Source organism: Mangifera indica, chromosome 11, assembly GCF_011075055.1.
Source record: "Mangifera indica cultivar Alphonso chromosome 11, CATAS_Mindica_2.1, whole genome shotgun sequence".
NCBI lineage: Eukaryota > Viridiplantae > Streptophyta > Magnoliopsida > Sapindales > Anacardiaceae > Mangifera > Mangifera indica.
The window spans coordinates 2,656,047-2,760,460 of NC_058147.1; the positions used below are offsets into that span (position 1 = coordinate 2,656,047).

At 34.2% G+C, this 104,414-nt stretch overlaps 12 protein-coding genes, 1 non-coding gene and 2 pseudogenes across 19 annotated transcripts; 6 read left to right on the forward strand and 9 right to left on the reverse strand.

The window, feature by feature from the left end:
- The first annotated feature begins 425 nt into the window (after window positions 1–425).
- On the forward strand, window positions 426–8,298 carry LOC123229476. The gene is made up of 18 exons (XM_044655305.1): window positions 426–772; window positions 939–1,126; window positions 1,416–1,520; window positions 1,621–1,692; window positions 2,063–2,210; window positions 2,629–2,711; window positions 3,275–3,330; window positions 3,839–3,975; window positions 4,123–4,213; window positions 4,316–4,381; window positions 4,495–4,717; window positions 5,232–5,333; window positions 5,790–5,875; window positions 5,962–6,084; window positions 6,670–6,739; window positions 6,829–6,920; window positions 7,745–7,849; window positions 7,931–8,298. The coding sequence occupies exons 1-18, from the start codon at window positions 429–431 to the stop codon at window positions 8,045–8,047; spliced, it is 2,208 nt and encodes a 735-aa protein (XP_044511240.1). The 5' UTR covers window positions 426–428; the 3' UTR covers window positions 8,048–8,298.
- Window positions 8,299–10,577: 2,279 nt separating this feature from the next.
- Window positions 10,578–11,965, reverse strand: LOC123228834. The gene has a single exon (XM_044654298.1). The coding sequence runs from the start codon at window positions 11,863–11,865 to the stop codon at window positions 10,837–10,839; it is 1,029 nt and encodes a 342-aa protein (XP_044510233.1). The 5' UTR covers window positions 11,866–11,965; the 3' UTR covers window positions 10,578–10,836.
- A 5,697-nt stretch (window positions 11,966–17,662) lies between these two features.
- LOC123228928 lies at window positions 17,663–21,892 on the reverse strand. 4 transcript variants are annotated; one of them, XM_044654435.1, is made up of 13 exons: window positions 21,421–21,891; window positions 21,124–21,263; window positions 20,958–21,039; window positions 20,563–20,664; window positions 20,336–20,452; window positions 19,962–20,217; window positions 19,720–19,877; window positions 19,279–19,640; window positions 19,078–19,177; window positions 18,919–18,978; window positions 18,672–18,755; window positions 18,412–18,528; window positions 17,663–18,200 (listed from the first exon to the last, which is right to left on the reverse strand). In XM_044654435.1, exons 3-13 carry the CDS (start codon window positions 21,015–21,017, stop codon window positions 17,901–17,903), a joined length of 1,716 nt encoding a protein of 571 aa, XP_044510370.1. In that variant the 5' UTR covers window positions 21,018–21,039; window positions 21,124–21,263; window positions 21,421–21,891; the 3' UTR covers window positions 17,663–17,900. The 4 variants fall into 4 exon arrangements, with proteins under 4 accessions (XP_044510370.1, XP_044510371.1, XP_044510372.1 ...); XM_044654436.1 differs by having other exon boundaries at window positions 21,124–21,289; XM_044654437.1 differs by lacking the exon at window positions 21,124–21,263 and having other exon boundaries at window positions 21,421–21,892.
- A 5,702-nt stretch (window positions 21,893–27,594) lies between these two features.
- TRNAF-GAA lies at window positions 27,595–27,667 on the reverse strand. Its single transcript has one exon. It is a non-coding gene; the product is annotated as a tRNA-Phe (tRNA).
- A 2,001-nt stretch (window positions 27,668–29,668) lies between these two features.
- LOC123230217 (serine carboxypeptidase 1-like) lies at window positions 29,669–32,824 on the forward strand. The gene is made up of 8 exons (XM_044656384.1): window positions 29,669–30,181; window positions 31,040–31,147; window positions 31,228–31,502; window positions 31,574–31,834; window positions 31,955–32,061; window positions 32,133–32,219; window positions 32,315–32,420; window positions 32,490–32,824. Exons 1-8 carry the CDS (start codon window positions 29,806–29,808, stop codon window positions 32,646–32,648), a joined length of 1,479 nt encoding a protein of 492 aa, XP_044512319.1. The 5' UTR covers window positions 29,669–29,805; the 3' UTR covers window positions 32,649–32,824.
- Window positions 32,825–33,558: 734 nt separating this feature from the next.
- On the reverse strand, window positions 33,559–39,356 carry LOC123229620 (annotated as a pseudogene).
- Window positions 39,357–41,325: 1,969 nt separating this feature from the next.
- LOC123229666 (polyadenylate-binding protein RBP47-like) lies at window positions 41,326–45,137 on the reverse strand. The gene is made up of 6 exons (XM_044655584.1): window positions 44,369–45,137; window positions 43,037–43,517; window positions 42,370–42,437; window positions 42,166–42,296; window positions 41,961–42,057; window positions 41,326–41,799 (listed from the first exon to the last, which is right to left on the reverse strand). The coding sequence occupies exons 1-6, from the start codon at window positions 44,702–44,704 to the stop codon at window positions 41,635–41,637; spliced, it is 1,278 nt and encodes a 425-aa protein (XP_044511519.1). The 5' UTR covers window positions 44,705–45,137; the 3' UTR covers window positions 41,326–41,634.
- A 9,595-nt stretch (window positions 45,138–54,732) lies between these two features.
- On the forward strand, window positions 54,733–64,678 carry LOC123229391. The gene is made up of 16 exons (XM_044655172.1): window positions 54,733–54,983; window positions 55,751–56,148; window positions 56,254–56,479; window positions 56,563–56,808; window positions 56,912–57,021; window positions 57,141–57,239; window positions 57,355–57,442; window positions 58,218–58,447; window positions 59,470–59,654; window positions 59,852–60,051; window positions 61,878–62,210; window positions 62,305–62,406; window positions 62,709–63,006; window positions 63,600–63,748; window positions 63,826–64,110; window positions 64,407–64,678. The coding sequence occupies exons 2-16, from the start codon at window positions 55,850–55,852 to the stop codon at window positions 64,608–64,610; spliced, it is 3,054 nt and encodes a 1,017-aa protein (XP_044511107.1). The 5' UTR covers window positions 54,733–54,983; window positions 55,751–55,849; the 3' UTR covers window positions 64,611–64,678.
- Window positions 64,580–66,784, reverse strand: LOC123229392 (nodulation protein H-like). The gene is made up of 6 exons (XM_044655173.1): window positions 66,537–66,784; window positions 65,946–66,181; window positions 65,592–65,850; window positions 65,330–65,509; window positions 65,088–65,243; window positions 64,580–65,004 (listed from the first exon to the last, which is right to left on the reverse strand). The coding sequence occupies exons 1-6, from the start codon at window positions 66,564–66,566 to the stop codon at window positions 64,837–64,839; spliced, it is 1,029 nt and encodes a 342-aa protein (XP_044511108.1). The 5' UTR covers window positions 66,567–66,784; the 3' UTR covers window positions 64,580–64,836.
- Window positions 66,785–68,874: 2,090 nt separating this feature from the next.
- Window positions 68,875–72,065, reverse strand: LOC123228953 (probable inactive heme oxygenase 2, chloroplastic). Its single transcript, XM_044654479.1, has 5 exons — window positions 71,380–72,065; window positions 70,785–71,008; window positions 69,944–70,051; window positions 69,707–69,842; window positions 68,875–69,314 (listed from the first exon to the last, which is right to left on the reverse strand). The coding sequence occupies exons 1-4, from the start codon at window positions 71,933–71,935 to the stop codon at window positions 69,750–69,752; spliced, it is 981 nt and encodes a 326-aa protein (XP_044510414.1). The 5' UTR covers window positions 71,936–72,065; the 3' UTR covers window positions 68,875–69,314; window positions 69,707–69,749.
- A 546-nt stretch (window positions 72,066–72,611) lies between these two features.
- LOC123229707 lies at window positions 72,612–79,319 on the reverse strand. 3 transcript variants are annotated; one of them, XM_044655622.1, is made up of 10 exons: window positions 78,378–79,319; window positions 76,673–77,836; window positions 75,359–76,516; window positions 75,159–75,200; window positions 74,580–74,656; window positions 74,369–74,453; window positions 74,194–74,277; window positions 73,969–74,070; window positions 73,759–73,857; window positions 72,612–73,080 (listed from the first exon to the last, which is right to left on the reverse strand). In XM_044655622.1, the coding sequence occupies exons 1-10, from the start codon at window positions 79,281–79,283 to the stop codon at window positions 72,970–72,972; spliced, it is 3,828 nt and encodes a 1,275-aa protein (XP_044511557.1). In that variant the 5' UTR covers window positions 79,284–79,319; the 3' UTR covers window positions 72,612–72,969. The 3 variants fall into 3 exon arrangements, 2 of the variants coding, with proteins under 2 accessions (XP_044511557.1, XP_044511558.1); XM_044655623.1 differs by having other exon boundaries at window positions 76,673–77,793; window positions 78,378–78,514; XR_006504929.1 differs by lacking the exons at window positions 72,612–73,080; window positions 73,759–73,857; window positions 73,969–74,070; window positions 74,194–74,277 and having other exon boundaries at window positions 74,389–74,453; window positions 75,415–76,516.
- Window positions 79,320–81,854: 2,535 nt separating this feature from the next.
- Window positions 81,855–83,970, forward strand: LOC123229995 (patatin-like protein 2). 2 transcript variants are annotated; one of them, XM_044656079.1, is made up of 7 exons: window positions 81,855–82,049; window positions 82,209–82,390; window positions 82,514–82,700; window positions 82,804–82,965; window positions 83,053–83,355; window positions 83,448–83,623; window positions 83,767–83,970. In XM_044656079.1, the coding sequence occupies exons 1-7, from the start codon at window positions 81,909–81,911 to the stop codon at window positions 83,870–83,872; spliced, it is 1,257 nt and encodes a 418-aa protein (XP_044512014.1). In that variant the 5' UTR covers window positions 81,855–81,908; the 3' UTR covers window positions 83,873–83,970. The 2 variants fall into 2 exon arrangements, with proteins under 2 accessions (XP_044512014.1, XP_044512015.1); XM_044656080.1 differs by having other exon boundaries at window positions 83,053–83,289.
- Window positions 83,971–92,550: 8,580 nt separating this feature from the next.
- Window positions 92,551–95,009, forward strand: LOC123229093 (patatin-like protein 2). Its single transcript, XM_044654672.1, has 7 exons — window positions 92,551–92,809; window positions 93,034–93,215; window positions 93,315–93,504; window positions 93,636–93,797; window positions 93,907–94,209; window positions 94,322–94,497; window positions 94,584–95,009. The coding sequence occupies exons 1-7, from the start codon at window positions 92,678–92,680 to the stop codon at window positions 94,645–94,647; spliced, it is 1,209 nt and encodes a 402-aa protein (XP_044510607.1). The 5' UTR covers window positions 92,551–92,677; the 3' UTR covers window positions 94,648–95,009.
- A 1,376-nt stretch (window positions 95,010–96,385) lies between these two features.
- LOC123229432 lies at window positions 96,386–100,653 on the forward strand (annotated as a pseudogene).
- A 693-nt stretch (window positions 100,654–101,346) lies between these two features.
- LOC123229430 (patatin-like protein 2) lies at window positions 101,347–103,532 on the reverse strand. The gene is made up of 7 exons (XM_044655233.1): window positions 103,252–103,532; window positions 102,954–103,135; window positions 102,635–102,821; window positions 102,340–102,501; window positions 101,937–102,239; window positions 101,680–101,852; window positions 101,347–101,580 (listed from the first exon to the last, which is right to left on the reverse strand). Exons 1-7 carry the CDS (start codon window positions 103,381–103,383, stop codon window positions 101,445–101,447), a joined length of 1,275 nt encoding a protein of 424 aa, XP_044511168.1. The 5' UTR covers window positions 103,384–103,532; the 3' UTR covers window positions 101,347–101,444.
- Window positions 103,533–104,414: the final 882 nt, after the last annotated feature.

The window sequence follows — 104,414 nt, forward strand, 5'->3', positions numbered from 1 at the left end:
AATAAAGGTTGAGAGTCGAACTCTTGGGTGCAATAAATTGAAAGAAGTTGCCCCAAAACCCGCTTGACCCTTTGATTAAAAAGAGAACAAAAGACTATTTTCAGTTGAGCCAAAAAGAGCTGGATCTAAATTTAGATGGGTTATTCCTTGTATGATATCAGAATCTTGGAATATATAGGTCCCCAGATCTATTTGAGCATAATGACTTAAGCCTAAAGAAGCCAAATGTTTTGGTCAAAAACCATGAAAGGTGCCTCAGCTGACCGTTGGGTGACAAAATGTGCTCTTGCTCGAGTCGTTTTACTGAAAAAGCAAACCAGTAAAGAGGGCCGGTTTCGAAAACAGGATTAGAACTATAGTGTTCAAGTTCAACGTCTCTCACTTTAATTTATTTATTTATTAAGAGATGACAATATAAATAAATAAATATGAATAAAATATTACACCATGAAATGGCTCGCTCGATTTTGGCCACTTTCACTCGCGTGTCTGCCTATTCAACTTACTCTTCTACTCTGACATTGAAGTACGCAATTTGTAGAAGAATCAGATACACCGTCTCCGCTAAAACGCAGACGTATCGAAGCTACAAAGTAATGGCTTCTTCAACTACTTCGGTTCCAAAACAAGACAAAATCACCGCTCCATATGGCTCTTGGAAGTCACCAATTACCGCCGACGTCGTTTCAGGCTCCTCTAAGAGACTGGATGGAACTGCTGTTGACGGTCAGGGCCACCTCATCTGGCTCGAATCACGTCCCACTGAATCAGGGTATACAAAACATGTTAATAATCTTCCTATTAAATTTTACTTACATTACTATCTTTTTTTTTTTCGTCTGCCTTCTCTATAATGATTCGGTTTTCTTTTTTTTTTTTTTTAAATTGTATTTTTAATATTCTCGTTAGTTAGTTTTGAGTTATTTTAATGAGTTCAGGCGAGCTGTTCTTGTTAAGGAACCAGACAAAGAGGGAGGCGAAGCTATTGATATTACTCCAAAAGAGTTTGCTGTGCGCACAACCGCTCAGGAATACGGAGGTGGTGCGTTCAGCATTTTTGGTGACACTGTCATCTTCTCTAATTACAAGGATCAGAGGCTATACAAGCAGTCCATAGCTTCTAGAGGTAAAATTGTCTAACCAACGTGGGTTGCTGTCAATTTTTTCTTTTTATCTACTTTCTTTTTAAAGTAGTGGTTGTACATCATGCAGAATTGATGGACGAACAAACACTGATAAACAATCTTATTTTCTTAATTTCCCTGCATGTGCATTTTTTATGGTTGGGAAATCTTTGGAAAGATAACAGAACTTGGACTGTTGTAACTACTTCTAGCGTCACACTCTTATAAAAACGTGGAATTTTACATGGGAAAATTTCCCTTTTAGCTGATATATGTTGTGTATGCTATCAGATTCCTCTCCTGTCCCAATTACCCCGGACTATGGTGCACCACTAGTACGTTATGCTGATGGAGTTTTTGATTCTCGCTTTGACCGTTACATTACCATAATAGAAGGTAGATTATCCTGATGTTGTTCATCCCCAAGGCTTTTTTATGTAACTTTTGTTTGGCTATGCCAAAACAATTCATTAACATGTATTTTCCATCTTTGTAGATCATCGTGAAGATGGTTTGAACCCAATCACAGCAATTGCTAGCATAGGCCTCAATGATCAGAATATTCAAGGTGTAAATTCTTAAACATCAGTATATTAGTTAAAGATAGGGTTGTGTATTGCATTTTCACCGAGATAGAAGAGGAACATAAAAGTTGTACCGGTGGGATACCTTTGCTTCCATCAATCTATTGGTCAGGATCATGGAACTATTGCTAGAGAAGTGAAAGAGGACATGTCAAAATGAAGGGGTTGCTTTCAATTTGTTATGAATATGTTTCTCTTGGAATTTTATAATTAAATATGCCTGTATGTATTTATGTCATTTTTTTGTTGTTGTGTACTATCATCTGATGGATAATGATGTTTTTTGCTTCCTCGCTCTCTCCTCTTCTTCCACCCATCTCTGTTTCTTTATTTTTTTGATCATATGGCATTCAGAGCAAAAAATATTAGTTAGCGGCAGTGACTTCTATGCCTTCCCGCGTGTGGACCCAAGAGGTGAACGGATTGCATGGATTGAGTGGCATCACCCTAACATGCCATGGGATAAAGCTGAACTCTGGGTTGGCTATATTTCTGACAAAGGGTAAGGTAAATCCTGTTTATGATTTTATAGCTCTAATTTATCCAAAAACTAACCTTGTGTTAGATACTGGGCTTTCTTTGTCTACTGTATACATGAGTGTCAGAAAAACCACTAGCATATGCATACTCTTGTTTGGGATAGAAAAATGGATTCATGGAACTGAGCTGGAACTTGGAATTGTTTTGCATTATTTGCTGAATGTATGGACCTTCCCTAAGAATGGCTGATTGTATGACATAAATCTCATATGTTTGTTTGTGTTTATGCTCATTAGGCACTCTAGAATATTATGTAATCTTTGATATCTGAATTACTAGCTCTTGTTTAATCGCCCACTTGTTCTTTTCTAAGCTTCATAATTATCTTAATTGTTGATGATAAATTGGATTGGATTGATTCCTTTGATGCTGTTATGCAGAGATGTCTACAAGCGTGTCTGTGTTGCTGGTTGTGATCCTACTATTGTGGAGTCTCCAACTGAACCCAAGTGGTCTTCTAAGGGTACTTTTTTCTGGGCTATAGATATAGTTTATGGTGTAAAGCAACATGGCAGTTGTATAGTATGGTACTTAAAAATAAATTGTGAAGATTTACTTTTGAGGACAAGATTGTTATGTTCTTTGAAAAATAGCATTTTAATATATGGCCATGATATCAAAGCCTGAGTCCTTGATAATTCAAATCAGCCAAATCCTAATCCTGATCTAGTTGGGGATGCCATAACCCTTTTTCTAGGACAACTTTTACAACCAACCTGAGATATCATAACTCATGAGTTTCATGACAAAAGGTTTTAGGGTCTGGAAGTAACCTTTTTCCACTTTTGAACTTGTTGAACTCATGAGAGAGATCTTTGGTCAAGTTCCAAATTTTCCTTTTTCTCTCTCCCTTTTTTTTTAAATAATTTTTTGGCCCGTTGGCTACAAATGATTAATGTTTTGAATGAAAACAATTGCTTTGAGCATCTAATTAAGGTATATCACTATGTTATCTAATTGGAAGTATCAGAATTTATGTGGTTTGACATTGTTGCGTGTATCAATTTTACGTTTGGATTTATGCAGGGGAACTCTTTTTTGTTACCGATAGAAAAAATGGATACTGGAATCTTTATAAATGGGTGAGCTTCATCTTTTTTTTTTTTAAGTTTATTTTTGGAGATATTCTGATTTTTTTATCCTTTTTGATTCATAAGGTGCACTAACATATCAGCTGGTTGTATGTACGTAACAATATAGTTCATCTGTCTGGCATTCAGACTCATCAATAAATATTATTTATTGAAGTTGTAAATAAATCCTATATTCCACTACTGAGTTAACTAGTAAAAATTTTCATTGTGAAACTCTTTCTGTTAGTTTTTTTAGCTCTAGACTTAATAACTTTTCAGAAAGCTACATCCTCCACATTAGCTTGTATATTGGCTCCTGCTATACTTTTCTGGAGCTCTCTTGAGTTACATCGAGGGAGCCTCTGCATTTGAATCATCTTGTTTCATTCAACTGTCACTTTTAAGCCTTCTGATTCTTAGCACTATCATTGATTTTACTTGGTTATTAGGTCAGACATCTTGTATGCAGTATGTGTCAGAATTGAATCATTGATTCTTTTTTCTCCCTATGCAACAGATTGAATCAAACAATGAGGTTCTCTCAATTTATTCCTTGGATGCTGAGTTTTCAAGACCATTATGGGTTTTTGGTACGAATTCTTATGAAATTATTGAAAGTAATGGAGAAAAGAACTTAATTGCTTGCAGCTACAGGTAAAACCTGAGGAGTTATTGCTCTGAGGTTCTTTATTTTTTATTTTAGTTTTTTTTTTTTTTTTTGTGTCAACATATGCGGAGGATTATGGATGCACTCGCATGAATCTATTTTGACATCATCAAAATTTGTATGTTTTTATTCAGGCAGAATGGAAGTTCATATCTTGGAGTTCTGGATGATGTTGAGGGTTCATTATCTCTGCTTGATATTCCTTTCACTGATATAGACAACATTGTATATTCAATGACCTTATTTTCCATAATTGTGACATCAGAAAAATTTCAATTTCAAACCATAACAAGGATTTAATAATATGTTGCACCATTATTTATGCAGACTCATGGGAATCATTGCCTGTACATTGAGGGAGCATCTGCTATTCAACCATCATCAGTCGCCAAGGTTCTTCTGTTTCTTTTTCCTTTGTGTTTCCTGAATTACAATTTTTTTACTGCAATACTGGCAAATAATATAATGTTATAAAAATTTAATCCGTGATACAATTTTCTTTGCAGGTGACTTTAGATGGCCATAAATTAAAAGCTATTGATTTCAAGATTGTCTGGTCTTCATCACCTGATAGTTTGAAGTATGAGTCCTACTTCAGCTTGCCAGAGTTAATTGAATTCCCAACAGAAATTCCTGGTCAAAAGGCATATGCATACTATTATCCACCATCTAATCCCAACTGCCAGGCTGTTCAAGGAGAAAAGCCTCCATTGCTATTGAAAAGTCATGGTTTGTTATTCACTTAACTTTTTCGGTCATCTATTTTTTTAGAATTATTTTAGAAAAAAGGGTAATAGTATGATGTAATTATTTTTCCCTGTGTTATTGCTTTTTGTGCATGTAGCCATGATAAGTTGCTTCATAGAGAAGCTAGAACAACAAAGTGAGGCATATATTGGGAATGTGGTAAATTTGTTGCATAGACTGAAATAGCAATCCAAGGCTTGGGCTATTGAAAATTATTCTGCATATGGATTGTAAGAAAAAAAAAATGAATAGGATGAATTTTGGAATTTTAATTTTGCTTGGGAGTTAATGAGAAAATTGAAATACCTAGTTGCCTGCTTTCAGTGGACTGCAACTATTTCTGAACTTGTTGAGTTAGTGGTAATATTTCGCCTGAGAAGTTTTCTGTCTCTCATGCTTTTTTCTGTTGGCTCAATAAGCATTTATTTCAATGAATTAGGAGATTCCTTTTACAAGTTGAAATTTGACAAATTATATGGTTTGTAAACTATGGCAGGAGGGCCTACAAGTGAGACCTGTGGGATGTTAAATTTGAGTATCCAATATTGGACTAGTAGAGGTTGGGCATTTGTGGATGTAAATTACGGTGGAAGCACTGGTTTGTCCCTTTCACCCTCATCTGTTATGTATTATTTTTTCTCTACTTGGAAGTCCATATCAGGGGAACTCATTTAGTAATTGATTTTGAAAATCCTGTTGTACCAATGAATTTTAGTCTCCAAGCCAAGTTTGTGCAAGATCCTTCAGAGTTTTTTCAGGGTGTTCTTTTCTCTAAATATTTGATATCTTGAACAAATTCATTAATAGTTGAGTAATATTACATGTACAAACAAATTGTACAACCTTTTGTGTACAACCTGATGTGACAATATCTGATTAGGTGATTTTAAAATGAGAGAAAAAGTAAACAATCACATCACCCTATCATAGTCTGCCACTTCAGATTGTACACAAGAGGTTGTACAATTTGTTTGTACACAAAGTTTTATTCTTACTATTTATGTATGATTACATCATTTTGATGAAGTTAATAGAGATGAACTCAATTTTGAAGGTTATGGTCGAGAATATCGGGAAAGGCTTTTGGAACGCTGGGGAATTGTTGATGTTAATGACTGTTGCAGTTGTGCTGCATTTTTGGTAATTCTTTCAATTCTTTCGAAGTTTTTGAGTGGATGAGCTTGCTAGGACCTCTTAAATCATGATATTGTTATTTCTTTGTCTAGGTGGACAGTGGTAAGGCAGATGGTAAACGACTTTGTATAACCGGTGGTTCTGCTGGTGGCTATACAACATTAGCTGCTCTAGCTTTTAGAGACACTTTTAAGGCTGGAGCCTCCTTGTATGGTGTGAGTACTGACATTCTTATATTTGGAAGCATTATGTCAATTTAATTGCTTCTAGTGGTGTCTATATTTTGATTCTTCCCCTGGTGTCTATATTTCTCCTAAAATCTGTTGTACTATTGAACCAGTGATTGGACTTTACTTTTTTTCTGGTTTACAGTTTAGGGTTGGGTTCTCAATACAACTTTAGTAGAACCTATCAAAACAGCAGCAATTTTTTAATTTTCATATATTGTCCAGATCTGAATAGTACAATGGTTATTGTTTTATTTAGGTGCATTGAGGGGTTAAGTATTGTTTTAATAGGAAATGTTAGTTGAACAGTAGTGTGCCCACTTGCTTTTCATGTTCTGAGTAGACAAAGTCTGATGTTCAGTTGCATGGTGGCACATATCAATAAGGCTAGAAATTCTGGCAGTGGCATTTCAGAATCTGTTTGGGATTCCTGGGTTATTTTTTGTTTGGTGATATTTGTAAATTATTTGATTTTTGATGATTACTGTTTGCCCTTAATAGTTTCATGAATGGCAATGCTTTCCACTAAATAGAAAACTAACTTGTGTTTTTATGTATATTGTAATATGGCAGGTTGCTGACTTAAGCATGTTGAAAGCAGAAACTCACAAATTTGAATCTCATTATTTGGACAATCTTGTTGGTAAATTAAAAAAGAATTACACATATTTTATTAGTTTACTCTTTATTCTGTTTGCTTCAGTTATTGGTGAGTTAACCATCTGGTTGCAGGTAGTGAGAAGGATTACTTTGAAAGGTCACCAATCAATTTTGTTGACAAATTTTCTTGCCCCATAATTTTGTTCCAGGGATTGGAAGACAAGGTAAAGTTAAATTTGTCTCCTTTCTCCCCTCCCCTCATTTTCCTTTATAGTTGGATCATTATGAATGATGTAAAGAGGATTCCTTTTCTGTAGTACAACCAGAGATTCATCTTACTGTCAAAGGTCGTGTGAGGTTAAATTAGATTTAGAAATAGCTGTTATAATCAAATTTTGTAGTCTTATCTCTTAGAAAGTTAGCATTCCTTTCCCTTATTATTGATAGACAGTTTATTATTGGCTGACTTGAATCTAATCCATAGCTAGCATTATTGCCTTTCTTGACTCATGCACTCACATTATGGTAGAGAGGAAACTACCTGAATTGCCCCATAACCTTAAGACTGAATCTTTTGTAGGTCAAGCTTTTTGATACTGAATTATTCTATGCAATTAACTTGACAAATTTACATGTAGACAAGATCTTGGTTCAGGGTTAATTTAGTTTAAAAAGAAAATTCGACTTCTTGCAAATTCAATTTGAATTTGAGAAAATGATTCCTTTCTGTCACTTTGTATCCTATCCTAAATGGTGGAGTTATCTGTTGAACAAATTCGTTTTGTATAGAAGTCAATTTTGGATCCCCTTACTGGCAAAATCAAATCATGTAGTCAGTGAAATTCATAGAAGTTATTTACTTGGAAGCTCTGAGTTGAAATAACCATCATACGTTTTGATATGTTATGAATCTAGATATGCAGTTGTACTTTGTTTAATTTCTTAATCCATATTATCTGATAATTTTGTATCTTTAGATATAGGAGGTTTTGGCATTCATCTTTCTATTCTTGAAGTTTGAGTTAAAATTTCTTTCATTATGTTTCAGGTTGTACCTCCTGAACAGGCTCGTACAATCTACCGGGCATTGAAGGAAAAGGGTTTGCCTGTTGCTCTCGTGGAGTATGAAGGAGAACAGCATGGTTTCCGCAAGGTATATACTATTCTTCAGAATTTCCAATCACAAATTGTGCTTGTCTTGGAAACAATCCAGCTGACTTAATATTTCACATAGGCTGAGAACATTAAGTTCACACTGGAACAACAAATGGTGTTTTTTGCACGATTGGTTGGACACTTTACTGTTGCAGATGATATCACTCCAATCAAAATCGATAACTTTGACAGCTAGTATAATGGTATCTGGTTCCGAAATTTCAGAGAACTGCCTGTAACAAAGTTGAGTCGGGCGAATGCATCAGGTAATGAGCTTATTTATTATAGCCAATAATTTGCTCTTACATCATGTAATAAATAATCATTCACTTTGTTTTACTTTCACATCATGTGATGAATTTATCTTAAGAAATAAGCATGTATTGGAGTAATTGTAAACTACAGTGCCTACTTTTGAAGTTGCCATAGACAGTATTTGTTTCTTTACCTCTCAAACTCTTTGAAGTTTGATATTACTGTGGACCATAGCCCAGCCAGTATCTTTCCTTATTGTTTAAGCCTGGAGTGGCATTGAAACATCCAAGACATTGTCAATATGCTGATGATGAATCGCTATCCACTTCTAGAAGTTGACATTCAAGTCTTTTTATTTTTATTTTTAATTCCTTCTTGGCAGACCATGAAAAGTCTTAGGAAGGGGTCAATAAATTATAGTATGATCTACTTTCTTAAAAAAAAAAAATGAAAATAATTATACTACGAGCTGCACGTACGTCTTTGATAGTCTTTTCTTATAGTAATTTAATGTCTCTGTTTTGACGATTTGGCTTCTTTAGTTGATGATGATCGCGATATCTTTGATTTTACACTCGAGTATTCTTGAGATGGAGGGTTGGGTGGGTAGGTGATAGGGATGGTAACCGGTCAGGTAAGGATCGTATACCTTAGTTTCTCTCTTCGTTTTTGCCTTGTCCTTGATACATAGATAAGGGGGAATCTATGTCCTCTCTTAGGGGTTGTTTGGTTCGAGTTTTTTAATATTATTTTAGTAATCTATCTTTTATTCTCTTGTTTGGTTTGTCAGTAATAAAAGATTTTTTCTATTATCAATGCTGACGTGACAGGTAATATAGGTGAAAATTTGATTACCATCTTCACCGTAGATATTTAAATATTACCAAGGTAATTTTGATTTTATTATAATTATATTATTATTTATTAATTTTTTAAGACAAAAATAAATTTATTATTAATTAATATGATAATAATATAAAAAATATTAAAAAATAATTATATTCAAGGGTATTTAAGTAAAATAATTTACTAGTAATATTTTATTACATTTAATCAAACACAATAATTATTTATACCTATCAAATTTTATCAAACATAGTAATGATTTATATTCAGTAATTTTTTAAGTAATCTATCTTTAAGATAATTTTTTTATTTTGGTAATAAAATATTACCCAAATCAAACGTCCTTTTAATAGGAAAAATTTTTTTTCTCTCCTTCCATTCTCGCGAGGAAAATTTCTCACCTTCCACCTTTTATTCTCGCTACAAAAATGATGAAATATTTATTAACTATCAAATTATATTTGTAATAATTTAAAATTTTTTAGAGTAATTTTATAATTATAAGTTTAGAAGATAGGTAGGGGCAGAGACAAACAAAAAAAAGAGACTAGCAAGGAAATGAGTGAAGATATATTTTTCCACATCCTATGTTGTGAGGATTTTAATCGTTTTTATCCCCATTCTTTGGGAATCACCTCTCCATTCAAAGGGTCAAATCGCCTTTGTTAGTGATATTTGTTTTTCTTCTTCTCTACTAGGGAATAGACTCAGGAGTTCTAGTCATCGGATTGTGTCAATTTGACATTTGGGTTAAAGATTTTCAATTCTATCTTGATTCAAATTAGAATTGTATCAAAAAATTTTAACCTTAATTCAATCCTTTAATATTCAGATTACTCTAACACAACTTAAATTAATTTGAAAATTGTCATCACTCTCTTGGGTATTTTTAACGTTTAGATTTTTTTATCAAATTATCTTAATCTACTATTAATAAAATACATAATATAATATTTTGTTTTGTATACATATGATTTAAAAATTATATATTAAAACCTTTAAAATACGTCAATAATTTTACAAACCAAATAACATTCTCACACCGAAGTAATAAAACAAAATGTTTATGTCAAAGTTAAAAATATATAAATAATTACAACTATATAAAGATATAACTATATATATAATCAATTAATATTTTAATTGTTATTAATATTATATTTTAATATTTCTATAATTTATCTTTATTAAATTTTATCAAAATAACATTTCTTTATATATTTAAGTTAGTTTTACTTAGTTCAAGTTATTTTCATATTAATCATAACATTATTTAATTTAATTTCGAATCATATTGAGTTAACTTGAAATAAATTTCATATAAAAAAATACTCGATCCTAATTTGATCTTTTTTTTTTTTATGTTGGGTTAGATCTCGTATTGAAAATTATCAAACTCTACTAGAAAACTCATGGCGGCAAAATTTTGAATGAATTAGTAATCCAACCTACCAATATGTGTTTTGAAAATTTTGAGAGAATATAGTCAGTCATGCTCAATCCAGGTTGTCCTGCTATAAATTTTTCAGAACTATGAATAGCTTGGATCTCTGTATCATTTTGATTTTGCATATATATTCAAAAATTGATTAAAAATGACTGAGAAAATAAATAATTTATATATATACACTCGAAAATTTCTACTTCTGGTATGAATTTTATTTCCTTAAATTCACAATTTCTTTTAGCATTCAGGGCATACATGTATGTATGCATGGAAAATTTAATGAAAGATTGAAAAGAGCAAGCTTGGACAGCATATTTCCATGGCTCTTTACACTTACAGTTTGTTCCGGAACAGAACAAAAAACCATCTTTAATTACAGCAACATATAATAAACACAGATCTCTAAGTTTTGTAATCGAATTCCATTTGCAAGAGGATTATATGGCTAATCTCCCCAAAATTCCTTGTTTGTATGGCAAGAAAGTTCTCTTCTTCAAATTCTCTGATGCAGCTTTATTCTTTGTATAATGCAACTCATGTGCCGATACCTGTCCTCTTCTTCTTGAGCCAGATATCGACTCTGCAGAACCCTCTGTTGACCGAAAACTTGAGTTCTTCGTATCTTCATTTTTCTTGAACAAACCTCCATACTTGGGTTCTTTATCCCTTGACCGTCCCTCAGATGCGCTTCGAAACAGAAGAAAATCCCTCAATCGCCATTTTCTTGAAGAACTTTTAGAAGAAGAAGATGACTTTGAGTTAAACGACGACTGTTTCGTAGCTTGTTGCTGTTTCTTTTGCTTTTCTTCTTCTTCCCATGGATACGCTGATACTCTAAATGGAGAAAGTGATCTTGTTGCTCTACGGTTTGAACTTTTCGATATATCTGGAGCTCTTCTTTCTCTTCCTCTTTCATTTTCCGTTTGCTTCCGAGTTTTTTCAATTGCCGCCACAAATGGATCGATGTCTTTTTTGCTTCTAGGAGAAAAAATTTCACGGATAATTTTTTTACCCTGAGATATGGGCGATCTCGGGGACCTTGGAGACAAAAGCGGAATCTTCTGAGTTGCGAAATCGTCAAGCTGTAATCTCGGTGGAGGCTTCAACGGACGGATTTTCCCCCGATCAAAGAGCTCTTCAGCACTGAGGGATTCCTTCTCCATGTCCCCGCAGAAACTAAAAGCAAAATCATCTTCATTATCATCAGCAGTATTCATTGCCCTGCTGGGAGACTGCGATTTTGGCGTACCAGGCTTTTCTTCCCAAACAAATGGAACAGCTGAGGAATGTTCATCATTGTCAAATTCACCATAGAACTGAGAGATGCGTGAGGGACTTGTGGGTGCACTTGTAAACAAGTATTCACCAAATCGGTTTGGTGACGTTGGAGCACTCAAAAATGGAGACGATCTTGCACTGTTGAAGTCGAAATCCATGGCGGGAACAGAAGGTATCATTATCTCCATTTCTCTGATGAAGAGTAGGATGACTGAGAAGCAGAGAGACAAAGATGAAGACTGGTTTTAGGTAGATATATAAGAGACGTAGCAATAATGTACATCAAAGGAAGGGACAGAGAAATAAGAGAGGCGGAGATTGTTGACCATCTAGTCACAAATTGCAGCCGCCTTTTAATACTTAACAGACTCTGTCTCTTTTCATCAATCATTCACGGAACATGGCTTTGTTTTATTTAATTGTTTTCACATGGAATTGTTTTGCTATTTTCTGGTTTAGGTGAGGCCGTGAGTGAGGGGTTTTGTTTAGGGTATTATGGTAAAATTAGTTAATGTTTTTGAATCTTCTTGGAAGTATAGAGTAAGATGTGACATATAATAATAAATTTCAACAATAATTTCATCACTTGCTTCACCCACCACCTAGGATGACAATTCTGCCCTTTAAAGCGACGGTGGAAACATAGACGTGTAAAATTTCTGTAGTGGAGAATGAGACATGGGCGGACATGGATTTATCCGCAAACCTTTCACTCTTGACCCATTCCATCCTTGATTCGTCCCCTTACTGAAATGTCCCCTCATTGACCCATTTCAGTCTTTAATCCTCACGTATCTTTTAAACTCCTAATTATTCAACTATTCTTAAAATTTTAGAATTATTATAAATATATTAATAAATATTTTATTATTATTTTATAGAAATAAAAAAGGAAAAAGGAGGATAAATTTTCCTACAAGAATGGAGAGAGAGGAAGAAAAGGAAAATTTTCTCCACGAGAATGGGATAAAAATTTTGTATCATCCCTATATTAGGGGTAAATAAAAACAGAAACGAAAATTAAGATATTCAATATCCCCCTCCTTGATTGTCATCTTTAACCACCCCAAAACTTTGACAAGAATAAAAGAACCTCATGTCGGCCTTAATTGTTTGTCACCAAAAATAGGAATGGCTTACATTTACAGTTGCATTATTTAAAATCAATAAATAGCTGCTGTGTTGTGCCTCTCCAGAGAACCTAAAAAATTTTTTTAACTTAATGAACAAAGCTTTAAGTAGACGTGTGGTGAAAGTAAAGTGAGTTTAGAGATGAATAAGGGAGAAGCCTTGATGGATATAATTGTACGTCAAAGTCTCTTCAAGTCCTTCAATTAGTATATTGGGTACTTGTAAATCGAGGATAAAATAAAATTTAACATGCGACTAACTAGAAAGTTTAAAGTATGATTGATGAAATAATTCTAAACTTTTTACACAGTGATTCGCCGACTTTTGTGGACTTGATGAAAAACTGCCCACAATTATTTTAGGCCAAAGGATTAATTCCCACCCAAAGTTCGTTGGTTTCTTAGTTCATATTTTTTAGCTGTGAAAATTTTAGTTACTTACTTATAGAAGATTAAAGTTAACGAAACTCTAACTTTTTAAAATTTTATCTCTTTTTTCTCCTTAAACTTTAAAAACTAACAATATTTTCTTATGTCAAGTTTTAAAAAACAACATTTTTCCCCTTAAAGTTTAGTTTTTAATTTCTAGCAACATCTCTAGCGCCAACGTCTGTGGCATCTTCCTCCCGATGTTTTCGCTTCCTCTAGTGGCATGTCTCTCATCATCTTTTCCTCCTTCGATCCACTATTTAAATCGAAAAGACGAAGAGTTTTGTCGGGATTTGTCTTTCCTGACAAAAACAAGAGATCTCTTCTTCATTTGGGAAGACAATCGTTTTCTTAGAAGACAATCATCTTCTTAGACGAGCGATACACAATCGTAGGAGGGAGAAGAGACGTTGAGGTAGATCACCAGAGGAAAAGAAACTGTTGGGAGAGAGAAATCATCGAAGATGGAGCCAGAGGAACCTGTCAGATATTAAAGTTAAAACCTGGGGGGGGGGGGGGGAAGTTATTTTTTAAAACTTGGTTTAGGGGGAAAATTGTTACTTTTTAGGGTTTGTGAGGGAAAAAAAGATAAAATTTTAGTTTATTTTTAATATTATATATAAAATAACGATTTTATCCTTAAAACTAACAAATTTAACAGTCCATGAGTGGATAAATAAGATTTTTAAAGTTAAAAGACGTAATTTGGGAAAACAACATTCTTCGGGTGGGAATTAGTCCTTTGGCCATTATTTTAAGGATAATAATTAAAAGGTCAAAGGACAATTTCCCACCCAAGTTTTGCTCTGACCTTAAAAGTACACCTATAACAGTTGAAAAACTCAAGCACTCATCTATATGCTAACTTATGTTAAAATTTTTTGTTGAAAAGAAGGATAAAATTATCATTTTTTTACATCCTAAAATCCTAAAAATTTATAACATTTTCACCCATAGTTTGAATTTTGTCTAGATTTGAAGACTCCAAACAAATCATTATCATCTAGATAATGACGATGCGTTTAGGCTAAGAGTTCCTCAATTATTATGTGACTGCAGTAAGAAAGAAAATATTTCTTCACAAAGAGCGGACAAAAATTTTTTATCATCCCTATATTTAGATCAAGATGAAAACGAAAATAAAAATTAGGATATTCAATACTTCCCTACTCTGTTGTCATCCCTAACCACCCCAAAACCTTGACTAGAATAAAAGAATCTCATATCGGCCTTAATTGTTCGTCACCAATTACATGATTGGCTTACATTTACAGTTGCATTATTTAAAATCAATAAATAGCTGTTGTGTTGTGTCTATCCAGAGAACCTCAAACAATTTTTAACTTAATGAACAAAGCTTAAAGTAAACGTGTAGTAAAAGTACAGTAGGTTTAGCTATGAACGATAAAGAGCTCCAATGAGAGAGAAGTCTTGATGGATATTGTACGTCGAAGTCTCTTCAAGTCATTAATTTACTACATTGGTTGGTGGGGGGTACTTGTAAATTGAAGATAAATTAAAATAAAGTATGATTGATGAAATAATTCTGGCTTTTTACACAGTGATTCACCGACTTCTGTGGACTTGGTCTGAAACTGCCCACGATTATGTTAAGGATAATAATTTAAATGGTTGAATCGATTGACTATTTGGGATTCCTGGGTTTTACGTTTTTTTTTTTTTAATTTTAATATGTGCAAATTATTTTATTTTTTTGAAGATTATATACCTCTGATCTTGTTGACTAACTTTATAGAAAATAATAAAAGATTTTATTGACAATTTAATATAAAAAATAAAAAATTTCAAATTTAACAAATAAAAAATCGTCTTTAATCAAAGAAACAATTATTTAGGATTTATACAAAATTTAATTAATTAACTTAATTAAATATAATTATGTTTTTATTCTTTATCTTTTAATAAAAAGCTTAATTACGATCAATCTTTAAGTTTCATTTGTTATATATGACAACAAAGCTTTCTAAGTTTGCAGCATCTCTCAATATTTCCTTTTACCTGCATAAATGATTTCTAAAGTCTGTCACGTAAGGAAAAAAATTATTGGTGAACAAACAAACATATACCACCATAACAAAGGTTCATTTTTTGGGTTTACAAGGAATCCCATTTAGATTGATCAAATAGACAAATAGATATATATTTATAATATATTATTATATAATTAAATAATTTTAAATTAATAATAAAATAACATATAATATATTTATATTTATATATTAAAAATAGATACACATTAAAATCAAAATATGACTCCTTCTTAAACTTCTAGACCTTTAGACTTTTCAGGCTTCCAAATTATCTATTACTTGAAAAAGACACCCATCGTATCTCAACTTGCATTGCATCACAACCTACGCCTCTTATTTTATTTTTCGTTTTTGATGATGAAATTTTATTCGATGGTTACCTTAATTTGTTATTATTCAATGATTTTCTATTGTTTCGTCTCAGCCACAACAACACATGTATGTAATTCTATCACCCTTCATTATCAGTCAGTCGCCTTCAACTTACGTAATTTTCTTCATTCTCAATCCAACAAATATAATAATAATAATAATAATAATAATAATATATAATGTCATTTCATTAAGAATAGAATGGATATTATGTATGGCTTCCTTAGATAAATATGTATGTTGATGGTGATGCGAATTGATCACATGTGAACGCAGTTCTGGCGAAGAAAAGATTGCACGTGCGCGCCAAGGGAGAATGAAGAAAAATTAATTAAAATAGCCGGCCTTGTCTCAGGATCCAATAACCAGAAATGTCTTGACGTGGACCCAAGTTCCTTGGGATTTTGCAAATCGATAGCTCTGGCCTCTTGGGCTTGGCCTTGGCCTTGGGCATTTGCTCGTTTTCACTTGGGGAGAAGGAATATTTCCCACCCAAGTTTTAGTAGTATATTAAAAGTATACCTATATCTGATAAAAAACTCAAATACTCATTTATGTTTAAACTGCCATTAAGTTTTCTGTTTAATAGAGGGGTAAAACCATTATTTTACTGTTTACATTCCAGTTATATAATTTTAACGCATTTTCCCCATCCGATTTTAAAAATTAACTTTTACCTCCATTTCTGAACTTTGAAAAGTGACTTTCACTGCCCTAAATCCCTAATTTTTTTTTTTCACTTTCTCTCCAGCCATCGACGATGATGTGGCTGGAGGGATAGTGATGAACGTCGTCCATCAAAAGGTCATTGTCATCCAGAGGTGATCGACTTCTGAATGAAAACTTCTCCGCTGTCGCTGGAGAAAGTGACTACATTCCAGGGGAAAAAAATGAATTTTTTAAAACTTAATTCAGGGGACAAATATTAGTTTTTCAAATAAAATGAGATAAAATTTTAATTATTTAATATTATTGATAAAATAACCAATTTACCCCTTAACCCTAACAGAAAATATATGGGTGGATCAAAACAGATTAAACTTTAGATGAATATTTGAGTTTTTCATCAAGAATAAATATACTTTTGAGATAACGCTAAAACTTAGGTAGGAAAGTCCTTTTCCCTTTCACTTTCAATCTTAAATCCACGCTTCTTTTCTTCCCGAAGAAATATAAAAATGATGGATCCCTTCTGTTGCTCATCAGCAACACGAAACCACTTAAAGACAGCTACATATCGGGCCAAGACTAACTGCAAACTCAAAAACGGATCGGATATAGGTCCAAAATCGGCTATGTGGGTTCTCATTGTTCTGGATTGAACCCGATTTCTTTTCGGAAATGGACTAGAACCAACAAGAATTCCAGGGCTTGGGATCTCTTCTTTGTGCGCGCGACAGAACGAGACAGACACCTGAAAAATATGAGCATATGTGGCTTAGATTAAGCCAGCTCTCTTTTATATGGGTAAATCAACAGTAGTAAGTACGCTAACTACAAGTTACAGTCATTAACTTTTTGTAATTTGTGATTCCCAGCACTTTCCAGAAAGAACTTTTATTCTTTTACCCCAACGTAGTTGGTGGATAGGCCCATGTGCCCTGGTATTCTGGGGCAAAACCTAGGACCACTTCACCTTTTATGCATCCATTTTTCTTCGGCCACCGACTGATCATGCCAGTGTTTTACTTAACAGGACCAAACCACCCAGTTCAACGATCCGAATTAAGGAAAAAAAAAGCACAAGGTAGAATAATTGAAGGGTCTTCTACAAGGTAAGTCTATTAATGAAACTGTCCACCAACTTAATAATAAAGAGACAATTATTCATTGCTATGGCCTTGCCAATTTGTCATGATGGAAGGTGGTATAACAGCAGCCTGGAAATGGCACCAAACTCTGCTGGGTAATGACTGAAGGGAAAGTGTGACTACCTTTCTATTGGACCACAGGCCATAATGTGTACCATTAGTTCAGTGGCTTTCTTTGAATGCTAAGATGGGTTGTTTTAAGAAGCTATTTTAATCTTATTCCTTCTTAGAAATCACCTTGTTGTACAGAAAATTTCCCAATGCATAGTTACATGCAGAATCCCAATAAGAGAACATTTTTCTAACAACTACTTACAAGAAAGACTAGATTATACATTTAATTATAACATCTATCCTCTAGCTGTGTACAAAACTGTAACTCCAACACTCTTACACCCATATCGAAACAAATTCAAACTAACAAAATCTTTCATGTGTATAGAAGATACCTAAAGCTGAATTCATATGGCATAACTTGGATAAATTGTGACAGAAGCTCGCGTTTTCCCCTTTCAAGACATTGAATTGCCTTTTTTCCTAATTCACATGGTAACTGAAGGCAGATCCAATCCAGCAATGACTCAAAGTCTTTTGCAAAGTCAAGTAAGTACCAATCCAATAGTTTTGGAACAGCAAACTTCTCCGAAGAAATGCCAACTGCAGCTTGCAGGTATTCTCTTTTGGCAACTTCTAGTTCGTTTTCCACTTGAGAAGCAGTATATACTCTCACCTTCATAATTGAAACAGAAACTTGAATCAGTAATAGCATCACAACTGTAACAATTAAAAAGCAAATGATCTATAAATTTCACTGTAACCGGATAATTGATCCTAAAGTTTCACTACTTTTGGGACCATCATTGTACTCTATCTCAGTATGCACGTGAAATAATGTAATAGTTAATAAAATCAGGCCTATCAATATCTATGCGTGGACTTACAGCAGGGGAGGACCAGCTTCCACAGGAGAGGGCAAATGTGACCAATGGTTCAGATAACTCCAATCCAAATATGCACCTTGCTGTCATGTCGTCATTTTTTGCCCCCTTGGAAAAGGTCTGTTGAGTACTTAGAGGTGAGTTGCAGGAAAAAAAATTAATTAACAAGCTGTGAAAGCTTGCAGAGAAGTTGAGTACTTAAAGTTGCAGGACAATTATTAATGAACAAGCTGCAAGAACTTGCAAAGGAATTAAGTACTTACATATTTTGAGTGATAAGGCAATCTGAGGATAAAATGTTCAATGGTAATTGCATTTAGCAAATGGCCCCCAACATTTATTGCTCCCTGAGAAAAGAGAATTGAAATCGTACAAATTATTGATTTCAATGCTATAAGCTACAAGTTGGACCAGAAGCAGTTATAAAATTTCAAGGTTATGCATCAAATAAATTGTCAAAATACAGCACCACTCTAACAATAACATAATTGATTCTTAAATAGCTCATACCTCTCGCATCAATGCAACAACCATTTCGGGACTTTCTGGTATGCCATGCTTTAGGAATGCCTGTAGAAATGCAGCATCAGTACTTGATAGCTAAGAAACTGCTGAATTCATTTTAACAGTTTGGAGGTTTAACCTATGTTCGAAGAAGAGCTCACATACATTCATCATGCAGGAATTGTAAATGTTTATCCAGAATGCAAGCTTCTCCTGATGGGTGAGGTTCTGCAAATTGACAGAGGCAAGTTTCCCCAGGAGGATTCTGAGAATTCACATGACAAAATAATCATAAGACCTAGTTTTTTCTATCAAATATAATGAACAAAGTCAGAAGCCAAGCTACTTTAGTATCAGAAATATTACTTTAATCGATGGAGAAGAAACATAGAACTTGATGTTCGGTTTGGATTGATCGAGTGTGCTTCAATAGTGAATAAATGCTTATATGGACCAATATCTCTTTTCCCAAATTGTGAACAGATACCATAAGGATCCCGAAATTCTGTTTCCTCTTCACTTTCCTGAGATACCATTGTTGATAACAAAGGCAAACTATCTGCAGTGCCCTTGCTCTTAACTGTGCTCATTCTTAACAAAATGCTTGACAGGCATTTCACAATATCCTCAGAAATTTTGTTTGGGCAATCATCTCTAGATAATCTCTCATTTGAGACACTAATAGTTCTTGCTTCTGCATTGTCTGGGTCTCTTACATGACATTCTAGCTGACCATTGTAGAGAAATCATATTCATTTAACAGAAAATATATCCTGCATAAGTTAATAAAAGCAATAAAGTACGAACCTGTAATTTCTGAGGAACTAAATGCTTTTCTGCCAGTTTACCGTCAATGAGAGGTCTCTTCACGGGTGTTTTAATTGGTTGGACTTTATGGACAGCTGATCCCTTTTTCTTTTTTACAGAATTAGTACCCGATTGGTTTTCTTTGCCCCTCCCGTCATCTAATACATCAAGAAGGAATTAGAACTTGATTCCAATTCAAAAACCGTTTGATATTTTGAAGCAGAAACTGATGGGCTGCTTACTGGAAAGAGAAGCCAATTGGATTATTGTGGATGTTGTTGATTCACCCACAGTCCCAGCTACACACTTGAATTGCACTTGTTTTGAATTCTTGTTTATGCAGGGTTCACGTATATCGGCTGAATTTTCCATGTTCTTCTTGGAGGATGAAATGTAGATAGCTTCTTGATATAAATCTTGTCTGAAATGCACTACCTGCTCTTCAAGCCGAACAACCTCCTCTTCCAATACCGCGACTTCTGCAAGAAGCTCTTTTGTCTACACAATATAAAAAAACTTCAATGAAAATGATTAAATAGACCATCAGAACATCATATATTTGCATGAACTTCATTCATTTTATTAAATTCTTCTAAAGGGATAGTGAATTACTGACAGAAGGAGGAAGATAAGGAGGTAGACGAGGCAGAGCTCCCAAAGGCCTAGTGAAAGCCCTCTCTAAAGCTCTGTGAACATTCTCTTCGTGTCTAAGCTTCTTCTTCAACTTATCAACCTGAACAGTTCCAATTTGAAACTCTAAAATCAACAGCAGAAACTACAGTAAAAAGAAATCCAAATATCAAATTGTACAAGAATATCAGTAGAGATTGAAATTATACTCACATCTTGTTGCAAAGCCATTTTTCTTTCTCTGCTAGACGTTCGTCGACTTGTAGTTGCTTTAGCGGCAGAAGCTACCTTGCTGCCCCGCATATTCGCCTTCTCCTTCAAAGCAGTAGAGATTGAAATTTATAAACTGATCATCTTCAAAGTAGAAGAAAATAAATCATAATGTTTTCGAAGATTTAATTTCACTCTCCGGAGCATCCTAATCCAAATTGAAGCCATTTCCTTTAAAGAGAAAATTATATTTACCCAATTGACAATAATCACTACACATTTCATGGCTCTGAGCCATTACGATACAAACCATTTCTTCCAAAAAGAGAAATAAAATATGTATCAGAAAGCAGGGACCCATTCTAGATATTGGTTAAAGGTGATTCAATAGTGATTACTTTATCTTGCTTCGCTGTAGCCTTCATAGATTGCAGTGAACTCCTCACTTTGGTATTCATCTTCTACCAGTCTCTGCAAAACCTGCAAGAAAATTATAATCCCAAGACACCATCAACAAACTTCACCAACCGCATATAATTTGAAGGCCATATATATTATTCAGACCTTTTATATTTTATAAAGTTCATTCCAAGACGAAGAAACTTCAATGAAGTTTTGAACTTCGATATCTGCATTCTCGGATCATTGTAAAGCACAAAGAAAATAGCACCCAAAGAAGCAGAAATATGTCCAAGAAAACGCCACTGGAAGAAACATGACCAAGAAAATTCTATGCAGTAATATGAGTGATCATTAGAGAGAGAGGAAAATAAAGAGTTTACTAGCGTATATGATAAAGCGGTTGCCTTTGTAAAAAATAAAGAGAAATTTTGGCAGAAGATAACAGCGTACGCAACTCACCCACTATCAAAATGAGATCTAATTCTAAACCGGCCTCTGCGTCATCATAAATAAACGTGCGACTTGTCTTTTACATTCTACTTCTACTGCTTGCATTTTAACTACATCCATTTCTTCTCTTTTCAATTATTATATTCCGTAGCAACCGTCTGTTCCTCTTCCATTTACAGAGACTTCTTACAGGTTGACTGGAGGGTTTCATTATAGCTGCTAAGTGGGGAAATTAAATAAGTTTAGTGGGTGGTATTTGAAGGCAAAAGCTGCTCAAATCACATGTTTGCCAACTAAACATAGTTTTGCTTTTGTGGACATATTTTATTTATTCAGACTGGAAGAGATCTAGATCGTCCATGGATATTTCCATTGATTTGGTATTTCCATACTGGGATTATCTTTCGACAATTGCCTGTTCACTTACAGTAGTTTTTGATATTTTCTGGTTTTATATGCGCCATTGAAACACAAGAATGGTGGAAAATTATTTAACAGGCTTGATGATAAAGCTTTCATGTTTAGATCTCAAATCTGTCATCTCTTGTCTGATTCAGATGCCAGTAAAAAAAAAAAAAGAAACAAAATAAATTCAGGGTCTACGTGAGAGTCCAAGGTGAACCCAGATTTCAATTAGTGCCACTCATTGTTAATAATGCAGCTTCACTTCCCTGTTCTTGGCTCCCACACAACTACTTTCTTCTGCATCAAATAACTTTTCTGAACTAATTGAGCCAATAAGGATTATGATAGCCTCAAGAATAATTTGAGTGACAAAGAAATATATTCGAAATATAAGAACAATAATTTAAATCTTATTTCAAAATTAAATTTTTGAGTTATAAATACAGTGGTTGTGATATCTCAACTAAAGGTTTTAAAAAAAATCTGTAACCCCCACTTGGCATGCTCTGTTTGGCTGGCCTTCTTCTTAGCTTTCCTCTTCCATACATACATATCTGCCATCTACCTCGATTTTAATTATCATTATTATCAAATCTTTATTTTATTTGATTTTAGAAGATGAGAGACATGGAATGGCCATAAAGCTGGCATGATAGTTGGACAAGGGACGGGATTTTATAACTGGCCAAATCACTAATACCCACCCAAGACATAGTGAAAACTCATTGACCCTCATTAACTTTCAAAAACTTAAATATTTACTCATCCATTAGTTTTGATTATTATAATTAGAGGTAAAACTGTTATTCAAAGATTTTTATTTAAATAAAAAATTATTTTTTTTCTTCTTGATTTTAAAAACTAATTATTTCCCTCCAACTCAAACTTTGAAATATTACATTTACATCTCAAAAACTTCATTTCATCTTTCCAATAGCCTAGATCAATGCAAAAACAACTTGGGGGTTTTTTGATGCGAAAACCACTTGCATAGATCTGTGCGACGATCTATACATCAACAACACATAGATCAGCTAGACAATGTCACATAGCTGACATTCATGTTTGTGTGTTGCCAACGCACAAATCGTCGCATGGATTTGTGCAATTTTTGTATAAATTTGTGTGAGAAAATCTAACCATTTCGATTAGATTTCCAGTGGTTTTCACACCTAAAAACCACCATGGAGGGAGGGGAGATGCCGCCGGAGAGAAACGCTGGGAAGAATGGTCATCAAAAAGATAAAATGAAGTTTTTAGAGTGTAAATGCAATGTTTCAAAATTTGAAAGGGTGATTACTCATTCAATGTTTCAAAGTTTTGTGGATGTAAATAATTAGTCTTTAAGACAAAGAGGTTAAAAAGAAATTAATTTTTCTTTTTTTAAATAAAATACTTAAATGATGATTTTACCTTGATTGTAATAGTAAAAATTAATAGATAAGTGGTATTTAAGTTTTCAAAAATTAAAATGAATCACTTTAGATTTTCATTATACCTTGGGTGAGAATAAGAATTTTTGGCCTTTTTACCACAATTGCAATGGACAGACCAACCGCACCCACATGACAATGACCTTTTAATCTCATATTAATTACTCATTAATGTTTAAATTATATTAATTGTTTATGTTCGGTTAGCCATGCATAATGTCATATCAGGCGGTTGACCTTGATGGTGAATAGATTTATACATATATATATATATATATATATATATATATATATATATATATATATATATATATATATATATATATATATTTGTATATCTAAAATAGATATACATAATTTTATTATTATACAAATATTACATTGTTTTTATACTATATATACTAAGTCTCCACACAAACTAATATATTTATTTAATGATTTTGATTAAACGATTATATTTTTCAATTATGGTAATGTTAACAATAACAAGAAGAAGAATTTACAGATGGTAAGATGGTAACTCTATTTTTCAAAAGAGTTATGCCAACCAGAGATAAAAAAGTGTTTTTAAGCCAATCCTCAAGTGGGAACATGTTATTTACTCTTTTAATGTCAATTACAAAATGATTTATATTTAAGAATTCAGTAAGGTTATAGTAGCTCATGAGTGATATTTTGTGATTGAGTTTGGCACCAACCTCATCTTCATGTTGGAAGACTATAATTATGTGCCAAATCATAATAATTAGATTTAACGAGTACAAATTCATTTGAGACCCGCTAGTAGTGTGCCTCGATGAAGCCAAACTATCTTCCTCACTGCCACTGCTCCATTTCTGTTGCCTTTCTTCTGGCAATCCAGAGCTTGGCCATTACTGGAAATATAAAGCTTCATTGGACTGGGGCAACATACTAGTAGTAGGTGAATATTACCTCCTGTACTGGACCAGTACCCGGTTCTGTATTGATGTGATATATTATAAACAACTGAGGCTGGAATTATTATTCTATACGTACATGTATCTGAATTAATAGAGGGTAATCTAGATGTAAGATTCTCTCGCTCTCTACTTGTCTTTTTTTAAGTAGTCAGAGTTTGACCAAGAATTCGGGATTTCTCTGGGCACCGGATCATAAGTTTGCTTCTTGCTGTCTTTCACCACGGCCCAGATCGATGAAGCAAGCAAATTAAGTTAAACTGTGTGGATTTCTTGAAGAAACAGTCAAACAGTATCATTAAACTAATGATTTGTGAGGTTAGCCGTGAGATAGGTGAGACTTGAAGAAGGTTTTAGGGGTTTTTAGGCTCTTTGGTACGAAATCTGTCACCTGGGTATGGCCATTTTTTCCATAAGAAAGCAACACATTTGGTCCTACATTAAGAACAAACATCCATAATAACAATCTACCAGATATCAAATCAAATAAACAGATTGTTAACAGTGGCTCTAAGTAATGTGAAGGGCTATGTGGAGACAGAAGGAATCACTAATATTTGATTTGAAGGTAAAAATAAAGAACGACCCTTTACCAGAAAGCCAGTTTTTGAGAGATGAAAGTGAATCTGGTTTCACCAGGCTTATTCCTTGGTCGATTCCAGAATGACCATAAACCACCATTATTTTTTTTCCTTCTTTTCTTGATCAAAGATTTCATGTCTTCTCTACATACTGCATGCTTTTACATGGCTTTTACTGCTTTTCAATGTGGGGACTTTTGATGATAAAAATGACTCAATTCCTGATGCCACCCAATTGATTGTACCATCTCCTCTTTCACTAAAGCTCATCGATTATTACCCTCATCTTTCCTTTTCTACTTTTCACCTTTCCTCCTTTTTGGTTTCCATTATGCACTGTAAATTTTGCCATTCAACAATAAAAAATATATATACTGAATGTTAAGTTTGTCATAGAATAGAGGAATCAGAATTAAGGTTGATTTTTTGAGAAATACTGTAGTTTGAACAATTACTATCAATGCAAGGTCAAAGCTGGCAGGGGTCCTACGATCTATTGGAGCTAGTGAGTGGATTCATGGGTTTCTGAGTCTCCACTTTATGCAGGCGTCCGGCCTAAATAGAAAATAGAAACGACTTTGAAATATTTGTGCAGTGCTTTTTCTGATTAAAGGGCAAAAGCAGCTCTCATGCTAAAAGGTTCGAGGCAAGCATCCATACAACTTTGGGTAGGGTCCATTTAAGTTTGTAAAGTTAATCACTGTTTTACTGTTTTATCTTTGTCTCCCCTCCCCATAGGATGATCTGAATAGACGCTCTCAAATCTCCATTATTGAATAATAACGGTGAATGAAATGAGCCATCGTGTGCTTTGATGTGAAAGGCAATCAACAGAAATCAAAGTCAGTCGTGTGAGGTGTGAGTGTCCCCTTCCCTGGCTTACCACGCAGACTTGCCAATAAGGTTCGGAATACCATGTTTGTTGAAGTATAACTCATATTTAAAGAAGTAGCATACGCAACGATCATTTTAAGCATTATAGAAGAGCAGAATAATCGTTCTAATCTTTTATTGTTGTCAATTCAAGATGCAGTGCAACCGTTTGGAGGAATTGATCATTCTATGCATGACGAATGACACAGAAGGGATTAAACTTGTTTCATTTAGAACAAACACGTTGGAAGAGTGGAATTAACTTTTCATTATTGGAATGCCTAATTTATCGAATAGTATTGAAGAATTTGGATTGAGGTATAATTATATTTCAGGTTTTTCTATACAAATAAAACCCTAAAACAATGGTTCTGTAAATGTAAACACATCGTTGAACCATGTAAAAATTTGTCAATTCTCAAATTTTTTGCAAAGATTAAAAGGTTCAAGACTTTAAAAAACTGTCCTGGTAGGATTTTTCTTCCACTCTCAAGACAATACATCAATGCCTGTTACGATAATATGCGTGTTATCTAACCACATAAACAATTATACCCAAACTTAGAGCCTTTACAACCTGAGGAAATAAAAGTAAAGAGAAACAGTTGAAGCTACAATTGACAAGATCCACTAGTTTTGTAGGCTGTAACCAAGAAAATTGCTCCACCTAACTGCTCCTGTGGATCTACCAGTGGGTTATTGGGTTAAAGAAAGAGTCCACGTAATAGTGAGCAAAGACAGGTAACGAGACAGACAAAAACAACCAGAAAACTGCAAAAGTTGAAATTGAATAGTCATTGTCAATTTAAATTTTGGTTTTGGCTTTGCCAGCTCTTCCGTATGGATTGGTCCCCGTATCTACTTGACATATACTTCTTCTTTAACCATTGCTCCATTTTCCGTTTTACAATTCCCAATATAGTTCCATTCTAGCCACTGAAGTTAGCCACAAAGTAGGTCTTTTCCCTTTCAATACGGTATTGATAGTGCCCATTGCCAGAGAGTGGTTGAATTGTTTATTACCGACTCTTTCTTAAATGTCAATGAAGTTGTAAACAAGTATAAGGGAGTACGAGTCCAATTCAAGTCTCCTCTGATAACATTTTAAAATTGGATTTGGACTTGTGATCGGGTTTGCATTGCAGCTATCATTAAGCAGGAGAAGATGTTGAAACGTGTGTGGGGCTGTAATTTTTGGATGCGACAAAGACTATGGGCAGTGGCGAAAAAAAGACCTCTCTAACATCTCTAGGAAACATGACAAACTTCCTTAGATACGGATTATTAGATTGCCCCCGTTAAACTCAATTTCGATAGATGGCGGTATTAAATGAAGAAAGACAGAAAATGGGAACTACTCTTGAGTCTCTTTTCTAATTACAAATGCCTCGAATCCATTAGAACTAAGAATATGCTCTTAATTGTAAAAGTTGCTCAAGGGCTCTGTTTACAGCAGAGATTTTTGAACCAACTTATATGAAGGAGTAGCATCTTTTTGCAAGATGTATTCATAAATGAAATTTAGAAAGTTGAATTCCAACAAAAACATGCTCTATTACGTCTATATGCAGTGCCTAAAGTGCAGAACCCATAAATCCCTCACAAACGAGATACAGAGGCCATTTTCATAGGGCCTAAAGCTGGTGCCCATGTTTTGACGGATCATCGTTGGATCATATTTAAGGCCTTTTCACATAGGGGTCAAGCTGAGGCGCTCACATAGAGGCAAAGCTTAGGCCCATATTTTGATTGCCGGATCAAAAATATGCAGTGCCTAAAGAGCAGAACCCATAAATCCCCAGAATTAACAAACGAGATACAGAGGCCATTTCCCTTATCTCACAAACGAGATACAGAGGCTATATTCATAGGGCCTAAAGCTGGTGCCCATGTTTTGACGGATCATCGTTGGATCATATTTAAGGCCTTTCAATCAAAAATATGGTCCGAAAATGCGGTGAGCGTGGATCGAACACGCGACCTTCAGATCTTCAGTCTGACGCTCTCCCAACTGAGCTATCCCCGCCGATGTTTTCTCTTCATAAAGCTTAAATATTTCAACATAAGCTGGTTATACACCATTTATGGAAATAATGGCCCTTAAAAACCGGACACACTTTCTAAAATAAATTATATTTTGTAAACAAGAATATCTTTGATTTATACGAAAGCTCTTTCTAAAAAAAGTTATATTTTGTAAAACAGGAATATCTTTAATTTATACGAAACCTCTTTCTAAAATAAGTTATATTTTGAAACCACCAATAAAATATCTTTAATTATCCAAACTAATTATAGTTTGAAAACTTTTCTTCATGCCGCATAATGTTAAGTGGTTTTTGCTAACAGGGGAAATGGAGAATTCGGGAAGTCAAGCTAAATTAGGGATCAGTATAAATTATTGGAAAAGAAAGAAATTTATTTCCCTTCAAGGTATGCCCATCTACCCTACAATCACATGAAAACTTTCCTAAAATAAAGAAAGAGGATGAATTGATTTAGGGAGAACACTGAAAATTAGAGAATAAGCTTCGAGCAATAATGTGCACACTCATTTTGGATATATAAATATGTACACACTTATACGTGTTATCATATGATTGAGTATTGTTTTATCGTTAATTTAACATCACTTAATCATATGACGATACATATAAGTGTGTATATATTTATATACCCAAAATAAGTATACATAGTTTTATTAATAAACTTAGTATCTTATTATATTATTGAAATATGACAAAAATACCTTAAATGCTTTGAAGGTATAGACTTACCGTAACAAGTTTTCCTAAAAGAAATAATAACTATTTACATAAAATCTTACCAAAACAAATATAATACTATGTAATTTAACACTTATAAGAACCAAAAAATAATAATAATGACAAACAACTATAAGTAAAATGAACTAATTTGAAATACTACCAATAGTAGGAGCTCTTTTTAATTAAATTTTTTGATATAACTTTTTTTACGAAAAGAATAGTGACAACGTTTAATATGTTTTTGTTTACCCATCAAAGATTTGATTTGAAACAAATCTGATTGAACCATGACAAAAATACACTAGATGTTTTGAATTTATAAGTTCAACATACAAAACTCTCCTAAAAAAAACACCAACTCACAACATAAACCCTTACAAGAACAACTTACATAAATCTTCATGGTCCCTAAAGAACAAGATGTTTTAATACCATTTGTGGGTTCACATCAAAGGGTTTTTTTTTTTTCCTCACATAACATAAAAGATCAAGAGACTAAGAATGGAAATAGAAACTTTTTCTTTCTTAGTGGATTTACACATAAGACCATACACATTTCATAAGCATGTCTCCTAATACATGAGGCAAAGTACAACCAGATTAATTAGCCCATTACATTCTTACTTCTTTTCCACAATTTAAGTACAAACCATGAATTCTCACTTAACAGTGGATCATCCAAAGTTATCCCATATATTTTTACCTAACTAAAGATTACAATAATACAAATATCTCTTACCGTTGAGTCCCCCAGTAACAATGTGAGTCCAAATTTCACGAGTAATACTATGTACACTTATAACTGATATCTAATTAGGTATCAATAATAATGAATTATTATATAATTAGATGTTATTTTATTCATAATTCAAATTTATCTGATTACATAATAACATATTATCATTGATATTCAATTAATTATGTATCTTAAGTACATAATTTTATTGTAAATAACCGTGTGATCGAATCTTTTAAAAACTTTTTATTCCTTATTTTAAAATGATATTCAAATATTTAATCTTTTATGATACCTTTTTTGAAGCCATGCCAATCAAAAAATTCAATTTCCAAGTCAATTCATTGAACCTCCTCAGAGTAGTTGTAGATTAGCAGTCACATACTACAAATGTACAACACACATTCTTTGCGTACTGAATTTCCAGGATTCTCTGTCTTATTCTTATTAATTAAAATCACCTCTCCGATGTAAAAAATGACTCTAGGAAGAGAAACGTATCCCAAGTTCCACAAATAGTTGAAGCACTGTTTCGTCCAAGAACAACTATAATAATACTACCATGTGTAAAACGGTCACCTGCTACTGTTATAAAAAGCAGGTGTAAGGTTCATAAGCTTTCAATATCAAGGCATTACAGGCAAGCCACAATACAGTGAGATGAAGGCTAAAATCACGTTGTGGCTGGTGCTACTTTGTTGCTGTCAATTGGGTTCCTCCATTTTTTGCAATGGCAACCAGATAGAATATCTCAACAAGCTGATAAAATCTCGACAATCCAGCAAGCCTCCCCTGGGTGATATATGGCGGAGTGATTTACATGGAACAGTTTCTCCTGTGTGGATAGGGAGCCAACAGGGGCTGATGGAAGCAGACAAGATCGAGGCTTTGCCAGGGCAGCCTCAAGGAGTGGATTTTGATCAATATGCAGGCTATGTAACGGTGGACCCCGAAGCTGGAAGAGCACTGTTCTATTATTTTGTTGAGTCGCCGCTAATTTCTTCCACCAATCCCCTGGTATTGTGGCTCAATGGAGGTAAACTGTCCAAACTTCAATTAGTTTATTGAATCATTTCTTTCACAAGTATATAACATGCCTGTTATAGTAAATACCCACAAGTATAAGACGAAGCATGTTGAAGAAACAGGCGGCGGATTTTCTCTTTTCTGTCAATATCTTGTATATTCTGTCCGGGGAAGAAACTGTAGATGTCAGAAATCCTTGTGGTTTCAGAAGTGTGTTTCGAATGGGAAAGCACAATGATCCAACAGTTTCGTCTCGAAATGAGCATCCATTTTGGCCGTTTACAACTGTAAAGTAAGCAAGGGCCCAAGAAGTCCTCCCACTTACCATCCCATTTTGGCAATGGTCAACTTAATTTAATATGCAAAGTTGATATTCTATAGCCCACCAAAAAAACGGATGACCCACAAACAAAAACTCATCTCGCACAAAAGCTTTCATTAGGGAAAAATCATCAATGTAATTCTGTAACGGATGCACCTTCCCGTGATCCCCATTATTATTCGTAAGCTGATCTATGTGGCCCTCAGCATTAGGCTATGTTGGTCCACCATTGAATAAACCGTCCGTTTCCAGCAAATTCTTGGTGATAAACCCAACTGCTTTATAAAACTCGCAACTTTCTTCTCAGGATCTCTTATAATCTTTGGATCGACTTTATTCGGCTATCGGATATCAATTATGGCTCCAGCTTTTTATAAATAAATTCCGATTTCTACAAAAGCAAGAATGAAGAATCTACTCTCACAACATTATTGCTCCTTCCCCACTTCCAGCATAGGCAGCATTACATGCTAAACAATATTATCCAAACGGATAAAAAGTAATTAAAAAAAAAAAAGCAAAATTGAGTGTTTTTGTGATGCACAGGGCCAGGTTGCTCGTCTCTTGGATATGGAGCTATGGAAGAGCTGGGTCCTTTCAGAGTTAACAGTGATGGAAAGACCCTGTTCCGAAATGAATATGCATGGAACAATGGTATGGATAATTAAAAGAATTCTTTACAAAAAGCCATCAACAGACATATCTTAATATAAAAATTCGGAAAAAATTGGCAGTAGCAAATGTGATCTTCTTGGAGTCCCCGGCAGGAGTGGGGTTCTCGTATTCGAACACTAGCTCAGACTATAACAACGCTGGTGACAAGAGCACGGCTGAGGATGCTTATACTTTCCTTGTAAACTGGCTGGAGAGATTTCCCCAATACAAAACCCGTGATTTCTTCCTAGCTGGTGAGAGCTATGCCGGCCATTATGTTCCTCAGCTGGCAAATACCATTCTCTTGGGGAACAAGAACACCAACAAAACTATCATCAACCTCAAAGGGATTGCCGTAAGTTAACTCACAACCTACTTTCATCTTTTTGAAGACTGATCCTAACATTTCAATCAATAATAATGCAGATTGGGAATGCTTGGATTGATGACAGTACGGGCAACAGAGGAATGTACGATTATTTTTGGACGCATGCTTTGAATTCTGATGAAACCAATGCAGGGATTAACAATTACTGTGATTTTATTACGGGTAATTTTTCAAGTACATGTTTAAAGTATCAAAACCAAGGAGATGAAGAGGTTGGGAACGTAGATATATACAACATATACGCCCCACTTTGCCAATCAACAGCATCAGCTTCAAAAGATGGCCCATCATCTGGTTCTGTAAGTGTTTTGAACTCTGAAACAACATTGAATTTTCACCCAAATTTAGAATTTACCCATAATATAAACAACAATAAGATAAATCTGACAACTTTACCATTGATGATCTTCTTCAATCAGGTGAAGGATATTGACCCCTGCTCTGACACATATGTGAACTCCTATCTCAATCTTGCCGAGGTCCAAAGAGCTCTTCATGTGATACCCACTACATGGTCAGCTTGCAGGTAAGGCTAATTCTTTTGCCTTTTAATATCATTTTTGCCGAGGCTATAATTTCTTCTGCATTATTTGCCAGCGTTATTGGATGGGCAGACAGCCCAACAACTGTTCTACCTACAATACAGTACTTGATAGCAAGCGGAATAAGAGTGTGGATATTTAGGTAACAGCTGCTACATTGTTGCCTAGTTTGAATTGCATATTTTACAAGGAGAAAGTTCACACAATGTTTGAATGTCAAAAATATGATACCTGCAGTGGAGACACAGATGGCCGCGTTCCAGTGACATCCTCTCGGTACTCCATAAACACTCTAAATCTTCCTGTGGAAACAGCGTGGCACCCATGGAGCATTAGAGGCGAGGTATTGTGTAATTTTGACCATTCATAATCATCCTGAAGAAAAAAAGTTATAACTGGTTAATGCTAACAGGTTGGAGGATATGTGGTTGAGTACAACGGATTGACGTTCACCACAGTAAGAGGATCTGGGCATATGGTTCCTAGCTACCAACCAGAAAGATCGCTTGTCATGATCGCATCTTTCCTCAAGGGGACACCTCTCCCTGCAGACAAAGATCCAAAGCCATAATCCCAATTCAACAGTTTAATTATCTTATCATTGTAACTTCAACCTACTTGTAACCAAAGCTACAAAATACATTTCCTGCTGAATCTTACATAACCAGGAATAAAAAGGAATTATTTATGTAAAACTGGAATGTGTTTTAAGCCTGTTGATTCAGATATCAGAAAGATTTCTCTTAATTTGTAGCATATGTGCTATTAATCTTCTTGTTATTTCAAAAACAAAATATCACACAGAAGCATGATTTGAGTTCAAACATTGCTAAGTGAAAGACAGTGAAATCATACAATTAACTTCTTATTACAAGTTCCAACATTGTTGAGTGAACGACAGTGAAACCACACACAAAAGCGCACACAGAGAGAAACTCGTAGTAGCAAAAAACCATTATAGCCAGCTTAAGCACTGACAAGGCACGGCCATGTGTGCAACCATATGGCTCACCACTGAAGGAACACTAGGACTGAAATCCTATTCCTATCAAAACATGAAAATATGTCTTTCTGATAGGATACTAAACAAACTTAAACATGTTGAGTATATAAATGTCAAAAAGAACAGACTTTCCATTACAACCTCGTTATTAATGTACAGAAATATCATAAAATAACAGACCGCACAAAGAATAATCACAGCTCTATTCCTAATCTTCAATGACCTCAAAAGAAAGCTCTTCTGCCAACCAGATACAATGTCGAACATCTCACCACCTTTCCTTTCTGCTGCTTGCAAGTTTTCCCGTCATAATTTTCCAAGTCACTCAAACCTTCTTTGTAGATGAGCTGCCCCAATCTTGCTGGATTATTCCTTTCAAAGGCTCAATAGTACACTACAAGGAGATAATGACAATTAATTTTAAGACTAACTGAAGGGCAAAAAATCATTTCAAGTATCACCTGAACAACTTTAGCCTCTAGATGCATTCATGCACTCTCAAGGCTTCAAGGATACTATCTACCCAAGTGCCACCAAAAATAAGGTGTCCGCATCAGTAGTTAGTATATTAAAATATACTAAAGCTCAAGTGGAACACATAAGTTATATATCAGTTATCATTCAAATGATATATTACAGAGGCATCACAAATGGCAGAACTTTCATAAAAATGTTAATTGAGAGAGAGATTTACCCTTCAAGTCCAGGATGTGTTGAGTAGTAAACATTTTTCAGGCCTAATCTTTTTGCAGCTGAAGCAGTAGTCTCACCAATACATGCAACCGCATTGCTCCAAAGTTCAGATTCTGAATAAGATTGACCCAGGAACTGTTGCAACGCAGGTTTTCAACAAAGTCAATTACTAAAATAATTAAGTATTTGGAAGAGAACTACTCCATTGAAAAATTCCTGGTCATTTAGGGATCAAAAAATGACGAAGAAATACGAAACGAAATATTTTCCATGAGCCTTTGTCTATCGAACATCATCAAGGTTAATGACTGTGACAACCAGATTTACTTAGAATGTTTGTCATGAATTTCCTCATTAATGGATACAAAAGCTTCTAATAAAACTTTATTCCAGGATGGAAATTATCTTATGTTACCACCACTAACCACTTACTGAACTGCAGATGGTGAAGCAACTGCAACAACTGGGGCAGAAAATGCCTGCTTCAGATCAGTCTGTTCAACATGATGAACAGGTACCTGAAAAAAATTATAAGGTGGCTGCTGAGTTGGAGTTCTAGGGCTATGTTAATATTATTTCTCAGAAAAAAAATTAAGTAAAAAAATAAAATTTTCTATTGTAGAAGCTGGAGGAAGGTGAGGATGATGTCAAGTTATAATCAACTCAAGCACATCAAAACACTTAATAATTATAGAACTCCCAACAAGACAACAAGGAATTATTAAGGTAGCTCTGCACACCAGTCTGCAACAGATAGAATTAGCCTCTCAGCAAAAATCATCATTTGGCCACCCTACACTTGTTAAACATATAAATTTCTTTGATTTAGTGATGAACACAACATAACAAATAGTCATGTGACGAACAATCATCATGATGACAAGCAGAAAATCATTGAATAAAAAACCAATATATACAACTCATAGCAAAAAATGAAACTATTTTGCCAACATTGAAGTCCTAACCGTTGTGTATGTATTCAGCCTCACAACCTCAAATCCACGATTAGATAAGTCTTCTTCTAAAACATTAATGGAAAATAGATGTTCAAAACAATTAAACTGCAACAATAAAAATAACAGCAGAAGTATGATACATAAAGAGTCAAATTATAAATTTTTCACCAAATATGTTTCTTTTGTGACATAAATTATGGAAGCTCACCTATAGTATAAACTTATAAATTATCACATAAATCAAACATTTTCTCTTAATATATATCAACAAATGCTGAAATCAGAGCCATAATATTGCTTACAACTTATTGATGTGTTACCAAAACTTCTCCTAAAAGTTTTAATGAACCACAAATTCTCCATGTAACAAAGCAAAAATGAACACTATAATTAATTAAAATCCAGTTACTAGCAGTAAACAAACTGAACAAAGTCAGGGTTACAACCACTGCGCTAAGAAAAAGGTAAAATAATTACCGTTGTATGAACCAACTAGATTAAGTACCCCATTGTGCATGAGTATGTGAAATTAATTAGTGCCAGTGCAGGACTAAAACAAGAAAAAGAAAAGAAAAGCACATCGTTCAGAAGGAAAGGATACAACCAGACCTTTCACATACCAATCTCATTGTTAGCTTTTATGGAAGCAGGATACCAGACAGTGCATTCTTCATTTGCACTCTTTGGAAGCTCTAAAGCCAAAACTTTTCCTGTAGCTGCAGGAAGGAACAATTTACCTAAAAGGTTAAAATCAAATTCAGATGCTATTAGAAACCAAACAGTGACGTGAAAAAAGCAATTTACAACTATTTACTAAGAAACCCCAGAATCAGTGGTTGGATGTCATGTAGCAACTTATACCTATTTTCGTATAAACATAAAAAAAACCAAACTGATTATAAGTCCACCCAATGACATGATATAATGTTAGTGATGCTCAAATCACAAGTAATTCAACACAAAACTTTCAAAAAGGAAAAAAACTGGGAATATATGTACACATATATAGTGAAACTTCTCTTCTTTATACAGAAACTATGTCAGTTACTACAACAGTTCGAGGAGAAAAACAATGAAAAAAAATAAATTGAAATGAAATTTCCATTTCTTTAGACATGAATGCATATCTCACCAGATGAAGTTCAAAGCATCAGCCAAAAGAATTTTCTATCTAGATTTAAAAGCTACCGACCCAAATTTAAGAAAAGAAATCTGCAAAGCAACAAGACCTTTTTTACTCGAAATTTGACAGTTTATATCATATAACTTTTCCACAAACTCATATGTTATTATCTTCAAGTATTGTAAACACTTGCTAAAGACTTCACTCTTAAACAGCTACTAGGTTTTGGAACGTGTTTTCTTTTTCTCAAGTCTCATTAATAAAAATGTAGTGCAATAAAAAATTCAGCAGCATTCCTGCACATATATACATGCATGAATACCTTTTGATGGTGTAAAGGCCACATTGAGGCTTAGATGGAGGGAGAAAAAAATAATTTTAAAAAAGTTTTGAGCAGCTCCAGTTGATTTAGGGAGAGTGTCTAGCCTCTCGAAAGTTAGACAATTCTGGGAGAGATTTCAGCCTCTCAAATAATTGGAAGCGGGGGGTGTTATAGTTTTCTTATTTGTGTACAGGAGAGACTTGTTATTGTAGTAAACTGTTACAGACCTGGCAGACTGAGGACTACAGAACCTGGGAATTGCAGTTCATCAGGAGGTGCAGAACAGACTAGCAAGGGTTCCAGAATCGCACTCTCATCCAACCCCCATTAACCATCACAATATTTTCAATGTAACAGTATTATGTAATGCACCAAGTTTAACAAAATAATATAATTCATGCATTCATTTCTTTTCCATTTTGCTGTCAATTACAATGGTCAAGGGATTCTTCCCTGCTTTACAATTACGATACTGGGTTAACAAAAAAGATACAAAACAGTAACAACAAAAACCACTCCCAAACAGCAACTACTCTTACTACAACCGCTCATCACCTACAGCACTTCGAGAGGCTGTCATATCTCCCTTCCTAACCACTCCTTTTTCTTAATTTTTTTCTTAACCTCCTATACTCCATCCCCCAAGATTATATCTACTCCCCCACTCCCTGTCTTTTCTCTGTCACTTCATTGCTTGAATTTCCCTGGGTCAAGTACAAGCTTCTTTCTTCAGTCCCCCGCTGCTCTTGACTTGGGAGATTTCCCTCAGCTACTTGATTATCCTGTGCTCTTCCTACACGGCTGCCACTTGTCATTCTCCCTTTCTTGAATTTCCTTTTCACGTATACCTTCACCCTAACATAAACACATCCAACATTTAACAAATATTACAACTATCATCTTCGCTTTTTTTTTTTTTTGGGTAAATTACTTGGTTTACTTTGGTTGAGAATCGAATCATTGTTGAGTTCCTAACAAAATGTTAATTAGAAAACACTTGAATTGGTAGAAATTTTAGCACTCTCAATTTTCAAGTCACATCAGAGTAATGATGGGCTCGAGTGAAAAATAAATAATAGAATACTTCAAAACATATTAGCAAATTGCTCAAAACATGTAACATATATGAGTGTAAAATGTCCAGCTAATAGGTTTTAAACCTTACTTCCATGCCTCTAGAAAGACAGAGGCCGCTTCAGGTGAAGTTATGATGATCCAGTCAAATGTAGCCTCTGTGCACCAGAAAAGTACAATGAGAAGGAAAAAAATTATTCATATGCTTGCCATCTTGGACCATTGGATAATAAATATCACACAAGAATTTCCATCATTCAAATAAAATTAATTCTTCCATGCAAATGTCCATTTCGGTAAAATTAGGCAGATGAGGACCATATGGTACACAAGAAAGCAATACTCAACTATCTCATAAACTACTAAAAAAGACAAATTGGACATATCTCCTCACAGTATGAGGGTTAGACTCTCTATAACTACAAATGGCCCTAGTATAATAATAACCGGCACATGCACAAAAGAATCATTCCATACTACTATAAACCAATAACAAGTTAGAGAACTTGTAGCTTTCTTTTTCCTTTAGAAGCTAAGTACAGAACTAACCACTTAATACAGAAGATAATCTATCCAAATCAGGCCCCTGTGCATGCTGTATAAGTGGGAGCTCCAAACAATTAATCCCATGCTTTGTCTGCATCGAGAAATGCAAATTCCACCTTAGCACCATCCTATATTGAAAGTGCACAGCTAGAGGAAAGTCCTCTCCGGCAAATTCTTTTGTCCTGAATAAATCAATTCTGCCTGGTCCCTTGGCCGTATGATCCAGTTTCATAACAAATATATTGCGTAAGTGAAAGTGTAAGTGGGTCCCAACACAACAAGATTCAGTAATACAAGTTTTTACTAACTAATACAACATGTTACACATAAACAATTCTCATACAAATTTGTAAAAAGAAGACACACTGCCACACATTAGAATAGTAGAACATGTACTTTCAAATGCTCGACATTACTTCATTTGTTGACAAGGCCACAGCCGAAAAAAAAGGTAATGAACTACCGAAAATAGAATTTAAAAATCTTCTCTTTCTTCTCTGTACCTATTTTTGTGTTTGAGCTGAGTATTTCTCTCGAATTTCTCTTTACCACCCTCGTGGTGGTTGAATGAATTTTCAATCGGAAACTAGAAGAGTTTCGGGCCAGGAATAACGAATTTTGTGTGTGGGAGTAAAAGCTCAGATTTCTTACCATTGGTCTTAGATTTATTTTTTCGTTGTGTTTTTATGATATGCTACCGAATATTTGGTGTTTTTATGAATATTTTGATGGTAAACTTTGATATAGTAAAAGTCTTTTTTTTTTTTTCCATTTTTGCACGTATACTAGTTGTTCATTTTCGTGGTGATTTGGTGTTCTGTTACTATGGATTAAGTTAAAATCATGTCGAAAGATGGTGTTTTCCGCAACAATTCAAAGTTTAAATTCAAGACTAAAACAGAAAAGAAAGAACCTGCACTGATGGCGGTCCATAAAATAATAAGAAAACAATGTGTGAAAATTAAAGTACTTGAAGAAGCAGCAAAACGCTTCAGAAGAGATAATAGATGTGCACCAGAGCTTTGATGAGCTTTCCATTTTTGCCACGTTCTCTGGTTACTACGACTTTCGGATTCGATTCGCAAGTGGAACTAGTGGTAGAATCAGAAAGAAGCCTGAAATCTGTCAAACTGAAAAATGACTCGGCTGTCATCGTGAAGTCGCAAACGAGAAGCAACAGCGTGAGGTGTCGAAAAAGGAGAGAGAGGGATGAGAGAGACTTGCGCCATTGAAATGTGTTGGCCAAGGAGGAATCGAGAAATATTAATTAAAAAAAACTACAGGGTCCGAATAAATAATTACAATAATAATAATGATTAGATTCCGGTTTCAGAAGTGGCGACCCGAAAGGTAATAGCAGGTACACCTGTTGCAGCTACTGGAAGCCACGAGGCTGCGCCAATGATGTTTAAGGACTCGATAAGCTGTGAGATTCGTTTGTGTTCTTCCTAGTCTACAATCCCTCATGGACTTCTTTAATCCTGCCGTTGATATGAATGCCTTTACTTTCCATCCAGTACCGTATGGGAGAGAGAGAGACCTAGGAGCTATAGGAGGCACAGATTACGCCACTTTGTTATATGAGACGAGGGACCTTTAGTTTATTAAGTAGCAAAGTTTGTTTTGAATTGAATTAAATTTGAATTTATTTAAGTTTGTAAAAATTAAAGTTGAATTCAATTTAAATTCAGTTTAATTTATTTTGAGTTTAAATTTTTAATTAATTCGTTATTAAAATGATATCATTTTAATACATATTGATCAAAATAGTATTATTTTGTATCGAAATTTTTAATTTATAAATTTAATAAGTAATTCAAATTCAAAATTATTAGCTCAAGCTCAAACTTAAATAGACTGCTCTTGGCCTTTAGCTCTTACATAAATGTCATACTCCTGATGGTCGTAATGACTGCACATGCATTGCATTGCTTTTACAAACTGATTATCAGAAGGATTGTTTAAAATGAAAATTATTTTGATTTTGTAAATAATTTGATTCCGCCGGAGGGATTGATATGAACCGATTTGAGTCTAAACACTTTTGAATTGAAAATTAAAAAATTTTATTCGAATTTATCAAATAAAAGTTAAAAATAACTTAAATTTGATTTGAATTAAAAATGATTAAGTTTAATCTAATTCGAATTTATAATTTAGATTCATAACTCAAATTGGAGGTTCATTAACAAAATAATGTGATGTGACCTAATAATTGATAAAACAATATCATTTTGACAATTGTTTAACAAATCTTAAATTGAATTGTAAGTCAAATTCGAATCAAATCAAATCATCTCCTAACTCGTAAGCTATATCAAACCAAACTTTTTCTAATTTAAGTCTAATTCGATTTGAAAAACTAACCCTTTTGACTCAAATTCAATTCAAATTTGAACTAAATGAATTTAAACCAATCAATTTAAGTGAGAACAACTTTCGCAACTGAAAGAACTCAATTCAAATTTAACCCTAATTCCCTATGTTTAAGATATTAATAAAAATAATGAAATTTTAAGAGTTTATTCGGAAAATATTCAATACCCCTAATTTTATACATTCTAATATTAAGATTAATATTAACTTGAAACTCAAAAATTCATTTTTAGGATGATTGTGTACTGTTACTCTCCAGAATTCCTTTGATGTCACTCGAGAATCACTTAGACTGCAGAAAACAATAATTGTAAATAATAATAATAATAATAATAATTTAACAATATTCGTGTATATTTTGTTTAAACAATCACATCCCTTTAAAAAAGCCTTTATGTTACTGTTTCATTGCTCAGTGTTTTCTATACACTTGTTTTACAGTCCACATTCACAACATTATAATATTATTTCTGTAAAACTAATAAAACAATAGAGCTTTAAAAAAAATATATTAGATTCAAATCCCTATTATATTTATAAAACTTTCTAATTAATTAGATATAAAATATATATATATATATCATTTCTGCAAATTCTGAGATCATCATCAAAGATTAGACATTTTTCTGAATGTCATGACTCATCTATTTAATAGCTTACCAAGAGAAAAAAAATAGTAGTAGGACAGTCAAGACGTGGCCCCGCTCACAATCAAGGAATTAACAAAGAATCTGTCCATTATTACCGGCGGGATGAGGATTACTTTGATAAGAATCTGACCATATTTGATGTTGGGCCATTCTACCAGGATTCACGAGTATCAGTAACATCAACAGAAACAAATTTCCCAGTTTAGCTAATGAGATATGAGACCGCTATTTTGCTCTTCACACAAAAAAATTGAACCCACTAAAATGCAATTTATGAAAGGCTGACCGACGAATCACTTGAACACACACCAATTCCAGCAAGTACTCAACCAGACCACAACCTTAGATCAACAATATACTTATGTGCACTTATATTGTATACTAATTTGAGTACTAACGATGATATGTTTCTATGTGATTAAATGATTTCAAATTAAAGTCAATGTAACACCCAATTACATGGTGATATACCACCATTAATATCTACATTAGTACTCATTATAAGTGCACATAACAATACTCTTTAGATTAAACCCAATGACATACTCTCTGTCCACAAACCACACTGCAGCACACAAGGCAACAGCATATATTCCAACAATAAGTTTCTCATTAACCCCCTTAGTTCTAAACAAATAATAAATCCAATCCCTAAAGAACTACCTCAGGCTGTCAAAATTCAGTTCCGCTCCATTAACACGGAAGGGCTTTTATAACAATTCTACATAACTGAGAGGACTGCAGAGATATCAGACTTGCCTTTTCTTGCATGGTAACATTTAATTACCGCAGCTACACATCACATTCGGCTCCTTCAGCTTACTTGTTGCTGGTGGCTGCCATAAACAGGGTAGGCCCCGTAGGCTGGGGCTGCTGCATACATGCTTGGATCATGTGGAGGCAGAGCATAGCCATAACCATCATAGATCTGTCCTCCATAATATGCACCACCCCATTGGTTCCCATAATCTGCTCTGTACTGTTAAACCACAAATATTCAAGTTAATGAATGAAACAAAATATAGTTCCCTACCAACTCAATTTGATAGCTGAATTGTTTTCAACTGCTCAGTCTGGTGTTCATCAAAGAATTTCTTTCCTTAAGAAAATGCTAGGCAGTAAAATGGGGGAGGAACATGCCTGCTTATTAGCTGGATTGCGGCCCCAAGAAAGACGCACTGTTTGCTTGCCGATTACCGTCCCATTCAACTTCTGCAAAGCTTCCTCAGCATTGTCTCTGTTAAAGGAGATCACAAGTAACTGAGCAATTGAAGCAAGAACTAGAAGAGATTGATTATTACTTTGTTTACCAATATGCCAGAGGAAAATAAACCAGAAATTTCACCTGTTGGCAAATTGTACAAACCCACATCCTTTTCCAGCTGGTATTTTAACAGAGACTATTTCACCGTACTGAGAGAAAGGTTGCCTGAGATCTTCATCAATGACAGCAGGGTCAAGTCCTCCAACAAATATCTATAAGAAAACAAGGATTAGCCAAAGTGCTGGTCCTTATCACAAAAACTGGATGAAGCGGTATGAAACTCACTGTTGTATTTGAAGAATCCCCATCAGATTGAAAACCTTGGCCTGAGGCAACATTTGATGCATATCCACCTACCAAAACACAAGCAAAACAGAAAAAAAATCACTTGAACTGATAATATGAAGACGACTTTTTTTCAAAAGTATATTCCATCTTTCACTTTCTTCTTCCTGGTCCTGCATCATGTCACAAACATAAGACAATAGCAAAAAATAAATACAAGAACATGCATAACCAAGGTGGCTCAACAGAGAAGCAGACATTAAGAAAAGCATAAAGACAGAAAACTACTGCTCATCAAAATGCCACACTGACATGCATAATCCAAACCTACTAATTGATACAAACAGAAACTGAAGTCTTGAAACTAGTTACATCAATAATGAGGAGGTGGCATTACAGTGTAATCAATGAAGTGAGTCCAAACATACTTGGTTCAAAATGTTAGCTGAAAAATAGATGTGGATAATAACAGATGATATGAAAAGCTATGGAAAGAAGTTCTAGCGCAAATGATGCTATAAACTATAAAGATATTTGAAACCGGCTGGAATGTGTAAGAGTTTGCTTCTAACAATATATATAACACAAAGAAGTGCTAAGAATCATGGAGAATCTGTTCAGCAGAGAGAGAAAGGGAACAAGCAATGCAGCAAGGTTAATTAACTACCTTGTGACGAATATTGTTGCTGATATCCTGATGACTTCCTGGGAGTAGCAGCACCAATTCGCATGGGCCTGCTTGAACAATAGACACCATTCATTTCGGTCATGGCCTTCGATCTCTCACTATCATCTCCAAACCTCACAAAACCATAACCTTTTGAGCGACCAGTATTGGCATCAAAGACAACTTTTGCAGCTTTAACAGATGGATATTTACTAGCAAAAGTTTCATGCAATAAGCTATCAGTAATGTCAGCAGCTAAATCTCCTACAAAAATAGAAAGATCAGGACCATTATCTGAACGCTTGTCACCCGTGCTAAATGTTGCCCAATTCAGGCGGAAAAGCTGGTCTGTATTAGGCATCAGCACGGTAACATAGCTTTGTAAAACTTTCTCAGCTGTTGCATGGGTAAAAAATTCCACAAATCCATAGCCCTCTGACAGTCCTGTCTGCTTATTGCGAATAACCTTAATGGAGGCAATCTACAAGATATAGAACACTACATGTTAGAAAAGAGAAGGCAAGACAACCAAATAAATCGAGAAAAAGAAAATGAAGGAGGATAACTCCATTTGAATATCCAGGTACAAACTCCTACCATATAACATCTCATTAGAGTGTTAAAGCTTTACAACAAAAAGTTTTCCAAGAAAACATCCCAACAGAACACCTTCCGAGAGAGAAGGAAAAAAAAGATAAAAAAGCAAAAAGCTGAAGCGGTTGTAATCTACAAGAATATATAAAAACTAAGATATATCTACCAATGCATACCTTTCAGATACAACTAGAAGCATTATAATACTGAGAGTATTAAACATTATAACTTTATTCTTCCTAGGATAAAATAAACATGGTAAAATGAATTTAACAACAAAGAGCAAAATAAAAGGCAATTTTTTTTTTAAAAGAAAACATAATATGACCCTACTGCAATTATTACCATTGCAGAAGGAACAGAAGATGAGCATGGCACATTCCTAAGGGAAGTAAAAGTAAAACTCTCAATGTTTGTTTATCTGGTCATAGTTTAGTCTTTTCAAAGTCATTACTTCATATTTTGCGTAGCTATGACCAATATATGATTCAAACGATTTCATTTTCATGATAAAATTACATGACTAACTCTTAATTTCGAATTAAATATTTTAGCATTTTCATGATAAAAACTACGACTTCTTTCATTTTCCCAACTAATTTAAAAAACTAATCATTACTGTGTAACTTTCCATAAATAGCATCATCCAAATTTATTAAAGAGTTAATAAAAGATTTATAAGAACATCAAGACTACGTTGTATTGACATAATTATAAAGAGAAAGAGAGAATTTCGACCTCTCCAGTGGAACCAAAGCAGGTGTGGAGGTAATTCTCATCCATCCAATGGTGCAAATCACCGATCCAAATAGTCTTGTTTTCACCACTGGATCCTCCCTGATGTTGTTGTTGTTGCTGGTGGTGTTGCACGTGGGGCTGATGATGATGTTGATACTGGTACGGCATATACGGCGGCGGAGGCATAGGATAATGTTGAGGTGGTATCATTTGCGGCTGCATTACCATGGACGCTGCCGCATACTGCAACGGCACCCACTGCTGTGGCTGTTGTTGCCGCTGATTCTGGTGGTCGACCTGCGATGTCTCAGAGCCATTCGGTTGCATCTTATTCATTAATAAATATATTTACAATATTAAAAGATTTGAATTTATTCGATAGGGATTGCAATTAAATTAAGAAAATAATAATAATGGAATGAATCTGAGGTTTTGGAGAGATCTGAGATCGATTGATTGGGGGAGAGAGAGAGAGAGAGAGAGAGAGGTGGTTAGGGTCTCAGAGGGAGGATTTATGTTGAGGATGAAGGATAGGTGTGGTGGATTTGAAAACGCGATTGAAGTTAGAGCCGATGGATGGGGAGGTAGAGATGAATCGTAACCGTTGGATTTTTAGAGAAACTGAGGATATGCATGTGATACTGCTGTTGAGTGTTAAGGTGTCTCTCTCTCTCTCTCCTGGATCCGCCGCCAGCTACTCTCATGTTATTCATTCACCTTCTTTAGCAAATCCTAGATATTTTCGTTATTTTCATATTTGTTTTGGATTTTCCAGGAATAGCCAGCTTTTCTCTATTGCACCTTGTATACTTCAAAGTACATTCACTTGTTGTCTCTTTGGCCCAAAAAAAGCCCACTCCATGAGAAATGTTTCGGCCCATTACAACACCAACTTACTTTAATAAGGTCCCAACACCGAAACAGTTATTTGTTTAGTTTGATCAGTTTCATATAAATTCAGCTGTGTAATAAGTGTAATTCACAAGAATATTTGATCTTACTTGATTTAGAAGTATAATTATTTTATTCTCAAGATAGAAGTAACGTTTCAAATTCTGATTTCCTATTTCGTGCCACTGATTAGGCAGTAGCATCTGGTACAAGGAACTGGCACCCATTACGGGGACGCCGCCTATACCCTGTGTTGCCGTCCAGATTTCTAAATACAAAATGTCGTTTTCTTAAAAACGACAGGTCAAGCTTTCTGTGAAATTAAAAATGACATATAGTTTACATTGTCGAGAACCAGCAACGTCAGAATCATTCGCCACAAGGCTACTTTGTTTATGAATAGAATAAAACTACAAACGACAAACTAATGTCATATTACTTCACTAATTGCTATTTGTTTTGAATTACAACTGATAATGAAGCTGCTGATAGGAGAAGAAGGAGAACTAAATGTAGAGGCATTGGTATGCGTTTTGAAGAAGACTTGGGCATATGCATTTAAAATCTGACATTTAATTTATTGTTGGATGTCAGTGATTTTGAATTAAAACAACCGAGTTGTTAGTATAAATTTTCTAGTGCAACTTTTAAAGTTAAGGTAAACTTTATTATGATCCGATTAATACAAAAATATGATTTTTTATTTTGATTAGTTGAATAGATCAAAATTTGAGTTTAACTAGGTTTAACAAAAATTTTGAATTCTTTTAAATTTTAATTATTTTTGAATAATTTGATTATTTTTAATTATATTGAATGAATTTTAAAGATTTGTAAGAAAAAATAAAAGAAAAAAGAAAAAAATATCTTATATCTATTAAAATATCTTTTATAAACAATAATTTATAGAATTTTTTTTTTTGTATTATGAGATTGAGACTTTCTTTATTTTATTTGTTTCATTAAAATCAAATAAATAATTGTTATCTCTTAAAAATGATATATTCTACTCATTATAGGTATGAGTATCTTGATTAATTTTATTTTTTACAAATTTTTAAACAAAATATATTCATTATAATTTGATAATAAACTAAACCAATCGATTTTTTAATTGATTCGATCGAATTATAAACTAGTGAAATAACCAATTCGATCAACACTTTGGTTTTAAAAACATTGAAAAAAAGTATATAATCATATAAATGTTGTATTTATTTTGTGATCTCCTTTTTGATATTTTTTTTATTATCTTGACGACAGGCTTGCTGTGGAACCTTCTTGAGATGACGAGGCTAAGACAGTAATTAAAATAAGCGCTTGAAGGCATCATAAAGAATTCTAGCAACTTGTTTTTTATCTTTTAATAACTCTTATACTGACATATTTGTTTGCTATAACTTTATATGGTAAAATGTAATATTGGTTTGAATTATTTTATTAATAAATATATATTAAAAATTAATATTTCAAATAAACCTTTATATTTTTTGCATTCATCATTTACCCCTAGTTTTCTCTTTTTTGTATTTTTTTAAAAATATCGTTTTAGTGTTTCTATATCCTTGTTTCCTAAATTGTAAATATCTGAAACATTTTGGTAAAAAATGTGAAAATATTTTTATATTTATTAATATTAATGATAAATAAGAGAATATTTATAAAAAATATTGGATATCCTTATATTTAACTGAATAACTTTAGGTGGTTGGTTTAACTAATTGTTTGCTTTGTTATTTGAGTGTATTCAAAGATAAAGTCCTGAGTAAACTTCTAAGGAGCTAGGAATTACCTTATAATAGATGTCACACATTTAGCTTAGTTTAGAGGCTTTTCAAATGAAATGTCATTTTCCCACCATGTTACAAAACAGAATTCAATGGCACGCTGTTATTAATTTAGGAAGCGAATATTTTATTATTAAAATTAAAAGATTAATAAATAAGAATTAATTATAATAAAATCAAAATTATTTTATTAATTTTTTAATGTTTAAGATAAAGAAAATAATTATATGAGTAATATTGTGTATACCTATTTTAACTACACAAATATATACATATTTATATATGTTATCATTTAATCATATGATGACATATATTAGTGTGTACATATTTGTATACTAAAAATAGTATATATAGTTTTATTGTAATCGTATTACCTCTTAAATTATTTATTATATTATTATTGACAATAAAAGACTGTTAAAATTTTTTATTATTTTACAATCAAACAAAGTAATATTAGTAATTAAAAATAAATTATTAAAATAATTTTTTTACACATTTTACAAACACCCCCTTAAGAATACTATAAATGTATATACTTTTTAGCAAATGAATGTTACACGTATTAGATTTTTATGATATGCTTTTAGAAACGATGTAACTATATATATCCTTTTTCCATTAATAAGATATACTTATCATTAAAAATGCTTATACATACATATATAATCATTGAACATATGATATATGATTGTGTAGACATGATGATAAATTCCCGTAAAGAAGGATGGTGGAGAACTTAAATAATGCATGAAGTGGTCGACATTCTTAAATGTGCATAAATAATATATATGTATTATCGTATATTGTTTTACTTATCATCATCATCACTCATAGAATAAAACTACTAAGATTTAACTGATTCGCTGTATAATGTACGGTTTGACTTCCCTAATCATAAAATAATTCGGTTTGAAGCTTAACCTGCCTTTAAAAATAACATTAAACTTGATGTTGTTCGACAATTGAAGGTGCCCCCGTGCACAAGCTCTAGATTGTGGTCATGGAAGCCTCAAGTATATCTTCTCTCCAACCATTTCTTAATGGCTTGATTTTGTTTATTCCTATGTTGCTTTTTTTTCGGCAGGAGCACTTTGGATGATAATGGCACACTTCTATTAATAGTCCTTTTGATTCCAATTGTCGGAATCTGCTCATCAGTTCTTTTTTTTTTTTTAGTCATTGTCTTTTATTTGTTTGTTTATTTACTTATTAATGGTGGGCTCTGTATATGGTGACTAAAGTCCATTTTATTATGAGTTTCATCCATAAATATTAAAAGTAATATTATATATATATATATATATATATATATATATATATTTTAAATGTTTAAATAAATATATTTATATATATTATTTTATTTTTAATATAAAATTATTTAATTATATAATGATACATATAATTATATATACATTTATATTCTTAAAATAAATATACATAATTTCATTGAAATATAAAATACTCACTGTCATGGAATTTTGCTTTCAAGGTGTACGTTATTTGTATTATTATAATTATAAAATCCTGAATCAATTGTTTCACAGACTATTATGTCAAAAATTTCTTGAATGGTGTAATATTAGTTATAATTTTAGTTTAAATAAAATAAAATAATTAAATAGTTAAATGATAGTTTAAGTTTAAATAATTAATAAAGATAAACTCAATATATATATATAGGTGATTTGGGTACACAGGAATAGTATAGACTTAAGGCTTATTGGATATTTGATGAAAATCTAATATTTTATTATATATCGGTTAGATTTGTCTTTAAAACTCATGTAATATAGTTTTATCGATTAAAAATTGTTATTCACGAGATGTTTTATGAGCAGAAAACTAGTCACTCTAATATAGATAATTTCAATAGTTTTATAACGAGTTCTAGATATATGATATTCTAAATATTTCTATTATTTTAAAGTTTTGATTTGGTATTTTAACCTACGTAGATTATGATATGATGGTTTGTTTATATAAAATAAAACTTACATGATCATATATTTAATTAATTTTGGATTTTTCCATAAGCTGTGAAGCAATTTTAATAAATTTAACACAGACCCGGAGTAGAATTGAAAGAAGAGAACTTGGAGTTCTGAGCATTGAATTCCATATAAACACAAATCAAGCTGTGTCTTTATTAATGACATGACATGCTTCACAAATACATGGAAAGGGACGGCAGACACTCCACTACAGTTCGTAGTCTATGACATTGAAAGCAAATCCAAGTTATCTTACATTTACATTAATTATTTGATGATGAAAATCAAGCCATAATTAAGAATTAATTATACATGTATACGTCTCTAATTTAGTTTGGACCATCGGCGCCGGGCCCGTGAGAGTGACCAGCACCAGGACTGTGGCCTGGATCCGTGGGACGGTAGTCGTCCGTCCTTTCCGCTGAAATACGGTTGACTGCTGCCGTCAAGGGAGTAGGACTTTCACCCGTTGAGCTGCTTGCTTCTGCTTCAATTTCTAAAATGTAGCGGCCTGAGTTGATAATAATACCGTCAATCACAGCGGGTTTCTTGACATTTCCCTCTATTTTCTTTAAAAACGCCCTCCCCTCGATGAACATGATTCCATTTGAACAAATGATCAATGCAAGGAGAAGGGTATTGGTGAAAATCATGCTAAAGTTTGCTGCCATAATATTGTAATGAAATTGAAGCTAATGAGAATGAGCAAGCAAGGAAAGGAGAGACGGGTGGGTGTGGCTGGACTCATTGCCACCTTAGCTATTTATAGAGTTTTCATAGCCATTGATGGTAGAATTTCCGAGAAATATTATTTTAAATTTAAATGCACTGAAAATGCAAATAGGGTTTACAATGATTATGTTTCCTCTTATATTCTCTGTGAGTGACTCATGTGCCAGACCAGTAGAATATTCTTTTACGGCGTGAGGGTATCTAGTGCCTTTATTTATTAATTTTGCATGCCCCCATGCAACTATTCTGTCTATTTATCTCTCCTAATTTAGCAATATTGATATAAACTTACACGCATCCGTTGAATGAGACTTCTCTGGTGCAGATTAACACAAACATTAATTTGACTTAATGATCGGTCCTCGAAGGTTGATCATCAGCCCGAAAAATTGTTTGGAAGGCTGAAGCTGATCACTGTTCACGCACATTATATATGTAATTCATGAATCTACACTTACTTGGAAGATGGATCTCTTTCAAAGTTTCGTATCATGCAATGCCATTGAGGCTGAGAGTGTTGACTCAAAATGAACCTTAAAGGTCCAGTAAGAAACTCAAAACATGGAGATCCTAATCACAGATCAACTAAAGAAGACTAGCACAATACAATCTTGTTAGCTTTTGTAAGCTTTTTGAATCTCATTGCCTTGATGATAGAGGTAGAGTTAATATGTAGACTTGTAAATTGAGCTGTGAACTCAATCGATATTATTGAAAAATGTTATAAATTATATAGTTTTACAATATAATTTAAAATAGACTTATGATTTTATGAAATAAGAAAAATAATATACAACAAATTAGAATCATATTAAATTAAAATCGAATTAGATTAAATCAGAATTAAATTGAATCAAAATCATATTAAATTAAATCAAATCATATGACATCAAAATATGTTTTATTTAACTCTCCTCTGCAGTTGTAGCGGGAGTTATTAAAGTTGCAATTGCAAACAAATATTGAGAAGTCAATGGTGTAATGGTAATAGTAAGAGATGACATCAATGCAAGAAAACTAGGAGAGGAGTTCTCAGAAACAGAGGTAATGACAGTGGCAACAATGGATAAAGAATCACCGGTATAAGAGAAAAAACTACTGACAAAAAAGAGACGAAAGTAGGGGTTCAATTGTGTGCGAGACAAGAGCAAACATTCAATTATGTGAGAGACGAGAGTATATGCTCAATTGTGTGAGAGACGAGAGTATAAACTTAATCGTGTAAGAGACAAAGATACATGATTATAGCAGAGCAATTGTGGGGAAGCTGTTAATTGGTTAAAGTGTAGTAGGGGTGAACCTGCAACTTCTAAAAGTGTGGGGAGTAATTGATACGAGAATAAAGATGAAACCTTAGGGCGGGGGGCAAAAGATCAATTTTTAAAACTGAAAAAAAGAAAAGTAATCTTGTGCAAAGGGCCAAAGGCAATTTTTAAAATTGATGAATATAAGAAGATTTTACTATTTTGATATCATATAGAATTGTGAATTGAGTTATAAACTCAATTAATATTATATAATATATAGTGTTACATTTTAATTTAAAATCTAATTATAATCTTATTGGATAAAAAAATAATATATAATAAATTAAAATTATATTATATCAAATTTAGATAAAATTAAAATTCCATTGAAATAGATCAGAAAAGGTCAACATATATTTTATTTAGTAGCATATACGTATTTATGAGGCAAAACATACGTAGATATGAGAAATACCTTCCGTGTACATTTATCTTTGCCTTTGTGGTATTTGGACGGGAAGATGAGAAGTTTGATATGGCAACTTTGTAATTCTTTGTGAGAATTGAAAATGGGCAGTATTCCATGAATTTACAAGTAACTTTCAAGCCTTTGATCATTATGATTCTGTGCAGCTGTCACATCTTGTTTTCAAAAGGATCATGCATATTCTCTTTGACTTGTAAAATAACTACATAATATTATTATTATTATTAGCAGCCATATTACTATTTTAGTGCTTAATTAACCATTTTTAGTTGAGTGACTATTGAAAATTATTTTTGCTGGGAAATCTGCTAGTTATTATGATAAGAATCAAGGGACGATCTTGTGGGCTCTTTCTGATTGAAAAATCTCCTTCCATATATGAACTTCAGAAGTTCAAATTGCAAAAACAGTGCGTAATTCTGTTGAGCACTTAAGTTGGCCAGGAAGAAAAATGAAGTCTCAACAGAAGAGCAGAAGGCAAGTAGCTGATGAAGAAGCCCAGAAAGTCAGCATATATGGTTAGAGCACTTTCATTAGCATAATGGTGGTGTAATTTAATTAATCGACTAGAATCCAAAGGAATATGAATACAAAATAACAGATTAGTGTAAATTATAGTCATTATTATACCATCATTAAACCAACTTTAGTATATAAAAAATGAAGATTTGTTGAACAGTAATACTAGATATATTGCTGCATTACTAGAAGTGCTAGTGACCTTGACCCAGTGCGCACTATTTTTTCAAAACTTTTACCAGGTAAAGAAAGGTCTACAAACTTTCAAACCCCACTCGAACCCCATAATAGTACAGCTCTGTACAAGGAAATTAAAAAAAAATAGTACGATTCTGATTAATATATGTGTGTAAATTTTACAAATAAATACTGCACATCCAAGTTGCGGTGTACAAAGTATTCCAAGTTGTGTGCCCCAACTTGCTTCCACTAGTGATTTCAGACGTTGATATTGTCAAAGATAAGAAGGATGTTGGAACTAGGGAATGGTGGCTGGACTTGGTATTGGCTCCTGGAGTTGGGGAAGTTCCTCTAACTCACTAAGCACAGTTGAGACTAGTGACCAGCACCATCAATAACTGGTTGATTGATAATTACAACTACGGTGGTGCAAAGAAAACTTGTATAACTATGACATCTCTAGAAAGATAGATGAGTGGCCACTTCGTGTTCGGATCATCTTGTGTGGTGGGTGAATTATCATTGATAAGGTGTGGGTTTGAAATTATAAAGTATGTAGGTTTAAATCTAATTTTAGCTAACTTGAACTCGAGTAATTGTTTGACTCGATTTGAATCCTTTTGTTTCACCAACATTGTTGCACTAGAATTTGCCTCAAGGATGATTCTTCTGGTTTTTTTTTTTTTCAGGCGATTTTTTTGGTTTCTAATGATTCTTATTCTTCTTTTGTTTGACAATTTAAACTAGCTAAATTCAATTTTAAATTAACCCTTTTGGATTCCATCCAAACTCAGATTAACTTTTATTCAAATTTAGTTCGAATCCAGAAATCTCTATTCGGATTTAAAAGTTATGTGGGGCAAGAGACCATCCATTAACTCAAATTAGAGCAATAATATGTATATCCATTTAAGTACATAATTATATAAACACTTATATGTATTATCATATGATTATATATTATTTTATTTTTAATTCAAAACTATCTAATTACATAATGATATATATAATATGTATATATTTATATACATAAAATAGATACACATAAATTAACACCCACACACGGGCCCAATCAATGTGTGAAATGCTATATGTTAAACGCCTACTCAACAGTGGATCATTTATACAAGGGCTGGGCTCAAAAAGCAATTAGGCTAGTAGGTATCCAAACTCAAGAACAAGTAGACATTCCAATCAGGAATTCTATGAATCAACCTTTTTATATTAAGTAATAGTATGTGAATTTAGTTTTAAACATTTAATTAAGTACTCATAATTTATAATTATATGATTATATGATTTTAAATTAAAGATAAAATAATACTTAATTATAAAATAATACATTATACAAAATACCTAATTAATTATTCAAAACTAAATGGGTATAGTTATTTTTTCTTGTATAAAAAATTATGACTAACCATTTACGAAGGTGTCTTTCAAGAAGATTTCCTGATCAGAATTGACAAGTGAGTGAGAATTGGAGTCCCTACAAAGAGCACAATGAAGTTAAACTATCAAAAGTTGGAGACATCATTAGCTAAAGACAATTCCTTGGATTGCATTTATTTCTTGACGCCCACCAATACGATCACATTATCCTTGGCTACATTTATTAAGCTTTCAGTATCAATTTATAGAAATTGAATTCAGTCTGAAACTACCCAAAATTAATTTCCACTAAAAACTCATGGCATAATTCGGTCCATTGGTGTTTGATAGTGAGGCCACACGTACACTGCACGTTGACAGAGGAGGCCCAAAGGCTATGGCCCATACTCCTAACATCAATCAACCAGGTTCAGCTCCCCATAACAACTTCAAATATGGCACGTTACTAAAACCAAACCAAAACAGTGACGGACAGACCAACCATCGTTTTTCTTTCCTTTTCAGAGAGAAAAAGAAAAGGTCGAAATAAAGATTGTGTCCTTTCTATTTTGCTAACGCCTAACAGACTGACACAGTTTTTGACAAGTCATTGTCTTCTAAATATGACGCGCATTTTATGTTCTTATTCTATTATTTGTGATTTTCAATTACAACGTGAGATTGTTCTTGATCTTACGAACCGACCATGCTGTTCATCTTCTTAAGCCTGAAAAAAACAAAGGCCGAATGACCATTTTCCAACGGAACTTTAAAAGATAAATTTTTAATTTTTAAATTTTAAAAATTTTAATTTCTCGCTTTTCTAGTTTTTGTTAATAAATTTTGTTTAATTTTTCCATTTACAAACATATTTTTAACAATTAATATATATATATGTCAATTGTTAATCTAATAAAAATAAATAATAAATGTACAAATAAAATTTTCAAATTTAGTGAAAGAAAATTTTTAGGATAAACCCCACCTAACAGTTTAGGGCAGAGTCAATTTTAATTAGAATACCAAAATTACCCCTCTCATGATGAGATACCCTTTTCATATGCAATAGAAACGGATATTACAATTTCGTTATTTTTGCGCGTTAAATTAAATAAATTGAATTAAACTCTTGATTTGGTTAAATCACAGAAGGCTATGCCCAGACCAGTCCAACTATAAATTTTAATTTCCGCGTCAAAAAGAAAAGTGGGTATTCAATTAAAGAAGAAGTAACCTCTGCAAAAACCAAGTAATGGGCTGAGAAGAGAATATGCCATCGTTGTGCTCCACCCAGACATTCTCAGATCAGATGCCATTACCATTTCGTTTTAAGATAACTGAACCCAACATTTATCTCTCTTTATCTCTCTATTCACATGCACGCTTCCTTTTTCTCTCAAATCCCAGGTACTTTCTATTGCTATAATTTGTAAACCTCCATTTATTGCTTCTGTTATTTCATTCTTTTCACTTCGATTAACTTTGCAAAGATTGTTTATCGAAATTTTATATATATACATATTTCTTTTGATTTGGATGTTTTGAGTCAGGAATGAGTACTGATAGGTAGCGGTTCCTGCTGCTGTTTGCAGAGATACAGTTTTCTTTTTTTAATTTTTTGGAAAACCCTAATGCTCTGTTTGGTTATTGAGGAAAAGATTGGGGGAGTGAGTGATGCGAGTGATTAGTTTTTTTTTTTTTTTTAAATATTTATGCTTTTTTGAAATAACCTAAAATTTTATGTTCTTGGACTGATATAGACTGCGAAATATACGGGGTTCTAATTAGCATGAGCATAAAGAGATATTTTTTCACTTGAGTTGGTATAATGGCTGTGTGGTTGGCCATATTTACTTAAGAATAATGACTTTGTACTTCATTTAGCATTAATATATGTATTAGTTAGTCTGATTAGAGGGTTTTGGTAGGATTAGCTGAGAAAAACAATGATCAGTTTTCATACTATAATGATGGACTTTTGTTACTTGAAAAAAATGTTGAAGTAGGATATCAGTAATTATGAAAAGATATGATGATCTTTCACTGATTTGTTCAAACCATTTCATTCATAGACTATTAAATTAATTCTTTATTATTTTCTGCACCTAAATTGTCTTGCTATTAACTATTCACAACTCCTTTAATGACCTTTTTTTTATTGGATATATGATCAGGGAGCTGGCCGGTACAGTTGTTTTAGTGCTCAAGAAGTGTGGTTGATCTACAAGAACTTGAGTTGTGTGCACTTAACCTGTGTTAGCACAAACACATTAATGGGTTCAGATAAACAGTCTGTTGGTTTATTAGATACCTTCAGAATGGAGAGTGTTAGGACGATTCTAACTCATGCACATCCTTATCCGCATGAGCATTCACGCCATGCCATAATTGCTGTGGTTGTGGGTTGTCTGTTTTTTATCTCGTCAGATAACATGCATACCCTCATTGAAAAATTGGATAATAATATTAAATGGTGGTCTATGTATGCCTGTTTGCTTGGTTTTTTCTATTTCTTTTCATCTCCATTTATAGGGAAGACAATTAAACCAAGCTATTCAAATTTTAGTCGGTGGTACGCATTTTTAATCAGAAACTTATTCTTTATATTTTGGTTCAGATATTTGTCAACATAGTACTCACAGTTGTCGTTAATAGCTTGGAAACTTTACTTGTGCAGGTATATAGCTTGGATTTTAGTCGCATCTCTGTATCATCTTCCTAGTTTTCAGTCAATGGGAGTAGATCTGAGGATGAATTTATCAATGTTTTTGACAATATACCTCTCTTCTATTCTGTTTCTTCTTGTCTTTCATGTTATATTCCTTGGCCTTTGGTATCTTGGTCTAGTTTCTCGTGTGGCTGGAAAAAGGCCAGAAATCTTGACGATTCTTCAAAATTGTGCTGTAAGTGCTGAAGACATATTTAATCTTTTATAATACCTTGCATGTGTGTGATTACTTTGTTTCTGTGGTCTCCTTTCCTGTAGGTTATTAGTGTATTCTGCTGTGTATTCTATAGTCATTGTGGCAATCGTGCCATGTTGAGACAGAGACCACTTGTGCGAAGAAATTCTAGTTGGTTTTCTTTTTGGAAAAGAGAAGAGAGGAACACATTGCTTGCCAAATTCCTCCGCATGAATGAGTTGAAAGACCAGGTGTGCTCTTCTTGGTTTGCTCCAGTTGGGTCTGCAAGTGATTATCCACTTTTGTCCAAGTGGGTTTTATACGGAGAGGTATGATTAGAAGCCATTGATTTTACATCATCTAGGTTTATCTTTGAAACAATTGTATCATGTTCTTAATAATTTATACTGTAACATTCTTGCAAATCTGCAGTTAGGTAGTGACAATGGAGGTTCTTCTGATGAAATCTCTCCTATATACTCATTATGGGCCACATTTATTGGTCTTTACATTGCCAACTATGTAGTGGAAAGGTCAACAGGGTGAGTAAGAATACCTTGCATGATATAGGCTTGAAAGCTTTTTGTTTTGTGGGTTATGCCTTTTTTGAATTTCTGACTCTAATTTGTTTCTTGTTTTTTTGATATCTGACTCTCATTAGGTGGGCTCTCACTCACCCTTTATCAGTTAAAGAATATGAAAAGACGAAGAAGAAGCAAATGAAGCCTGATTTCTTGGACATGGTTCCATGGTATTCAGGGTACATGTCTATTGTTTCTCTGCCCCTTTTTCCTTTTCCTTTCTTTATTTCATTCTGTGAGGACGTTTCTCAAACAAACTTTGTACCTCGCTATACTAGTGTCTTTATTTTGCAGAACATCAGCTGATTTGTTCAAAACAGTTTTTGACCTCCTGGTTTCAGTAACTCTGTTTGTTGGCCGCTTTGACATGCGCATGATGCAGGTATAATCCCATATCCCAGTGTATTAGATTTTGTGAAATTGAAAGCCCTTGGGTGATTTTCACCTTCTTCTAAACCGGTGAAAACTTTCGTCCAGCTTATTTTCTCTGAATATGGATAATAAATGACTGTATTCATTGATGAATTGTATTTTGATACATACCTCTCCTTGAAGTCTGCAACTACAAGCTGAACTCCTTTGATCACCAACACTGCAACAGCTCCTAACCTGCAGAAATTTACTCACAGAACGCAGCAGAAAGCTAATAGGAAACCAACTAAGAATTAGACTGTGATAATCTGGTTTTATTTATGGATAAAGCAGAATGACAGTTAGACAAATCTACTTCTATAACCAGATTTACCTTAGGAATCACCTCAACAGGAAAATTGGCAATAATCCAGCGATTCAAGGTGCTGGTGGCCTCTCCTTTTTTAACTTTAAAAAAATATCCCCCTTTTTCTTCAAGCTTCATTCTCTTTCTACAATTTCTCCGTTTTTTCTCCTTCAATCCTTTGTTGCCATGTGATCCTTAATTTTTCCATATTTCTCTCCAAAAACGGTTAGAGCCTCCATCATTGCATTGCTGTCACGTGAAGTAATCACACTCTTCCCTGTCTTTCTTCTCACATCAACTTTGATAGGTCCATCGTATTTCTTCTGTCAGTCACTATCATTCTAAATATTTTTTATGAATATTTGTTAAATGAAAAAATAATTTGAGTTAAATTTGTGTATTTTAAATATCATTTAACTTCCTTCTTTTGCATCATCAGGCAGCAATGAACAAGGTTCAAGAGGGTGCTCAGCAAGGAGACTTTTTTTATGATCATTTTAATGAAAAGGAAGACCTATGGTTTGACTTCATGGCTGATACTGGTGATGGTGGAAACTCATCATACTCTGTGGCTCGGCTACTTGCTCAGCCTTCTATTCGGGTCATTAAAGGTGATTCTGTTTCCACCCTACCGCGTGCAGACGTGTTACTTATTGGAGGGGATCTTGCGTAAGTTGATCATATTTTCTAGATATTATTTATGATATGTGATCAACTTCCACTATTTGTTAATATCTTATTTTCACTGACCTAAGGCAGTCTTGATAGTTCTTGGAATGGCTGAGTAGGTTTTGGCCATAAGTATATTATTAACTATATGGGTTGTGGTAAAAATTAACAAACAGTGAAGTTTTGTAGTTGAATCTGTGAATGATTTTTGGTGGACCAAACTGTTGATAGTATACTGAAAAGGATGACATTATTCAAGGCTAAACAGTTAATGTTCAGTTATATATTTTGGGTTTAGTAGCTTGCTTGATTAATGATGAGTGTTATTCGGAAAAAAATTAGTTTCTCATTTAGATTTGGAATTAGTATAATTTGAAAGGGGAAACCACACTGATTCCATAGGAATTGATAATAGAAGTGATCAATTTAATTCACTGCAGGAACTCATAATTGTCTTGATTGCTACTACTGACTGCTGCAGTTCTATCATGGCTGCCTCCACCATATACATCTATAGAGTTGCTGTACAACTTCCATTTCCTACTATTGAATTTCCTTGCATCTATTACCTTAACACAGAAGTGGTGCTCTTCTGTCAACATTAATCAAATTTTTTGATGAGGGCTGTTGGGTTTTGGTCATCGACCTTATACAGAGTGATTCCCAACTAGCCTTTTTTTGGTCAAAATGAACTTATGTGTACCCAGTTAAGACAGTGTTGGCGCTCAGTTTTCAAATTTGATAGTGAACATACTGAAGATTGGCCTTAGGATATGAATGGTCAGTTGATATTTGCGGTATCTGGCCCAAAATATTTGTACTTACATATTTGCACCTGTGATTCTAATTTAGGCTTTGCTTACTAGAGCACTCTGGTCAATTATAATATTTGGAGTTCAATTGCTTATATTTCAGATATTGGGATGTATCTACTGTTTTGATAATTATTCTCCCAAATAGTTTACAGTTATGTATGATTGTTTTGCTTATTTGAACATATTTATATTTGTGGATCATAACAGGTACCCTAATCCATCAGCATTCACATATGAGAAGCGCCTTTTCCGTCCCTTTGAATATGCTCTTCAACCTCCGCCATGGTATAAAAAGGAACATATTGCTGTAAGCAAGCCTGAGCTACCCTGTGAGGTTTCAGAACTGAAGCAATATGGAGGGCCTCAGTGTTTTATCATTCCTGGAAATCATGGTTGGTTCTAAGTTTCAGCCTGAGCTTCATCTAAAAGATTTATTTTCTTTGTAGCAGAAAAGCTTTAAATCTATTTTGTCTTGACATAATTTCACTAGTGATTTTGTTTTCTTGATTTGGTAGATCCTGAAACTAGAATTGTATTTGAGTTTGTTGCATTCATAATTTCATGCCTTTGTAATGGCCTTCCTTTTTAGATTGGTTCGATGGGCTGCATACTTTTATGAGGTATATATGCCATAAGAGCTGGTTGGGTGGCTGGCTTATGCCTCAGAAAAAGAGTTACTTTGCTTTGCAATTTCCTAGAAGATGGTGGCTTTTTGGTCTTGATCAAGCTCTTCACTGTGATATTGATGTGTACCAGTTCAAGTTCTTTGCTGAACTAATAAAGGAAAAGGTACCTTCGTCTATCTCTTTTTCACTTTTATGTGCTCTTCAGTTAATGTTGCATTTGTGAAGGAGGTTGGTTGCTATATTACTGTAAGAAAGTTGATCCTTAGTACTTTTATTTAGCAAAAGAAATTGATTTCCTTGTCTCTTGGTTGTTTTGGTGTTTTAAGTTCTTGGAGAAGATTACATTCTGTTGCGTACCTGCTCAAGCTGGAATCTCTCCTAGCAAAATTGGTGGAAAGAATTGGAATCTGCAGTATTCATAACTTCAATATCCAACATTCAGTCTGTATATTATGAACTCAATCAAATAAAATAAGAGAAGTGCAGTCCATCCCATTCATTCATTAACCACGGCAAGTGATTACACCAGGTGTTTTAACAACTTAATTTGGAGCAAAACAAACTAACAAGGAAATGAACACTATCAATACTGGAATTTGAGAGCCAGTCCTCTCCCGCTTCACTAACAAAACATCAGTACATAATTTCAGAAAACAAAAGCCGACCCTTTCTCTTTTTTCTGCTGCCATATAAAATGATGAATTTCCCTAACAGAATCCTCCCCTCTGCCCACTTATAAGCTGCCATGTGTTCCAACTGAATGGCCAGGATCATTCTGTTTCAGACCATCTTCTTTAATCCCCAGATTGCCCTCCATCCTGTTAATCTTTGAATCCTCTGCTGAGAGCTTCTTTGGATCATCTCCTCCTTCCTTCTCTGGGCCAGCTTCCTCTCTTCTCTTCTTGGGCCTACGAAAATACACTTTGGTAATCAGGCCTCTATCACATTCTTAGGATCAAACTTTGGGCCAGGCTATAATATAGTGCCAAATCATTAATATTTAGGTATATTGTGTTTTATGGTGACTGATGTTGGACAAGTTCATTTTTGTGCAAATATGTTGGTTGATGCACCAAAGTGAGGGATATATATTCTTGTCATTGTTGTAGAGTATGTTTTCTTTCCTCGGATATGTATAAATGGATTAGAAGCCTACAAGCATACTTGTGTTGTATACGCATAGTATGGCTTTAGTTGGAATTCTGTCCAATATATATGCCACATTAATATTATATTTCTCTAGTTATGGTGCTTGTAATTGATGCTTTGGTATTATGCTTGTGAAGTCTGTTATGTAAACGTTTGTTCTCAGTTCAATATTCTTACTAAGCTTGTACATAGAATTTGCGTGGTTAATGAAGTAGACTAATAAACTTAAGTGTTGTTCTACATCTAGTGGTTAGATGCATGTATTCTATGTACTGATGTGTTTACTTTCGCAGAATCATTCTGTGCATATCCTTGCCCATTGCATTTGTTCAGTTTTGATCCACTTAGATGTCATTGTGGTGTTTCTTAACTTGGTCCTACTTATTTCATTATTTTTTCTGTTTTTGATAAAACCTTAAACTTTTTGCATTTTACTTGTAAATGGATGGTCGATTGGCATTTTGTTCATGGCCAAATTTTTTTTATTTGTTATGCTGAGTCAATAAAGCTTCATCTACAAAATTACATAATTCTTATGATTTTCTTTGTCGAAACTGAAGCATTAATCCAAATGTAAAAGGGCCACCATATTGCTGTCAGGGGTATGTAATCTGTCAAGTCATTATGTTTAGTTACCTTTACAAGTCTGTTTTTCTGGTCGTAAGCTTTTGTTTCAGATATTTCAATTTTTAATGCTATATCAACATTTATTAGCAGGAATCTAGTTTGAGCTTTTTTTATTTTGCATACTTTTGGAGCCAGTTGTAGCCTTTATGTGCTTATCTTTTTTTTTTTTTTTTCTGTTATAATAAACTTCTATATTCATTTATATCTGTTTAGGTTGGAGAGCATGATTCTGTCATTATCATGACACATGAACCAAATTGGCTTCTTGATTGGTACTTTAATGACATTTCTGCAAATAACGTCAAGCACTTGATATGTGATTATTTGAAAGGAAGGTGTAAGCTTTGGTTAGCTGGCGACTTGCATCTCTATATGCGTCATTCATTTGTTCCATCTGATGGTCCTGTTCATGTGCAACATTTACTTGTGAATGGTTGTGGCGGGGCATTTTTGCATCCCACCCATGCCTTCAGTAACTTTAGCAAATTTTATGGGACTAAATATGAAAGCAAGGCTGCTTATCCTTCTTTTGAAGATTCAAACAGGGTAAACTTCAAAAACTTAAATTTCTGCATCTCAACTCCGTGTTTTTCCTTTTCCTTTTTGATGCAAAAAAAATATTTTTTTTAACTTGATGCAGATTGCATTGGGGAATATTTTGAAGTTCCGAAAGAAGAACTGGCAGTTTGATTTCATTGGTGGCATTATATACTTTGTGTTGGCTTTTTCTATGTTTCCACAAGTAAGTTCTGTTTAGTTCTTATGATTCTGGTTATTGCTAATTGTCTTCGGTATTTTTGGACTCTGATAGTGAGATGATGAGAATTTCATTTATCTTTTACTGCTTTTGCTCTTTCTTTTTTTCCTTTTTTTAACCTCTTTTTAGTTGAAATAGCTTTCACTTTTTTAAGGAGATACCTTTGATGAGATGAATCACTGCCTTACTATTTTAGCTTCTTATGTCAACAAACATATTTGCATTTGCAGCAATATACATATTATGTTTTGCTGAGACATGACTGAGAAATTTTCCTTTATTTCTAGTGCAAGCTTGATCCAATCTTTCAAGATGATTCAGTTTCTGGTCACTTGAGGAGTTTCTTTGGCACAGTTTGGAATGCGTTTGTGTATGTGCTGGGACACTCTTATGTGTCCTTGACAGGTACTTTGCTGCTGCTAATTGCAGCAATTTCATTTGTCCCATCCAAAGCATCTCGGAAGAAGCGGGTGATAATTGGAATGCTACACGTTTCTGCACATCTGACTGCAGCAATAGTTTTGATGTTGCTCTTGGAACTGGGTGTGGAGACGTGCATTCGTCATAACCTGCTAGCTACCTCTGGTGAGTTTTATTGTTGGTGCCTGTGTATTTCTGTATTTCTTTGGATGGTTCTGGTATTGTTATTATTCTTGAGAATTCAGAAGCTGTAATATAGTAGTTTTTTTCTGTTATTTTTTTATTTATGTGAGTTTTTTCTTGTAATTCCTTTCTCCTAAGAATGGACGGTATTTCATTTTTCTTGTTTTTTTTGTCGAGTATTTCCAATTTGTTTTACTAATATTGCCGAAATCCTAAAATTGTTGTCTCCTTTTGAATGATATGTAGTATTTGATGTTCTAATCAAAGATTAAAAGCACTATTGCACTTGATGATAGAAAATAAAGCTTCTAATACTAGGAGATCTATTTATATTCAAGTACTTAACCTTCAATGTAAGAAATAATAAAAAAAGCTTAACTCTTGTAAAAGAGTGGGAGTCTTGATTTTTATTGTGAATGGTAAAGGTTGTAAATATTTGAGGCACTTGCTGCCACTAGGTTGTGAAGTTCATCCTCTTTCATGGTTCTTGTTATCCTGCGAGTATGCTCTATCCTAAATTTTATTGACTGATTTTGTTATTGAGCCAGGCTATTTACTAATTGTTTTTGTTTTAGGTTACCACACTTTATACCAATGGTACCAATCAGTGGAAAATGAGCACTTTCCGGATCCTACTGGACTTCGAGCTCGGATAGAACAATGGACCTTTGGGCTTTATCCAGCGTGTATCAAGTATCTTATGTCTGCATTTGACATTCCAGAGGTGAGGAATCTCTCATTTTTCCAGACATGGATTTTTCTTCATTTGTCTCAGCATATTCACGGGATAAATATTGTTAGGTCATGGCCGTAACACGGAGCAATATTTGTAAGAATGGGATGGAGTCACTCTCTCGAGGAGGTGCTGTCATATATTATTCATCTGTCTTCCTCTCTTTCTGGGTCTTCTCAACACCTGTGGTCTCATTAGTGTTTGGAAGCTACTTATACATCTGCATTAACTGGCTTAACATACACTTTGATGAAGCTTTCTCTTCTCTTCGAATTGCTAATTACAAGGCATTCACTCGATTTCATATCAATCGTGATGGAGATCTTGAAGTTTACACTCTTGCAGTTGATAAGGTAAGAAATCTGAGCTTCAGATTGCCTTCTGGTTGCAACTATTGAGCTATTGGAATACAATTATGTTTTCTTGGATCATTTAAGATGCTATTAGTTCTTCCTTTTATGTACCAATTTGCCTTTGATTTCTGAACACCATATAAGGATCTACCTATTTCAGTGGCTTTCGATTGAGAATCTTTATGCTTTTTGTGGTTTAAATCCTGCCTTCGAAAACTCTTAATTATGTTGCAGTTCATTGCTAAACTTCAAATTCATTGTATTTAAACAGATTATTGACACAATGAAACACGCAGGTTCCAAAGGAATGGAAGCTGGATCCTGATTGGGATGGAGAGCCAAAACAACAGCAATTAAGCCACCTTAGAAAATTTCCCAGCAAATGGAGTGCAGCCACCCCACACCAGGACCCGATAAATACTGTTAGGATTATCGATCAGTTTGTCATTCAACAAACAGAAAAACCTGATTTCACAGCAAGTAATGGATCAGTTAGCTAAACTTGTAACATTATTGTTCTTACCGCGATTTATAAAGCAATGAAAGAAAGAAAAACATTTTTCTTAAAGATGTGCCTATGGTTTCCTTAGGAAGTCAGCAAGTATCTTTACCGTGCATGTGTGGCATATTGGTGTTTTTTCTGGGTAAAGCTTAGCTTAATGAACATCAGAATTTGAGTTCCGCGGCATCGCTATCTAATCATGAACGCAGTCCACATAACTATATCTAGTAATCTGAATGTAGGAATTGCTCGTATGATGTTCCTTTAAGAGTTTGAAGGACATCATTCCAGTTCTCAACTTGTTCTGATAAGGGCCTTCGGTGGATCTTAACTTGTCGACTTGTAAGCTCTTGCAATGGCAATCTCAGAAATTCTTGAACGTCTTTGAGTTGCTACAAAATAAAATTTTGCAAATGTTCAAGTTTTTGGTTTAAATCGAAGAAATCCCAAAGCAAACAATTTTCGAACTTCTTACATCTGGGATGGTGATAAGATCCTCGTAGTAAATAACTATGTGGCGAGTTGTCTTCAAATATTCAACAGCTCTGGTTGTTGTCTTCTCTATTTGCTCTAGTTGGGTTAAAAGAAGTGTGGCATTTATTGTTGGCTTGTATTTAGCCAGAATCTCAGCCTGCAATATTGCATTTTCAAAGCATTATATGGCAATTGACAAGTTCTAAAAAGAGATAAAGAGATAAAAGTGGGAGGGAGACAGACCTCGACTGGAGAATGAACATGGGACTTGTGGGTTCCATTCAGAAGCTTAGCATTTCTGTCATAAGAATTTGCAGCTACAGAGATCATTCTGCGCACCAAATTTCTTCTCAACAGAAAAATCACAGAAACCCCTTTTGTATTGAAGTAGTCTACTATGTCCTTGTGATGCTCCATCAATCCCTGCAAAATTCGGAACATGATTTATATCTTCATAACAATAACATTCAACTACATAAGGAATCCATTTCAGAAAGCAACCCACCTGATTAAGCATCCATTTGAACCCGACAGCAGCAGAGCACTCGTTTTTTGAAGCACTAGAGAACCAGTCAAGATTATACACTTTATCCATTGTGATTATAATTGAAGATACATTAATCCTCCTATCCTTAACTGAAAATATTTCTCCATTGGAGCTTACATTGATATGACTGTTCAGCAATGTCTCAAACCATCCACTCCCAGATCGCTGCATTGACAAGATGGCAAAGTACCTTACCGGATTACAAGCGCATTCCTCTCTACTCATAAAAATAAAGAAAATATATTCATCTCTACGAGACAAATGAATTAAAACCAACAAAGGATTAGGCAAGAAAATGATATATCCAGGCACCTGCTAAAAGTTACAGGATTCGGATAATGAACAAAGGGGGTTTCCGATTGTTCAATGTTGTCGGCTTGACATGAATGATCAATGAATTTGATGTTCAATGGTTTGGTTTTGGTGTGGCTCATTTGCTTTAAGCAGATTGAGCAAATATAGATTCCACAAACCATAGCAAATATTAAGAGCACCGTCCCCCTGAATACTAATGGAGATTTCTTTGGAGTCTTTATAAGCAATGCATCCTGTAATTCAATTCAAACATTATCCCAAAGTTATTTCATTGATGCAGATGCATACGGGAAGAAACAAGGGCAATCTTGAAAAAAAATAAGATTTTGAAAGCATTCATTTTATGAGCACATTAAAAGAAAAACTGAAATTCTTGTACAAGCTTCAGCTAGCAACTACTACCGAGTAGGAAGCGGTCCATGTCTATAGTTCTCTGTTAATCCTAAAACTTGAAAAATAAAAAAGAAAGCCAAAAAAATTCAAAAGAACCCAAGAGTTTTGTTTCAGCGTTAGAAGCTGAGAAAGTCTCTAAAACTGATTGGCAAACATTATTACAGTCAAAAGGAAGTCGAATAAAGCTGAACGCACCTTGTTGAAGTAACAGACACCTTCAGCCATCCTGGAAGAAGATTGAAAGAAGAAAACAGTTAGTCTTCAGCCTCCTCTATCTTTTTCTTTCCTCTACTAATATGTGATGTATTGTATTATATTCTAGTGTCTGAAGTGAGAGAGAAGAAAGCGCTGCTCTAATTTTTTAGAAATGGAGCTTTTCCTCGTGAAGAACGATATTAATATACCGCCTGAACTTCCACGCTCTCCTACTTTTTTATTTTTTAATATCCCTCCCTGTAATTGAGTTTCTGTTTGGCCAAACGACTATTTCCCACCCAAGGTATGCTGTAATGACGAGTTTCCACCCTTTAACTATGAAAACACCAAACACCCACCCATGGCCGGTTAGATTTAACCAAACCCTAACGGTGACAAGGGTAAAATTGTCATTTTCTCTAGAATATTAAAAATAAACTAAAATAGAATATATTTTGCCCCCCTAAACTTTAAAAACTAAAATTCCCCCCCCCCAGCCTAAGTTTTCAAAAATCGCAGTTTCACCCTCCCGAAGCATTGCCGACGGTCTCCGGCTCCACTGCCGATGGTCTCTCCCTCCCGAAGCATCCTCACCTTCCAGAGAACTCTTTCCTCCCATTTGGACTTCCAATCGGAGTCGGAGAAGCTGTGGAAGACGAAGAACTTCGTCGGGGAAGACGAAGTTCTTCGTCTTCCCAGTCGTCGTCGTCGTCTGGGAAGACGACGTCTTCCCAGACGAAGACGAGACGACGAGACGACTCGTCGTCCTCTGGGAAGACGAGTCGTCTTCATCTGGGAAGACAATCGTCTTCCCAGACGACGAAGACGAGATCGATCGATCTCGTCTTCGTCGTCTGGGAAGACGATTGTCTTCCCAGATGAAGACGACTCGTCTTCCCAGAGGACGACGAGTCGTCTCGTCGTCTCGTCTTCGTCTGGGAAGACGTCGTCTTCCCAGACGACGACGACGACTGGGAAGACGAAGAACTTCGTCTTCCCCGACGAAGTTCTTCGTCTTCCACAGCTTCTCCGACTCCGATTGGAAGTCCAAATGGGAGGAAAGAGTTCTCTGGAAGGTGAGGATGCTTCGGGAGGGAGAGACCATCGGCAGTGGAGCCGGAGACCGTCGGCAATGCTTCGGGAGGGTGAAACTGCGATTTTTGAAAACTTAGGCTGGGGGGGGGGAATTTTAGTTTTTAAAGTTTAGGGGGGCAAAATATATTCTATTTTAGTTTATTTTTAATATTCTAGAGAAAATGACAATTTTACCCTTGTCACCGTTAGGGTTTGGTTAAATCTAACCGGCCATGGGTGGGTGTTTGGTGTTTCCATAGTTAAAGGGTGGAAACTCGTCATTACAGCATACCTTGGGTGGGAAATAGTCGTTTGGCCTTTCTGTTTTCCAAAAGTGTATCGTTATCTCCTATTTCAGACATTTGTGGTATTCCGAGCCAATCGCTTACATTATACAGAAGAGGAGCTTAGCCATGGCTTATTACTTTAGTCATTCTCTTGCCATCCCCATAATGAAAGAAGAATTGGGTTCCTCGTTTTTGGGACTGAAGACTTGGGTTCCTCCTTTTTTTAATAGAAGGAGTTATTTTTTTGGTACTGATATTTATGATTTTATTCCATTAAAAAAAAGCTGGAACAATGCAACTTTGTTTCATATTGATAAAAGCAATGTTGCATTTTTAAGATGAAATGAAAAAGATAAAAAGGTAATGGACAAAAAGAATACCATAATGTGACTTTGGCTGGATTAATTTTTTATTATAAGATAGAGAGAGGAACAGCCCGAACTAAGGGCCTTAGATGGTCGTTTAATAATAAAGGAGATAAGAATACACCAAGAGATTTACTTAGAAATAATCACTCTCAGATAGAGTGTATAATAACTCGTTAATCTAACTACACGACTTGTCCAAAATGTGGAATGTAAAAATGCATTGATAATAGAGGGGAAAATAACTAAGATATTATTTTATTGAAATACATTTACACATTGATTTGTATATTTTTTTAAATATTTTTATTTTAATAATGTATTAATACTTCCCTTCTAAAATCTCTGAAATAGAAGTATGCTCTTTGCTCGTCTTTACTGGATCATACACATCAGAAACTATTCAAAACTGTCCTAATTAACCATAAAAGGTCATGTTGAGTAAACAGTTGAGTATTAGATTCAAACCCTAAAAGGACCTTCTTGCCTGCTTAAGTAAAGTAATAGGCACATTGGTCATACCCGGGTTTTCATTTGTTTATTCTTGGTCTCCTAGACATGCCTTGGATACCTAGACCTAAAAAATGACAGAAAAAGGGGACAAACTAGGCTATTTAAAAATTTAAAATCAAAGGATTTGGCTATGCTAGCCTCAATGATAATCAAGGGTTACAGAAAACAGGCATTTGTGACAACAGAGGAATACGCAATAAGTGAAAAAAATCACATATGCCCCATAAATTATAAAATCAAAACCTCAGCTGATTTTTTTTCTTTTTTAAGTTTAGGATATCATCTATGTGTAACAGGGTGAAAAATTCTCTACTTCCATGCTGAGAACCCTACAAAAGGACATGAAGTCATTAGAAGATAACATCTGGTTTTGTTCTCTGAGCAGAGTCGGTGTTCTTTCTACCAGTCCATCTATGGTCTTCATTAGTCGATAAATAGGCCACCATGGGATGCTGCTGAGCTAGTCCAAAAGCTTGAATTAGCTGGATGCTGGTGAGGAGAGGAAGAAAATAAAAGACGGCCACTCTGTCAGGTCTTAACTGAAACAAGGGAAAGAAAGCCATGGAAATATATGTTACTGTTTTAGCAGTAAAAATGGATATCTTTGGCTGGGGAGCTTGCTATATTAAAAACACACACACCCCCCAAGGAATAACACAATCCACAATATAATTGGCTTCCCAATTTTCGGAATCTATGTATGATTGGTTTATTATAAACTAAGAGGCTTGAATAGAAAATTGAACCTCTAGTTCAAACTTCTGGAGCTGCTCTATATCACAACTAATATATCTGACTTCCTAAATGCAAGCAAACTTGTTATGATAAAAAAAGTAAACCATACATTGGAAAGATCTGCATGAACTGGTGAAACCAATGATAATGTCAAAAAAATAAATAAAACTGCAGAAAATGAAAAAGAAAGCCTTACCAATATCAAACTCTAAAAGTTTTTCGATTTGAAATGGTATTCATTATAAGATAATCAAGCGAACTATCTGCCCCAAAAACTTGAAAGACTTGGCTGCTTCTTTTAAGCATTTATTTTTCTCATCTCGAGGCCAGTGCTGCATTGAGAGTAACACACAAATTCTGTCAAATGAATATCAAGCTATGACACAACAAAAATTAAAGCAAGCCAATTATGCATGGACGACTTGAGCAGCACCTCTCCAAGCACGTTGAGATTCTCACGCACGCCTTTTAAAATTTCCTGGGGATCTCCCTTCCATATGTAGAACTCCATCTCCCTTCCCTCTAGGATCTTCTCAGAAACCTTAAGATAATAACCACCAAAGAGTTAATTAATTTGATATGTCCACAAAAGAAATTTCTCATATTTCTACTCTCCTCTATCACAAGAAGCAAGACTACAGAATTGGGAGTAAACAATCGTGCTCAGATCAGGTGATTAGGACAAGTTTAATAAGCGGATGTGGCATAAGTGTCATGTTCTGACATAGAGAAGGGGTGTCCGGCACTGCAATCTTAAAATACTAGGCATGGTAACATGTATATACAGATATGTATGTATATATGAATTAAAAAAAATGGATATATGATAAACTATGAACCTGTGTTTGTTTCCTTGGTAAGACTATGAAACAAGTATGAAAAATAGTAATGCATCCAAGTAACTTGACAATAATACATAGCAGCCTTGTAATTCTACTACAAATTTACAAAGTTACAAGAAAGTGAATTCCTAAATACCTGTGAATGTGAGAATAATGTTAGATTTACAAGATTATAAAATCTTAAAGCGTTTGATACACCTATTTTCCAATTGAATAAGTGACCGATAATTCCATAATTCATAGGTCATTATGGATCAATCATAAGTAGGTACTCTCTCCCATGCAACACATATACCTACTCTCTTCCACACACATAAACACATTCACCCTAGTAGATAAAGAGTGCATCTTATGACTGACTTTCCTTAACCTTGTCTATTCTTAAGACTCCATGAATCTTAAAGAATCATAGCTTCAATGGTTAATGCATACCTGTCTTGCAATCACTTGACCACCAGCTATATGAGAAAAATATATATTGTAGAAATGGGACAGGAACAATGGGGCACTTCTCTCAGCAAGTTCTTCCAAATACTTGGCATATGAAACTCCTGAAGTGCTAGCATCGGGAATTACAATATCCTGTTCCCTAAACCATTCTAAATCTTTTGCAAGACCTTCTGATCTTTCCAATCCAGTATTTCTAAAATAAGCATCTGTAATAAAATTAAACATCAATAGATAAGCAAGAGACATAATTAATTTGCTCAGAGATTCAATGGTAACACCCAAACAATTGATTATATGTATACCTAAACTCTCAATTTTGATTCGTTCCTGAATTCCTTTTGTAAATATATATGAGTAATGGGCTAAAATTAACTCCATTATCCAATGCTTTTCAAGAAAAAGCACCAACTGTACCTCTTGTTGTAGTATTGCGTCAAAAATAACCATTTTCAATAATTTGTAAAGGTTAAAAATATTTAATTTTATATACTAAATCAGCAGAAGACATTTTAAAATTATAAATACTCAAAATATTAGAAAACCATATAACCAAAAAGGGAAAAGGTAGAAGACTTACAAGCCACATCATTGGATTCATCCACAATGCGCTCCACTGTGTTGAACACAAGCTGACTATCGACCAAGAACTTAACAAATCCTTCCATGCTGGGTTTCCAAGTCTCTCCATCATCAAATGATTCCTTCGATTTTTCTTCTTTTACGTCCTCGTTGGATGACTCTTGGGAGTCCTTACTATCACTATCACTATTAGCGGAAGAAGAAGGGTACTTCTTACCTTTTAAGTTACGAAGTTTCATAGCCACAAATCTCATCTCTTCAGTTATGCCTATGCTCTCTCCTGGGTATTGCTTTCTGTATCGTTTTCTTTTTTTAATTACCGGTGGAGCAGGATTAGTGGAAGTAGATGCCGAAATCACAGCCGTTGAATTGGTTGCAGATGGTTCAGAGCAGCACAAAATTAGGGGTGGAGAAATGCTTCTCTTGTTTTTGCTCGAAATTGTCAAACTCAACATTGATTGAGATGGAAATGAAAGCCGACAAGACACGGAAAATGAAGGATGAACAAGAAACTGTTGCACTAGCATGGCATTACATGACCACGAAGACGTCATGCTTGCTTACTACTCTGCTCAGTGCTCACTGTTTCAATGTTTACGGCACTTCTGCAAGATGATGATGTACGCTTTGTTTCTTCCCGGCCTTGAATACGTTACCGACGGGCTAGAAACACTTGGCCCATACGATGATGCAGAGGGTTTAAATTTATTTAAAAAATCATTATTAATATGCAAATTAAAAACCCGTCCAAATATTTATTAATTTTTGGTTACAAATACTGCATTGAATATAATCACAAAAATAGACACTTTTCCTGTGATGACAAATGAGATTAAATTAATTCTTTAGAATTTAATTTAAACAAAAAATTAATAACTTTTATTTTCTTAAAAAAATAATTCGTTTACAATCTATCCCCCACAATCACAAACACGTTCATTTAGACAAGGCCGCGGCAGCCCACAGGCCATGCAGGACGTGTCCAGAGCCTTGGGGCAAGGCCCTTGGATGGGCCCAACATGTAAAAAAATTAAAAATTCTAAAATAATTAAAAATTTGAAAAAAACATGAAAATATATAATTTTATGAATAACCACAACAACACACAGGTAGGTCAGCTAAGAACCATGAAAACACAAATGATAGGCACATAAAAGACATGAAGTTTACAAAGGATCACATGTCAAGTCTAATAGTTCTCCATAAATAGTGGGAATAAAAAGCAAGTCATTGGCAATTAGCAAGCATTTGTAAAGATGCTCATCTCTCTTTCTCTTGAAAAGTATTGTACAACATTTAGAAACCTACTTTACAGGTCAATATACAGAGCTGAATTTCAACATCTGATGTACAGCTAGAGGTTAAAAGAATAAGGGAATGATGTACAAGCTATGGTTAAGTGAAGAATACAATTTACAGAATGCTACCTAACTGGTTCGTTAACATGCTGTCTTCGGATCAACGAAATTTGTTCCCCACAATCACTTCTAAATCAATGCGCACCTCCAAAACTCCACCCCAGTATAATTATCACAGAAAAATTAAAAAAAAAGAAAAAAACCTCAACAAAGTGAGTTGAGAAGCATCTTCATGTATGGTTGGATTTCAGCTTATCCAAAAATTCTAAAATTTTTACATAAGAAGGATCTGTCCGACCGAGCGGTTTGCATGAATTTATATGATCTGTCGACTCTAATACCTGTTTCAAAAAAACAAGGAACAACATTAAGGGAACACAAAGGACAAAATTAGGGGAAAACAATTATGACATATTTTTACACTTTCAACCAAAATCCATGTCATTCTCATAATTGGCAAGGTTCGAAGCCAAGTTATTAAATTAAACAAGTGCAACCTGAATTCATGGGGAAAATTATTACTACCCTGATCATCTCCAACTTCCCACGAGACGACAAGAAACCCACCAAAAAGAAATTGGATCCTACAGTTTTTCAGCAAATTTTCTACAAAACTACCTTAAATTTAATCGCCTAATGATCATGCCTCTGAGGAATTTTGTTTTCTCAGAGCACGATGTCATTCATTAGCTAACCATTTTAACTAAAAAAATAGATTCACAGTGTTTAAAAAAAAAAATATGGCTACAGATAACAGTCAGAACACATCAATTGCATCACAAGTATATGCATACATGAGAAGGGAATGGCACTCAGGGTTTTTTTTTTTCAACACAAAATTAAAGCCAATGATATGTTGGCAGGCATGCCCTGTCTACTGGCTGATTAATACTTGCATTTACTCAACATCTACTGCAGAGACATTGACAATCTTGATCTATGAATCTGAGCTCATTATTTATATTATTATATAAGTGCATCCCCTTATCTTCAGAGAAATGTATATATTAATCACTTACAACAAGTTCTCCAAATCCAGGATATGCTGATTCAATCGGTACAATTTCCGCACGGAAGGCCCATCCTCCATAACCTTCAACAATTGGAGTTACCTTGGTCTGCAAAACAGTAGTACAAGATTGTGAAGCTTGCAAAGATAAACAGAAAATAACTGACATATGTATGCATGCAGAGGGAGACTAATTTCAGGTAGAGTGTTGATCTATTACCTCACAGAAACTAAGGACTTCAAGCATCCCTTTCTTATGCAGTTGACGAATATAGTCATTAAGTTCTATTAATCTTGGAGAACCACTTCTTAATTCCCCGATCTAAGAAAAAACAACCATCCAATGTAATTATCATTAGTTTATGTATATATATATTTTTTAAAATACAGCCAACCGAGAATTAATGAAAAATATTAACTGTCATTATAGAAATCATAAACTCACAGTTGGAGCTGGGCGAAGCACAAGGCCCATTCGCCAAGGCATGTCTGCCAGTTTGCTTCCAAAATGTGGGCAACTGTAAAAAACCTGTAATCATGGTGAACACCAATACAATAAAATAAGCAGAAAATATCTAGCTGTCAAGGTAAGTATCAAATTATTCAGTGAAGATGTATACAATTCCAGCTGTGTTTTTCACAAAATCATCAATATTTTCTGCTTTTGCTTTATGCAACATCTGCTTGACAACCAGACCCCCCATGCTGCAAGAAGGCAAAAGTCATTATGCTAAAAAACATATATGAACTACCATATGAACGTGTTATGAACAAGAATTTCTATCAAAATAGTAAATATCAAGTATATAATTTTTGTGGACTATGGAGAACCTGTGTGTCACAAACACAACCGGGCGGTTTCCTATACCCGCAGCAACAAGCTTCTCCAGCAGCATGGAGCTCACTTCCTGCACATTTCAAGCATGTAGCAATTAAAGCACGATATTTACATGTTTAAAGACTTATGTTGAAACTGCTTATATACAAAGGAAATTATCTTATTTAAAAATGCAGAAACAATTAGCAATACAAATAAAAATTAAATAAGATTTCTATGGCATGTCCGAGAAACAATGATGGCTTTATTTACATGAACTATGATGAACCTAGCTTGAAGAAGAACTAGATCTAGAAAACACAGTTACTTTTAACCTCAAAAAGTCCATCCCTTAACAAGGTCCTGAAATAGTTAAACTGACGCCAACCAAGCCCCGGAGTAGACAGGCATAAGTGGTTATACACACGATGAACTAAGGAATTCCTGTATTACAAGTTTATGCTAGTCTCCAAAATTCATCCAAACACACACACACACACACACACACATGCTGCTAGAAAAATCAGATGGTTGATGCCTATATATTTTACTAACATAAGAAGAGGTTCTTCTAGCAACCAAACAGTACAAACCTGAAGTGGCAGGCTAGCTCCAGACCATTGTGTAAGATTTGTCTGCATCAAATTTTAATCAACAGTCAAAAGAATAAAAGTGCAAATCACCTAGCCAAAGAAATAACATCAAATAAAGTGGAGATACTAATCAATGGTAATGCCATTCACCTAGAAGAATTCCTGGTGGAAAAGAAACTTTTATCATACTGAAAACAAACCTTGTATTTGAGAGAAAACAAGCGAGCATGAGGGAAGTCAACTGAAAGCCATTCACCTGGCCAAAATGTGCCTAGCTTCCCAGCTTCCTGATCAATCTTCTCCACCAAACCAGACTTTGTAGATACTTTGTCCTCGGAAATGCGCCATGTCTTATAAGGTCCACCACGCAACCCATGGACAAAAACAATATCTAGTTGGGGAACCTCTGATTTTGGGCTGTTCTGTGATGCATTGACAGAACTAGACAAGTTACCATCATTTGAAGCTCCGGTTACAAGTGTACCCTCACTGTTAAGAGAATCAGACTCACCAGATGGCTTATCTCTCTGAATATCATCTTGATCTTTATTTTCAGGACACTTCCAGTGGGGCAGTTCAGGGTTAATTAAGAATATCTTGTCATTATAATGAGGACAAATTCTACTTTTATTTGCGGTATCTGTTCCAAGAACATTACCTTTGGCAGAATCTCCACCAACTTGGTGGTTGCAAAATATATTTAACAGAGTGGCCCTAGCATAACTTTGAATTTTAAGGTCACCGCAACCTTGGATCTTTCCATTTGCACAATCCTCAAGCCACTTACACCAAGTTTCATCAGCTATAACAGCCTTCTGGACATCAGGAAGCACTGAAAGGACAGTTAAAAGCCGAGCTGCATGCCTTCGAATGTGAGCAGTTGGGGGAACTCGGACACTCAATGGATTATTTGCATCTGAAATAGTTTTAGATGCTTCACCAGGAACATCTGAAACCCTCTTTTCTGCCTCTAGAGCTCTTGAAGCATCATAAGCTTCCATAGCAGCAAGCCTCTCATAATCGTCATGTAACAAAAAGCGTTTCAGCAAGCTCAAAATCCCAAAATTGGCTAATTTGTTCTGACATACAGAATCTTCATCACAAAGTTCTGTCAGTGCTTTGATACCCTTAAGTGTTGCTAGAGCAGAATCTGTGGCATCAACTTTAGGTAAACTATCTTTCTTCAAATTTTTAAAGAGTCCTGCAAAAGGTTCCAAAGAAAGAAGATCTGCCAGTGGAAACGTTTCAACAGATTCAGCAGTTGTCCCCATTTGCTTTCCAGCCAGATTAACAACAGCACCTGCCAATTGATTAACAGTCTGTGTGGCAAAAAGGACATTTGACTGATCAATCTGAGTCTGCAGAACTCACGAAAAAACTTTAATCAGTTGTAGGGATTAAAGAGTTTTGAAAAAATAAATAAATAAAAGACTAAACTTGTAGCTGTAGAACATATTCGGTATGAAACATCATTTTGATGGTAAAAATTCAACAATGAAACAACATATCCATACCTTCACTTTATCACTTTTAGGTGGTGTGCCACGTTTATTAGTGGATGTCTTGCAGTAATCCAGGATTTCATTTAGCAAAATAGCTAACCATCCTTGAGAAATGGGTATGGATGATGGCCCATACTCTTCAAGAATGCATGTTAAAATTCTTGCAGCTGAAGACCGGGTCGTGTCAGAAGAGGAGTTTCCAAAAACCCAAGGAATCAATATGCCAGACCATTTTTCACTTTCTTCAAGAGATAGATGCATGTCCCCAGTGGAAAGCAATTTCAAAGCCTTTGCCAAGGCTTCTTGTACCTCCTTATGCTTTATTGTACGCTTGGCTGCGTCTCTCATCAACTGAAGACCTTTTTCCATCACTACCTTTTGTGCAAGAGGGCTTCTCTCTATAGAAACTGAAAAAGCAGATAATGCCACCAGAGCCAATGGAATGTCTTCATTCTTACTTGCCTGAGAAAAAGTTGAAAGAAGACTGGAACTCCAATCAGAAACAGAGTCATTTAGTGGCAGATTACAATCCTCCAAGAGCAAACGGGCCACCAAACTCCCATGCCATTTCACAGATCTCTCAGGTGCTGTTAAAGCACTCATGACAGCGTACCCATCTTGATCCAATTCTTGAATATGAGATCTGTTGGTCCCTGATGCCATTGCCCAATTGGCTAATGCCCAAGCAGCAAAAGGCACTGCAACATGTTGACAATGCAAGTCATCCCACAGACCAGGAACAACAGAAGCAGACAAATTCTCTTGTGCTGATGAACTACCATGCTTATTTAGCAAGGCAAGGGTTTTAGGAGCACTTCTAACCGATTCTACTTCAACATCATCAGAGTTTCCCAATCCCATAAGCTCACTAGTCCTTGAAAGCCCTAAAACTGTTGTACCTTCAAGAATTTTAATCCCTATCCCCTTCATTCCTTTTCCACCACCATCATCGTCATCATCATTTCTATGTGGCTCATCAAAATGCATTCCACCTTCCTCAATAACTTCTATAGCTGCTGCAATATCCCTTGTTTCAGCATTTCCTGGCAGTGATGGGATAAATGATGCCTTTTCTAAACTATCACAGTTGGATGTGACAACATCCATGATGGCAGCCACAAGCATGCTCCTACCTTTCAGAGAATCAGAAATATCGAATGAACTATGTCGTGAATGCTGTTCCCATAGAAAAAATCAATGGTAAAACACAATTCTCAAGCATCAACATTATCAGGAGTAAAACATTCCATGACCATGCCCAGGATATCAATAATACTGATAATTATCGCTTAAGAAATCCCACATAATTTTCTGTATAATTTTAGTATTAGCACCAAAATTTGACCAAAGAAACAATTCGGATTAAACGTAAGCATATCAGCAATGTTATTTCCTACTCTGATTCTCAACTGGAAATACACACAAATGACAGGTATATCAGCATTTGGACACCAACGTTACACTGTTAGTACGTCCCTAAAGAGTCAAATCAACACTAATTGTCTTTTCTATTGAAACATATGAAATGTGGATTAATCATGTTATGCCTTCTTTATTTGTCTGTGTTCGTTCATGAAAAAGGAACATTTACAAGAGCTAGATAATTTTTAGTCAACAATTTCAAATATTTCATCCATTACTCCAGTTTGAACTTCACCAAATTAAAAAAAAAAAAGCTTTAAAATATCAAAAGCAAGCAAAATAAATACATACTGACCTTTTTCGACCTAGGCTGACACGAAAAAATAAACCTCAACAAATTAGGCACAGCACAAGGCCGCCCTAAAACATCCTTAGACACATTAGGATCAGCAATCAAGTAAGCAAGCGCCCTTGCCGCCTCCGCCTGAGTCCCACACCCATCCGTACCAACCGCCACCGTCTCCAACAACCAATCAACCACTTTCCCTCCTCCCGCACCCACAATCGCCGCCCTCCGCGCTGCATTTGCCGCTGAAATATCCGCTAGCAGCGCCGCCACCCTTAACTCGAATCCCGCCCTCACCTCGTGATTCGCAGTCGACAAAACCGAACTCAGAGATTGCCACAAAATCGAAGCCGCGATGCCCGTGTGCTTTACATGGTTAATAACTCTTCTAAATGACTCGTTTGACTTATGAAACGTTCTTTCAATTACTTCGTGAATTGGATTAGTATTTCTCTTATTGTTATCGTTAGAGTTGTCGTTGGGGAAAAAAGCGACGGAAGCGATCAGTGCGGAGAGGACGGTAGCGGAGATGGAAAAAATAGAAGTTCTCGAGAGTGAGGAATCATTGGGGGTGGATAGAGGAGAAAGAGAATTCTGAATAAATTGAGGTGAGATCGGTGGCGGCGGCGGCGATAGTTGAGGGGCATTTTGGGGATTTCTTATATTATTAGGAGTTTCGGTGTTGTTTTTAGAGGAGGAAGAGATATGACGACGGAGAGGGAAACGATAATAAGGGCGGCGTATCAGACAGAGACGGATCATCTTCTTCTTTTTATTATGTCGGTAGAAATCGAGGAAGATCTTAGCGTTTGGTTTATGCTGGCTTGCGGTAAAAGATTGCAAGGCGAGTATGGCGGGAGGAATTTTCGCGATTTGTACGTGAAGTATGAATTTTGACAGACCATTAGGGACCATCTACCAAATAGAATTTTCCCGGAGAATATCCGAACCTTGCACTGCAAGAGAAAATTTAAAATTAGCGGAAGCTTAAGTTATCAATTTATTGGGCTTTGACGGCCCAATAAGATGTGGTTTTCAAGGATCAATTTATTGGGCTTTTCGGCCCAATAAGATGTGGTTTTCGAGGAACAGTTTTTTGCTTCACTAACCATGGGCTTCTTTCCAGTTTGCTTGAGTCCTTTGACTATAGGGTAACTAACACAATATCCATATATAAAAGGCCAAAGACTATTTCCCAACGAGGTATGTTGCAATCTCAAGTTTTCACCCTTTAACTATAGAAATATCAAATACCCATTTATGATCGATTAAATTTAACAAAACCCTAACGTCTGAAAATTTTATCTCTTTTTGCCCCCATAAACTTTAAAAACTAAAATTTTTCTCTAGCCTAAGTTTTAAAAAATAACAGTTTTACCCTAGAGTTTCGTTTTGAAATCTCCGGTAACATCTTCGACTCCATTGCCGATAGTCTCTCCCTCCTGAAGCATAATCTCTTTCTGATGATATTTTTCTTCCCATTTGGACGCTCGATCAGTGTCGGAGAAACCTTGAGAGACGTAAAACTTCGTCAGAGAAGACGAAGACGAAGACGAAGACAAAACTGTTGTCTTCGTCTGGGAAGATGGTTGTCTTCTCAAAAGTCCCAAGGCTTCTCCGACGCCGATCGAGTGTGCAAATGGGAGGAAAGAGATCATCGGAAGAAGATGATGCTTCGGGAGGGAGAGGCCGTCGACAATGGAGCCGAAGATGTCATCAGAGATTTTAACACGAAAACCTAGGGTGAAACTGTCATTTTTTAAAACTTAGGTTGGAGGAAAAATTTTAGTTTTCAAAGTTTATGAGGACAAAAATAGATTATATTTTAGTTTATTTTTTAATATTATAGAGAAAATAACAATTTTACCTTTACTATAATTAATTTTAACTACTCATAGGTAGGTGTTTAATATTTCCATAGTTAAAAGGTGGAAACTTAAGATTACAGCATATCTTGGGTGGGAAATAGTCCTTTGGCCTATATAAAACTATGCAAACAAATTTTACTAATTTTTTAGAGATGGTAATAATGAAGGATAAAGTTGAATACCCTATTCTTTATCCCTGTCCTGACAAAGAATTTCAATCTCTGTTTTTGTCCCATCTCTATTAGGGAATGATAACGATTCTCCATTCTTTTTTTGTTGAAATTTTTTTTTTCATCTCTTATCCATTGAGAAAAATCTCCTTTCGTCCCCATACCCAGGGGAAAAAATCTCTTTTATAGATAATTTGAATGCAATATAAATATATTAAATAATAAAATTAATTAAAATTAAAGTCAACCTATTTCAAATTTAATAAATAATATATGTTAATCACTTTAATATACACAATAAAAACATAAATAAATTTTAAGAACATAAATAATATGAAACTAAAAAGATATGTCGGTATTTTAAGTAAAAATATTAATATAAAGGGCTAGGACAGGGGTGAAAGTATTTCTGTTCTCAATTGAGGAGATATTTTTTGTTTTTGTCTCTATCCTCATCTCTTTTCCTTTTTTATTTTTATTGGAGAATCCTCTCTCCGTTAGGGTTAGAACTCTAAATTTGAATCAAAATTATCATATTTATAATTTATTTATACGAATTGATATAACAGTATCTATCAAGTTTTAAATATCTAATTAAATATTTAGATGATATATTATTATGTGAGTAAAATTTATAATAAAATAATATTCAATTATATAATAACTTATCTAAATATTTTATTGAATATTCAAATTTGGGTACACGCAAAATCCCTATTATCCTGCCACCATGACAAAAAAATCATAAAGCAGCTATTTTACCATGCTTGGACGAGCGAATTTAGGCAAAATCCTGCGTCATTTTCTCCTTTCATGATAAACTGAGAAAATCAAGCTGAAGCTGGATTTTCGTTTTCAAGATGAGTATGGATGGTTGCGAAAAATGGGGAAAATAATAAATGTTTGCTTTGAAGCTTCTTCCGCTTCCAATCTCCACGGAACTCGTTAGCTGTGTTGCTGCAGAAACGGGCTTTTTTCGGAACTCTTCCTTGTTAATGTGGCAAATATTCACATTTTCAGATTAAATCTTCTCTCAATTATAAAACTCAGGAACTGAGAAATGACTAATTATCAAAAAATGATCTCATTTACTTGTTCAGCTAGCTGATGTTGATGTCAGGCAGCGTCGATCAATGGTTCCTTTTGCTGTTGTCTAATAGAAGAATGACGTGAAAAACAGAAGTTAGGCTCATGCACAATAAGAAGAGCACGTAAGTAACTTAACCTTCATATGTAAGAGGAAATATTGTTCACTAAATTATATGTGATTTTATAAGAAATTGGGTAGAAATTGAAATGATGTCGTGCATTCCTTATAGTAACAAACAATTCTCACGCAAGAAAATTCTGTCTTCAAGATATTACCAATCGCATGGATACTTTTGAATCAATTGAACTGTAAATCCATGCTATAAATACGTTGTTGATTGATCAAAACCTTCACCCTTTGATCAAATTAACTTCAGCTTTTAGTGTATTGTCTTCCCATTGCTAGTTTTGAGATGCACAGAATACCATCTTCCCTTCTTCCCATCCATGCCCCAACTTATGGGAATCTGATCACTGTTCTCAGTATAGATGGTGGTGGTATAAGAGGGATTATCCCTGCTACAATACTTGCTTTCCTCGAAACTCAACTTCAGGTATTCGTTGAATCATGCATACGTATATATGAACCTTATCCATGCTATGTCAGAGTGGGCATATATGCATAGTATTAATACATTTTGTGACTGTCTCTGAGATCGATTCAGAACTTAGGGAACACCAACTACAATTTGGCATAAATTCTGTGTATGCAGGAGCTGGATGGGGAAGATGCCAGACTTGCAGACTACTTCGATGTGATCGCAGGGACAAGCACCGGTGGCCTTATAACTGCCATGCTGACGGCTCCAAATGAAGATAATCGACCTCTCTTTGCTGCCAAGGATATCAAACAATTTTATCTCGACCACTGCCCCAAAATCTTTCCTCAACAGAAGTAGTTCTTTTAACTGCTGGATTCTTTCTTCTCTTTTTTGTTATTGCTAGCTTCACCTAAATAATGGAAATATTTCCATGCGAACATTTATGTTTATAACTCATTAAACCGGTTGAATTACAGGGGTATATGGGGCTCAATTAGAAAGATGTGGAGATCATTTAAAGGACCAAAATATGATGGGAAATACTTCAACTGGTTGGTAAGGGATAAACTAGGAGAGACTAAATTGCATGACACCCTGAGCCATGTTGTGATTCCAACTTTTGATATCAAACGTTTGCAGCCAACCATTTTCTCTACTTATGAGGTATATATGTAACTCTCTTTATATATTTTTTCGTTGTTCTATGGCACATTGTTAAGTGATGTGATGCCCTTATTTACATAAAAATTTAACTTTCCATATACAGGTGAAAAGATCTCCATATCTGGATGCTTCACTAGCTGACATATGCATCAGCACTTCAGCAGCCCCAACATACCTTCCTTGCCACTACTTCGAGATCAAAGATCATGAGGGAACCATTCGAGATTTCCATCTTGTTGATGGTGGTATAGCTGCAAACAATCCGGTATGTTACCTTATAATTTCTGTGGAAATCTCTTTGAAAAAAAATAGAACCCAGAACTAATTATTACTTGTTGGAACAAAATTACAGGCTTTAGTTGCAATAACCCAAGTGACCAAACAAATCTTTGATGAAAATCCCGATTTCTTCCCAATTATGCCCATGGACTGTGGCCGCTTTCTAGTGATCTCAATAGGCACTGGCTCACCAAAGATAGAGCAGAAATACGATGCCGAAGAGGCAGCCAAATGGGGCACGTTGAGTTGGTTTCTTCACGGTTGTTCCGTTCCATTAGTGGATATGTTCACTCAAGCAAGCGTTGATATGGTAGATTTCCATATTTCTGTGTTGTTCCGAGCACTTCATTCTGAAAAAACCTATCTCAGAATTCAAGTACGCTATATATATATATATACTCCAGCTAATTTAATTATTTCATATTAAGCTTTTGAATCTACTAAACTTTTTCATCAACGCTGTATCAGGATGATACATTGACTGGAAAAGAATCTTCGGTGCACATTGCCACGGGCGAAAACTTGGACAGGCTTGTGCAAATAAGTGAAAGGCTATTGAAGAAACCGGTTTCCAGGGTGAACTTTGAGACGGGGTTGTGCGAGCCAGTTGAAAATGGTGGCACTAACGAGGAGGCTCTAAGGAAGTATGATAAGAAACAAGAATACTATTACATCATTAGTCATCTGTGCACATATAATTTTGGTTTAACTGATTTCTTTATTTTTACTATAATTTTTTATTTTTCAAAGCATGAACCATGCTAACAAAATTATGCGTTCTACCCAGATTTGCAAAATGCTTTCTGAAGAGAGGAGACTTCGAGAGACCAAATTATCAAAAACCAACAGGGAATTTGTTTGCGGAACCCGTTCAACTCCACAATAGAAGATAAAGCATATCAATTATTCAGAACTCTCCTATGGAGTTGAAAATCATAACATGTAATATTTCTTTATTAATTTAATTCATCTCATAAATAATTAACCATAATATGTTGCTGAATACTGGATGTTTACAGTTAAAATAATTTGAATTATATAAACGCCTAATTGAGCTGGTTTTTATGGTGTTTTATCAGATTTTTGTTGTGAATGGACATGCATAGGTTCAGTTAAGGTTACGATGAATATATAGACTGGATTAACGGGCTGGCCTTGTTTGAAGAGAGGACAGCGGGGTTCTTAGTATACAAAGCCCTAGGTTTTATACTAAATACACCAATCTGACCTCTAATCACAGGCCTAAAATTACACAAAAAGCTACTACCAAAGGTTTCATGCCAGTTAAAAGAGGCTCATAGAACTTACAACCCACCTCAAATTTAATATGCAAAATTAGGGACCAATTGATCTTGGGTTATTATGACTAATGGGTAAAATTATAACTTCTATCCGGAACAAAACCAGTAAGCAGTTGTGGAATATTAGAATTTTTAAAGTGAAAATCTAAATTTAAATATCTATCATACTTATAAAACCTTGATTTGTTTTATTACATGATTATAGATTCGGTTATTGTGTCTTAGGATTTATTTGTCCAACTAATTCGGGCGGAGTTTCTTGATTACACAAAAAAAAAAAAATTGTAACTCACTGCCTATTGGAAAAAATCATCAACAAGTTTCAAGAAATAATCTTATAGACTTGATGATAGGAGCAAGGAAAATTATTTACTAAAAGCAAAAGAAGATTTAACCATACCTAAAAATTTAAGTTAATCTGAGAAGTGCTACGTGTAGCTTATCTAGATGAAAAATTGAAAGAATGAATTACATTTTCCCGTTCAAGGTTTGACCTCAACATCCTTTTTCACCCTTAATTAATTGGCAAATACATTTTTCCACTAAAAGTCAAATTCTTTTAATGAAAAAATTAGAAAGTGAAATTTTCATTTTGTTCCCATTATTTCATTTTTTAAAATTATTATATAACTTTATAATATCCTCAGATATTTTTCAGGGACATTTATATCTTTGAGACATTTTCAGTTTTACATCTTACCCCATACAAATAGTATCTCCAGATTTTCAAGGCAAAAATCATTACTGTTAACTCCAAATCATGAGTAGATTGCTTGAATAAAAAGACTACATTGTTTACATGAACAGTAATTACTGTTTTTTGCCACTAATTTTTTTTCCATATTTTGACTACTTTGTCTGATAAATCATAAGTGTTGTTATAACTCGTTGAAAAACTCATTGAATACTCTTTTCAATTATGTATAGTTTGTGTAAATTGGAGACCGTTTGAAGTGTTAAATTGCTTGAATAAAAAGACTGCTCTATCAAATGAATAATAACTAAAGTTTATGGAAAGAAAGAAAGGAAAGGAAATAAAGGAGAGAAAAAGAAAGAAAGGAAATTTGGGACTCAGAAGTCAGAGGTTGTCCCAAGAGTATGGTCTAATAGGTTATGGATATACAGTAGTATTCCACGTGCCTAAAGAGAAAGAAATGGTCCAAGCACGAGTTTTAGTTTTAGATGAAAGCAAGATAAATAATAGATAATGCATGCATGCTACAAACTATGAAGGGGCATTTTATGCTACACCACTCGTGGTAAGGTACGTCCGTAGTAGGACATAGACCCGTAGTAGGGTCTACTCACAATAGAGCATGCTCGTAGTAGAACACAATTCAAATTCTGAGATGGTGTAGTGAGAGAAAGAAAGAGAGCTCGAGCTAGAAAAGTATCGAATCCCTATAGTCAGCTTCCAAAAAGTATCAGATAGACATCATATGGGATAAAGTGTGACCCAAATAGTGAAAGATAAGCCAGATTATTCCTTTAAAGTGAGATAGTTTACTTATTTCTTTCCTTTACTGGGTTTTCTATTCCTTCACTTCATTTCCTTTTATGATTGTAGGTACAGGTGATCAGAGTAGTTATGAGGCAAGGTCGGGTCAGCGAGGATAGATTCAGGCTGAAGCAGTTTATCTCTACTTTATGTTATATTTAGGGGTATGTACATGATTACTTCATGATCTCAGATGCTTTCAGATGAGTTTTTTTATACGTGATATATACATCTTTTGTTTGCTTCCAAAGTTTTAGTTTTCATAAAACAATTTTTGAACACTCAAATGAGTTTATTTTAAAGTTTTTGTAAATAGACGCTCCAGATATTAATTAGTAATATTTTTCCTTCGGAAGACAACATTTTTTAGAATGATAGGTTGTACTAAACGCCAAATTAGTACCTAAGGATCTCTAAAGACTCTTCTAGAAAGCTAATACAAATCTCATATCACAATCAGATACTATAGTCCTGGGTACCCCATGTAATCCAACAATGTTCGTAACATATAATCTCCCCAGTTGATCTGTGGTAGTATTATCTTTGATGGATAGGAAATAAGCTGACTTGGTTAATCTATCAATAATCACTCAAATAACATTACATCCATTCTAAACTCTGGGGAGCCTATTGATGAAATCTAAAGAGATATGCTCCTATTTCCATTCTGGAATAGGCAAAAGTTGAAGCAACCTTAAAGGTCTCTAGTGTTCGGTCTTTGATGTTCAGTCTTTATCTGCTGACAGGTAAGACATCTAGTAACAAACTCACTTATATCCCTTTTCATGTCTGACCACCAATAATGTCTTTTTAAATCCTGATACATCATTACACCCTCAGGGTAGGCAGCGTAAAGAGAACTATGAGCCTCTACAAGAAGTTTGTGTCTCAATTTAACTATTTAGGGAACATGCACTCAATATCTGAATTTGAGAACTCCATTTGATACTTAAAAATTTGTCTTGAGACCTTCTTTAACTTTTTGAATCTTCTATTGACACCACTCATCTCTTATCTTAAAAGTTAGGGATCATCCCAAAAGTATGATCTGATAGGTTATGGATACACAGTAATACCCCATGTGCCTAAAGAGAAAGAAAAGACCCAGACACGAGTTTTAGTTTTAGATGGAAGCAAAATCAGTAAGATATAATGCATGCATGCTTCGAATTATAAGAGGACATTTTATGCTATATAGCCCACAGTAGGGTACATCCGTAATAGGACATAGATCTACAGTAATGTATGCTCGCAGTAGAACATACTCGTAATATAATACAATTCAGATTCTGAGATGGTATAGTAAGAGAAAGAAAGAGAGCTCCAGCCTAGAAAAATATCAAATTCATATAGTCAGCTTCTAAAAAGTATGAGATAGGTGTCAGATGGGACAAAGTGTAACCCAAATAGTAAAATATGAGCCAGATTATTCCCTCAAAAAGAGATAGTTTACTAATTTCTTTTCTTTTACTGGGTGTTCTATTCCCTCACGTTGTTTCCTTTCATGATTGTAAGTACAGGTGATCGGGGTAGCTATGAGGTAAGGTCGGGTCAGTAAGGATAGATCCAAGCTAAAGTAGTTTGTCTCTGGTTTATATTACATATGTATGGCTTTTTTCAGATATAATTTTTAGATAGTTGTATAGTTGTATCTAAGAGTATGATATATACATCTTTCAGATGATTACTCCATGATCTCAAATACTTTCAAATGAGTTTTTTTTTATATATGATATATACATTATTTGTTCGCTTCTAGAGTTTCAGTTTTCACAGAACAATTTCTGAATACTCAAATGAGTTTATTTTAAAATTTTTGTAAATAGACACTCCAGATATTAATTAATAATATTTTTTCTTCAAAGGGCAATACTTTTGGAGAGGGATGTAATAAACCTCGAATTAACAAAAATTAAAAACAACTCTTTATATATCCAAATCATATAAAAACCTACTTATTTTACTTTTTTTTTTTGTTACTCTTACCTTATTCTTCTTCTCTTTCCATAGATAGGAGTGTCAATGACATGCAATCTTATATTTGAGAGTACATTGTAATTTTTAAAATATTAGGGGTGATAATGAAATTTTTTAGGATTCTAAAAATTCAAAAAATTTCAAAGGTGTTTTTGAAAATTTAAAATCTTAATATTCTCTCAATAGTTTTAAAAATAAGAATCATACCCCAAAGAATTAAATAGAATGTAATACATTAAAGATATAAATGTCATATTTTAGACTATTGAGTCTATAATAGTAGTTTTAAAATATATAGGCGTTTGAAAAGATTTTAAAGATTAATTTGTGAGTTTTAAAACATTTTTAAAGTTTAAATTGTCATGTTTAAAATGTTTAAGTCTGATGCGTAAGACACTTATTTTTTTTCAAAATTAATATATATATAGCAAAACTACTATTTTGCCCTAACGCCATTTAATTTTTTAAATAAAGTCTAATTTTAGGTGAGAAATATTATTTATGTCAACTAGAGATAAATAAGTGTTTTTTCTAAATCAAACCTTAGGTGAGAAAATGTTATTTACTCAATCTAAAACCTCAAAGCATAACAGAAATTTTTGTTTGATTTTGATTTGAGTTGAGGATAGGATTTAGTAGGATTGACCCGTTGGTATTTATTTTGAATACATAATTGGATACATATTTTTATATATTATTAGAAGATTTTAAATTAAAGATAAAATAATATTCAATTATATGATAACATATATAAATATATATTAATTTGTGAATTTAAAATACGTTCATATATGATTGTTCATTGAATGATTTACAAGAATTAAAGCTGTGTTTGGCCTGATTCATGTGATTCACAGTACTTTACCACACAAAATCTTTGAGCTCTCCGCATCTTTTGTCCCTTCTTCATGGGTAAAACGTTCACGTATCTTCCTAATTTTGCACGTGAATCGTCAGGGTAATATCTTGATTTTTATATAGTTAAGGCAGGAGCCATCCGACCATTTACCAACACGTTTCTAAATTATTATCTACATTGAAAAAATCAAACTTTATAATAAATTATTTTTAAGTAAGCTTAGATTCATTACGAGCTAAATTATTTTTCAGTATGGCACGCGTTTCAAAAATACTTTTCATTAATTTCTGTTTATATTATAAGATCTGTCCCCAGCTGGGAATTTAATATGTCACAACACTGCCAATGTATGCATACAGATAAGGGTCCCTAATCCTGTTTAGATTAATTAATTGTTGAAATATAACCATGTGAATTGGATGCATTGCAAGTGTAGCAATCTTCTAGTTCGACTTTGCATCAAAAGTTTAAGCCGGCTGCTTACGTTACTTGAAGAACTGCCAGACAATTGTGCTAATCTCCACCTGTTCCTTCTGTGTCGTACGCACGAATTTACTTAGGACTGCCACGCAATTGTATTCTACTTAACATTATCCAAACAAAATAATAGAAATTACGGTTTTGAAAGCAATTTGATATTGAAAAAATGTATAAAGAAAAATGGTTTTTTGAGAATTTCCCAATATATGTTTGTATAACCTAATATAGTCAATCATACCCTTTTACATTTTTCTTTTTTTTTTTCTTTAAATGATGATTTCATTCGAAAGATAAAGGGAAAATGTTTCCGTATAATTGATTTGTAATTCAAATTTAAACAAGGAAAAAAAAGAATACAAACAAATAAACCATTTCTTCTAAATAGGGGATGTTTACGTAAATATCAAATCAAATTATTGATTTTAATCACTTCTCTAACTGGCATTTTTTAGATGAAGTCAAAAAAGAGTTTCATTGGACAACAGCTAGCCACTTCCTAGTAATATTTTTTATTCATCTAAAGTTAAAAAAATGAAAAAATTATGGAATCATGAAATATAGATTTATACAAAGAAACGTTCCACGGCACGTCCTTTTACAAAAATGGCCGTCATCCATATATTAACCAAAGGAATCAAAGATGTACTGATTTATAATTTTAATTAACTAATTAATTAATTAATTAACTAACTTCCGTACTTGACGTTCTGTAAGCTGCGTGAGCAATTAGCTCATCGTGGTTAGCCAGATGATTTATTTCTATAAAAGACAGGTTAATCTATAGATAGGTTACCCGAAGGAAAATCTATGGATATATACAATGAATTTTGTGGCAAAGCCGCCCAGAAGAAAAACCTTGCACTTAAACTGACCATCGGTTTCATTTTTTGCCTCTTCTTTCTGGCAGAAGAATAACAGTGATTAAGGGAAAAGGACCATTTCCTACCAAATTTTAGTTGAGATTCCAAATTATATCGATGATAGATAAAAAATTTAAATATTCATTTATGAGTTAATTATTATTTAAATTTTTAGTTAAAGGTAAGGGTAAAATTATTATTTTATTTTTAAACTCTAAAACCTAAAAAATTTATATAATTTTTCTCTTAGTTTAGAAAGCCCATAATTACTCTCCCATGATTAAACTTTAAAAAATTCATTTTCCCCTCTTTCTAGGTTTCATCTTCGATGGCTTAGGGACCCGATCGACAATCAGGAAGAAGCAAAAGTTTTCTCCAACGAAGGATGACCATTTATCATCTAGATCGATAAGAAGAGACAAAGGATCTTGATAACATGATGAAGAACAACACTTCATCATTGCATCTGGATAGTTGTCCTTTGTGGTTGGATCTGAAAGATGAGTGGAAAGCTTCGGACATCGGTTAGACTGATGGTGCCAGAGAAGGAAATAAACCTTAAGGGTGAAATTTAAATTTTTCAAATTTTGAAAATGAGTTGAAGTGTTAGTTTTTAAAATATGGAGGGAATGATATAAATTTTAAAGTTTTATAGTTTATGGATAAAATGACGGTTTTATCTCTGTTTCTAACTAAAAATTTAGATGACATTTTGTCCATAGGTAAGTGTTTGAGTTTTTCATTTGTCGTGATATATTTAAGATTAGGCTAAACTTTGGGTGGGAAATAGTCATTTTCCCTAATAATTATTAGGAATTACCAATCGTCTAGGGCTTTCTGAAAGATATATGAATAAATAACGACAAAAGATCCAAAACATGGCTTTTTTAACCCTAAGTTTTTAAAAGTAAAATATACCCATTTTGTGAATTTTCATCTAGTTGAAGTTATGTCCAGGCATAGTGGTTAACTAATTAATTAACTAACTTCCGTACTTGACGTTCTGTAAGCTGCGTGAGCAATTAGCTCATCGTGGTTAGCCAGATGATTTATTTCTATAAAAGACAGGTTAATCTATAGATAGGTTCCCCGAAGGAAAATCTATGGATATATACAATGAATTTTGTGGCACAGCCGCCCAGAAGAAAAACCTTGCACTTAAACTGACCATCGGTTTCATTTTTTGTCTCTTCTTTCTGGCAGAAGAATAACAGTGATTTAAGGGAGAACGACCATTTCCTACCAAATTTTAGTTGAGATTCAAAAATACATTGGGATAGTTAAAAAATTTAAATATTTATTTATGAGTTAATTATTATTTAAATTTTTCCCATTAGATTTTATCTTCGGGTGGGACATAGCCATTTTCCCTGAAAATTATTAGGAATTACCACCGTCTAGGGCTTTCTGAAAGATATATAGATAAATAACGACAAAAGATACAAACATGGCTTTTTTAACCCTAAGTTTTTTAAAGTAAAATATATCCATTTTGTGAATTTTCATCTAGTTGAAGTTATGTCCAGGCATAGTTAGTTGGCACATATCCAGGGTGCATCCTAAAAACTAGAGAAAAAATGAACCACAGATTTTGTGCAAGAGAGAAAACAAACATAAAGAATTGCAAATTTGTTTTTACAAACATGAATCTAGGCAATCCGTGTGATACAAAATCACGATCGTTCGATTTATTTATCGACAGAAAACACAATACAAAGATAGGATGACCATCAATTGATCACTGTACAAGAGTTTCAATGGTACGAGAGGAGGGAAGCCCAATCAATTCCTCTATGTCATCTTCTTAACACATTTAACTCAGATCAAATTTATAATCTGATTTGAATAAGTTGATTTTAATTTGGAGCTCTAAACTGGTAGTTTGGCTCAAAATCGATTTATTTGTTCATTTGATAATATTTTTCATTTACCAATGACACTAATTACTTTTACTCTGTCGACAATCATTCAATATATTATATACATACTCAAACGAATTCAAACTAGATATTATAGTTTTGATTCAAGTTTGAATTAATATTAAATTCGTTGTGGCTCATATTGAGCTCACACCTTCAGATATTAAGTTTTCTCGCGTCATCCAAATTGATTTTTAAATTTAATATCATTGATTTTTTCTTATATTTGATGTGCCGCCTTGTATGAATAAAAATTTAATGCATTAATTAGCTTAACGATTAATTTTCTTGTCTGATTTTTGATGATCCTGCATTTTATAAAGTAGACCTATAACATAAGCCACTTGATGGATGTATAATGATGAAAAATTGAAAAACAGCAGCTGCTGTGCCCGTTGTTAATTGCGACATTCTAACCTACGATTCTCTGGAAGTCAGAGTCTCAACTACAAGTCCCGCATGTTGCAATATATTCATACAAACCAGCATGCCAGCTCTTCTCAGGAATTTTCCTATGAAAGAGGAATAAATTACAGACCCATTTCTTATAAAATATAACTATGAATGTCAAATTTGAACTACGTTTATCCAAAGATAGGATTGACTGACTGTGTTGAGTAGAATTAAGAGCCTATAAATACATGGCATGGGTTTCCAATATGGAGCATTCAAAAGGGCATCATATAGAGCTCATTCTCTCCAAGGCTTTCAAAAACTTATACCTCAATTGTTTCTCCTAAGTCTCTTAAAAGCAATTTCTCCTCGTTTCTGTGTAGTTTATACCTTGATTTTATCTGATTTCTCATGGAAAAAACAATTGCAGCCCTCGAACCTCCAACTTATGGAAACCTAATTACTGTTCTTAGCATTGATGGAGGTGGAATAAGAGGTGTTATCCCAGGAATCATCCTTGCTTTCCTTGAGTCTGAACTTCAGGTAGAGTGTGCAAACTATTAGCTTTATGTTAGAGTTCAACTATGGCTTTTAATAACCACTTTCTAGATAGAGCACAGTTTATCCACGTAATCACGTTGATGTATGAAGCCTTCATGCATGTCAACAATATCCATCTCGGAAGGCGTGTCTACCATGATACTTAACTGTGCATTTTAACCGTGCGTTGCATCGTCCTAATATTGATTAATTAATCACGCTTGCAGAAGCTTGATGGTGAGGATGCAAGAATCGCCGATTATTTTGATGTGATTGCGGGGACAAGCACGGGCGGTCTTGTGACTGCCATGCTGACTGCTCCAAATGAAAAAAACCGACCCCTTTTTGCGGCCAAAGATATCAGGGACTTCTACTTGAATGAGTGTCCCAAAATCTTTCCCCAACCGAGGTAACATTAATTTTGTTGTCCTTCTGTGAGCATCGGGTTCAAGGTTTCATGTTTAACCACATGCCATTTTTTTTCCTTTCTTGTTTGTGCAAACAACAGTTTTCCATTATTTACAAACGCAACGAAGGTCATCAAAGCTCTCGCAGGACCGAAATACGATGGAAAGTATCTTCATAGGCTGGTTAAAGAAAAACTAGGAAATACAAGGCTTCACCAGACGTTAACAAATGTTGTGATCCCTACTTTTGACATCAATCGACTCCAACCGACCATCTTTTCCAGCTACGAGGTTCATTTTTCCTTATGAGATCTTCAATATTTCATCCTTTATATTCACGTTCAATGAATGTGTATAATGTTGCTTCAGCGGTCAAAACTATACTTTTTCCAAAAAATGAACATGTGTTTCTCGTGGAATAGGTGAAACAGAATCAAAGCTTAGATGCCTTATTGTCAGACATATGCATAGCAACCTCAGCAGCACCGACTTATCTTCCTGCACACTATTTTGAAACCAAAGACTCGGCAGGAAAAGTGAGAAGCTTTAACCTGATTGACGGTGGCGTTGCCGCAAATAACCCGGTACATATCTACATGATACACTTTCTGCATATAAACATAGCAATTAATCTTTTTTCTCGGGCATCTGAAATATTAAAAGTCAACTAATCTTGTTCGTTTCTACTTGCAGGCATTGGTTGCTATCGGTGAAGTAACAAAGGTAGTTACTAGGGGAAGTCCTGACTTCTTTCCTATAAAGCCAATGGACTATGGACGGTTTCTAGTTATATCCCTAGGAACTGGCTCGTCAAAAGAAGAAGGAAAATACACGGCGGAAGAAGCAGCAAAGTGGGGTGTACTGGGTTGGTTAACAAGTGATGGTTCCACTCCATTAGTTGATGTATTTACTCAAGCAAGTGCAGATATGGTAGATTTGCACATTTCTGTGGTTTTCCAAGCTCTTCACTCAGAGAAGAACTATCTTCGAATTCAGGTAGCTGCAGCATACATAGAATTTATCATTCAAGTTATTAATTTATCTAACTTTCACAATATTCCATAACTAAAGATCGATTATTCAAAATTTGTGAATGAAAAATACCCAGGATGATAAATTAAATGGGGTGGTATCTTCCGTTGATAAAGCCACAAAGAATAACTTGCAAGACCTTGTCAAAGTTGGAGAAAAACTGTTAAAGGCACCCGTTTCAAGGGTGAATTTGGAATCAGGCATCTTTCAACCCTTGAATAATGACGAGACCAATGAGGAGGCTCTCATAAGGTATAAAAATTATCTAATCATATCTTCAAATTTTGTCTTAAGTTTTGTCTTAGTCATTATGTGATTGGAAATCTTTTACCTTGAAGGTTTGCGAAACTACTTTCCGACGAGAAGAGGCTTCGCGAGACTAGGTCACCATCACCCAATTGACAGGCTCAAGATACATCAGAAATTGATTTCTTGGTGTTACAAATAAGGATGCAAATGCACCATCACAGTTAATTATTTGTTGATTTCTTTGTGTTACAATAAGGATGCAGAAGAAGCTCCACAGTTAATTATTTGATGATTTCTTTGTGTTACAATAAGGATGCGGAAGAAGCTCCACAGTTAATTATATGTTATTCAAGCAAACTGTTTAAATAAATCCCAAATTAATGTGGGATATCGTGTAAGGTTTGTATAGCAAGAGGGGTGGACGTAGAATACTGCAAAACTGTGTATATATCCCTCCGTTTGTATGATTTTTAATTAGTCATTATATTTGGAAAAATCGCATATATTACTACTCAGTTTAGATTACGATCTCTCTGGTCAGGAATGATGCGAGACCAGGTCAACAGTTTGCATTTTATTGACCCAACTGACTCCTATTCCCTTTAAGATACATTGGGAAGACTGGTCAGAGATTACGAAAGGCTTAATTTCTGTAGTTGACCAATTCTTTGCTTCATATGAGCATACAAAGTACCCATAAGCATAATGTTCAGTGATATGATAAACATGTATAAATTTGGATCCCTTTTATATGAGCTTTCTGATTTGACAAATCATTTTAAAGGATAAATAATTGTAATTGTTTAAAATAGCTCAACTAATTAATCATTTTACAAATTATACAATTGTTTAATATTTAAAGCAAAATCACGTTTCAATGCCTTCTTAAAAGGGTAATATTATGCCATTACAGAAAGTTAAAAAAAGGGGCATTCAGCTGAACGAAATTGAATTTGATGAATTAAAAGCCAGCAATTAATAATTTTGAGTGAAACAAAAAGCTTTCATATTCGGGACTATTTGATTATTTGATGTTGACTGGTGTTATCACCATAAGATTCACAGGTCAATACAGATTGTGATTGTTACCTGCTCTCTGTATGGTTATGCCTCATGGTAGATTTATTTGAAAATATGGGAATCTCAAAGACTTTTAACATACTCTGATTTGACAAAGTCCTACACCAAGGAAGATTTATTCAATGGTGATGGGGGTTGGGGGTTGCAATAACTGAAAACCATGAAAAGAGGATGATAGAACGTGGAAAATATTTATGACATTGAAAACTCAAGAATAGGGGAATAGGTGGATGATGTGGACAACATACAGGTGGATGATGTGCATAACATGACATACATGGCATGATGATGTGATCTGATATGGCAAAGTGGCATGTGTGACATGGCATGATGATATGACATGATGACGTGGAGTGCGCATATGGAGTTTCTAAACCATGTAAGATGAATTTTTTTAGCTAGAACTAAAATTCAAATTTCCTTTTTTTTTTTTTTAACTCTTCTATTTAAAGTCAATTTTTTATTTTTATGGAGTTTTGATTACTAAGTGTGTCTTTTAGTTTAGGAAATAAATAGTTTTAGGTATCTATATTTTAGGAAAACTTAATTTTTGCTAAATCTATTAAAATTGTTCTTTAGAATCTTTCCTAAAATTTAGAATTAATAAAGATTTCTTAAATAGTTTTCCTTATATGTTTATGTTTAACTTATCCTAATCTAATTTGGTAAAATAAATCTATATAAAGGGTATGAATCTATGTAATTTTCATTTATTCATCAATTAATCAATTCTTCAACAAAATTCATATTTGAATTTCATTGAGAATTTCATGCAATCAAACCATTGTTTTCTTGTTTATTTTTGTTTAGTTAATCGATATCAAGCTCATTCTCTCCGAGGCTCTTAAAGACTTGTACCTCAATCGTTTCTCCTAAGTCTCTCAAAAGCACTTTCTCCTCTCGTCTCTGTGTGATTTATACCTTGATTTCAATTGATTTCTCATGGAAAAAACAAAGGCAGCCCTCAATCCTCCAACTTATGGAAACCTAATAACTGTTCTTAGCATTGACGGGGGTGGAATAAGAGGAGTTATCCCAGGAATCATCCTCGCTTTCCTTGAGTCTCAACTTCAGGTAGAATGTGCAAATTTTTACCTTTATGTTAGTGTGAAACTATGACTTTGAAATAGAGCACAGAAGGCGTGTCTACTATGATAATTATCTACTGTCTTTGTTTCAAGTAATTTAAATTGAAGGTTAGCTTTACCGCACTAATTTGATTAATTAATCACGCTTGCAGAAGCTTGATGGTGAGGATGCAAGAATCGCGGATTATTTTGATTTGATTGAAGGGACAAGCACAGTGGTCTCCTGACTGCCATGCTGACAACTCCCAATGTAAAAAACCGACCCCTTTTTGCGGCCAAAGATACCAAGGACTTCTACTTAAATGAGTGTCCCAAAATCTTTCCCCGACCAAGGTAACATTAATTAATTTTGTTGTTCTGTTGGGACTCTGAGTATTGGGTCTAAGATTTCTCGGTTAACCACATGTTTTTTTTTTCCCCTTTCTTTTCTCTGTAAACAACAGTATTCCATTATTAGCAATCATCTGGAGGGTCATCAAAGCTCTCGTAGGACCAAAATACGATGGGAAGTATCTTCATAAAATTGTTAAAGAGAAACTAGGAAATACAAGACTTTACCAGACGTTGACAAATGTTGTGATCCCTACTTTTGACATCAAGCTACTCCAGCAGACCATCTTTTCCAGCTACGAGGTTCATCTTAATTTCCTTATGAGATCTTCAATATTCCATCCTTTATGAGTGTTTACAATGTTGCTTCAGCAGTCAAAACAGAACCCAAGTTTATATATATATATATATATATATCGATATAGATATAATGACAGAACCCATCATGACTCACTAATGCTATAATCTCTGATAATACCATTATAGGCTTAGAAGGGCGAAATGCATTATGTATTTCTATTTGAAAAACTTTTCTACACCATATCCTAGCATATAATATAATATCATCTATAGGTCTCCGACCTTTATATGAATACATGTCAAAATACATATTGATTAAAGTCAAGAAATCGTAAAATAAACCTGTAATCAGGCCTCCGGCCTTATCATATAGATAACAAAAATTTACATCTTCACTCATTTCAAAAAATCATGAGAATAGTTTAATTAGGCCTTCGGCCCTTCAACATTTCATAAGTTTATCAAAAAAAAAAAAAAAAAAAACAACAAAAAGTCTATATAGATGTGTGCAAATGAGGACACCCACTAAGGATGCTACAACGTGGCGCAACCCAATGAAACACTATCCAACACGATCTAGAGGATGTCCTGGAAGTAAATATTTATAAGGGTGAGCTAAAAGTTCAATGAGTAGAAAATTTAAATCTTTGAGAATATTTAATGTATATCAAACAAATAATATTATGCTATAATATCAGCCACACACACAAATCTTTAAGTTTTTAAGGGGAGATTAACAATTCAACAATGACATACCATACATTAATCCAACGCCATGCTAATTATGCTTACGACCACATGTTTCTCATGTACATTAACTTGAAATATTCATCATACAATAACCTCACACAAGTTGATCGTCACAAGAATGATATTAACAATATTACCTTTATCTCATAGGAACGTATCAATCATTCATGAATTTTCGCTTCCAACTCAATGACAATACTATTTTTATCTTATAGGTTTCTTTACATATCAAGATTTTAAAATATAAAGATATCACACCATTTCAATATAAAAATATACATCAAAATATCATATAAAAGGAAATCTGTCATACCCAAGGGGTGTCTCCACCTAGGCAGAGCAAGAGGAAAACAATTGTCATACCCGGTATAATCTCTCACGATTAGAGCACTCAAATCTGTCATACTTGACATGAAATAAAACACAAGCAGAGCACTAAATTTTGTCATACCTGTATAAATATTGCACAAGCAGAGCACCTAAATTTATTGTACCTAACATAAATATTGCACAGACAGAACATTTATTGCATAATAAGTAATAACCAATCTTATCACCATATATATATATAATAAAATGATTTGATATTATGACCTTTTTGGACAATACTCATCGGCAAATGTAAATCACACATGAAGCTGAACTAAACACTTCCAACTCACATAAGTTCAACTAAACACTTCCAACTCAACCACAATACAAAGCATCCATTTAATCAAGTTCCAAAATTTCACTTGGCCAGTTTTAAAGATAACTTAATTAAGCATTCTGAATCCACATAATAATATAACTTTTACTTTATAATTACCCATTATCTAAATCTATAACATGCATAAAGGAAACTATATATATATATATATATATATATATATATATATATATATATATATATATATATTTTTTTTTTTTTTTTTTTTTTTTGAGAGATTTTCATCAATCCATGCCACTATTTTTCAAAGATTTACAATAAATACCACAAAATTTCACAAGATTATAAATGTAATTTATACCCAAAAATTATAAAGAAAGAAAAGTCTATTCACACTTATTGATTTGGGTTGTCTTCAAGCTGGTGTTGAAATCTCTTGTTATTTCTCCTTCTTCTTCACCTTATTCTTTTTTCCTATAAATTCCTTTTCTCTTCCTTTCCCTTTCCTTCTCTTTCTTTCTTTTCTTTTCTTTCTTCCCTTCTTCCCCTTTCTTTCTCTCTTTTCTCCCGTCTGCGTCTCTATTTCTTTTCTTCTTGTTGAAGAAGAAAAGTCTACTGACTTTATTAGTAAATAAAAGGAAAAATTTCCACTTAACCCCCATATGTGCGCAAGATTTCTATAACCCCCTTAAGTTTCACCTATAACCAAGATTTGGGTATTCCATATAGAAGAAAGCGATGAGAGATTTCAAATTTACTGTTTCCCATTATTAACCAGATCATTTTCGTGGAATAAACAGAACCCAAGTTTAGATGCCTTATTATCAGACATGCATAGCAACCTCAGCAGCACTAACTCACCGTCCAGCACACTATTTTGAAACCAAAGACTCGGCAGGAAAAGTGAGAAGCTTCAACCTGATTGACGGTGGAGTTGCTGCAAATAATCCGGTAGATAACTACATGATATATAAAGTTTCTGCATGTAAACTTAGTAGGTAAACTTTTTCTCGGCCACTTGAAATAAAAATAAATTAATCCTGTGCCTTTCTACTTGTAGGCATTAGTTGCTATCGGTGAAGCAACAAAGGTTATTACTAAGGGAAGTCCAGACTTCTTTCCTATAAAGCCGGTTGACTATGGACGGTTTCTAGTTATATCCCTAGGAACTGGCACGCCAATACAAGAAGGAAAATACAATGCGAAAGAAGCAGCAAAATGGGATGTATAGGGTTGGTTCACAGGTGGTGGTTCCACTCCATTAGTTGATGTGTTTACAAGCAAGTGCAGATATGGTAGATTTGCATATTCCTGTCGTTTTCCAAGCTCTTCACTCTGAAAAGAACTATCTTCGGATTCAGGTAGCTACAGTAGACATCGAATTTATCATTCAAGTTGTTAATTTCTCCAACTTTCACTTTATTCTCCAACTAAAGATTAATTGTTCAAAATTTTTTAATGAAATAAACCCACGAGGATAAATTAAATGGGGTGGTATCTTCCGTTGATATAGCCACTAAGAATAACTTGGAAGACCTTGTGAAAGTTGGAGAGGAACTGTTAAAGAAACCAGTTTCCAGGGTGAATCTGGAATCAGGCATCTTTGAACCCTGTAATAATGACAAGGCCAATAAGGAGGCTCTCATAAGGTATACATATTAACTAATAATATTTTCAAATTTTGTCTTAAAGTTTTTCTTAGTTATGAGGTGATGGGAAACCTTTTACCTTGCAGGTTTGCGAAACTACTTTCCGACGAGAAGAGGCTTCGCCAGGCTAGGTCACCATCACCCAATTGACAAGCTAAAAATTCCAACAAATTATTGATTAAATAACATTAGTAATTGATTCCTTGGTATTACAAATGAGGATGCAGATGCACCTTTGCCGTAAATTCCAGATTAATGTGGGATATCGTGTCAGGTTTTGTAGCAAGTGGTGGATGTAGATTACTGCAAAACTATGCACATATGATATCCCTCCGTTTGATTCATTTTTATTTAGTAAGTTTATTTGGAAAAATTACATATATTAGTCCTTGCTTTAGATTATGATCTCTCTGTTAGTTGCTCAAGAATGATGCGAGACCAGAGAAACAACTTGCATTTTATTGCCCTAACTGACTCGTTTTCGCCCTAATGAAATAAAATTGACAATAAAGACAAAGATCAAAGATACATTGGGAATTTGATAAACAACCAACTAGTTAACTGCAATTAATTACATTTGTAAGAATATTTCCATTAATGTGGTCCATATGTAATTAACATAAAATATAAGTATAATAATAAATTACGGGCTAAACTGTTATTAATCAAATTTAAAGGATTTATGAAGTATAATACACTTTGATATGGGTGTAATTGATGTTTTTATAATACCTATAGAAGATTGGTCTTCTCTTTACCTAATAACGCATTTTTATTTTATTTACTATCAGAGATGTATAAAATAGACTATGGGAGAAAGAAAGAAAAACCTAGTTTGGGTTTTTTAACAATCACACCAAAATCAAGCTAAAGTCTTATATCAAATTATCAATGGAGTCAGGTATGTCTATTTAATTAATCTGTAATAATTACAAGTTCTAATTTTATGGGAATAAAAGTAAGGTAAAAATTAGGATTAATAAAATTCAAGAACAATGTTTATATATATATAAGTTTCATTTTGAATTGATGCATATTAAGACATACATAGTATTTTGCATTGTTATGTAAATATAAATTTTATGAATTTCTTGAATTACAATATTATGTATTACTGTGATAAATTGTTTCTCCTAATTTTGGTAAAAGTAAATTTACAACATTCACTTTATTGGCAATCCTTCCGTGCGGTGATCTCAGGTCTCGAGTTCGCTTCTCTTTGGAAAGAATTTCTGCAAATCTGCATAAATAAATTTTATATATTTTATATATATATAAATTAGAAATGATTTTGGGTTTAACTGTGTCGTGACAAAAATATGGTAGAGATGTCATGTACCTTATGAGAGCCTCCTCATTTGTACCCTTATGACGAGGCTCACAGACTCCAGTCTCAAAATTCACCGTTGTAACTGGTTTCTTCAGTAGTCTTTCACCGATTCCTACTAGATTCTCCAAGTTCCTTTTGGTGGCAATGTCCACAGAAGACTCATCTCCAGTTAAGGTATCATCCTGGATATTTTAATCAACACATTGATTAGAGATAACAGACAGCATAATTTTATGTTTATTAACACCATGAACATGGATATACACCTGAATTCGAAGATAATTTTCTTCAGAATGAAGGGCTTGAAAAACAGTCGAGATGTGAAAATCTATCATGTCGCTACTAGATTGCATAAACACATCAGTCAACGGAATCGAATTTTCACTGCTCAACCATCCCAACAAACCCCACTTTGCTGCTTTACGAGCGTCGTACTTCTCTTCAGTCTTTGGTGAACCAGTGCCTAATGATATCACCAAAAACCGAGCATAGTCCATTGGCTTTATAGGAAAGAAATCAGAACTCCCTCGAGTGATTTCTTTGGTCACTTCGCTTATAGCAACTAAAGTCTGCAGAAAAAGTAAATAACAATATATTAATGCCTAAGATTTCTTGCAACTTTGAGTACATATTAAAAATTTTCGAGTCTAAATATTGAAGCTATCTTACAGGATTATTAGCCGCTACACCACCATCGATGAGATCGAATTGTCTTACATTTCCTTCCCGGTCATGGGTTTCAAAATGATGGGCTGGAAGATAAGTTGGAGCGGCGGAAGTGGCAATGCAAATATCAGAAAGTAAAGCATCTATGCTTGGGCTTTTCTTTACCTAAAACACAGAAACATGTGTAGAGCATTAGAATTGATGTCGAAGTTTGATTTATTTTTTTTTTTCTATTCTTTCTTCACAAAACACTGTGGCGGCGTTAAAATATGGTCATTTTTATTTAAATTATATGAACCTCATAGCTGGAAAAGATTGTTGGTTGGAGTTTCTTGATGTCAAAAGTAGGAATAACAACATTTGTCAACGTCTGGTGCAATCTTTTATCTCCTAATTTCTCCTTCACAAGGCGATGTAGATATTTACCATCATATTTTGGACCAGTAAGCGTTTTGAGCAGTTTTGTAGCATTAGCGAAGGGACAACTGTTGTGTAACAAGAATAGTATATACCTTGTTAGTAATTATGTATGATGAGAAAATATGCATGATATACAAACGATCGATGACCCAGCATCAACTCCTTTCTTTTTTCGTTGATTATGTTACAGTTGATACCTCTTTTGGGGGAAGATTTTAGGGCAATGATTTAGATAGAAGTCCTTGATATCTTTGGCAGCAAACAAAGGGCGATTTTGTTCATTCGGGGTTGTTAGCATGGCGGTGACAAGGCCACCTGTGCTAGTTCCGGCAATCACATCAAAGTAGTCCGCTAGTCTTGCTTCCTCACCATCCAGTTTCTGTTTATAACAAAAAGGTTTCTAGTTAGTAGTAAAAAAATATACAGGCGAGTTATAAATAATAAATATTTACTGTCAGACTTTGATTCCTGATTATCAGCTATAGCATATTTTACCTGAAGCTCGGACTCTAAGAAGGCAAGGATAGTGGCGGGGATAATCCCTCTAATTCCACCTCCATCAATGCTGAGAACAGTGATTAAATTTCCATAAGTTGGAGGCTGAAGGGGTGATTTTGGAGTTTCCATGGGAAATTACTAACGTATCTAATGCAGAAAAGAACAAACAAAGGGATCGATTAGAGAAGTTTTAGCCTTGAAAGAGAAAAATACTTGATTAATAGATGGAGTATAGAAGATTTTAATCTGCAGACTGATGATGAGGAATGCAGGTGATGCATGGAATTTATAGACTAGTCATGTTTCTTTAAAGTTTTGATTTCTCATAATTTTAAAAAGATTAGTCTGGTCTAACTTTGACCAAATAAACATTCTTGGAGTTGCCATGGGCGGACTGCGGTCTGCGGGTCAACAAGTTAACAGTTGAATATTCATAGGTCCAATCTCTGGGGCTGCAGAGAAACTGCAGTATCATAAACTGAACTTAAAGAGATTTCATTTTTCATACTGTGACCAAATAAATTCCGGCACAAATCGTTTTCACATATAAAAAAAAAAACTCGAAATCGCCCTTGCTCGATTACAATATTTAATTGAATTCAAAGTTCGAATTCTTTCATACACGCCAAACTTTAAGGCAGCTCTCCTAACATTCGGTAAAACTGGTAAGGTCAAATTTCAAAATTATTTGACCACATATAATAATATTAATTATCTTAAAAATAATCATTAGCCCTTGATTTTATTAGCGCGTGTTTATTTGAAGGCAGCCCCTACCTTTCCAAATTCCAAACTTGGCATCGTCTTCGTCGTCCATGCATCATAATCAGCGCCTGAAACTTTCTTTTGTTTGTTTGGATTGACATCCTTAATTTGCTGCCAACTACAGATTAATCAAATGTTTTTTTAATTAACACGTTTTAAACAGGTATTACCAATTCATGTACCTTACACGTAACTAGATTTCTTTTATTTGTGGTTTACAATAATCTTAATTAGTGCGTTGCTAATTAGTCAGACACTCTTTATTTCTTGATGAGATTATGTAAATTGCAGAATAATAAGTTGTCTTCTCTTTGGTCGTTCGACATGCTTATCTATAGCCTTTTGCTGTAGATACTTATATTGCTAAATTATTGGAAAAATAATAAAATAAGAGA

Bases quoted from the DNA above. Each gene is read 5' to 3' on its own strand.
- LOC123229476 (XM_044655305.1), top strand. From the start codon at position 429: ATGAATAAAATATTACACCATGAAATGGCTCGCTCGATTTTGGCCACT. The intron at 5,334-5,789 runs GTTTGTCCCTTT...TCAATTTTGAAG, and splicing joins AAATTACGGTGGAAGCACTG to GTTATGGTCGAGAATATCGG. The intron at 6,740-6,828 runs GTAAATTAAAAA...ATCTGGTTGCAG, and splicing joins TTATTTGGACAATCTTGTTG to GTAGTGAGAAGGATTACTTT.
- LOC123228834 (XM_044654298.1), bottom strand. From the start codon at position 11,865: ATGGAGATAATGATACCTTCTGTTCCCGCCATGGATTTCGACTTCAAC.
- LOC123228928 (XM_044654437.1), bottom strand. From the start codon at position 21,017: ATGAATACCAAAGTGAGGAGTTCACTGCAATCTATGAAGGCTACAGCG. The intron at 20,453-20,562 runs GTGAGTATAATT...GGAACTGTTCAG, and splicing joins AAATGGCTTTGCAACAAGAT to GTTGATAAGTTGAAGAAGAA. The intron at 18,979-19,077 runs GTATGTGAGCTC...GCATTTCTACAG, and splicing joins ACAATTCCTGCATGATGAAT to GCATTCCTAAAGCATGGCAT.
- LOC123230217 (XM_044656384.1), top strand. From the start codon at position 29,806: ATGAAGGCTAAAATCACGTTGTGGCTGGTGCTACTTTGTTGCTGTCAA. The intron at 31,503-31,573 runs GTAAGTTAACTC...ATAATAATGCAG, and splicing joins TCAACCTCAAAGGGATTGCC to ATTGGGAATGCTTGGATTGA. The intron at 32,220-32,314 runs GTAACAGCTGCT...TGATACCTGCAG, and splicing joins ATAAGAGTGTGGATATTTAG to TGGAGACACAGATGGCCGCG.
- LOC123229666 (XM_044655584.1), bottom strand. From the start codon at position 44,704: ATGAATAAGATGCAACCGAATGGCTCTGAGACATCGCAGGTCGACCAC. The intron at 43,518-44,368 runs GTCGAAATTCTC...TATATCTTGTAG, and splicing joins GCTTTGGTTCCACTGGAGAG to ATTGCCTCCATTAAGGTTAT. The intron at 41,800-41,960 runs GCATGTTCCTCC...GTGGTTTAACAG, and splicing joins GCAATCCAGCTAATAAGCAG to TACAGAGCAGATTATGGGAA.
- LOC123229391 (XM_044655172.1), top strand. From the start codon at position 55,850: ATGGGTTCAGATAAACAGTCTGTTGGTTTATTAGATACCTTCAGAATG. The intron at 56,149-56,253 runs GTACGCATTTTT...TTACTTGTGCAG, and splicing joins TATTCAAATTTTAGTCGGTG to GTATATAGCTTGGATTTTAG. The intron at 62,211-62,304 runs GTAAACTTCAAA...AACTTGATGCAG, and splicing joins CTTTTGAAGATTCAAACAGG to ATTGCATTGGGGAATATTTT.
- LOC123229392 (XM_044655173.1), bottom strand. From the start codon at position 66,566: ATGGCTGAAGGTGTCTGTTACTTCAACAAG. The intron at 65,244-65,329 runs GTCTGTCTCCCT...GCAATATTGCAG, and splicing joins ATGTTCATTCTCCAGTCGAG to GCTGAGATTCTGGCTAAATA. The intron at 65,005-65,087 runs GTAAGAAGTTCG...TTTATTTTGTAG, and splicing joins ATCTTATCACCATCCCAGAT to CAACTCAAAGACGTTCAAGA.
- LOC123228953 (XM_044654479.1), bottom strand. From the start codon at position 71,935: ATGACGTCTTCGTGGTCATGTAATGCCATGCTAGTGCAACAGTTTCTT. The intron at 71,009-71,379 runs GTAAGTCTTCTA...ATTTTATTACAG, and splicing joins TGAATCCAATGATGTGGCTT to ATGCTTATTTTAGAAATACT. The intron at 69,843-69,943 runs GTGCTGCTCAAG...CTCTCAATGCAG, and splicing joins ATCTCAACGTGCTTGGAGAG to CACTGGCCTCGAGATGAGAA.
- LOC123229707 (XM_044655622.1), bottom strand. From the start codon at position 79,283: ATGGTCCCTAATGGTCTGTCAAAATTCATACTTCACGTACAAATCGCG. The intron at 74,454-74,579 runs GTTCTCCATAGT...GCCTTCTTGCAG, and splicing joins GTTGTGTTTGTGACACACAG to CATGGGGGGTCTGGTTGTCA. The intron at 74,071-74,193 runs GTGAGTTTATGA...GTTTTTTCTTAG, and splicing joins TGCTTCGCCCAGCTCCAACT to ATCGGGGAATTAAGAAGTGG.
- LOC123229995 (XM_044656079.1), top strand. From the start codon at position 81,909: ATGCACAGAATACCATCTTCCCTTCTTCCCATCCATGCCCCAACTTAT. The intron at 82,050-82,208 runs GTATTCGTTGAA...CTGTGTATGCAG, and splicing joins TCCTCGAAACTCAACTTCAG to GAGCTGGATGGGGAAGATGC. The intron at 82,391-82,513 runs GTAGTTCTTTTA...GTTGAATTACAG, and splicing joins AAAATCTTTCCTCAACAGAA to GGGTATATGGGGCTCAATTA.
- LOC123229093 (XM_044654672.1), top strand. From the start codon at position 92,678: ATGGAAAAAACAATTGCAGCCCTCGAACCTCCAACTTATGGAAACCTA. The intron at 93,798-93,906 runs GTACATATCTAC...TTCTACTTGCAG, and splicing joins GCGTTGCCGCAAATAACCCG to GCATTGGTTGCTATCGGTGA. The intron at 94,498-94,583 runs GTATAAAAATTA...TTTACCTTGAAG, and splicing joins AATGAGGAGGCTCTCATAAG to GTTTGCGAAACTACTTTCCG.
- LOC123229430 (XM_044655233.1), bottom strand. From the start codon at position 103,383: ATGGAAACTCCAAAATCACCCCTTCAGCCTCCAACTTATGGAAATTTA. The intron at 102,240-102,339 runs GTAAGATAGCTT...CTTTTTCTGCAG, and splicing joins GTGTAGCGGCTAATAATCCT to ACTTTAGTTGCTATAAGCGA. The intron at 101,581-101,679 runs GTACATGACATC...TTATTTATGCAG, and splicing joins AATGAGGAGGCTCTCATAAG to ATTTGCAGAAATTCTTTCCA.